Raw genomic sequence first — 142,889 nt, forward strand, 5'->3', positions numbered from 1 at the left:
AAACAGGGACATTAGCGTATGTGAAATTAATATATAGAAAAGGACACATTTCCAATCCCCAGGGACTGACGGCAGTAAATGGTGTTGAGACACTTGTCTACTTCTGTGGAAGGAAAATAAAATTAATCTTCAGCCTCACACCATTTCCAAAAGTAATTTCAGATGGATTTCAGACCTAAGTGTAAAACAAAACTATAAAAACATTGGACAAAAATATAAGACAGTGTAACCTGGAGAGACAAAAAACCTTAAACAAGACACAAAAAATACAAAAGGCTAAAATAAAGAATACATAAGTTTGACTACCTCGAAATTTAAAATTCCTATATGACTTAAGATACAGTTAAGAATTACCAAGAGACTTGGAGAAAACATTCACACCCGCCACACATAACAAAGGATTCACAGATAGACTATGTCACCACCTCCATATAGAAATATGAAAAAGGTAAGCAACCAGCAGAAATTCAGGCAAAGGATAAACACACAATCCATGGGGGAGAAATTACAAAAGCCAACAAACAAGGAAAATGCTCATCTCAGTAGGAATGAGGGACAAACATGTTAAAACAAGATGCCCTTTCTCACCTATTTCATTGGCAAAGATGAGCATGACTGTTAACAGCAACTATTAGCAGAGATGTGTGGAAACAGGATTCCTAAGTGCTGTTGGTGAGAAGGTAGTTTGAAGGGCCTTTTGTGGAGAGGAATCTGGGCGCATCTTTTGGCACAAAGACTGCACCTGCCCTGGCTTCTCCGCTTCCCAAATCTACCTGGAGAAACTCCCACACGTGTGGAAAGGAGGCAAGAAATAGAACATCCTCCACGATGTTCCCTGAAGTAGTCAGAGCTCAGAGGAAAAAGAGTAAACGTCTTCCGATGGAAATTTGGTTCAATGCAGAGGAATCTGGTGGTTATGGTCCTGGGCCTTGGAAGCCTGGGGGAGGGGGTTTCGCGTTGACTCTTTTGCTGTAAAACTGTGCGTGGAATAGTGTGGTTGTGGGGGAGGAGCGTGCAGCTGCGCCCCCCACCCGCCCCCCACTGTGATGCATTGAGGCTGGGTCAAGGGGTCCATAAGTCCTATAAGGCGGTCACAGCAGGGCAAACCGCGAACCTCAGGGAAGCAGCGCCCCTCCTTCCCTGGTCGGGCCAGAGCAGCCCAGCGGGCAGCGCCCTGACTTGTCAGCGTCGGCACCAAGCTGATTCCCGTGGGGTTAGGTTTACGGGGCTCTCTCACCCTTCACGGGGATTAGCTGACGTTGGCTCTCAGGGATGAGCGGCGGGACACGGGCTGGAGGCCTTGAAGACGCGGCTCCAGGTCCCTGATGAGCCTGTGTCCTGCCCGCGGGGCGCTGCAGCCGGGTCCACCGTGGCCCCATCCCTCCCACATTGTCTGCACATTGAAGGCAGGGCTCCGCGCCCAGGAGGCCGCAGGGGTCCTCTCCCCTTGTTGGAGTCTCAGGGTCTCCTCATGCCGGTCCTGGGCCCCCACCCATCCGCCTCTGAAGTTCGGAACAGAGATTGGTGAGTGTTTTTAGGTTCCCCTCTCTGAAGGCAGGTGAAATCTTAATGAGCAGGATTGGGGTGCACGGGGTATGTTTCATGTCAACAGGAGAAATGACCCCTCTGCTAAGCCAGCTCTGTGCTTTCCTACATGCATCAGATCGATGCTGGGAAAACGAACACCAGCGCCAGGCATCCGGGAACACATTCTAGGGGAGAATCCAACGCATGAAACACTGCGCTAATGAGCAGAGGAAATCGGCATGGTCTGTCCTCATGTGTCCATCCGGAGGCCCTGCGGAGAGGCTCCGGGGGGATGGTGGGTTACAGGGCTGAGTGGGAACCCCCAGCGCCCTGAGCACGGGGAAAGACACAGCGGAGGTTGAGCCCCTAAAGCTTTGCTGCTCAGACTGGGGGCCATGGACCAGCAGCATCCTCAGGAGCTCCTTATAAATGCAGATTCCCAGGCGCTTCCCTCCATGTGTGCCCTGCAGTGGGTGAGAACCCCAAGCATGCGCAGAGTACATGGCTGCCCAGGGCAAGGATGGCATTTCCCAGCCTCCTTTACAGCCTCAAGGACCATCTGACCAATGGGCTTCAGTTCTGACCACTGCACTCTGACAGAGGTCATGGGAGCAACTTGTGGGTCATGCCCTGAGGATGGAGGGGAGCCCTCCTCTCCCCTTTATCACAACCACTGGCTGAATGAGGCCCGGTCAGCTTGGGTCAGCTTCTTCTCTGGGCCCAGGAGGACCCAGGGGAAAGGGGATTTTGTGGACTTTGGAGAAGTTTCATCTCTATCATGTGGTGATCACTTAGCTCCCTGTGGCTGGGCTTCCAAAACTGTGAAATAGGGATGGTGACAGTGATGATGATGGTGATGGTGAGGATGATGGTGATGGTGATGGCGATGATGGTGGTGATGGTGATGGTGATGGCGATGATGGTAGTGATGGTGATGGTGATGGCAATGATGGTGGTGATGGTGATAGTGATGGTGATGATGGTGGTGATGGTGATGGTGGTGATGATGGTGGTAGTGATGGTGATGATGGTGATGATGATGATGGTGATGGTGGTGATGATGGTGGTGGTGATGGTGATGATGATGGTGATGGTGGTGATGGTGATCACAGGAGCATCATCATGGTGATGATAATGAGGATGGTGGTTCCTCTTACCAGGGAGAAGAGGAGATGTGATGAGGTAATGGCAGGGCTTGGAGCAGGCCCTATGCCTACTGTTACTAATATCATTATTATTATTATCTCATGTTCTTGGTGAAATGGAGCTTTCCCCCTCCTGTCCTGGACCCCTGGTTATAAGGCAGGAAATGAGCTCCCCTTTGGAAAACCTCCCTTCCCAACTTATCCTTAGCAGGAGTCCCCTACAGAAAGCATGAATGCCCCCCAAGCAAGGAGGAGACACAGGTGGGTCACCCAACCCTATACAAAGGGCCCCATTTTGCCTGGTATTCTAGAAGGCTCATTAACATGGAAAACCCTGTTTCCTGCAGTAGCACCAAGACCAATGGTTCTCATCATGCTTGGCTGAGGTGAATCAGGAATGGACCTCAGCGGGCAGGCGCCGAGTCACTTTGTTAATGAGGCTGATGTGCCCACCTCCTGGGGAGTTTCCAGGGGAGGCATCAAGCTGCCCCTGCAAGGAGGTAGGTCCAGTGTTCCCGGGCTGGTGTCTACACTCCAAAGTACATTAGCTTGGCTCAGGAGGGCAGAAATGTCACAGACCTGCTGCATTTAATGCCTGGCTGATTCATGGGACAGGACATCTTTCCTTGTGTTTAATTGGATTCTCTCATCCTTTTCTGTGAATGTCTATTCTTAGTGTCTGCCGCTTTGCTGTCAGATTTTCTCTGCTTGTTATTGATTTGTGGAAGCCCCTTAGGTGTTTCAGGCACCAAACCTCTGTCTGTTAAACACGACAAATGTCCTTCCCCTGTCTGCCCTGTGTCTTTTCCCTTGTGTGTGATGGTCAGTGTTCTCACTCAGAGGTCCACAGTTCATCACAGGCCTCTCAGAAATGAGTTTTCTCACCTCAATCTCCACTCTGCTCTCTCTAGCCACCAGTGGACATTTCTCAACGAAACTGAATTCAGGGCAAGGCTATAGAACCAGAGAATCATCAGGAGAAAGTCTAAATAAAACAATTGTCCTGGCGCTTTCTGTTTTGACGCATTTCCCCAGGAGACAGATTTAAGCTGGAGGCATTTCTAACCACGCTGATCTTTGCCCAGAGGCTGGGAGGCATCTGTCCCTGCTGGGGGTCGCTGAGGACTTCCTGGTGTGGATGAAAGCCTGGGAGGGTGGAGCTTGGGGAAACCTTTGAAGAACCCACAGAGCACACAGGCTCTGAGAAGGTCAGAGCTGTGGGATTTAGGGGGAGCCCCGCAGACCCGAGCCATTTTCTGGGCCATGGCCCCACTGTTCTGGGCTGCCCTGTGCTGAGCCCCCTGCCGTTGGGGTCCAGGTCTGCGGGGTCAGCCACTGCACACATGTGGATCTTGAGGGGTCCCAGCATTCAGGTCTCTCCTAAGGAACTGAGGGAGCAGCAGCCTTCGCCACCCCTCCACCCCACCCCCAACCTGGGCCCCTGTCTTCGTGGGATGAATAATGCATTTCTCAGAAGCCCTTTTTTTTTTGATCCACAAATAAAGATTTATTGGCACATAGCCCCACTCCTTCATTTACATATCATCTATGGCTACAGTACGATCAGATTTGAGTAGTTGTGACAGAGACCACATGGCCTTGAAATCTTAAAATATTTACTCTGTGGCCCTTTACAGAAAAACTTTGCTGACTCCTTGTCTAAATATGTTATTTTGTAATTATGTGGTACTTCTCCTCCCTGAGATTGGCATAAACAACTCTTTGAGTCACTTGACAGTCTTGGGGTTTGACTGGTCATCAACTGTCACATCAGTAGTCCTCCCAAGGCTTTTGATGAATGGTGAAGGCAGAGCATTTGTCCTGGGCTGTAAGGGGATATATTCCCCACGTGCTCAGGAGGGAACCTGACTGAGAGCTGTGAGTCTGGCTCCCTGGGGCGCTGGTGGGGAGGGGGAGGACCAGGGCCCTGGGGGACCCACAGAGCATGGGAGCTAGTGGCCACTGAGCCAGTGTGCATGTCCCCTGAGGGCTGCCCTCACCCCACAGGGGTCCCTGTGGCCCCTGCACCTCCTGGCTTCATGCCTGGGGGCCCCCCTTCCACCTTCCCTCGGCCAGACCCCTGCAGGCAGCCTCCAGGAGAGCCTCAGATATGACCTACCCTAGTCCCATGATTTCCCATATGAGTTAAAAGTTCATATTTGCATTTAAACCATTGTTGTAAATCTAAAAACCAGTGGCAAAATTTATGCTAACAGCTTAAGGGTTTAATTTTATTTACATAGAACATTAAATAGCAAATGAAAAAGCCCATGGCAGGTCTAGGGAGACCATGGAAGAAAGGAAAAGCTCATATTTTAATGCCATCAACAGTGCATCTTCCTGATTTTGGAACAAGGGGCCCTGAATTTCATCTTGCACGGGACCCACAAGTCATGCCCTGGGTTCCCACTGATAGGATTTGAGTAGGATAATCAGATAGTCAGCTTAGAAACCCTATTAGGAGAGTGTAGATAAAGAGGAACTTTAGGGGACTTTAGGAGACCACGGTAAGATTAATGATCACTCAAGAAAGTAACGGGAAAACCCTGAAACACTGCGGGCTTGCCTGACTCATAAAGCAGAACAAGTCACTTAGCATCAAAGCCAGATAGACTTGCTTCACAGCAAAATCAAGCTAACTTGATTATCAACCAAATCATGGAACAGAAGCACAAGACATGCCCCCAAACAATAAAACAACAGTAGCATGAGACCTATACCCTCAGCAGTGAGCTCAGTAAGTTAATGACCCCCCAAACATGATCTTTTCGCACACACACAAAAAACCACAATTATTTATGGAAATGTGACATCTACTCAGAAAGACAAAGAAGGTCTTCTCCCCCTCCCCGTCTTCCTGTGATTATAAACATGTAACCCACGGAGCACTTGGGGCGGCGCACTGCTTGCCTGCCTGTTTGTAAGCCTCACAAGCATCCTATTCTAAGTCACTTCTTATCTACCATTCTGCTTCTCGCTGAACTCTTTCTGCACTGAGACCTAAAGGACCGGGCTCCTTGGAGCCCCCCGAAGCCACACCTATCCCTTTCACCTCTTGAGAGCCCCTTGGGGAGGAACAGTTGTGTGCTGTCCCCAGGCTCACCCTCACCCCAGGCCTGCACTGGGCTCTCTGAGGCGGGCAGCCAGTCTGTTTGAAATGTGTCCCTGCAGACCCCACTACTCCAAGGCCCGCTCTGCTGGCTTGGGGGTGGGGGGTGGGGATTGTCTAGGTTGCTGGGGAAAAGCTCAGCTGTTGGGGGCACGTGTCACCCCCAGGGAGGCCAAGGGACTGAGGACAGGGTAACCTAGGGGTCTTGGAACATGGGGCCAGGGGACATCTTGGGGGCCCCTCCAGCACCCACTCCCCATGCTGAGGCCTCTGTGGACCCCCAGGACAGCAGGGGATTCCTGCAGGAGGTTGGGGGAGGCCCTTGGGGGCCCCTGACCCGCTGCACCTCCCCCTGCCAAGGACACCCCTCTCCCCCAGGGCCCTTTGAGCCAAGGGAAGCCCTGAGCCCAGGTCTGTGGACACAGGTGAGCAGAGAAGCTGGGACCGTCCGTCCTGGAGTTCGTGCTGTTCTGTCCCTAGGATGGACACTCAAGGACAAATTGGAATCATCACCCAAAGTTATTCTCAGGAGAGGGCACCCTCCCCAGCTCCTGCCAATCACACACATTTTAAAAAGAAGTTCATGAATTAAAACCTTGTGACAAGCTGAGGAGTCATGCACGTGGTACCCAACGAATTAAAACAGAAATGTGGAAACGCAGGCCTCCTCCATCTGTGCCACAGAGCAGAGGTGCTGCCCAGGCTCATAAGTTTGGGGAAGGAGTTTTTGTCTAAGAGCCACCAGCTTCAGCAGCGCCTCTGCTGTCACAGCCGTGACACCAGATCACAGCCTCCTCCACCCAGGAGGGACTCTACCTCGGCACCTGGAGACACCCAGGGGCCTTCACCTGTGGGACCACAGGGGACCCACAGCATCAAGTGCCCCACTGGCCCTGGTGCTGGGATGGATTGAATTTAAGAGGTTCCCTGGGGACTTCCCTGGTGGTGCAGTGGTTAAGAATCCGCCTGCCAATGCGGGAGACACAGGTTCAAGCTCTGGTCCGGGAAGAGCCCATGTACTGTGGAGCGACTAAGCCCATACACCACAACGACTGAGGCTGTGCTCTAGAGCCTGTGAGCCACAATTATTGAGCCCATGTGCCACAACTGCTGAAGCCCACACACCTAGAGCCTGTGCTCTGCAATAAGAGAAGCCACTGCAATGAGGAGCCTGCACACCACAACGAAGAGTAGCACCTGCTTGTGGCAACTAGAGCAAGCCTGTGTGCAGAAAGAAGACCCAACGCAGCCAATAAATAAATAACCAAATTTTTTTTAATTAAAAAAAAGAGGTTCCATGGAATTCCAGAATTCAGAGACAATCTCGTTGATCACGGAGAAGCCACAGTAGAAACGGAAGGAAAATATGGGGGTGTTGACACATCACAGAGAGGTGTCACACTCCAGAGAATCTCCCAGGCCCTGGTGGGGACCACTCAGTCTTCCCTATGTGAGTCCTTTCCGTATATGCCAGGCTGTCCCCGCACCTTCACAGGGTCCCCGTGTCAGTTCCAGGGACATCCTAAAAGCCAGCCCAGAGGCACGTGCTCAGAGCCTGTGTTAGGCTTCAGAGAAGCAGAACCAAAAGGACGTGTGTCTATAGAAGATTAATCGTGAGGAATTGGCTCAGGTAAATGGGGAGGCCTGTGCATCCAAAATCTGCAGGGTGGGCCAGCTGGCTGCAGACCAGGGACAGCCGAGGGTGAGGTCCCAGTCTGAAGGCCATCTGCTGCAGAATTCCATTGACCTCGGAAAGGACAGTCTTTTGTTCTTTTCAGGCCATCACCTGATTGGACAAGGCCCACCCACACCAGGAGGGCAATCTGTTTTACTCAAAGTCCACAGATTTAAACACAAATCTCATCTAGAAACACTCTCACAGAACATCCACCAACTACCTGGGCACCGTAGCCCAGCCAGGTTGATGCATAAAACCTTCCCTCACAGGCCCTCTCTCACATTTGCCTGGACCACCCCTGTCTGATGTCTCTGCTGGGGAATCCATCCCTGATGAGGACAACAGGACCAGGAGTTACCTGGGAGGTGGGGGTGGGGGAGGGGGGAGGGCAGGGCTGTTCCTGGCCTCAGGGTGTGGGCAGAGCAACCCTATGGCAGAGCAGCACCCTGCCAGGGGCCCGGGCAAGGGGCAGAGGTGAACCAGGCCAGCGAAGAGGCCGGACACAGACAAGGAGGAGTTCATGGGTGGGGAGTCCTGGTGGACGTCTGCCCCTTCGGGCCCAGCAGAGGGGCCCCTCCCGGCGCAGTTCTCTGCCCCCCTCGGTTCACGGTGGACGTTGGTTCCTCGTGTCCACGCAACCCTGTGTGGTGAGGGCTCATCCTCCCGCCACAAGGATGGCTTCTGAAGGGGCAGGTGACCCAGTGGAGCCTGTCAGATTCGGCAACATTCATGTTGGAACCTGGGGACCCAGGTGGGTCCTCGTCCCACCACCTGTGACCCTGGGAGGCTGTGGCTGCAGCTGCCGCCACCACTCAACACCTCAGGGATTTGTCAAACTCACTAACAGGCTTTGGACAATTAAACTGTGTTTTCTTGTATAATGACGATAAACATGAGCTCTTTAAAGCCCATTATCAGAGTGGAATAGAGACAACATCCCCACCGTGAGGGGAAAAAAGATGACGGTTTAGACTTTCTACAATAACCAAGTGTACAAACAAATATCGTAATGATTTGAGCATCGCGTTGTGCCAAGAGCATCGCTTATTTCCCACTGTGGCCGTTTCCGTTACAGGGAGAACAGCCCCCGACTGGTGACTGACTGCAGAGGAGACCCCTGTGGTCTCTGCCTGGGAATTTACAAGGGCATCTTCCCAAGCTGCTCGTGCACCTCGTGGTGTAGAAGGGGTGAGCGTTGAGGTGTTTACGCTGCTCTCAGTGTGGCCTGCTATGTGTCCATTAAATATATCATCAGCTCTCTCTGCACTGATTGCCTTGGAGGAATTTTAATAACCTGTTAAGTAGGTCAAACAAGCGGAGAAATGAGATACTTCCTGCCCCTCCCTCAACATCTACTGTCCCCACAGCAGCACTGAAGTCTTAATTAAATCCGTAGCTCCCAAATGCGCTGACAATAAGATCCAAACTGCTCCCTGTGACTGAGTCAGGACATGCCGCCTCCCCCACCCCCCACGTCTTCCTCCTCCCACCTCCTCCCAGGCACACTGGCCTCCTGTCCCTGAGACCCTGGGTCCCCTGCCTCAGGACCTTTGCACGTGCTCTTCCCTCTGCCTGGAGCGCCCTTCCTGCCTGTGGCCAGCTGGCTCCTCCTCACTGTGCAGGTCTCCCTCAGAGGAGCCTCCAGACCAGCCAGGATGAGACCCTCTCCCTGCCCTCCCCAGCCCCCTAGAGCATTGGCATCTCTTCATTTCTCAGCCCTGAAGACTGGATTTATCTAATGTCTCTGTGTGTTCGCTTGCACTTTGTCCCTCTACCTGTCCTGGGGTGGGAGCCCCAGCACAGAACAGCGCCTGGCACATAGCAAGGGCTGCAACAAGTGTTTGTTGAGTGAACGAACGTGAGCCTCATTCAAGGTCATGGTGGGCTGTGGAGACTATGGTTGGTAACGAGATCTACCTCAGACACCAGGGTGAGCAGAGGAGGAGAGTCTAAGGTTTTGAATCACAGGGTAGATCCAGAAAGACTGTTTCAATGGACATTTACAGCATATTGCAAGCAGAGCAGGGATATTCATTTTCAAAGTGTATCAAGATGAGTTTACCTTTAGGCAAAGCCAGAAATCAGGCTTTGCAGCCACCTGTCCCTCTGTAAATTGCACTTTCAAGACAGGTCCCAAGAGAGCAAGTGGGAGATCAGTTCCCCCTTTACAGTTCCCCGTTGACTCTGTCCTCCATCCCCAGTTCGAGCATGTGTTTTACTCCAGCCGGTATCTGAGCATCACATACACAGTTGCAGGTGGGAACAGGATTTCTGAGACACAGGAGCACATCCTCCCACCTAGATTCATGAAAACCATTCCTACCGTGTCACAGTTGCCACCCTAGAGCTCCAGTGTGAACACCTCGTGGGAACGGCACAGCTCAGCTTGGCGCACGTTCACCTGTCCTTCTTTGACACTCGTTTCTCCTCACAGCCTCCTTGCCTCTGATGAACCCAGGACTGGTCCCAGCCACCCTTCTTGTTTGGCGGGATGGCTCAGACCAAGCATCAAGCCTGACTGTGCGGAGAGGGGGCCTCTTGTCAAAATGGGACCCTTTGCCCACCAGTGGCCAGGAGAGCTGCCATTCTTTCAAATAAATAGTGTGCCTGGACCCAGCCCTGAGCCCTCACTTTTCTTAGTATGACGTGTGGGATCTGAGACCCCCTCCCTGCAGAGCAGCTGTGTAGGCTCGGTGGCTCCTGCACCTCTAGCTATCCCGCCTCCCCCAGGGGTGCCCTCGGGGCACAGGGCTGGAGTGGCCCCTGGGCAGGTGAGCATGGCAGGTGCAGGTTCGTCTGTAGAATGGGAGGCCCTGCCCTTACAAGGGGTGAACCCTCTCCCATTCTCCGTTCTCTGCAGTCCCCACCCCTCCCTATGACTCATCTCCAGACACCTGCACTCCTCACATTCCTATCTGCACCCCGAGGACATCTGTGTTCATGCTCTTGTCCTAAATTGCCATGGGGTGCTGTGGTTAGGAGCTGGGTGTGAGGGTCTGAACTGCCTGGAAGTGAGGGTCCCATACTCTGTGTCCTCCTGGCAGGACCTCCTCCTCCTTCCAGGGCTGTGAGCTCAGGGAAGGCTTTGGGTAAATTAGAAATGGACCCTTCCTCAGACACATTACTGCCATCTGCTGGGAAACCATCCCAGTGTCTGTACAACTCCAGGACAACTCTGGTGTGAGCTGTGCTGCTACAGTTGAGCAGTGCACAACCTGGACAACTGTATCTGGCAGCCCTGCCTCCTTCTCTGTCCCTGCTGCTCCTTCATTTCCCCCCAACCAGAGCTCCAATCACCAGCCAACACTGTATATTTAATGTCTATCTCAGCCTTTGAATATATTCTACAAGAGGGCTGGGAGTTTGGTCTGTTTTATTCACGATTGTTTCTCCAGAACATAAAACTGTCTACTCACAAAGTGGGGACTCAACAAATATGTGTTGAATAAATGAATGAGTGAATGAATGAATGAGTGATTGCAGGAATGAGTTCGCCTTCCTTCCTTCCCCTCTTCACCCTCGGGTGTCACCAGCAGAGCCCATGGGCAGAGGTCAGTGAGTTATGTGCTGCCCCGACCAGCCTCAGGGGTCTCAGGCTTGGTCCAGGAGAGATGTTCAGAGCAGATTTTGGGTTGATTCCTCTGTTTGTAGAAGCTGCATCTGGGCACAGCTCCTAGGGGTGCAATTACACTGCTAAGTAAAGCCAAAGAAAACAAGCTGAGTTAGGTTATCACATGACTGTTTGAACAACTGCTCAGGTGCTGAGAAGCCACTGGAGAAAATTCAAACTTTGACAAGTTTTGAGTTGCAACGCATGAAATGTTTGTGTTGAATATTAAATTTCCAAGCAGCGGAGGCGGGCGGGGAGCAGTGATGTCTGAGGCGGGAGATCATTTCTTAATTGGATGAGGGAGGCTGCTTCCATCTCGTGGGACTGGTTCTGATAACTTAACCTCCATCCCGTGACCTGGTGACCCTGTAAACCTCCAGAAGCAGCAGTTTTTCCTCCTTGATTTAAAGATGATAAAGTTGATAAAACTTCCCACTTCTGCTCCTCCCAGTAAAGGGACAGTGAGCTCAGGGGTCTGTCACCTCCTCCCAGGTTTGTCCTAGGGTTTTGCACCCACAGGGGTGGGTATTAACCCTGCAGTCCTCAGCACTCAGACAGTTGTGAGTGACAGAAAATCACACCCCAAGTGACTTTAACCCCAGGAGTGCTGGTCACATGACTGAAGTGCAGGGGCAGGTGGGGGTCCAGCGTCCAGTCGGGGCGAACCGGGGGTTCAAGGGGACATCATTAACTGGTCTCTGTCTGCATCAGACACTTTCTCCCTGTCTCCTGTGTGTCCTCATGCAGGGAGCCGGGCCCCTCCTGCAACACAACATCCACTCCCAGCTCAGGACTCACGTGCTCTCTGCTGACTCCCTTCCGATCATCCCATACCCTGGGATCCCACTTTGCACGTCCGACCCGGATGGTGTCCCCACCCCCCACACCCCCTTCCTGTGACCTGGGCCCTAGGGCCACCCTGGAGCCTGGCAGCAGGTGTGGGGGTGTGATGCCCACCGCCCTGGTCCACATGCCCAAGGAGTGGGGGCAGCCCTCAGGGACGGTGGGAGTGGACAGTGCTCACAAACCAAGAGACGCAGGCGCCACGCCTACCCCCAGGTGAGCAAAGAGGGCTCCCAGCAGGTGACTGAGCAGCTGGGCCACGTGGCTGGAAGGAAGCAGAGTTGGGGTTCCCACGGGGCTTCTGTCTGTCTGTCTGTCTGTCTGCAGGGCCCTGTCCCCACCCCCAGGCTGTGAGTGCAGCGGCCACTCCTGCCTGAGCGTCTGTCCTGCTCCCTGAATTGGAGGAAAGACGTCACGCGGACCTTCTCTGTGTGTGAAGGGAAATAATTGCAGATTCAGAAGGAGCAGGCCGGTCTGCTCCTCAGAGATGTTGGAAGGACTGGTGGACATGGAGCAAAATGGACACATGGTCCCTGGGTCAGGGCAGGGACCAGCTGGCCCCAGGCCCTCTGCCCCAGCTGGGCCTGCCCCTCCTCCCATCTCCCAGGGGGCCAGGCTCCGAGGGGGACATTTTTCTGGTAGAGAAATGGCAGCTCCTGACTGGCTGCTGTGGAGGCGGAGAGTGAGATGGGAGCCACGGCAGGGACCTGGAAACAGAAATTCAATAAGGATGCTGATTATAAAGGCGGGAGGCAGCTGAGAGTAGGGGGCGGGGCACACTGAGGAAGCTGCTGCCACCACCGCAGGGCCGGGGGGCGCAGAGGGGTGAGCAGACCAGGCTCTGGGTCTCCCATGAAGTCTAGAGAGTCAGGCACAGGCATCCAGAGTCCTCCCCCTGTGGAGACACACAGGATGCTCTTACTTCCCCAGCAGGTCATGACAGTACCTGTGACATGGTGTCACCAGGGGAGCTCATCAGACTCGGTACCCAGAGTTGCACTGGGGGCTGGCTCAGTAGACCCCCTCTGCCTGGCACGTTCCCAGATCCCAGACCCGGGAGGGAAGCAGGTGCCCGGCATCAACCACACTGTCTGCAGAGTGGTTTAGATGGGGGAGGGGAGCCCTCTTAGCACCGAGGGATAGTTCCCGTCAGTGTGGGAACTGCAGCCCCATTCCCAGACCCTTGCCCAGCGACAGCCTGGTCAGCAGTCTTTCTAAGAGTCGCGGTTCACATACCAGGTTAACCCTTTTCTGCACATGTTCTCACAGAGCTGCTCAGGTAGCAGGATGGAGGTCCAGAGTGTTCAGGGGCCATCCCATGAGGGGATCCTGGCTGAGAGTTAGAGCATCCAGAGAAGAGGACAGGAGGGCGGAAGAGGAAGACCCCCACCTGGCTCCCACAGAGAAGCCAGCTTGACAACAGCACACAGTCTGCAGCTTCTATAAGACGATTACAACTGTGCAAATGAACACAAAACATATGAAAATGTCATTGTGACATTGATAATACAAAGTAGGAGGGGTGTGAAGAAGTAGGGCTTTTGTAGGTGACAAGGTAAGCTGTTATCAGTTTAGAAGAGATGGTTATATTTATAATGTGTTTTTTAATCCCCTCAGTAACCACACAGAAAATACCTATGGAGGACGCACCAAAGAAAATGAGAAAGAAACCAAACATGTCACCACACAAAAAACAACACACAAAGGAAGGCAGCAAGAGAGGAAAGTAATGAAAGACTACAGAACACAACATGCAAGGGCAGGAGAGAGCCCTTCCCATCAGGAATTGCTGTAGATGTAAACGGATTAACCTCCCCAGTCAAAACACATCAAGTGGCCGATGGATAAACAAACAAGACCCCACCATATGCTGCCACAAGACCCTCCCCTAAGACACAAGGACGGATACAAGCTGAGAGTGAAAGGATGGAAATAGATCCTGTAGCAAACGGTGACCAGAAGGGAGCGGGGGGGTTATGCTTGTATCTGATCCAACAGAAGGGACATTAAGCCAAATAGTGTCACAAGAGACAAAGAAGAACACTGTCTGATGAAAAAAGGGTCAATTCAGGAAGACAGAGCAATTGTAAACATACATGCACTCAACAGCATAGCTCCTGATTACAGGAAGCAAACATTGGTAGAACTGAGGGGAGGTGTAGACAGTAGCACAGGGACAGCAGGAGATGCAGTGCCCATTCCAGTAAGGGATGGACCAGCCAGACAGCTGTCCAGTGGGGAGACACAGGCTCGCACACATGGCAGGCACACGCAGAACACTGCACCCAAAAGCAGACACACCCTCCTCCAGTGCATGTGGCACATCCCCCAGCAGAGACCACCTGCCAGGCCACAAAACAAGTCTTACCAAATTTAAGAAGGTTGAGATCATACCAAGTATCTTTCCTGACCAAAATGGAATAAAACTAGAAATTGGCAACAAAGAAAATTCAAGAACTCACAAATACATGGAAATTAAGCCATCATCTCTTGGACAACTCATGGGTAAAGAAGAAATCACAAGGGAAATTAGAAAACATCTTGTGACAATTGAAAATGGAACACCTCGTACCAAAACTTACAGGATCCAAAATAAGCAGTGCTAAGAGGGAAGGTTATAGCAGTAAATGCCTACATTCAGGAAGAAAGCTCTCAAAGGAACAACCTAATGTTACACCTCAAGGAACTAGAAAAAGAAGAGCAAACTAAACTCAGAGTTAGCAGAAGGAAGGAAATATTAACGATTAGTCCAGAAATAAATAAAATAGAGAATAGAAAAAATTCATGACACTAACGTTGTTTTTTTAAGGATCAATGAAATTGACAAACCCCTAGCTAGAAATTAAAAAAACAGAAAAGACTGAAAAATCAGAAATGAAACAGGAGACTTCACAACTGATGCCATGGACATACATATGATCTTAAGAGATTTCCTCAGACAATTACACCCCAAAATTGGACAACTGAGAAGAAACAGATAAATTCCTAGAAACACACAACCTACCAAGACTGAATCATGAAGAAATAGAAAACCTGAACAGACTCACAACAAGTGAGGAGGTTGAAACATTAATCCAACCTCCCAACAAAGAAAAGCCCAGGACCAGGTGGCTTCACTGGTGAATTCTACCAAACATCTAAGAATTAATACCAGTCCTTCTCAAACTCTTCCAGAAAGTTCAAGAGGAGAGAACACTTCCAAACTCATTCCATGAGGTCAGTGTTACCCTGTTACCCAAAATCAGACAGAGATAGCATAAGAAAACTACAGACCAATATCCCTGATGAATATTGATGCAAAAATCCCGGCAGCCCCTCCAGCCCCTCCAGACCCCCAAGAGAGAGGCCAGCAGTGAGCTGGCTGGGACCGCCCACCAGGAGCCCTTGACCCCACCCCCTCCTCCAAAGATGCCCTCCCCTGGCCTCGCAGGACCATGAGGGTCCCTCCTGTTTGAACAAGGGCCTGTGTCTGAGGCTGATCAGGGCAATCACGGGGCTGGGAAGACTCTGATGAGCTGATGGGGGGGGAGGGGAGGGGCCCGCACCTCCCTTCTCGTTAGAAGGGGCCCCCTTATGGAATTCCACTTCAATGAATTACCAGCTTCTAATCAAAGGGATGAATTGCCAAGACCACCCACTGCAGAGAGGAAGGAAGGGAGGGGGAGCCTCCCCCCACCCCAGCTAGTGGGGATGCCTCAGATGGGATTAAGTAAAAGCTCTGAGACAGACAGAGCTGACGGTCCTCCTCCCATCCCTCTACCACAGCCGCGAGGCCAGCAGGAGTGCCTGCGTCCACGGGTGCTGGACTTGGCATGAGAAGGCGTGGGCTGGGGGAGGATGGTTTTAAAGACAAACAGATCGTGTCACCTCCCTGTTCCAAGCTGTCCAGTGGTTTCCCAACCTCCCCAGGACAGTCTGGGTTCGAGCCTGGTCTTCAAGGGCACACAGAGTCCCCTCGGATGCCCCCGGTTCACTTCCCCAGCCCCGCCCCTCCCTCCTCTCTGTGCTGTCCCCACCTTAGGGCTTTGCACTTGCCATGCCGCCTCCCGGGAGGGCCCTTCTCGGCATCCTTCCCTGACTCTCTCCCTCATCTCTCCCAGGCATCTGCCCAGTGCCACCCCACAGAAGGCTCTGTCCTGACCCAGGCCCTGCCTGCACACCCACCACCCATCCCTTCACTCCCCTTCCCGGTGTATTTCTGTTCACACTCGTGCACCTGTGTCGCTCTGTCTGCTCACTGGTCACGGCAGCTCCCTCTCTGGGGTTTCTCAGGATCACCCTCGGGAGCTCCCTTCCTGGACCCTGGCCTGGGAGCCTTCCCTCCACCTCCTCCGGCTCTGGGCCGCAGGGTCTTCCGTCTCCCCTGACACCGGCCTCGGGCCTTTCCCGGCCGCGCTGCAGGAGCTCACCTTGCTCCTCAGCCTCCCCTGCCTCCCTGGGTCCAGGCCACGATCACGTCTGAGCTGCCAGCTCTCCCCTCACGTGCTGGCCCTCAGCCTGGGTGGCAGAGCCGGTGGACACATCCCCTGTCCACTGTCACCTGGAGATGGGTGAGCCTCACACCTGGCTGGGGCTCTGTTCTTCCATTGCCGGGAGATCACGCAGAGATGATAACAATGCAGCTGCCTGGAACCGACCTGACTGTTTAGACTAAGACACTGAGGCCAGTGGTGGCCCTGGTGGTGTTTGATGTCCATAGGTGGCTATTTCAACACAAGGGGCCAGGCAGGGCCCACGTCCCCTCGCAGCCAAGACACTTTCCCTACGAGCCCAGACAGTGTGCCCTCCCAGGAGGGCTGTCACCAGGGCCTTAAGACCCTATCCTTAGAGAGCTCAAGCCCTGCCCGTCCTGCCCTGGGGCGGCACAGGGACAGTGCCCTGCACACCTGTAGGGGGCACCACTTACACGTGCCTCTCTCTCCTCCTGAGATTCTCCCTACTTGATGGAGAAACCACTGCCTTTCCAATAGCACCTGCCACCACTGCTCGTTCTCACATCCACTTGGAAATTATAACACATTCATCTTATTACTCTGTCCATTCTCAGTTTTCAAATCACTCTGCAGAAACTCCCCATCCTGCAATTTCCCTGCCCTGCTCTTCCCTGGTAATAATCGCCCACAATTACGGAGCCATGTTGGGTAAAGTCATAAAGAGCAGAGCATGTGTGATGGGTCCTGGAGGAGCTGGCCGGTGCGTGGACGGAGCAGCTCAGGGAAGGACCCACGTGCCTGGACTCCCTTCACGGGGAGGCGCAGCTGCTGGTGCGCCATTTCTGGAAGGTAAAATCCCCACATAGGTCCCCCAGGGGCCTCTGCAAGGATGGCTCCGGACGTAGAGTACTCCCCAGGCTCCTCTCTGTGCTGTTCCAGGTAGACCGTGAGCTTGGGGACCCAGGACTGCTCCCCAGGTGACCCCACACTCCTGGCACCCAGCTGCCTCATGGAAGGCAGAGGCAGCTCGTAGGGAGGCTGGGCTCCCAGGCTGCTCCTGGCTGGTCTCGCACCCCCACCAGAGCTCAGCTTGAGGGGGCTCCTCAGACATCCTGTGACCCTCTCTCACTCTCAGAGCCCCGGGGTGGGGTGGCAGTGGGAACATGGGGCCCCAGCCTGGCCACACACATATCTCATTCCTTGGCCACCAACTTTGGTTCAGGACTGGACACAGGCCCCGAGTCAGAGCAGTGAGACCCTGTCCGCGGGCATCTCCTGGGACACTTGTCACAGAGTCCCTGCTCTCTGCGGGGCTTGAAGCTGCCGGGACGCCCACCTGAGCTCAGCGGCCACTCCCATGCAGGTCAGGGGAGGCAGCCTGTGAGCAGGGACAGGAGGGATGGCCTCAGGCTGCAGTCCGAGCTCAGTCACCCCCAGGGCTCTCTGTCCGTGAACTTGTCAGTTACAGGAAATGACACACGCTCTCTTTGGACTGAGATAGTGTGAGATGCAACTCAGAGACTTGCGAACAAAAACTCCTGACATTTTACCATTTTTAACAGTAAACAACAAATTTTCAGTAAGTTTTATCTGAACCAGGAAAGAAGAACTGAGACTGAAACAGGAGGTCAAGCCCTTCCGCCCCCACCACCCCGTGGACTCCCCCCCACACACAAACACACACACATAGTGGCTCTGTTTGCAGGGGCAGCAGGGACAAGAAATACATCTTCTTCCACATCCTGTTCTCATCCCATCACCCCTGGACTGGGGTGGACCTGGAATCCTGCCCTCCGGACTCCCTAGGGCATCACAGATAAGCCTTCTCTCAGGAGTTTGCAAGCTTGTGGGGGGTGGGGGGTAGGTTCCCAGGGGTCCCACCTAAGAGAGAGGCTGCAAACAAAGTGCCTCCCAGGAGTCGAGGATGTGCACCCAGCAGGGGACTCCCATCAGCCTGGTTATCAGTGTCATGGCTCAGACCAGGTCCTATGTCTTCAGCAAGTGGACCCTGTGTTTGTCCTTTAAAAAAGTACGGGACCATCAGGAAGTAAAAGGAGACCCAAGGAAAGGGGCTTTTGACTCAGGAGGACTTGGTTAAAGTCAGTTCTGCTCCCTTCCAACTCTGTCCCTTCCTGGCCTGAGCTAGTGGCTTTGGGAGATCAAGGAAACCAAGATGGAATCTGGGTCCCAGAACAGGAGCTGGGATGGCAAGACGAGCAAAGGCTTTTCCCATCGGCGTCACCTAAGCCAGCGCCGCTCATGGAAGAGCAGAATTCACTTGTCTCTCACGTGGCTTATCTGATAAGGCTTGGAAGTATTGCAGCAACAACTTCGTTAAGTAGTAAAAGAGAGAAATCAGGAAATTCCCTGGTAGTCCAGTTGTTATGCAGGGGGCACGGGTTTGACCCCTGGCACCGGTTTGATCCCCGGTGGGTCAAACAAAACAAAACAAAACAAGCCTAAAAGAGAGAAATCAAATTTAATACAGTTTAAATCAAAAAGGGCAAAGGGATTTGTTGGCTTATGTGCAAGGGCAATTCATGGGCTGAAGGCGCCGGGCACAGTGGACCTTGAGTTTGACCCCTGCTGTTAGGGATCTGTCTGTCTGTCTGTCTGTCTTTGTACCTCTCCTGACATTACCAGGCAGTTGTAAGGGTAACACCGGGGGGCTCCCACCACCTTCAGGCTTACACTTCCCAGATCCCTCTTTCCTGAGGGTTCCAGAAAACGAGGGGTCACCATGGTCCAGCTTCACTGTGGAGCATGGAGGGTTCCCTGTGCCCTAGAAAAGGAATATCCCCGGCCACCAGGCTTGGCTAGCATGCCTCCTGCTAAGCTCAGGGGTGGGCTCTGCCCCTCTCGAATGAATGGACTGAGAACAGGGATGCGGTTCCCGAGGAGATGCTGGGCCAGTGCGTGTACACAGAGGTGTACACATGGTCGTGTGCACACAAGTGCTGTGCACGCGTGCACACACATGCATGCGCACACACACACACACAGCTGTCCCAGAAGGAGCAGAGAGAGCCCTGCACTGGGAACCCAGAGCTCCCTTCTGATGGGGAAACTCAGGCAGGCACTTTCTCTGGGACGCTCACTGCCCACCTGCTCATGGGGGTGGGGTGGGGGTGGACCAGGTGGGCTCGGACCAGGTGGGTCCAGGAGCCCAGGACAGGACAGGACAGGCAGAGGGTGAAGAGCGAGTGGACGGTCCATTCTGGCCACGCAGACAGGGAGCCGGGGCGGGAACACGACCCCAGGGCGTCTAGACTCAGCACCCACCTGCCCTTCTCCATCCTCCCACCTGGTGAAGAGCCACACCAGCTTCCTGTCCAGGGAGGACTCAGAGATCAGAGAGAGGGACGGGGGCCTCAGGGGAACAGAGGCAGGTGCTGTGGACACCGAGTGGACCAGGCTGGCCTCAGGTGAGCATGGCTCAGGAGGGCTGGTGGGGAAGCCACGTGAGGTTTCTTCTGCTCTCTGCTTCCTCGTGGAAGCCCTCTGTGGGGTACAGGCAGGGTGCAGGCAGCTTTCCCATGTGGACAGACAGGGATGGGAGCCCCCCACGAAGGATCTGAAGAAAGGGGATGAGAGACCCTGCTGTACACACCTGGCCCCGTGGCCCCGGGTGCAGGTAGAGAGGAGGTTAGGGGTCCTGGATGTCCCCAGGAAGGGGGATCAGGGGACAGGGGTGGGGCAGAGGCGGACATCCCACGGGCATCCTGCACAGCTGACACTGATACAGTTTACTCCCCTCCACACCCACACAAGTGACGTAGGTCGTTGGATGCCCGGGTACCATGGTGACGGTGCCATAGCAACACCAACCCCACGCTAGTGCAGGTGATGAGGAAAACCTGGAGTTCAGACACAGCTAGAAAATAGCTGTATGCCTGCCCTGCTTCTGTAAAACCTGCTTGCTGCACTAGAGTGAGGACAAAACACTTCCTTAACAATCAACTGGAACCTAAAAGATAATCAGATAAGTATGGAATGTACTGTTCCTGCCACTGCTCACCTTTGTTTGAAAACCCTTTGCATGTAACCCCCAGCAACTCCCACGCTCTGTAATCACCTGTAACCTATGGAAACTGAGTAGCCAATCAATTAATGCCAACTGCAGCTATGTGTCTTAACCTATATAAGGAGAGAATTCACCTGGAACAGGGCCCAGACTTTTGGAGCATTAGCTCGTCTGGGGCTGCCGGCTCAATAAACCTGAGTTCTCCAACCCTCCGAGTGTGGTGCTTGGTTTCTCGTGGGAGCGATTTCTGCAACACAGGTGGGATTAATGAGTTGAGGTTAACTTACTAACGTAATCACGCTGCGGAGTCAGGTCTAAAGCCATTTTGAATGCTGAGCCCTGACGATCTAGGACCCGTCATGAGAGGACAGAGATGACATGAGGTCACAGCCGGGATCAGGAAGGATCCTCGCCTGAGCTCCACACCTCCCGTCTGCCATCACTGCCACCTCTGTGGCTGTGGGCAGGGGAAGAGGAAGGAGCGACCTGAGCTGAAGGTGCAGAGGCCCCTCAGAGTCAATGATGCTTTAATGGGATTGTCCATCTGCTCCTCACGACTCTGTGATGCCAATATGACTGCCCCCATTTCACAGATGGGCAAACTGAGACTCTGAGTGGTGATGTCATTGACCACATTACATGAGCTGAAGGTTATGTTTACACGGCCCCTGTGGCCGCCAGCTCCACGCTGGACCACTCACATGTGGAGCATCATCAGGACCTCAACAGCCCCGAATCCTTCCCAGCCTCCCTCCCAAGGTATCATCTCCTCAATCCCGTCTCCCTCCCCCTTGCTTTTATCTATGCCTTAACCCCCCTTTATGCATCCTTCACACATGCAGGTGATTGTTGTCACTCTGCACATTTACAGGATGCAATTGTCCAGCCCGTGGTCCCCTGTGATTTCCTTATTCTGTTCAATTTATGCTTTGAGCATCCTCTGTGTTAAAAGAGTTCATTGAATATGCATGTTCACTGCCATGACCATTATTTGTGCCACAGTTTATTATCCAGTCTATGGCTCTCCACTCCACACACTTGTTTCCTTGTTCTATGAACCCTGCAGGTTGTCGAGGTGGTTGAATGAATCTGTCTTATCTATCCATCTCTGCATCTGTCTTTCTATCCACCTAGGCTGAGTGCAGCGCCTGGCAGACAGCAAGAGCCACACAAGTGTGTCATGATTATTACTCATTGTACAATCAGTGACGGCACTTGAATTGGGTATTCTGCCGACTGTGGTGTGTGAACACACAAACACACTCATTCACACTCACACTGACACGAGCACACACTCTTTAGCTGGGTGTTATCAAAAGACACCACAGATTCATATGAAGAGTGAGGCCCCCCTCCCACCTGTCTGGTCTTCTGACCTGTGGCAGGGGCTCAGGGAAACAGACCCCAGGAGAGTCCAGCCAGGCCCTCTGGGCAGACAGAGGTCCAGGGCTCTGGCCTGGGTGGGGGGTAGGAAGGAGAGGCTGGGTAAAGTCTTCCAGGACCAGAGGGAGGTGAGCTTTCCCCAGACCAGAGTGCTGGGATCCACAGGTGTGACAGTGTCATGGGTCCACCAGCTGTGCCCTCCCCAGGGAATGGAGGACTCCGTGAAGATACACCAGCACTTCACATCCCACAGGGAAGCAGGAGGGAGTGGCTTGCTGACCTCAGAGTGGGGCCACGGACTCATTGCCACCAGGCTGAGGGCCACAGCCAGTTGGTCCAATGACCTCTGAGAACCTGCAGATCAAAACACGCTGCTCCAGAATGAAGCCAGCCTGTGACAGCATCTCCTGACCTCCATTCTGCTTCAGTCTCTGCCCCGGGAGCCAGGGCCCCCCACCCAGTTCCCAAAAGGTTCCAGGGAGAGAGACTGAGGATGGGTGACTCGTCTGTATTCGAGCTCATTGTGAGTTGTTCTCTGCGAGGTGGGATTTTCCCTTTTCCCTCATGGATGTAATCCCTCTGCTCAGAGCAGCGTGGGCACGTAGTACATGCTCAGTACACATGGATGACATGGCTAGACTAACGGGTCTCTCCACTGGGAGGTGGGGTCCGAGGGCCTGATGCTGGGTTGACCAGATGACTCATGGGAGGTGGGTCTTCAGCTCTTTTCTAGAATAAGCTGAGGATGCAGCCTGGAGAAGCCAGTGCTGAGATGAACCCCAAGGAGCGGCTCCCAGGAGGAGTAGGACTTGAGGTGAGAGAGGGAAGAGCAGGCCCGCTGACGGAGGCTGGGCTGTGTCTGTGCTGCTTTAACGGGGTTGCCCATTAATCCTCACAGCTCCGTGATGCTAACATGATGACTGTCCCGTTTCACAGATGGGCAAACTGAGAGTCTGAGCAGTGACGTCATTGCCCACGTCACGTGGCTGCAAGGTGGATTCTAGCTCACTCTGCCCGACCTCTGAGCCTGTGCTCTTCACGTCCTCCTGCCCCAGAACCAGGCATCCTGCCAGCACCTCCTGGAACCCTAGGCACATGGAGACCATGGGGCCTCCTCTCCCTATTCCCAGGCCCTTCCCCACCAACTCCAGCTGAGATTCTGGTTTCTTCTTTCCTCTCCCCCAGAGCACAGGCGCAGACCCAGGGGCAGCAGTTAATGACATGGGGGCAATGCCGCCTTGGGTGGTGCCTGGTCAGGACTTTCCTGACTCGGTCTCTAAATCACAAGCAGGAAACCAGCTTCAGTGTGAATCCTGGGGCAATGAATTGCAGCAGGCACCCTGCCAGGAAATACGGGCGCATCTGCAGCTGCGGGGATGTGGTCCTGAGTGACAGGTCAGACGAGGCTCTATCAGGAGCCCAAGGTCCTGAGTCATCGCTCCATCTCCGAGCCCTCATGGACTAAAGACTTATTTTGTCAGTCAGGTGTGAAATAGCCAGGGCTTTCAGCCTCCTTTCCATGGCCTGTGCGTGATGGATGTTGTTTGAATGCACAGCAGAGACTCTCCCGGGGCTTATCTAGAGTCTGACACACCCACAAATGTTGTGCAGGGGGTGAGTGGAAACAGCAGCTCCTGAGCCCCCAATAAGCTTCAATAAAGGTCACTCCCCACCAATGGCTTTGAGGTTTTCCTCCCCACCACCACTCCCCCCATCTCTTTCCAGGGATGGCTTTCCTTTACACATTGACCCCCACCCCCGTACTGTCAGTCCCTGTGGTCTAGGTGGGGTCTTTGCCTTTTCCTACCAGTGAATCATGTGACTTGGGTCCAATGGAAAATGCACAGCATCCCCAGCCACAGCGGTATTTGGGTTTAGGCACGTGACCTAATCTGGACCAATCAGAGTCATATCAGGGCTGTTGCAGGTGCTATTGGGAAAGTCAGGTGCTCTTTCTGGAGAGCAGGTGAGGTTGGAGGTCCTGCAACATTGATGAGGTCACAGTCGGAGGGGGTCCAGGGGCTGTCAGGGGACACTGTGGGGCCTGAGGTTGCTGCTCACACAGAGGAGGGTGGAGCTAAGAGGGAGAGATGCAAAACTTCCTGATGGTCTTCATCTCAGAAAGGCAGCAGTGAGTGGTGGCGTGAAGCGAGATCTTAATTCCCTGCCCAGGAATTGAACCTGGGTAACCTGGATGAAAACCAGGAATCCTAGCCACCAGACCAGCAAGGGCGAGAGGCTAGAAGCTATTTTTCCCTGGCTCTTGCCCTCCATGAAAAATGCATTTCTCACGGAGGCTAAAACTATAAAAGCAGGTACAAAGTTTATTCTTAGAGACACAGCACAACAACAAGTGGGAGAGCACACAGAGAAACTGTTTAGTTAAGACAGAAGCAAGGCAGAGATGCACACCCGGAGAGAAAGGGTGTGGGCATCCCCCCTAAAGAGGAGGAGCGTGGGAAAGAGGGGCTAAGTCATTCATATAGGGCAGTTCTTCTGGGTCTCTGTTTACCTTTGGCCAAGCATCTGGTTTCTTTTTCCACACCTGACCTGTCCTAAGACCCTTCCCATCATGCGTGTGCAACTTTTTTCCAAGATGGATTTCAGCCCAGAGGCCTATGAAAGGCTTAGCATGACATATTACGGGGTGGTGCCCCCTCCTTTTTGATCCCCAAGGAGCCTTTTGCACATGTGCGATGTCTCCCTTGCCCCAAGGATGGGGAGTGTATGACTTCGATCTCTGAACAGGGTTTAGCCGCTCCCTGTCCTGTCCCTGTCATAAAAGTATCCAATGTTTGGTTATTTATCCTATTCCTGTTGCTGTTTCTTATATTGAAGTGCAGATATCAAAATATAGACAGGAGTTCTGTCATAAATATGTAGTCCAGAGCCTGGATGTCTCTTGCCTCAGGAAATGTAAACCGGGGGCTGGTAGTGAATGTCCGGCCCAGAGCTCATCTTCTTCTCTGCCTTGTGAGATGTAAACAGGAGGCCAGTTGTAAATGCCTAGCCTGGAGCCCATCTGTCTCCTACGTCAGTCCCTTCAGAGACACGAATGCAGTCACACCGAAGTCCAGGTAAGATACATAGATTCCTTTATTATGAGAGCCAACAGTGCTGATTAGACTCAGGGTTTCTGGTGCTTTCCACAGAAACTGTCCCCAGCTGCACTCTCTCAACAGCCGCAGATGACTAACTGGCTGGACTCCTCGGCCCCTCCCCACCCCCGGAGCCCCCTCCCCAGATTGCACATGAGTACACGGCTAGCTGGGGTCAAGTGACCTAATGTCAGTTTATTTGTTAAACACCTAAAAATTCCCAACCTTGCCACCTTGCAACTTATAAAAAATTGCTCCTGAGACCCCCACAAAAATGATAGTGACACAACGGTGTGTTTTAGCAGCAGGATAAGAACAGCTGAACAGAAGCGGACCTACCAGTAGAATCCGACCCCGCTGTGAGCTGTGTCCGCCTGCATCAAACGTCCTTGCCCTCCCTTCCCTGTGAGAGAACCCTGACTTTGTTGGAGGCAGCAATGCCTGCAGCTAACGGATTGCCTCCCTTGCAGCCAGGCATGGCCACATACTAAGTTATCGGCAGAGCTGTAAGAGCGACGTTTCTGCCATAAAGAATGAGGTCTTTAAGAAATGTCTTTAGTGAGAAGATCCGGTGCCCCTCTCCTTGCCTGCGGGTTATGGTGACCTTGGTGCCCTAACCCAGGGCTGAGGGAGGGGCGGCCCCAAAGGTCTGAGTCCTTGATGACGGAGCCTATTCAGCATCCTCCCTGTACGTTACCTTCTGCTTTTGGCAGCCCACGCCCATTTCCAGTGCTTCCCCTCCACATGCCTTAACCTGCACACCTGGGTTTTCTCACCTGGGAGACGAGCCCCATGGCGCCTGCTGGGGCTTCTGGGTGGAGAGCAGGAGGGTCGGTGGGTGAGCACAGAAAACTGCAGGAACCGCGACTGTAACATCCTCTGAGTTAATCATCACCAAGAGCCGCAACATTTAACAAGGGGTGGTTCAGCGGGGGTCTCCTCCCCTCCCTGGACAGGGGAGCACAGAGATCAGTCCCCGCAGGTGCGTCCTCGTGCTCGTTTCTGCCCTGTGGACGTGGAAGCTATGTTCACCTATATTACACTTTAAACAGAGCTTGAAATGTGCCCAATTGAGGAAATATTTACACATGATCTAGGAAATGTCACAGAAAAAGTGTTCAATAGCAGAAAATGGCCCTGTTCTTGGAAGGAACCCAGACGGGGGTGGGGGCAGAGGGGGTGGTTGGCGCCGCATAACAAGGCCATTACAGACCCTCTGTCCTGAAATTTTCCTTCCCTCTGGAGCCCTGTCCTCGGGAGGTGCTTCCTTCCCTCTGGGTGGAATCTTCACTGAGCGATTCAAGAGAGAAAGGGTGTGGCAGATGTGGCCACAAATCCTTCCTGAAATGCCCGCTTCCCTGAATGCCCAGCAGGTGCGCGCTGCCCCTGCCCCCAGGAGCCCCTGCTGAGGACAGAACACAGGCTGGGCAGGCGAGGGGCGGAGGGGCGGGGCTGGGAATGGGCAGGGAGGCTGCTCCATGTCAGGTACCTTCTCCAGGGGCAGATGCCCTCTGCCTGTGACCAGTAACCGAGTCTGGGCAAGAAAGCCCCTATGTCCTTCCTAAGACCTGCCAGGTGTCCTGGAACCACAGCTTGGCTCTGGGCATGCTTGTGACACCAAACGTGTAGTTTATGCCTGTGGAATTGTCCCCATCTCGTGGTGAGCTGGCCAGCACACCCTCCCTGTGAGGCAGCTCTCATGGGGACCACAGTTAGAGGTGATGCAAAGATGGACAAGACCTGAGGCGCCTACAGGAGGGATGGGGGCAGGACCCACACTATGGGTCTCCCAGGACCCAGGGGCCACCCCTGTGGGCTGATATGGCCGGAGAGTGTCACTGAGTATAAATTCACACTGCATGCAGCATGACAGGCCAATGATCCAGAGACAAGTTGTGGGGCAAGGAATATGACTTTATTCGGAAAACCAGCTGACAGAGATGATAGTGGAGTAGTGTCCCAAAGAACCATCCTGCCTGAGTTGGAATTCATGTTCCTTTTACACCCAAAGGGGAGGGAGTGAAGTCAACCATTTCCTGGTTCCCGGCGGCCTCCAGAGGGGATGTGTTAATTTCATCCTCCCTGCAGTCATTCACGGATGGGTCTGGTCAGGATGTTTCCTGTGAGCTAAACAAAGGCATTTTAGCTTTTCGTTTAAATAAATCTATTTATTTTTTTAGTTTTGGCTGTGTTGGGTCTTTGTGGCTGCGTGCGGGCTTTCCCTAGTTGTGGCAAGCGGGGGCTATCTTTGTTGCAGTGGCTTCTCTTATTGCAGAGCACAGGCTCTAGGCACGCAGGTTTCAGTAGTTGTTGCACATAGGCTCAACAGTTGTGGCTCACAGGTTCTAGAGCACAGACTCAGTAGTTGTGGTGCACGAGCTTAGTTGCTCCACAGCATGTGGGATCTTCCCGGACCAGGGCTCGAACCCATGCCGCCTGCATTGGCAGACGGATTCTTAACCACTGCGCCACCAGGGAAGCCCTGGGATTTTAGCTTAATATTCACTACCTGGGAGGCAGGGTTCCCAGAGATGGGCCATTATGTATAATTTAAGCTTATAGGCAATATCCCTTTAGTGAATAACTTGTGATAGAATACAAAGGTTCTTCCCTATTACAAGAGGACAAGGAGGGAGGAGGTGGTGAGCCTGAACCCCAGGAGGTGATGGGGAGTGGGCACAGGGAGCGGAGTCATGGAGTGAACTCCTGGGAGGGAGAGCTCCCCAACCCAAACCCGGGGCAGAGCGGGGTCGAGATCTAATGCGCATTCTCTTCTCTATCAACTGATGTGATTTCTATCTTAGCCCGTGCAGCAGGGGACACGCACTAGGCCAGCATCCTCTGTGTCCTGCTTCTCCCCCCTGCATCATGTAACCTCACACCCTACATACCAAAGCCCACGGCTCACAGGATATGGAGTGGGGCTTGGCCTCAGTCTCTCTGATCCTAAAGTCACTGATGTGCCACTTCCCTTACCAGGTGGGGAAGGAAGAACCGGACACTGTGGGCCTATCGGTCTGTGAGGACAAGGGACCAGGGCTCCTGGGGAAATGGCCGATTCTGGGGCTGGAGCAGGAAACACACAAGCGAGTGGGGAGCCCCTGGCGGTGCCAGAGGTTCAGGAAGTGTGAACACACATGCACACACAGGTGCAGGCACACATGCCCATGTACATAGTCACAGGACAGCACAAACGGTCCACCAGAAAGAGCTCCCGTGGCCAAAGTAGCACAATTTGAACAAGAAAATAAAATCATGTCGCCTTATAACTCAAAGTGTGAAATAAACACCCGTGAATTTATACTGATATTGAATAACTAAATACATGGTGGAGGGGATTCAAATCTTCAGTGCAGAAAAACCTCAAATAATGTTATGTAGTACCTCCTCCTCAAGCAGGTGGACTTAAGTGTGGGCTGAGCTGGTGACTTCCTTCCGAGGAGGTTAGTGTGGAAAGGGGGAAACAGCAACTGTATAGGAAACACGTTCCAGCCAGGAGATCAAGGTCAACACCAACAGTGATGAGTCGTGCTGATGGCAGGTGCCGGGTGATGGGATGCAAGGGCACTTCACCTTGTACACCCATCACCCCAGTGTAACCATGAGAAAAACACTAGACAGATCCCCACGCAGGACGTCCTAAAAAGCACCTGACCGGTGCTCCTCGAAATTGTCCAGCTCATCGAAACAAAGAAAGGGAGAAATTATCTCAGCCAAAATAAACCTAGGAGACCTGACGCCTAAACGTAGCATGGTCCCTGGGTGGGATCTGGGAACAGAAAAGGGACATTAGGGATAAATCTGATGAAGTATGGAATTCAGTTAAAAATGCATCAGTGTTGCCAACTATACTCCAATAAAAACTATTTTAAAAATAACAATATCAGTTACACCAAAAAAATGCATCAATGTTGGTTCGTTGATGGTGACAAATGCATAATGTCAATAATTGCAGAAGCTGGCTTGGACTAGATGGGAACCACCGGTACTATCTTTGCAATAATGCTGTAAATCTAAAACTATTCTAAAATTTAAGTTGATTAAAAATTTTATGGGGTCTTCCCTGGTGACGCGGTGGCTAAGAATCTGCCTGCCAATGCAGGGGATGCTGGTTCGATCTCTGGGCCGGGAAGATCCCACATGCGGCGGGGCAACTAAGCCTGTGCTCCACAACTACTGAGCCTGTGCTCTAGAGCCCGAGAGCCACAACTACTGAGCCTGTGTGCCGCAACCACTGAAGCCCGAGCGCCTAGAGCCCGTGCTCTGCAACAAGAGAAACCACTGCACTGAGAAGCCTGAGCACCACAGCAAAGAGTAGCCCCCACTCACCGCAGCCAGAGAAAGCCGGTATGCAGCAACAAAGACCCAACACAGCCAATAAATAAATAAATAAATAAATAAAATTTTAAAAAAAATATATGAATACATACAGAGTAGGCATTGGGGTTGTGGAAACAAGGGTGCGGGTTCATGGCCCTTGACTTTCATTTCCAGCACAAAGTTGGATGTTGACATGAGAACAGCCTGGCAGGTCTGCTCATTTCCCCAAGGCAACCAAGGTGCTCTCAGCCCCTTATACTCGTATGTGAGGTCTACTTCCTCCCCAAATGAAGTCTGAAATGGTTAAAAACGTGGAGTATAACATGGGATCCAGTGGGGGGACTGTCTTCTTTGTTACTTTGGCCACAGAGCCTGCTGTTGGCCTCATCAGAGGTGGTCAGAACGTGAACAAGTTTACACATACATACGCATATCTATACATACGGTTTGTCCACAAATGGTAGCACACTTACACACATTTTTTTATATTATATGACCTTCCTTTTCTCAATGAACAGAAATCTCAAAGATTCTCCCACAGTGTTGGAACTACCTGGCCATCACTATGGTCAAAGGCTGCAGGGTGTCCATTGTACAGACACCCACGACTCACTGAAGCGATTCCCTATCTGCAGACATTTATCTCAGTCTTTTGTTACAGCAGAGAAGCCGGCAGTGAACATCCTTGCACAGACACCCCAGTGCACATCACAGCACTATTCTTCATGCCTGCTTGGAGAGCTGTGAGAATACTGCCTGATAATTTATTTAATGGACCCCTGCTTTTTTTTATATATATAAATTTATTTATTTATTTATTGGCTGTGTTGGGTCTTCTTCGTTGCTGTACATGGGCTTTCTCTAGTTGTGGTGAGCAGGGGCTACTCTTTGTTATGGTACATGGGCTCCTCATTGCCGTGACTTTTCTTGTTGTGGAGCGTGGGCTCTAGGCGCATGGGCTTCAGTAGCTGCGGCACATGGGCTCAATAGTTGTGGCTCATGGGCTCTAAAGCTCAGGCTCAATAGTTGTGGCACACGGGCTTAGTTGCTCCATGGCATGTGGAATCTTCCTGGAGCAGGGATCAAACCTGTGTCCCCTGCATTGGCAGGCGGATTCTTAACCACTGTGCCACCTAGGAAGTCTGACCCCTGCTTTTAAACATTTAGGTTGTCTCCAGTTTTTCCACCTTTATAAATAGTGTTGCTATGATCATAAATCTTCACACACACCCCTGAATGCTTCCCTGGGATGCATTTCTAGAAGGAAGTGCTGGGTAAACACATTTTAACCTTAAAACTGCTTCGAGCCCATCTCCCAAGGCCTGAGTCAGGGCTGCCCTGCCTGGGGGTGCAGGTTGCACACCGCTCAGAGGTCCCAGAAGGGGCAGGACAGGGCTGAGGAAGATACTCCCCAGGTATCCAGGTGTCCCCTGGAGCAGGTAACTTTTTCTAGTCTGCACAAAAGCACTGGAGGTGGTAGCAGGGCCGTGGCTGAATTGTCAGAGGAAGAGGCTGAGGTCAGAGGAGGCCCCTGACTGAAACCACCCACAAGGGGCACCAGAGCTCCAGGGAGTGGGGTCATTTCCCCAAGGCACCCAAGGTGCCCTCAGCCCCTTATACTCACATGTGAGGTTACGCTTCCTCCCCAAATTGATAGAGATTGAGTAGGATGATCAAATAGTCAGCTTAGAAACGCCATTGTAGATAGAGAGGGGACTTTAGGGGACTTTGGGAGACCACAGTAAGATTAATGACCACTCAAGAAAACCCTGAAACAACACGGGCTTGCCTGACTCATAAGGCAGAACAAGTCACTTAGCATCAAAGCCAGATTGGCTTGCTTCACAGCAAAATCAAACTAACTTGATTATCAACCAAATCATACAGCAGAAGCACAAGACATGCCCCCAAACAATAAAACAATGGTAGCATGAGGCCTGTACCCTGTCCAGTGAGCTCAGCAAGTTGATGACCCCCAAAACATGCTCTGTGCACAATGTCCTAGAAACGATAAAACAATAGTGGAAAATAAGCCCTACAATCTGCCCAGTGCTGTCATCAAGTCTATGACCCCCAGCACATGCTCCGTGTACACACAAAAAAACACAATCATTTATGGAAACGTGACATTTACTCAAGAAAGACAAAGGAGGTCTTCTCCCCTCCCCGTCTTCCTTTGATTATAAAAAATGTAACCCACTGAGCACTCAGGGCAGCGCATTGCCTGCCCTCATGTAAGCCTCACACACATCCTGTTCTAATAAATCACTTCTTATCTATCGCTGCTTCTCGCTGAATTCTTTCTGAGCTGAGACATAAAGGACCAGGCTCCTTGGAATCCCCCAAAGCCACACCTATCTGTTTCAAAATGAAGTATGGAATGGTTTAAAACGTGGAGTATAACACGGGATCCTGTGCCAGTGACTGTCTGGTCTCATGCAGGCGACCCCGAGCATCGCCCGCGGTGAGGGGCAGTGCGGTCTCCCTTCTGTCGACAGCCCCTGGGCCTGTCCACCAACAGCAGGTGCAGAGTCCCCCACTGGTCACCAGCTGAGTGATGCCCGTCTGGGTCCTAAGGGTTTGCCCAGCCCCCACAGATTACCCCACGGGGACCATCCATGTCCCAAGGCCTGGGGAGCCCGTGAATCCCAGAATGGAGGGTGGGGCCTGGGCAGCAGAGGGATGGTGGTGGGGACGGTGAGGAAGTCCCTGCCCCTGACAAGGGGGGTTGGATGGACCAAGCTGGGAGCTTCCTCTGAGTCCAGTCCGTGGCCCCCTGGTCACGCCCAGCACAGGGCAGGGTGTTGGCGTCCAGACAGAGAGCTGTGGAAGGGAAGACGCAGCAGTGAGGAAGCCGTCTCAGCCGCGGGAGCTCACAGCACGGCTGGGGCCCCTTGGACAGATGCTGTCCCTGTGAAAACCCCAGTCCCCAGGCTTGGGAGTTAGCTCTGTCCCCAGGGGCCAGCCTGGGCTGTGCAGAGAGGGTCTCTCCTCCTGGTCCACCCAGCGCCTCTGCCACGGGGGTGGGTGTCTCAGCTGAATTCTCCCAAGGTTCTCACAATGACATTGACGGTGAAATCCTGGCAGAGTTAAGGCCTCCGTCCACACAGATGACAGTGGTCACCTTGGAGCAACAGAGCAGATCTTAGTGGATGAAAACACACAGAGTAACTCCTACAACAATGTTCCAGACAGAGGTTTGCCTGGTCTGAATGGAAGCGGCCCCTCGAGGGGACCCTGTGATGGGAGAGTCAGGACCATCTTCACCGCAGAGACAGCGGTGGGGGTCTGGGAGCTCCAGCTGCCTTTGATTGTGGGGTTAATGCACTGACCTTGAGCAATTTCAAATCCCCATCTGGGTGCAAAAGCAGCTCTTTTGAGATGATGGGCTTTTAATGATCACCCTTGACCCTGTCAGCTCAGTGACTAAATCTACAAGAGAGACAGAAACAGAAAAACAGAGACAGGGAGACAAAGAGAGAAAGATAGAGACAGAGACAGAGAGAAACAAAGAGATAGAGAGACAGAGAGAGACAGAGACAGAAAAACAGAGAGAGACAGAGATAGACAGAGACAGAAATAGAAGACAGAGACTGAGACAGAGAGACAGAGACAGAGATAGAGCGACAGAGAGACAGAGAGACAGAGAGGAAATGGCATCAGGAGTGTCTTCTGGGAGGTGCAGGGTGGCCCTGCCAGGACCCTACTCTCTAGTCCTGTGAGGTGGGGTCTGGGCAGGGGGCTGATTTCAGGTCTTTCTATGTCCTTCCTCTGTAAAGAGACACAGAAATAGAGCCAGAGGATGGGGGGAGAGGGAGGAGGAGAAGCGTCGTGTGTCTGCTCCAGGGACGGGAAGCACTGATCCCAACGGGCACGTCCGTGTGTCCACGTGATGGTGTGAGACCCGCTCAGGGAGAGGCCAGAGCATCTGGGGGGCTTAGGACGCAGTCCGCGGCTGCCACCTCCCCACCCTCCCCGCCCTGCGGCTTTGAGCTCACGGGGCCCTAACAACTGTTAGTGTTGAAAGACGGGAATGCGTCTCAAACCGTGGTGAGCAGGTCCTGCCCGAGCCCCACAGGCGCGAGGCCCTCTGCCGGCCTTCCCCACAGGTCCCTCAGGACCCGGTGACTAAGGGGTTAATGCCTGGCAAGGTGGGGAGGGGGCCTCCCCGCTGAGTCCACAGGGACGGCCACTCCCAGGCCCCAGGACAGTGTCTCCATGCCAGAGTCCCAGAATCGTGACCCAAAGGTCCAGACATTCCAGTTCATTGAGAGAGGTTTCCAAATACGTAAATATTGCTTCAGATTTTAAAAAAATCCTCTGTGGACCAAACTGAACCCATCCCGGACTGAATGAAGACCACAGGCAGCAGGGAGACCTTTCTAGTCCAAAACCCACCTATGTTCACACCCCCCAAATTCTGCAAAACTTCAGGACCCCTAGGTCCACCAATTTTCATTTCTCTACATGGGGGACTTGGACCTGGAAGCCAAGCGGAGCCGGGGCATTTGGGAACATTGCCCAGGGAGCGCTCAGGTGGTTTTAGCCCCGTGACTCTCCCCGCTCCCCCCATCCCAGCTGGCTCAGATGGCTCAGATGACCCTGACTAGGGCACACCGGGCGGTGGGCAGGCCTGCTAGAGGCGTGAGTGTGATTCCTGAGATTTAACTCTCTGGGGAAAAACCAGTTCCCCAGGCACAGCAAGCAGCATTTGCCACCATCATTCCTATGCTATTCACTCACCAGGCATCATTTCTATGCTAATCAGACCCTCCAGCCCACTTAGGCTCACAGGCACTGGTCCCATCACTGAAGTCACACCTCTGGGCCTCTGAAATCAGATTTGCCAGGTTCAGCCCACACCCTGCTGCTCTTTCCCACATCGAAGTTAGCCAGGCTGGGTGCCCCGTCGCCCACCTGGCTGCCAGCCTCTTAGGCAGGAGGTAGGGGGTTCCCACCGACCCCACCCGACCCCAGGCTCTGGGAAGCCAGAGGCAGAGGCCAGCTCTCTGCGGACGAGGCCCAGATTGTGGAGACTGCCCGTGCACATGGCAGCCCGCGGCTTTCTCTGGGTGAAGCCTCCCTACCGGGTTTTCCTGATGGCAAAACCACCCAGCTCTGGCAGGAGAGCAGAGGGAGTGATGGTGCCTGCAGCGAGCCTCCATGAGATGGGAGAGGTACATGTAGAGAGAGCGTGGGTTCAGACGCGGACACACCCTATCACCCAGCAAGCAGCCCACGGGCGAGGACATTTCTCTTCCCGGAGCCCCCAGCGGAACAGTCCCCTTCCCTGAGCAAGGGCATCCCAACAGGGCATGCTCGAAGAGGCGGTTAGGGGGCAGACACTCGGGCTCGTCTGCAGGTCTGAGAAGCACTGAGCTCCCCAGGGCTCCCCTGCCAGAGTCCTTTCATTAATGTATGATTTTGCTGGTTCAAAGCACGTTTAAAGGCATGTAGGGACTTCTCTGGCGGTCCAGTGGTTACGACTCTGCACTTCCAATGCAGGGGCCGTGGGTTCGATCCCTGGTTGGGGAACTAAGATCCCATGAGCTGCAGGGCGGGGCAGGCAATAAATAAATAAATAAAAACATGTAAAGCAGAGATTGCAAAGTGGTGGCCTGAGGGAGAAATGTTTTATTTGGGCCTGCTTCTTCCCACTTTAAAAAAGGGGAAAAGAGGGCTGGGGTCTCCTGTGCTGTGGCATCCTCAGTGGCATTACATGCCTGACCCCTTTCATATTCCTGATGTAGAGGAACATGAAAATATTTGGGGACTCTTAAAGAACCAGGTTGTTTTTAGTGGGATGTAAGAATTTTGAGGCTTAGAAATGGGAGATTCAATACACGGTAGGTCAGTGAGTTGATAGCTAAGTTTCCAAGACCACCCGTTCCTCGTGGAAGGAAATCCATCAAGAATTGGTCTCAGTGGAAAGATGTTTTCCCACTTTGTTTCTGCGCTGATTTGGAGGGGAGTCTTGGGTGAAGGCCAGGGTCGTTCGAGGATGTCCCTGGATGAGGGCAGTTTGATGATGCCACCTTTTCTGTTCTTTTTGGGCTCATTTGACAGATGGCAAAGGATGTCACTTGGCAACAGCAGAAAATACTAAATGCTCTCACACCTGTTTCACAAATCACCAGAGTACACACACACTTAAATCATACCTGCCCCTAAATTAAATCCCCAACATGAGGGGCTGGGTGCTTTCTGCAGTGGCGCTGGGCTCAGAGTAAGAACTAAACAGACCTTTGACTAACTCATCTCTACACCGACCCTGGTCTCTCCCCAGCCTATCCCGGTTTCCAATCTCGACACTCACCTGTGCTTCCACAGCTCAGTGTAGGCCACACTGATCAACGGTGTCACCTGGCCGTGGTCCCCACAATGGAAATGCCCAATGACAAAAGCAAACTGAAACTGCTCAAATGCCGTAAACAGCAGAATGGATAGATTAATGGTGGTTTATGAAAAAACTAGAAATCGCACACCACAATATGGATGACTTAAAACATGATGAGTGAGACACCAAATATAGAAGAACATGCACTACATCATCCCATTCACCTAAAGCATAAAAATAGCAAAACTAATCTACCATGAGAAAAGTCAGGGAACAGCTACCTTAAAGAAGGAAAGAGGGCTTCCCTGGTGGCGCAGTGGTTAAGAATCCGCCTGCCAATGCAGGGGACACAGGTTTGATCCCTTGACCGGGAAGATCCCACATGCCACACAGCAGCTAAGCTCATGTGCCACAACTAGTGAGCCCATGTGCCGCAACTACTGAAGCCCACGTGCCTAGAGCCTGTGCGCCACAAGAAAAGCAAAAGCAATGAGAAACCCGAGCACCACAACAAAGAGTAGCCCCTGGTCACCGCAACTAGAGAAAGCCCACGCAAAGCAACAAAGACCCAATGCAGCCAAAAATAAATAAATAAATAATAAATCTTTAAAAGAAGATGAAAAGAAGGAGGAGACAAATCAGTGTATCATGATATATGGAAAAGACCATGATTTTCAAATGGGCAAAGATTTTAAGAGACTTCACCAAAGAATATATCTGAATGGCTAATAAACACATGAAAAGACACAACATTATTCATCAATTGGGAAAAGTAAACTAAAGCCACAATGAGGTACACACCTCCTAGAATGGCTAAAATCAAAAGGATGGACCATACCAAGTGCTGGTGGGAATGGAAAATGATGCAGCCATTTGGAAAACAGTTCCCCAAAAGTTAAATACAGAGTTACCATATATATATTACTTTCCTACTGCTGCTGTAACAAAACACCACAAATTCAGTGGCTTGAAACAACACATTTATTTTCTCACACCTCTGGAGGTCAGGAGTCTTGAAAGGGGCTAAATTCAAGGTGTTGGTGAGGCTGGTTCCACCTGGAGGCTCCAGGGGAGAATCTGCTTCTTGCCTCTTTTGGCTTCTAGAGGCGCCTGCATGTCTCCAAACTGCTTCCGTGTTCAAGGCTGGCTCCCCTGACTCCCACCTTCCTCTTACAAGGACCCTTGTGATCACATTGAGCCCACGTGGATGATCTGGGATAATCTCCCAAATCCAGATCCTGAACTTAATCCCATCTGCAAAGCCCCTCTGGCCATACAAGGCCACGTCCACAGTGAACACGTGAGTACTGTCACCCGGACACGTCCACACAGAAAGACGAAGTGGGGGTGGAGGTGGGGGGGCCGCAAGACAGCCCGGGGTCAACTGCCAATGGATTGTACACATGTAACAACTTGCCTTGTTGCTAACTCCCTCAGAGCACCTCAAGCTCTGACCCCAAATTTATCACAATGGCTCAAGTCAGATGAAATAGTCCATGAATAGTATTCGATAGGTAAACCAGAATACAACATCGGAGGGTGGAATGGTGACAGGGGACAATTTGGTCGAGGGTAAAATGCATAGTCTCATATTTTTATATGGTGAATCTGTGCAGTTGATAAACAACGGCGACCACAGCCTTAGGTGTGACGTGATCGAGTCACACAGCAAAGCCCAGAGATCTGTCCGTCCAGAATGTTGCCAGGAATAGAGCTCTCCCGTTACACATCTGAGCCGAGCACTGGCCTGAGTAGGAAAGAAATATGAAGCTGTTTCCAAAAGTGCTTCACTGTAACTAGCTTTTGCTCTGAAAATCAGATTTCAAAGAAATTTAGGAGAAAGCCTAGATTAAGAAATATATTAGATATGAACTAGAAGAGGGAAAAAATGGGGAAATTAGCGATTGTGCTGCTTATTTTGTGATTTTATTTTTGTGGTTGTTTCTGACCCTTAAAAATAGTATTGGTGGGGAGAGAAAAAAGAAAAATAAGAGATGTTTGTTTGTTTGGAGTCCAGGTCTTTGTTTTTATTATCCTTTTGCTGAGAGTGTGCTTCTCTTCCTGAGGTTCAAAAGCTTCTGGAAATAACAAAATGGCAGAGGGATGGGGAGGAAGGTAAAGATTCACTTGTGAAGGGTTAAACATATGATACCTTTTTGTCTTTACAATAAAAACAAAATTCCCTTCACCAACCGACGCACACACTACTGTATTTGGCACAACACTATTTTTTCCCCATCTTCAAACTAGGTTGTTAAAATACCGAGTTGAAGGAGACAGGCCTGGGTCACACTGCAGCCAAGGTGCTCTTATGTCGAGAACAGCAGAGGTGGGCTGGGAAAGGCTGTGTTCACGGTGTGCAGTATGAGAAAGCATCCCCCTAAGAAATACCTACTACAAAATATTCCAACAGAACAGATTTATTTTTAGGTGTCTGCCTCCCCAACTTGATCCTGAGCCTCTCAAAGACGGGGATCATCAGCTCTCACTTCCAGCGCTGAGCACAGCACACTCGGTTCCCACAGGACGGCTGCCTTGGTGGGCAGGAGCACAGGCCCTGGGGGGCACGCAGCCAGGGATCTGTGACCTTGGACAAGCTAACGAATATCTCCAGGTAAGACTGAGATCACAGAGCACCTTCATGAAGAGGCCATCAAAGAAGAAAATTCAACTGAGCAAATCTTAAAGGTCTCATTGGCTTTAGTCAATGATTCATGAACCAGGCAGCATCCCATCTAACAGACAGAAAGAACCTGTACAAAATGAAAGACTTTTACCAACTGGAGGGAACAGGAACAAGGAAGTCATACTAGACCAAAAATGGGCTGGTTATTGCAAGGTTACTTTCCTGTAGGAGGTGGCAGGGTGACCTAACCGGTGCTGACCTGGTGATTCCTGATTCACTGGTTTAAGATCCCGTTTCTGGGAGAGCCAAAACCATACTTAAATTAGGTCTTAGCTTGGTGATGTGGGGCTTGGCATAATCAACTGCATTTGAGGACTGTCATCTTGCTTTTAGCCAGGCCTCATAAGGACCAAATGGGTAATACACGTGCTCAGGAGGGCATCTATCTGCCCTCATGTCCCCACTACAGTCCTTCTGCCCAGTGTCACAAGGGCCTTGGCCTCCCGGCTGAGCCTCCAGCCTCCCTTGCCCACTGGCTTCACCTCCGTCCAGCAAATGCTGACAGTCTGAGTGCTGGAAGGGGAGAAGCCCGTGTACTTCCCTGCTTGTTTTGAAAGGCATCTCCTCTTATCTATATCTTCTTCCTGATTCCAGGTCTCTGCACACAATTCCTTCACAACCCCAGCAGGTAGCCCACCCCAGCTCTGATGGGGCCACCTCCCCCCTGCTCAGCCAGCCTCTGGGATGGTGGGGGCGCTGGCTCTTGTTGATCTCAGGGTTGCCCCACCTACTGTTTGCAGCTCTTCCTAGGCCTTTATGACCATTTCAGGGTATTAACTTCCCTCTGTGGAACCACCTTTATTTTCCTAACTGAATCCTGATTGATAAAGTGCTCGATAATATAAGCTATTATTTTTAAATTAAGCATTTTCAGATACATAGATTGTATGCCCCTTTACAGTACTTATGTGTTTAAATGTCTTCCCCCTGCCTTTTGATTATGTACTAAGAGTAAGAATAACATAAAATGTAACAGATATTGCTATTTTGCCCACCCAACATCCATTCTTCCCTTCTTTGATAGCAAAGAACCTTTATGCAAGGAGACAAGGTATCTCACCTATAGGCCGCCATGTTATTGGCCACTGAACAAAATTTCCAAATGATAGACCAGTCATTGTCATTAATATTTGCCCACCTGGGGATACAAATACGTTTCCCATCACCCAGGATTCACAGTCCTGTGAGGGGCACTCCAGTGCCTGATACACTGTAAGTGCTCAGGTGAGATGGGATGATATGCTTTTTCATAAACCTGAACCCAGGCTGGGACCCATGGCCCAACATAGGATTTATTTTCCTGATTTACTGTATTATTTATAGAAATTCTTGCAAATGTATAAAATCTAAAATACATTTGGTTGGGGCTTCCTAGGTGGCGCAGTGGTTAGGAATCCGCCTGCCGATGCAGAGGTCACGGGTTCGATCCTAGCTCCAGGAAGATCCCACATGCCGCGGAGCAACTAAGCCCGTGTGCCAAAAAAAAAATAAAATAAAATAAAATAAAATACATTTGGTTGAAAGGACAATTGCAAGATGGACCTAGAAATCTAGACCACATAGACCTATTTTCTATGACTACCTCCAAAAACGGATCACCTCTTCAAATCTTCTGCCTACCAGTGTGGGGTGATCTTAGGAGAGTCATTTCCTCTGTGGCCTCACCCAACTCAGCTGTGACTAGTTACCATTCACATGGCCAGTTAGCATTCACGGGGACCTGGCTAGGTTCTTAGCCCCACTGGACAGCTGAAGTAACTGGAGATCAAAAAGTTCTAGTTTGGCTGGACCGAGCCAACGTCCACAGCAATGGACAGGGCTGGCCATCCTACCCGTCACTACCGCCCCAAACCCACCCATACTTTAAGAACTCCAGTTGTGTTAAAAAGCACGCAGTCCTGTGTGGGAAGAACGCTAAGTAAGCTATCAGCCATTTTAAAATTACAGAATAGGAAGGAATCTTCCAGATAATATAAACAAACTTTTTTACTGTGATCCATAAGAAATACATCTTAGGACTACATGTGTGTGTGGTTGAAATAAAAATATCAGAAAGCAGTAACAGATGACACCCGAGATGCCCTTTTTTCTTTTTAAAAAACATTAAAAAAGAAAAATGCACTCGACAGAATTATGAACACCCTTGTAACTAACACCCCCACTCAACAAATAGAATGTTTGCAGCAGTCCATCACCCTTTGCTTATCATAACCCTCTGCTTCCCCCACCCTCTCGTGTAATCATCTCTTTTAACCCTGCTTTACTTTTCTTTAATCTTTTACCATCGCAACACTAAAGCTTCCTTTTGCCTGTCTGAATTTTAGGATTGGAATCACAAAAGTACTTTTTGTACTTTTCTGTTTTGCTTCCTTTGCTCAAAATTAGTTCCGATTCATCCAGGCTCTTGCTTGTAGCTGCAGCTCATTCGGTTTCATTGTATATTCCATCGTGTATACAACTATAATACACTACAAGTTATTGAAGCATTCTGTTGTTGATGGACACTTGGGCTGTCTGCAGTTTAGGGCCATTCAATAACGATGCTATAACACTCGTGTCCAGGTCTCCTGCAGCTCTTGGGGTATCACGTGGTATCCACGCACAAGTGGAACTGCTGGGTATTCGTAAACGTGTTGACCTTCACTAGATAGTGACAGTTTTAAAACGGGGTTGTACCAATAAACTAAATAAACAGAATAAGAAACCAAAGCAAAGTCACCCCGCATCCAAGTGACAGGTCTCCACAAACGGGGTCTCCATCACCGCTCTGAACCACTTTTCTCCCACACGGGCCCCAGGACCCCAAAGTCCTTCGCCGCGAGGGACTTAGCAGTTTATTAAGCTCTTTGACACCCGCTAAGGAAACCTTCCGAGGTACGAGAGTAGTGACTCCCAGCACGGAAAATAAACCAGAGCTTCAGGAAAGCCAGGCGACCCGCCCCAGAATCCCAGCCCCGAAGCCCCCGACGCAACGACCCACGGCCCCACGGCCTCAGAGCACCCGACCCCACGGCCCCCAAGCCCCCGGCCCCAGAGCATCCGACCTAACAGCCCCGGGCCCCATAGCGCACGGCCCGGGCCCCAGCGACAGAAGACAGGAAACCTCGAGCAGGCGAGGAACATCCGCCCCACCGAGTTGCGCACTCTGCCCACGCATCACCCACCCTCTTTCCGCCCAGCGCCGGGAGGGGCCCGGGTGCAGGCAGCGCGCGATCCGAAGCCGCACTTTCGCCACTTTTCTGGACGGCCGCTGGAGAAAATCAACACCAAAAATGCGTTCTCTTATGATAACGGCTGCTCCTAACGTGGCGGTGCCTCCGAATGCGAAAGGCTAAAGCCAAATATTTTCTAGCTGCTCAAACGGCCCCGGGGGATAACGAATCTGCCGAATCTTCTCGCCGGAAGTAGGGCCGCCCTTCGCCGGAAGTTGCGCTTCCTCCATTTTGTTGCCCGCTATGGCGGCGGTGTCGAGGTTGGGGCCAGGATGCGGCGCTTTTGACTAAGGGGGTAGGCCAGGCGGAGGCATCGGGCACATCGGCGCGGCGCAGAAGAGAACCAGCCTGGACGCCGGGGACGCTGTCATGTACGGCGCGAGCGCAGGCCGCGCCAAAACCGAGAGGAAAAGCGGCGCGAAGGAGGAGGCCGGGCCCGGCGGTGCCGGCGGTGGGGGGAACCGAGTGGAGTTGCTGGTCTTCGGCTATGCCTGCAAGCTGTTCCGAGACGACGAGCGGGCCCTGGCCCAGGAACAGGGACAGCACCTCATCCCCTGGATGGGGGACCACAAGATCCTCATCGACAGGTCGGTTCCTCCCCCCACCCGCCGCTCCTCCCCTTCCCTCGCCCGCTTGATTTCGTCTGATGTTGACTTGATGGCCAGGACTGAAAAGGGGTTTTCTGGAGCCATCGGGGATCCGGGGGTCACCCGCTCCCGTCCCCACATCCCCCTAGTTTTGGGGGGGAGGGGACGGTGAAACCTGCCCTAAGGCCTTGGTTGGAGCTGCGTGTCGCGTCTGTCGCCGGAGGGATCGTCTCTGCTCCCGCAGCCCCTCACGACCCCTCACTCTTGTCGCGGGGTTGCAGTTGCCATTCCGGGCAGTGGAAGCTGCCCGGGCCCTGGGCCTCTCCTGACCGGCGCTCTGGGGCCCTCCGCGTTCCCACAGCTCGGTGGGGTGGGAGGGCGACCCGAAATGCCGCAAGCTGATGCCGCAATTAGAAAGCTCTTGGACCCCATGAGTTGGCCTTGAACCTCTCATACCCCCAGCGCTCTCAGTGGGGCGCCGGTATTTTGCAGGCTTGACATTTGACTCCCCCCCTCCCCACTCCTCCCCATCCTGTGTTAATGCGATGAGTTTGACAGATTCAGGCTGAGGGTGAAGTTGCCAATCAATTGGAGGGCAGTTGACTTCATGCAGACACTGGCCTTGCTCTCAGAGGGAGCGTTCTTAGGGCTGGTTTCACTGTCTCTTAAAACTGAAGGGTGGACTGGGATACAGATGTGTTCTTTTCAAATCAAACGTGCTTTAGGTAGTCACCCCGAGGGTGTTCAGCCACTTTGGGCAGAAAGGTCCTACGATCGAGATTTCTAAAGATGTTTGATGTGAAAAGGATGACCTTACATGATGTAGGTTGTTTGCTCCCCTTCTCTCCCATGTTTTCAGTCCCTCTTTCCTTTCCCTCCTTGGGATTTTTTTTGTTGGTTTGGTTTTTGCCAATTTGGCAACTCTGCTTCTGGGGCCCGGACTGAAAAGTAACCGTGACCAACCATTAAACTGTGGAATAGTCTCTCCGAGTGAAGGAAGCCCATCGTTTGAGACAATTAAAACCGGATTCTACAGAGCTCTGGAACATGATTATAGGGATGACCTCTGAGCTGGCCAGAATGGACACATTAATGACCAAACGCCTTTTTCCATCCCCGACGTTTCCATTCGGAGTTAGATCTAGACAAGAAGGACTCGTGGAGGGAGGGCCGCTGGCTCAGGTCTGGACCTGGGGGCGCCCGCGCTCTGCCCAAGCATGCTGTACCTTTAAACCATGGTTTCTATTGAATGATGCTGCCTGAGCTGTCAGGCAGCTTCCTTTTCCAAAGTGTTACTTGTGGTATTTATTATTAAAGTTTGTTAAGCGAGGAAGTCTGAGCTTTTTATACAGTTTTCATATCATTCTGTGTATGATGTGAGTTAGGACTTCCAAAACCAGTGGGGAGCAAACGCTACACATGTACATGTGTAATATTTTTAAATAATGATCTACATTTGTAAGTTAAGGAGGTTTACAGCATAGTAAACATAATTTTGAAATTTAATAAAATGCAATACCTTGGCTACCCTGAAATTTTTGGCTTTTTTTCTTGTAAATGTCTTTTTTCCTGTAGTATTTTCTGGTCCTCATTACAAAAGTCAGCATTAAAAAATTAAGCAGACTTTTGTCTCTCTACATTTGTTTTTGCAACCCTAAATCTGAGTGTTTTAAGTGAAATTTACTAATTCACTCATTATTTGAGAGTTGCACATTGAATCTTTTGTGTTAAAAGCATAGCAGAAAGTGCTCTTCTTACTCTTAATTTGGCTAAAGTACCTATTAGTCCATGCAAGTACTCATGGATGTGTCTTCATGTATGTTATATTCTGGGGGCGTAAAGTAGGAGAAAATATTTATGCTGCATCTTCTCATAGTTTTGCTTTGTTTCTAGTGAACCTCCTTAAACTGCACGTATATGTCACTGTTCCTATGTATGTGTGTCTCTCTATCACATAACCCAGCACTTCTTTCCTCAGCCAAGTGGCTAGGGGGCGAGCCTAGCCAAGATTTTACCTCCAATGGACGCAAGTTTCTTTGGTGAAGATCTCTCCTGAGAGTTCGGGACTAGCAGAAAGAAGCGAGGAAATTTCGACCGTTTGGTTCTTACGGATAGGTATTTATGTATTCGGTTTGTGTGAATGTAAACTATGATATTTGACTTTTCAGAAAAAAAAAAAAATTTTTTTTTTCAAATGGCATTGAATGGTTAACCAAACCATAAACGGTAAGAACTGCCACTGAAGTGGATACCATTTAATCTATTAAAGGATTATTTACCTTTAATTATAAGTTTTATCATATTGTAGAAAGGAGTTTAGACTTTGTTAAGATAACTTGAGTTTAAAAGTAGGTGAGATATGACTAGCCAAATTAAATATAAATCTGAGAAGAGTTTATGTTTGTTTTTAATATTTTTATTTCTTTATTTTAATCGGTAAGTATGTATATAGAACATCACACACAAACCAACCCAGACGTTAATTTCTTTCCATTGATCAGCGTGTTCACATTACAGATATGATGGGCGCGGTCACCTGCATGACCTTTCTGAGTATGATGCTGAGTATTCCACTTGGAACAGAGATTACCAGCTCTCTGAAGAGGAGGCACGAATAGAGGCCCTGTGTGATGAAGAGAGGTATTTAGCCTTGCATACGGACTTGCTTGAGGAGGAGGCAAGGCAAGGTACTGCTCAAGAAAAACTTACTTAAGCAACAAACTTTTTAAAATTTTTTAAGTATTTAAAAATTTACTCCCATTCATTTTTTTATACTCACTCTTTCTGATATTATCTTGACAGTACCCAGTGGATTGGAAAAACAGGAGTCTTTGCGTTCTGAGAGGACCTCAGGATAGTTTATATATAGAGCCACAAAGAATTTTCCCAGCTTTTGAGGGCAGACTGGGATTTGAAAAAACAAAAACCAAACTCTTTAACTGTTCTTCTTTAACAGTATCGTATAAATTAAAATTGATGTTCTTGTCTTTGCCTTAACAATCTTTAATACAGTTCTTAATCCCCAAGTTTCTCAGCAGGAAGAAATTTTCCACAAAAGATGTATATTCTGCTGTCTGTGGTAAACATGTACTGGCAAAAGTACATATTGATAGATGTGAAGTGTGAATTTTTAAAAACATTTTTGCCTCAAAAAGAGGTTGGAAAAAGTGTGCTGTATGCTTTACTGATAGCTACAACTTTAGAAGTAAAATTTTTCTCAGTAAGTTTCTGTTTTTGTTAACATAATTCTCATTTTTATTCAAGAGGAAGAATACAAGCGGTTGAGTGAAGCGCTGGCAGAGGACGGGAGCTATAACGCAGTGGGATTCACATACGGCAGTGATTACTATGACCCGTCCGAACCAACAGAGGAAGAGGAGCCTTCCAAACAGAGAGGTGAGGGGGCTGCCTGGAGTCTTCAGAACACGATACAGGCGCTAAATAAGTACAGCTTCACTATGGGGCAGAGTGTTAGGGTAAAGCAAAGCTAAGAACTAGAAAATGAATTGTTAATGGAGATGGAGAGTGGATTCAGACTTTAGTTATCTGCCTAGGGTCTGGTTGCCTTTATTTCTCCTGGATTCAGGGAACAGGAAGTTACTCTGGATTCTGTGTTTCTAGATGGACAGCGTGTGTGTTGAAGTCCAGTGACTCATTCTCAGGGTATTGGAAGGACAGGCATTAGCCACCCTCCTGCTAACCTGCTTCCTCATATCCTCTCTGAGACTGAAATAATGGCAGGTGTCCAGTAGAAGGACACCTGTGGAGTCAGTTATTACCAAACGGACAACAGCATAGGATATCCTGGTTAGGCTCGATAGGTCCTAGGACTTAGATTTACCACAGTCTTTTAAAATAATATTTACACAGAATTAAAGATTTTAAATTTATGCTTTTCTGGATTAACTCTGAATATTAAAAAAAAAAAATAGTGCTACTAAAAAATCCAGACCGATGCAGTTCAGGAACAAATACCCACAGTCACTTAGACAAGCCCTGAGTGCACCTTTATTACAGCCCTGCAGACGCTCCGTCAGGAGTTATCTGTGATGGTAACACCCAAAACGTTAAGGATGGACCATTCTGCTCAGGATGTTCTGTTTAAAGAGATGGAGAACTTCAGACACCTATTCAAATGTTGAGAATAATGAACTGGAATCACATCATAGAGGGATTTAATTTTCGAGCTAACTGAACCTGTGATGTGGAACTTAATTGTTTTCCCTTCCAGCAACAAACCTCCTGACAGGTGTGAAGTCACTGTAGCAGTTTACTGTTAAAGTGCTGTGCACCCTGCCCCATGCAGCTGCACTGGGGTTCTCGGGGGCCTCTCACCATGGAGTATGGTCCTGGTGGAGCAGTGGGGGTGAGGGGCCAAGCTTGTGCAGACACTCACCTCGTGGCCCTTCCTTTCCTTCTGCTCATTACTTTATGGGCATGAGAATCTCTGTTGCGAGCGCTGTTCTGCGAGCTTGTCAAGAGTTTTTCCAGATGTAATTTTAACCGTACTGAGTTAAAGCCTAGTTAAGGTATTAAACACCTTTTTGCGTTGACTTTTGGATCTGACCATAGCTCAGAAGTTAGGGTGCAGGTTTAGGAAGTGTACATTCATTCCTTTATCCAATACGAGTCACCCATTTTAGGATTCTGGATAGTTCCTATTTTATTGTCGTGTCTGAACCACATATGTTACGTCTGCTTTAAATATTTAGTGTTTGGTCAGAATACATACTGTCACCATTTCACAAGTGAAGAATTGTGATTTGTAGAGCCCAAAGTGCAAGGTCAATAGACTGTCTTTGGAAAAAGTCTATAATAATAATTCCTTAACATTTTAAATGAGAAATCAGCAAATTATGACCAGAGACTCAGCTGGCACGTTTCTGTGAAGTTTCATTGGAATAGCCGTGCCCATTTGTTCATGTTTTGTCTGTGCGGCTTTTGCACTTCAGTGGCAGAGTTGAGTACTTGAGACAGAGACTGCGTGGCCCAAAGAGCCAAAAATATTTACTCTCTGCCATTTTATAGAAGGAGGCTGCCAGCCCCTGTTCTAGGTGATGGGCACTTGTCTCAATGTAATTACTGGGCTAACAGATGTTAAACTTGGTTATGGTTATTGGATTTTAAGAACTTCAATGTGACTTAGTCTCTCTTCCAAGTTTTAGTATGCTTTCTCTTTGACTTAAAGTTCTCTATATTTAAGACATTGTTTCTTTCTATAATCACATCCTCAGAACTTTGCTTTGTATGCTGATTAATTTTTTTAGTGGAAGTTGGGCCCATGTAGAACTTACAGCTTGACCTTTTATGTTTAATTTACGCTAATATAAATAAAATGCCACATATATAAATAACAGGTACACGTGCACACACATACATACGTGTACGTGTACCTATACATACACAGACTGTTTAAATAGAATTCACTTTGGTACCCAATACCACTAACAACAAAATTTTACTGCTGCGTTATCTTAAAATTTAAAAATTTAATTTTTGTTTTTCTGAGTCACCAACACATCTAAATATTCCTTGATTTCCAAAATTACTATATACAGCTGACCCTTGAACAACACAGGTATGAACTGTGCAGGTCTGCTTATTCTCAGATTTTTTTTTTTTTCCAATAATAACAGTACTGCACTGTTGGTTGAATCCACAGATGTGGAACCACAGATACAGAGGGCCAGCTATGGGCCTTGAGCATCCACAGATCTTGGTATCCCCTGTGGATACCGAGGGATGACTACATCATCCTGGCATCTTTAATACTTTAAAATCTTGTGATGTTAACCAGAAGCATTTGATGGCACCTTTATTTCCCTGTAACTTCTCTCCCCTTTTGGCAGCTTACTGGTTTCAGCCCAGTTCCATCCTTTAGATTTTAACAGTTTTTCATCATTACATACCCATTTTTTTTAAACAAGAAAAAGTTACTTAAATTTATCTGAATCTGAGTTAGTATTGTAGTGGTTGGTTTTTATTTTGTGCTGCTAATAAACCAATTTTCTCTAAAGAAGGGTATGTGTAGGAGTAGAGCAAATCTGTGTAACCCACCTGTTCCAAATAGCTCTTTTGATTCGAATGCCTTTTTTTTTTGAGAACAACTTAGCACTGAGGAAAGGCTATTTGAACAAAGTTTACATCACTTTGTCATTTTAGGGAGATACAGTACAAGTTGTACTTTAATACACACACCTTTGGCCTCATTCCCAAAGGAATTTGGGAATTTTAAGCTGTTACTACTTGGCACGTTGCAAACCCATGTTTCTAATGTCTACCAGTTCCACTGTGGTGTTTGATCACTGGAGCTGAACTGGGGGCAGGGCGGGGGATTGCTGATTACTGGGAGGTTCCAGGTCCTAGTAAGTCTTAGTTCTTGGGAGAGAGCAAGGGTGCATGAGCTTGTGGAATAGTAGTAAATACTCACTTAGTAGGAACTCGTAATCAGCCTGTTTCACATCAGACTACAGTCCCCAGGGCTTTGTGTGCTGTGAAGCCTGTTTAAAATTCCCTCTTGGCTTCACAGAGAATTAGGTTTGATAGGAGACCTTTGAAATGGTTCATCTCTTCAAGAGACTACATTATGTAAAATGGAAACATTTATTTTAATGAAGATTTATTTAATGTTTATTTCATCATCTTTTTTGAAAGAAAAACATAAGATGTTGAAATCCATAAAAATGTTAGCCTTATAAGTTTTCTGCGATGTTGCAGAAACATTTCAGTGTGTCCTTTTAAATTGATCATCTGAGTGATTGAGTTGTATATACCTTAGAATTCCGAAAGTTATAATGCGTAGTGCCTTGTCTAACATACAGTAGATAACTGTTTGTTAAATGAACCATTAAAGAAGAAATGGAAGTGGAGATACATCTGATTATTGGTGAGACGGGAGATGGTTAGCTTGGCTGGAGAAATCTTGGCAGTTACGTGCAGAGTTTTGACGGTTCAAGTGAGCACCCTGTGCTGTGCCTGACTCTCTGGGGAGCCCCCAGAGATAGCTTGGAGGGCAGCCTTCACAGACCAGAGAGACTGGGAGGGAGGAGAGCTGAACGCCTGCTCAGCTTGGAGCCTTGGGGTGGAAACACTGACATGCGTCATCTCGCTGCACCCTCACCACGCAGGGGAATCCCTGCTGCCACCTTTTCTGTACAGGAAGGAAGCACGGCCCTCCTGCCGCACCTCCCCAGCCCTTCTGGGATTTGGTAAAGTAACTCTGCCCGAACATGGTGGAATGAACAGAGGATGGAAGTGTCTCTGGAAGTGATGACGTAGGACAGGACCATGAAGGGCCAGCTGATGCCCGAGCTGCTCTCCCCCCATCCCCCGCCAACCCCACCCATTGTTGCTTACTGTTGGGGGTGCCTTTGCAGGTCATGGTTCTGAAGTTTTATGTTTTCATTTTATACAGAAAAAAATGAGGCTGAAAATTTGGAGGAAAACGAGGAGCCTTTCATTGCCCCTTTAGGATTGAATGTGCCACCTGATGTGGAGCTGGTAGGTGTCTTTCTCCTTCACACTGCTGTTAACCATTGTTTCTACCTATCAGGAAGTACTAGCGCCTCACCACAATCACAGCTGCTTTCTAGTTTGGGTGTGTAATGCTTTAAAATTATTTGTGAGTTAATGGAGAAAAATCATATGCCACCTCTTTTCCCCTAAAGAAAAAGGGAGAAATTATAGCAGGATCACTAGACCAGAGCATCAGGGGCCTGAGAAGCTGGCTCACTCTCAGAAACCGTGTCGTTGAATCCCCAGATTTTACCATGGTGGAAAAACCCAGTCAGAATTACTGGTGAGAAGACTGTTAGCCACGTTTAGATGCAAAAACCTTCTTGCTTAAGACAGCGTGGCTTTCAGTAAAGTTGCTGTGTCCTGTCTTTTTCTAGTGTGGTTTTTGTGGGCAGTGAAGATGTGTATCTTTATCTGAACATTCTCTTGGCACTCTTCCACCTGGTTTTCCTCTTCATCGTGACTAGGGCCCTGCGGCATCGCCAGGCGGTCCCTGCACTCAGGAGGAACACCTGGGTGGCATCCTCTTTGCTGAATGCTCTGCAGCTGGGTCTCTAGTTCACAATGATCTCATCTAGCTATTTCAGAAACATCCATTTAGGTTACATTGTAACAGGCCTCATTGGTTTTCTAAGTGTTATCTCATTTAGTGCTAATGACCCTGTAAGGTGGCTTCCTGTTACTGTCTCCCTTTCACAGATGCAGAAAAGTGAAGAAGTAGGGTCCCGCGTGGCAGGCAGAACTCTAACCCATGGTCTTAGCTGTTGTGCCATCATAAGTCACCATGCTTTATGGGGTTTATTAGGGATGTTTAAAATATTGGTGTTGCATGTACGTGCTTGGAAAAGGCATATTTGTGCTCAGTGTAAAGTTCTTTCTTTGCCATCCTCCTAACTGGATTGCAAACACCATGGACACGGGTATTCCAGATCCTTCTTTGTGTCCTGCTGCAGCATCACTGGATAAACAGTGGGTGCTGGAAACTCCTCACAGAAGGCGCCTCCTGCATCCTCCACACTAGCGCGTGACGCCTCCCTCATTTAGTGCAGTGAGAATGTGATGGTTCTTGCCCAGCGTTTCTTTGTGACAGTGGAGGCGTCCCAATTTCATTCCTGCCTCCACCCCATTCCTTCCTCCACTTAACTCTCCTTCCCTTCCTCTTTTCATGCAAATATGGGTAAAAATTTCTTTGGATTTTGCCAAGTGGAATTACTACTTATGTTCGATTCCCGTTCCTACCATTGATCATTTTGCTACAGTTAAAACTGAAAATGTTATCTGAAGATTTGATACCCTGAGACTTGTATTCAAATATTTTTATGTATTATCATGTATTGTATTTCTACTTATTCTGGAATATGCTATTCTACATGAGAGACCCATTAAAAATGGTTGCTCTCTTGCCCATATGTAATGCTAAAAGCTTTTATTTAAGGTTAACTATATAGAATTTTATTAATTTTTGATACAAAAAATCATTTATAAGCTTTTATGCAAATATAAATGTAGAGGTATAATAGATTTTATTGCCTTAATTCGTATTAAAATATTTAATGGCTGTATGATTCCAAAGTAAGCATCGCTAAGCTGTTGAACGGTCCATCAGAACTGAAAATATTTGCTCCCTGTGGATAGTGATTTGCACTCTTCCGAAGTTACTATAGAAGGGTCCCTCGTGTAGGAAATTGCTCTGATTGTGTGGAAACCGTGTGTGGGTGCTGACTAGGTCGCTGTGGACAGCTCGCCTCTCTTTTATGGTGGTGTCAGTATTTCATTCTTCATAATTACTGTGAATTGGGGCAGTGACTCGTTGTATAAATTACAAGCTGTCATGTCCATGTTAGTGGAGAAACCGTCTAGAAGACAGGTGTCTGCATTGTGCGTTCCATCTTGGTGACTAATCGCTGAAACTGCCACCACGTGTTTAGGTGGACCCTTGCTGCCTCGGTGGCAGGGGCTGCTCTGGCTGCGGGCCATGGCGGGCTGGGGGAGCTGGGCAGCGGCGGTTGGTAAAGAGAGCATGTGCTTTAGGGGGTTCTTGGGGTTTTTGGATTAGAACCTAATGGCCGCAGGGTCTGGGGGATTTCGTGTGAAGGCTCAGGAGCAGTTAGAGATCACGGCGCCCTGGAGCCGTGTGCTGGAGCCTGCTCGAGGCCAGCCACCTATTCCAGGTCCCACTGGGCCTCTAGACTCCAGCCCCTCAGGTGGCCTCACAACTTTATTTTAGATTTTCGTTGTGGGTCCGTGTGTGCATTTGTGTGTTTCTTGGGAAGTAAGAGCCTATTTTTCCTCAGAATACGTAGCCCAGCATCACTTGTCCCGACATTGTGTTTTCTGTTACCCGTCCCCTTCCCAGGGACCTAAAGCCCTGTCTTTGTCACCTCCCGAGTTTTACACATGCCCAGGCCAGTTTCTGGTTGTGTTGTGTTGTCTTGTTTTGCACTGCGGGGCAGGTGGAGGGTGTGTCTCAGCCCCGTCTTTCCCCACCCAAGATGCCGCACACCCGAGTTCTGAGCCCAAACGAGGTTTCCACAAACACTGTCCACAGGCGCACACGATCTCGTGGGCTGGCCTGTTCTGTACCACCTCGCATGTCCCTCGGGTCAGCCACGGCAACCGGAAGTGCTGCTGCTCGGCACACCCACACGAGTGTATGTATGAGGGAAGTGTGCTTGTTTAACATATTTTATGGACAGGAGGAGGGGGAAGGATTCAGTGTGCAATTCCCGTCGTGCACGGTGTTTCCATCCAGTAGGTGAATAACGACAGGTAGTGAGCACTCACTGAGCACGAGCTGTGTCCCAGGCACTGGGCTCGCTCAGACCCTCCGTCCTCCTGGCACCAGTACCTCTGTGACAGGGCCACAGGCAGCCTGTGAGGGTCAGCCTGCACTTCCAGCCCGGAGCCACTCAGAGCCCGGAGCCACCACAGTTCCACTTCTTGAATGTTGTTCTGATTAGAGTGTTATTCTCGCCATAAGTTCAGGTGCTGTGTTGCCATGGGATGGGAGTGGGGAGGAAAAAAGAAACAGGTTATGGACCCCTGTGTTCCTGTGGAGTTCTTGCCTTTTCTCCAGGGTTTGTGAGGACTGTTCAGGCATAATGAGTGCTAACCCCTGGTCCAGTATGTGGCATGCATTTTTGTCCTCCTGACATTTTGTCTTTTAACTCTTTGTCCCTCTTGCCATGCAGAATTTAAATGTATTTGTGAAGTCATATATGTCACCATATTCCTTTCTGGCTTCAGGATTTTGAATCTTGTTTTGGAAAACCTTTCCACCCCTGATAGTTCTTAACTGTTTTCCTATATTTCCTGCTGTTACTTCTATAGTTATTTTTTTAAATATTGAATTCATGACTCAACCTGATGTTTATTTGGGGCTCTGATCATAGAGGAGGAGAGAGGGCCAGCCCAGCTGCTCCCAGGGTTCCTCACTTATTCACCTCACCTGCTGCCCAGTCTGGCCCCCCATCCCCCACCCTGCTCCAGGGATCTGAGCTCCAGCATTTTCCAAGCTCTTCGGAAACCTTACGCTGGTGCAGGTTTTCTGACCTCACATCCTACTGTCCCATTTCCCGATGCCTACTCTGGAGTTTTTAGAGCCACGTTAATTTTGGAGTTGCGGGAGGTGTTAGCCCCCCTTCTTGGGCTCAGTCGCTTTTTTAAAAGACTTAATTAGAAAAGCATTTTCCCCAGGATCAGTCTTGTAACACATGTATTTATATGTTGGCTGTATCCATAAAATCCCATCTTACGGTAGAAATAATCATGTTCTTAAATAGAGAAGGGTTTTTCTAAAACTTACATGACAAAGAGAGCAAAGAATGACTTTCTCCAAACCCACTGTTTATTGTATATCCACTTACTTCAGGTGCAGGTCTCGAAGGACGCTCATGATAAGGTGCTTTGTTTTTCTGTAACCATCTCACTTTGTGAGATCACCTGCACGTTGCTCTGTAGCCACAGTGCTGTATCATAAGGGGGCCTGCTTTTAAGAAATTTGAGACCAGCAGGTTGGTTTGGTTAACAGAGAGCATCTCTACTTGGGGGTGGGAGGGGTTGTATTTTCCTTTAAGGATCATTATTCTGAAGTGATTGTTAATATTTGTCATCTATATGGAACACACTAATTCAGAAATTAGGGACTTCCCTGGTGGTCCAGCAGTTAAGACCGTGCACTCCCCATTCAGGGCCCTGGATTAGATCCCTGGTCAGGCAACTAAGATCTCATGTGCTGTGACTAAGACCCAGTGCAGCCAAATTAAATATTTTAAACAAACAAAAATTAATTTTCCTCTTGAGCCAAAGCCACTGAAAACGTGCATCAGGACGTATGCTTTGGTGCACAGTGGGTCCTTAACATGGACTCTAGTTTATTTGGAAGTCAGTAAATAACTTTAATCGTAGACATTTATCCAGTTTAAGTGTGAAGGACATCATTAGTTCAGGAATTACATTTGAGAATTAAGGCGTTCGTATTTTGTGAAGGATTCAACACTGAAATTACAGTAAGCATCTTGAATTCTTAACTACCCATTGTTAATGAGAGTAATTTCCCACTTTATTTGCATGTAATTTTCTAGTGTAAATCTCTTCTTTGATATTGAAAGTATTTCAGATGTGTGGCTTCCCGCTTCTGGTCCAGGGGGCTCACTGTGTAGGTAGGAATTGCTCAGCTCGTGATGTGGTCACTTAGCAGCATGTGCAGGAAAGAGGTGGGGTCTGATTCCTAGCAGTAAACTCACTCTAAGGCAGCAAGATGACTCGCCCAGTAAATGTTCTCGCTCGCCAGACCACACCTAGACGGGCCTCGGTCTGAAGCTCTGTGCTTTAAGAGGGAGTGTCGATGAACAGGAGCCACGAGGCAGTCTTACAGGAAACGGGGGAGGAACATGGTGAGGAGAGCTCAGGTGCAGAAGGAAAGACTGCATGAGCATGCGGCTGTCTTTGGGTATACAGAAGGGGTGTTTTCCAAGCTTTAAACACTAGTCCCATCCAAGGAAAAGGAAAGAGAAGTGATTCTTAGATCCTTGAGAAACTTGTTGAAACACGTACCCCTTTCCCTGGAAAATGCATGTGTATGTGCAGAATTTGTGTACAGCTCCCCAGAGGGTTCATAGTCCCCTGAACCCTATCACGGAACCCTGGTTAAGGGCCGCCAGTGTACAGAGACACGTTGATTGCTGTAAAGAAAGCTTGCCTCCTGTCAGCCAGTACAAAGCTAGAAGGGCCTGCCTCAGCAGGTGAGTTTTCTCCCCACAAAATACTACCGGGGGCCAGTGCCAGTCTGTTCAAACGGGGCTCTTCCCATTGCAGTGTCTCTTATTTCTTACAGTCGGCAGTAAAACCAGGGTTGTTTCTATGTTTTTAAGTCACATGGTCACTGGAAAAGAGGACAAAATGGTAACATGAATGCATGTGTTCTCTCGTAGCCACCAACAGCCAAAATGCATGCCATCATTGAGCGCACGGCCAACTTCGTGTGCAAACAGGGTGCACAGTTTGAAATAATGCTGAAGGCCAAACAGGCCCGAAACTCTCAATTCGACTTTCTACGCTTTGATCACTACCTCAACCCCTACTACAAGTTCATCCAGAAAGCTATGAAAGAAGGACGGTACACGGTACTGGCAGAAAACAAAAGTGAAGAGAAAAAGAGTACGTGAAACTGTTTCTGTCCTGTGTTGGGCTGGGAGGGGTTGAGATCTTCACTGTAGAACTTCAGACCGTTTGTGAAACCTGCCACTACGGCACGAGGATTAGACCTTCTGGTGCGCTGTAGTGTGGTGTGAAGCTCTTCTTGTTAGGTCTGAGCACGTATTAGATTCTTAATTGATATTTTTATAGATGGGTGACAGAGAATTAAAATTGATGCCATCAGAGCATAACCATCTCCCATCGGCTGTTGAACTGTTGAACATGTCACAGAGAAAGCAGCAAGCCTGTGCTTCCTGGATTGTTCCGGCGTGCACTCTGTGTTAGGGCCTGAGGTTAAATTACACAGGTCACAAGGATGAAGTGGTTAATCTTACTCTCCTTTTTTACTCACATCTGCCTTAAGCTGTTGTTTTTATAAGTGTCTAAATTTGCAATTATTACTACACAGACCAATTAAGTATTTTGCATAACATTCCAAGACAGCAGTGCGTATCTGCCATGGAATTTTTCTTTCAGCTTAAACATGATTTTCAAAATCAGTTGTGTACATCTTGCTACAGACCTCATCTTTGCAATGTTTGTTCATTTGCTGTAGTTTTTAATATTTGTTGCTGTTATTTTACCTTCATAAATCAGTAAGATTTCTGCCTTTTTTTCCAAAAAATTTAAAAATTCAGTGGCTCTGGACTAGTAAATGCCAGAGGTCATGCTCCTTTCTTGCTGCCTGGCTTTCTGCTGAATGACTTGGGTGTCAGCAAGATAGGGAGTATTTTCCAAAGCTGTTTTTTGCACAGATAACCAAGAAATGGCTGCATATAGTTCTGCCTTTGTCTGTGGCTAAGTTCTTACATAATTTATTTGTACCTTGACGTCTTGAAATGTGTTTTGCCTTCAGAGTCGGGGGTCAGCTCTGACAATGAAGATGACGATGACGAAGAGGATGGGAGTTACCTACATCCGTCCCTCTTCGCTTCCAAGAAGTGCAACCGCCTGGAGGAGCTGATGAAGGTTCTGGTCTCATTACTGAGCCTTAGCCTTATGCCATAACAAAGCTGCTCATTTAACTCTGGAAAATTGCTAAGCAGGCATTTCTTTGTATAGTAGCTGTATTTTATTTTATTATCATTGATGTATATTTTTCCTTTTTGTTTGGCTTGGTGGCAAAGGATTTGCTCCCTTTATTCCTTTTTTTAAAATTAATTAACTTATTTATTGGCTGCATTGGGTCTTTGTTGCTGTGTGCAGGCTTTCTCTACTTGCAGTGAGCAGGGGCTACTCTTTGTTGTGGTGCATGGACTTCTCATTGCAGTGGCTTCTCCTGTTGCAGAGCAGGGGCTCTAGGCATGCAGGTTTCGGTAGTTGTGGCTCGGGTTCAGTAGCTGTGGCACATGGGATTAGTTGCTCCACAGCGTGTGGGATCTTCCGGGACCAGGGATCGAACCCGTGTTCCCTGCATTGGCAGGTGGATTCTTAACCATGGCGCCACCAGGGAAGTCCCCCTTTATTTCTTATATATCCCATTTTATAAAATCAGAAGCAAGTTATTTTCATTTTATTATAGTTTTACTGTTTGGGATATTTAGAATAAGTAAAACATTGGTTAAGACTTGTAAAATTGTTTTTTCATGAGGATTTTATTATAACAGGATTAGATTTTATAGGTGTCCAGAGTATGTGCTGCTTGAAATCATCTGTTACTGTCATGGGTAACATAATGTATTACCTAAAAACATAAATTTATTAAAAAATGTTCTCATTCTTATAAGGAGTTGGTCTATACCCCTCATTTTGTCATTTGTGATATGAAAAAACAGGTCCATCAGATGTAAGCTTGTCATCTCCACAATCACGCAGTGTTGCTGATTGATTGGACTTGAAAAGCTGTTGGTGATTAACAATCAGAAGTTGCTTTAAGGATGGACAGTTTGAGGTTTCGAGTGAATTTGGAGGGTCACCCTTTTCTCAGCAGCAGTCTAGTCCTGGTCATTCTCCTTCCTTTCCTTCGTGTCATCAGGGAGACGGAAGCAGTTCGTTTATTCACTTCCTCTGGAACTCACAACCAGCTAGAGCTCTCAGCTACCATTAGTCAGGCTTCCTTGTGTGCTCCCACATGTGCGGGTGCGGTGCACGCATGTGTGCTGCATGCATGTCTGTGCTGACGTTTTTCTGAAGCATAGACTGTTGTAAAGTTGAGGTGAGCCTTCTTGCCACAGGAGGGTTCTCCGTGACTCAGAATGCAGGAAATGGTGTGACCTTGCATCCTCTCTCTCTGCAGCCTTTGAAGGTGGTGGACCCGGATCACCCCCTTGCGGCGCTGGTCCGTAAAGCCCAGGCCGACAGTCCCGCCCCCACCCCACCCACGGCAGATGGCGCGGCCGTGCAGCCCTCCCAGGTGGAGTACACTGCTGACTGTGAGTACCTCGCTGTGCGCCTCCGGGCAGGGTGTCAGAGGTGTGGAGGCAGGTGTGCAGGTCTGGTCAAGGTGCCAGGAGGAGCCTCCCTGTTAAGCATCCTTAGCACGTGGCCTCGTTTTGCCTGTTACTTCACGTTGGCAAGGTGGCTGCCCTGTCCCCAGCATCAGCCCTGCATTCCAGGAAGGGTGAGGAGGAAGGGCAGGAGCAGAAAGTAGTGTCACATGTCTTCCCATCCTGCAGCACAGGCCAGGAAATGGGCTTTCAGTTGGACATGTCACTGCCCTAAACAAAGTCAGAGTTCTGTGAAGAAGAACGGGGCAAACGGACCTTGGTGGACACGTCTTGTAGTACTGTCTGCCATGGTTGCTTTCCTGAAACAGACACAGGGCTCAAAATAGCCTCTAATTTGCACCTCAGGATTGGTTACCGTTCCTGCTTTTTCTCGCTGATTGCTACTCTTTTCTCTTTTTAATTACTTAAAGATTGTTAATAGAAGGCAAATCCTGAAGTTCTATTCAGAAATCATTTGCATGTATTTAACCTTTGTCTCATTATCAGGTCTTGTTAAAATTATTTTCTTCAGAGGTTAAATATTGAGTTAAAGAAGAACCTTTAGCAGGGCCACAGGAACTCATCTGTTCCGCCTGCTTCACAGGAACGCCTGGTGCGGTGAGCCTGTCTACAGAGCTTGTCACTGTCAGAGATGGGAGGGTCAGCCTGGGGTTCATTCGCTTTTAAAATGTAAGCTGCTTGTTACTTCAAGACTTTTGTTAAAAATGATAACTATGTCCTTTTGCAATTCCTGTCTCGCCCTGGCATGCAGTAATGTGTAATTTTGATGTGTTAAATTAATATTTTTAGACTTCAAAAATCAGTTACTTGAGTGAGCTTAATGCCTGTGTTCTAAAAAAAACCTCTTAGAGAATCAGATAATTTCTTTAATGCATAAATCAGGTTAAATCAAATTTCTTTAAACGTTCAAATCAAAGAGCAGATCGGGTACCATCTCATCTTACCTACTGGTTTCCTCCGAACTGGGGCATGATGGGCGGTCACAGTAGGCGGCAGTCCCTGTGGCACTTTGTGAATCACTGCTCATGCTTCCCGGCGGGGCTCTCTGCAGACAGCCCAACCAGACAGCCCCCTCGGGTGAATCAAGTGAATGGGGGGTCGGGCATGACCGGGAGCCTCTGCCCCCATCTTACCTCAGTCCAAGGTATAAACTCTCTGAGTGGGTCGTCTGTGGCTTCCTTTTTCCTTGCTTTCCCTTTTCAGACCTGTCTGCGAATTTGCACAAGTTCACTGCAGTGTCCCTGTGCCTCCACTAGATTTCTAGAGTTATTAAACCTCTTGCATCGGAAGGGAATAGAAGTTCAGGGTTGAGGGGCTGTCGCAGGTTACTCGTGCTGCTTGTTACCAGTGTGCGTGCAGCTGACTGAGGTCGGCAGTGTCTACACACCCTGCGGGACTGGGCAGGGGAGCAGCCCAGAGAGGCCACTCCGCAACTCGGGGTTTTACCGCGAGGTCCCACGGTGTGTTTGTTACCCGCGGCCTGGCGTGAGTAATGGCAGGATGGAGGATGAGGGGGTGAACAGGTCCCAGGGTGCCCGGAGCCCCATGACTTCAGCCCCTCCTGACACTCGCGAGGGGCCCCAGAGGCCAGGGTGACCCGTGGCAGCCTCTGCCCCCGGGGGGAATCCCACCCTTGCTCTGTGCAGAACCTGCGGGCCAGTCCATAGGCGGGGTGTCTTGGTTCCCTCCCTGACCCATGACCCCAGCTGGAGGTGCTACAGCAATGGGGGCACCAATTAGTAACCACCTCTTCCCCTCAATAAAATAATTGTTTTGACGGTCATCTCCCTCTTCACACACCACATGCAAGAGTGACGGACACAGTAGGACAGGGCGTTTGGGGGTCATGCCGGGTGCTGGACACACGCACTGCATTGAGGGCCAGCCTCACATCTGCCCCGGCCAGCAGAGGGGAAGGAGTCCCTGCTGACAGAATGTGTGGCTGATTGGACATGGGTTTCAGCCGTGCCAGAGGGCAGGGACCAAGTTCCGGGTGGAGCATCTCAACTTGAAAATGTCGGCAGTGAATTCATATTTTGTAAAAATAAAAGGCAGCCCAGCAAAACATGGCAAGCCAGATGCTACTCATTGGTGCCCATGCCTAGCCTCTGCTGTGAGTGCAGGAGGGTTCCTGGGCAGCAGGACAGAGGGAGGTCACAGAGCTTCTCTGTGGAGACCGTGCTCAGCTCTGCGCAGAGGCTGGGGAAGGGGCTGTAGAGTGTCCAGATTTCACACAGATTTAAACACATCATTCCAGGAAGTGAGAACAGTTTCGTTAAAGTGGGGTGGACAAAAGCCATGTTCTATAGGGGTGGGAAAAGTGAACGGGTGGTGTACAAAAGGAGACCTGTAGAAAAGCCCCTTTGTGAAGCTTGCCTATGAAGAGAGGTGGGGGGCCATGCCTAGTGAGGAAAATGTTCTGTGAGAGCCCTCCCTCCAGGATCGGCCCCTCGGGTTGCCGTGACAACAGCCCATCTAGCATCCAGGAGTCATAGGGTGGGAGAGGTGGCCTGGATATTCCCAAGAAGAGCCATGGGCTAGAATTTGGATCTAGATCAGAAAAATGCCTAGAAGAAATAAACACAGACACCTGTACTCAAGTTCTCAAAAATGTTTGTTTTTATTTGTGGTTATCTTAAAAAAGCAGGCAAAAATATGAAAAGTTTGAAAAAGAGGCACAATAAAGGCGACGTGGCCCATCGGATAATAAAATGTTACAATAGAAGTCTTTGGGAGGCCTAAATAATTGGTGATTTAAATGAAATGTATGATTCAAACAGGCCTAAAAATGCTCCGTACGTGCATGCCTGAGCATACGCGGAGTCCCACTTCTGACGTGGGCCACGGCCTTGCCTCTGACGGGCGTGCTCACCACGGCCAGCCTGGGTGCTCTGAAGTGAGGTGCACACCAGGCGCCCCAAGGGCAGAACGCCAGGCTTACAGTGTTTCACTTCAAGGCTTTCACAGTTCTTCCTCCCTCCTTGGGTTCCATAACAGGTTTTTGTTTTTATTTTTTAAGCAACTGGAGTTTTATCCAATCTTTCCAAAGGATTCAGTTTCATTTTCACAGAATCAGTAATTCTCTTTTCTCAGATTTCATCTGTTTGCATAAATTTTAATTAAATATATAATTACAGTATGTCTAACCGGAAAAAGTTTAAGTGAGAAGCTGCTGGTAGAAGCAGCCTTCTAAAGAGCAGTGTCCTGGCCTGGTGTGTTCGTGCCTCCAGGGGCCTCCCCAGCACAAAGCCCAGGAGACTCTTCAGAGGGAAAGGGTGAATGAGCTCCCCCGGAGATAGGTTCAAATGAGGAAGGGCTAGCTTATGAGGAGCATGGTGTCAGGAAAAAGCTATTCGGAAAACAGATCCCATTAGAGCCTCGCCTTTTATCCAACAGCAAAATCACTTCCAGGTATAAGTGCGAGATGTGAGAGTTATCAGGAAAGTAATGTACTTTAACGGATAAAGAATCATTTATTTTAAGCCAACAGATGTTATATTCAATTAATGGAAAAAATAAAACTGTTGAGAAAGCAGAAAAAATTAACATACAAACAGCTTTTACAGTCAAATAGGAAAAAAAACTTATAGCCGAGTAGAAAAATGAACTGCAGTATGAATAATTCACAAAGGTAAAAAATGACCATACAATTTTTTTTTTTAAGGTTTACCCTTGCTGCTCACTCAAATGGCATTGTATCTGCTGACTTTAGAACCTAACCTCCATGGAAAATAAAATCCAACGTTTCATTTAAAACAGGCTGCAGCAAATATATGAAGAATCCGAGACTTTTTGTTATGGTAGAAAGATATCCATTTGCAGGCACACAAGAACACTTTGAAATTATAAGTCTTAGGATAAAATCGAGGTTTCTGGGTTGTGGAAAATGTGTGTTTTAATATTTATGTATTTATTTTTGGCTGCGTCAGGTCTTAGTTGCAGCACAAGGGATCTTTTGTTGCAGTGCGCAGGCTCTGGAGCCCGTGGGCTCAGTAGTTGTGGACACAGGCTCTCTAGTTATGGCATGCAGATTCAGTAGTTGCAGTGCACAGGCTCAGGTGCCCTGCGGCAGGTAAGATCTTAGTTCCCCAACCAGAGATCGAATCTGCATTGGAAGGCAGATTCTCAACCACTGGACCGCCAGGGAAATCCCATGGAAAATGTTATTTCATGTATACTTGTTTGAATTTCTTAGTAATCATAGAGATTAAATAAAAGAGATACGGATGACCCTACAGTGACATGCCATTTTTCAGATGTCACGTAAGCAAAGAAAGAAAAGGTCGACAGTGTGTTGCTGGTGGGAGTGTGGAATTGTATACACCAGACTGGAGGGCAAGTGGACAGTGTAGACCAGAACCTAAACGCACATGCCTTTGACCCAGAACTTGTACTTTGATCTACAAGTGTATGTGTAAAGATTGAGCTACAGAAATGCTCATTGTAAGAAAGACCTTTATTAGTAGCAGAAGACTGAGATCCCTCCTTGTCCTTCAGGGAGGACTAATGGAATAAGCATTAGGGCTGCAGGAGAGGGAATGGGAGGCTCTGCCTGGGGCACTTGGTGGGTGAGGGCGGGATACCCAAAAGTAGGTTTGGTGTGAGACGGTTCAGAAATGGAGGGACAGGTAAGAAACTGGTACCAGCAGTGTGCCCAGAAGAGGACCTGCAGGAAGAAGGTGCAGGGCGAGGGAGTGACTCCTTCCCAGTTCATTTGTACTGCTGTGAACCTTCTCAGAAAATAGAGATCTGTGTGATGCGCATTTCGAAACACTCATATCCTGAGTTAATTCTTTGCAATTCTGAGATTTTAATGGCAAGGCTCTTTGGTCAGCTCTCCCTGTATCCTGTTGAGGCTGAGATAGTCCCCTTGACAGCTTCTGTCCCAAACAAAGGCTGGGGTGCCCACCTGCTGGGGCCCATCAAGGCAGCTGGAGTCACTGAGCTTTTCTGTCTTTTTATATTACTTGGTGTTTAATAATCATTTTGGAATGTACTCAGTCGTCCCTTGTTATTTACTTTCTGCTGATCAGAGATTTTCCTAGATTTGGCAGTCTAGGAAGAAGAGTATCTATTTTTATTTTAAAAGAATTTTTTCTAGAAGCTCCTTAAATATAAATATGTGAAACTTAAACAGTGTCTTTCATTTATTAGCCTGACAGTGAACTGTGTTTCATGCTGTTTTCTGTTATTATTTAGTTGTCTTCTGCTCTTTTGCTATGAATCCTTGCAAAAGAGTATAATAAATAAAATTAATTATGCAGGAAGCAGTAATGCTGAAATACTACCCACTATTATAGCATGCAGTTTTTTTAAAATAAAATGCCAGCTCAGTTTTTTTTAATGTCTCATTCTGTAAATAGCTTAAGTGAAATTAAACCACATCATGTGGCTGCAGTGGATATTTTCATGCTTCCTAGTTTTTAAAATGTGGCTTTGCTGTTGTTTTTAGCATTTTCTTTTTCTGCAAAGTCATGACCTTGAAATGCTTTACTTACCTTCCAGACTCTTTTAGAAATAAGTTTATTGTAATTCAAGAGGAGTAGAAGGGTAAAAGTAAAAATATTACCCAAGATGCCACCATCCAGAAATACCCATTTTTAACATTAAATGAGCATCATTGACACAGTGAAAAAGACTGAGATAACTGTGGGGAAAAGGGGGGAAAAAGAAAGCTCATATCTTTAGGAAACAAAGATAATTTTTATGTAAAGACGGATTAAAAAGTTGCTGTATGGATAGAAATATTTGTGTTAAAGTGGAAATAAGCTTTATGATTTTACTTGAATTTAGCTGAAGAACCTATAATCAAAATCAAAATGAAGTAATTCTTGAACTTCAGATAAAAGTTTCTTCCATACCTCAGGAATTCAGTTCTAAAAGGAGAACATCAGAGAGATTGGAATGGTAGGGGGTTTTTAAGCTAAGTGTTTTTTGTCTTAGATGTTATTAATCGACTAAGAAACTAGAGAAAATTCAGTGCTTATTAAAATGTCTTCCCTTCACCCTCCCCTAACTCCTGGTTTTTTTTTTTTTAAGAAATACTGTGTTTAGATTGTGAGAGTTACAGGTATTTATGTTCTGCTCTGTAGCCATAATTTCCTGGTGGTTAGCCTGAGCTCTATGATTGGTTTCTTTGTCAGAGCATCTCTATTTGAGTTCTTTATCATACTCATCTCTTGAATTTCCTAAACTAGTAAGTTTTTACAAGGGTTCCAGTTCATGCATTCTTGAAAAGTGCCTGCCATCGACCCTGCTGTGGAAAGGAAAACTTGTCTGGGTATAAAATTCTTGGGTTGCATCTTCTTTCTCTGAGATCCCATAAACTGGAATGTCACATGGTCCTTCCTATCAGAGAAACCTGGGTTAGGGTGACTTTCACCACTGACTAGGTGAGTGGGTTGGTTGGTTGGCTGGTTTTCATTAGTTGCTCCTGGGTGCTGTTCTCTGGGATCTCAGATTTGAAAATGCCTGCTGCCCTTTGACATAAATAGCAACTAGGCAGAGAATAGTACACTGAGTCACACTTGCCTGGGTCTTGGGAGCATAGCTGAGTGTCGCTGTGAAGGGCAGAGGCCAGCCACAGCTTCCCCACCCTCACCCCTTAAGAGCTTGCTTTTTCTGACAGGATACCTAAAGAATTCTTTCTTTGCTTTTAAATTTTCATCAGCATAAAGCCCCCAGTTTTCCTGGAATTTATTGTATACCCGTTCAGTCAAAGATTCAGTTCTCATTTCAGGGAAGTTATTTTCTATCGTACCTCTGAATGTCTTTTAAAAGACACCAGTTTCCTTATTTTGGATCCTCTTTTTCTTCACATCTGTTGTTTTCTCTTGTTTGTTTCGAGCTGGGTTTCTCTTTGGCACTCCACGTGATTACATCCCCTCCTGTCCCATCTTCTGCTTGGTTGGTGACTTGATTTTCTTCAGCTGTGATGATTCTGTTCCTTACAGTCGATAATGGTGGTGTGTTGGTCCTCTGTTTGTTTCCTAAGCTCTACAGCAGGTTTGCAGACCTCTGTAAAGGTCCAGATGTAAGTGTTTCCAGTGTGGTGGCAGAGCAGCCTCTGGCAGCTGCTGGTGCTGGTAGAGTATGAAAGCCGCACAGACCATGGAGAACAAGGGTGTGTGGCTGGGCCCTGATAGAACTTGATTTATGGACACCGAAACTTGATTTTCACAGGATATTTACATCATGCAATGTTGTCTTGTTGGGCTGTTTTGGTTTTGTTTGAGCTCTCCGGGGCTGTGCTGAAGCAGGCACACAACCGGTTCCTGACCTTGCTCAGCAGGATCCCTTCTGTCTCATTGCTTGTTTTACTTCCTTTTCTTTCTGCTCAGTTGATTTCCTGTCTCTCCAGATTCGTCTGTGGCCCAGAGAACTCAGAGGTTATTGGGTTCTATTTCCTTCAGGCTCAGTTCTTTGTCGTTTGCGTGGCGTGTTCCTCTCTGGGCTTCTTTTGCTGGGCCTTTTCCTTTTTACCTTCCCCAGTTCAGGTCAGCAGCTACGTCCAAACCTCTCACCTCAGCGCTGGGCACCCTTCCTAAACACTGTTCTCCCCAGGGCAGCTACCCTGGAGACTCTGTTCTCTGCTCTCCTGAGATCCCCAAAATGCCCGTGAGCAGATGTCCTTCCGGTAGTTGGGGGCCCAGGGGAGACTTGTGCGGGTGGAAGCATAGAGACCCGGCCGCAAGCCCCGCCTCCCACACCGCCCAGGCGCCGTCTCACCCTGAGCTCGTTGCGCCTGCTTTCTGCACCGGACTTTCCAGAGCCTGTCCTTATATAACTTGCCTCCAAAACCTGAATACAGTATTAAAAATTCAGATCATTTTGCTTGAGGGTCACTGATGAAGACTTTAAGTAATGGTTGGAGACAAGGCATCTTGAGAAGTAAGTTGTATTTGAAAAAAAAAAAAAAAAGCAGTCACTTCAACACTGGCCTTAAAGTTCCTGAGTCACACATTCACGTATCTAAAACCGATCCATTTGGATGGTTTCCATTGAGTTTACAAGCGTGAAATTCTCGGTGTGACGACAGATGTCTTCAGATTTTCCTCTTCCAGTTTGGTGCCAGCAGACTTTCGTTTGGGGGTTCTCTTCCTTAAAGGCCAGGCCACCTGGAGGTCGCATGCCCACTATCCCCTCTGTCTCCTCGAGCGCACTCTGCCTCCTGAGCCCTCAGCAGCCGTGGGCCGCGATGCAGGGATGTGACCCAGATGCCTGAAGCGGTTAAGAATTTGGGGGATAGGGAGGGTAACAATATGTTTTTACTTAAAAGCTGCAGACGCAGAATTTTAGGAAGTTTTTGGTTTGACTGCAGTTTTTGCTTGCAGTACAAGATTGTGTATGATAGAGAACTAGTAGATAAGGGCCCTGCCTGAAACAAATGGTCACTAGAAGGGATCATTTAGGAATTCCTTAGAATTATCCCAGTCCAGGAGGTGAAGCCAGGCCTCTCGAGAACGGACATCAAGAGACAGTTGAGTGGATAGGAGAGTCTTAAGAAAAGGGATAGAGAGGGAGGTTTCAGCTTTGGCTTCTCTCATTCTTCTGAGGCACCTTGAAGGTTTATAGTGTTCCCTGGGTTCATTGGGCACTTTCCTCACCCTTGAAAATGCAGGATTCAGTGATAATTTTGCTTACCATTGATTTGTGTTGTTGGTGAGTAATATTTAAACTCCTATAGTTTGACCTATCCTGAGGAAAAGATTTTCAGTGTGAAGAAAGCATAACTAACTGTAGGCAGAAAAAAATTCTCCAATCAAGGAGACAGTTGTTTTTTGAAAGACCTATAAAATTAATACAAGGTTCAGAGATCTGAGTCTTCACATACTAGTAAAACCTTTCTAAGCTTTAGTCTCAGCAAAAGAGGTAGTATTGCAGAATTTTACATTAGGTAGGGAAACTGCCGTGAAAACAACTTGCTTGGACGTTGCTCTGTCAGTCAGGTCAGTGTGTGGCAGGTGGCGACTCCCGGAGCCGCAGGTCATGCTGTGGCACTTCCGATGCAGGTGGTCACCAGTGATGTTTGCAGTCAGTTCTGCTGCTTGGTATCTTCTCCCAGAGCTTAGCTTTACTGTGAAGTAGAGGTAAGTGAACAAAACTCGTGGTTTGGAAAGTGTGCTACAGTATTGCATGTTCTGGGCATAGCTTTACAGAGGAGAACATTTACTGGTGACCTGTGACCCTGAGTTGTAGACAAGGTCCCACTACAGTGTTCAGGAACATGCGTATCCTGTTCTCGGTAGAACCACCACGTGGCTGAGAATAAATCCACGCACGTGTGGACAAAGAGTGGAACAGAATACAGGAAAACCCAAATAATGGTGGAATTAAGGGCAGATTTTTACTCCTATTAACTTTTCCATACTTGTGGAAATATTTTGGAAATTATCAACCACCCAAGTTTTAAGAATGTTTCTGAACAGCTTTTTAGAAAAGATTGACTTTTTATTTTTTTTATTTTTTTATTTTTTTCCTTTTGGCACACGGGCTTAGTTGCTCCGCAGCATGTGGGATCTTCCTGGAGCTGGGATCAAACCCGTGACCTCTGCATTGGCAGGCGGATTCTTAACCACTGCGCCACCTAGGAAGCCCAAGATTGACTTTTTAAAAACAAAACTTCCAGTTTGTGGAGGGGAAGGTGTTTTAGCTTCAGGGTAAATAGAACATGCTAGGTGTGTGACGCTCTTCCAGGTGACACACCACAACCTGCAGGCCGGATCCAGCCCACCGTCCGTGTGTGCGACTGGGAGCTAGGAACAGGCTTTACAGTCACCTCCATGGGGACACTGTGAATCCCAATTAAGTGAGATGTTACCCATCATAAAAGAGTTGTGTTCTTCCCATTAGTGGACCTGTAACCCCCCACCACCCACCCGAGAAAAGCTGCACTCAGTTATTTTTATTGTATTAGAGTTTCGTCAGTTAAAAAATGTGTGGGAGTTTGTTTTTTCTCATGATATGAGTGCCTATGTAATATCTTCAGTTTTGCTGCCTGGTCCACAAAGACTAACATAGTTACTGTCTGGGTCTTTATAGAAAGTTTGTCAACCCCTGCTCTATCCCAAAGTTAATTAGTCAGAGATTTTGCCTGAATATAAATATTATTTTATTTACTCCTTTTTATATGATAGCTCTACAAACTTTAAAGATATAGCAGAGCCTTATTTGGTTAAAACCCCAGCTTTTACAGCGTATTGTTGTGTTAGGAAATGTCCCCATGTCTCCAGCCCCTGCCACGCCTGCCTTCTCGCAATCGCCCCTTGGCTGTTTACCAACCTTCCTGACTTGAGTGCATCCAAAGCAGACTCTGCACTTGGCCCCTGGGTCCCTGTTTGAGGGTGTGGCATCAGTGTTCACAGTTACTCAGGCATCAGGCGTCACCTCCGTCTTCTCTTCCTCACACCCACATGTAATCTTACTGCACATTCTCGGGGACCAGGTTCAGAGCCCCTCTGGAATCTGATGCTCCTCACCATGCAAGCTCCTGTCTTTCTGGCCTCGTCATCTGCTGCAACCCCTCTTGGTCTCAGTGTGCCTTCCCACAGCCCAGTGGAAGCTGCCTTGTCACCTCTCTATTCAAAAGCTTCTAGTGGTTTCCCATCCCATTAAATTCCATAAACTCACCTCCACCTTGCTCTGCGCTGTCACACTGTCCTTCCTGTCCCCAGAGTGTGCTGAGTGGGTTCTGGCCACAGGGCCTTTGCACTGGCTCCTCATTGGCCTGAGATGCTCTTCTCCAGAGCTTCTAGTACTCAGGTCAGGCCTTCCCTGGCCGTGCTGTCTAAGGGTCCTTTCCACCACATGTCCTGTTTGTGTTTCCATAGCCCTCATCAGAATTGGTGCTTACTCCCTTCACTCTCCAGTTTGCCTCCTATCGTGCTCGCTGCACAGGAGCTACAGCAGGGCAGGTCTGTGTGCCGTGGGTCCTGCTGGATCCCAGCCCCAGTGAGCCTCTGACACAAGGACATATGTAGTAAATACTGGCTGGACGGACAGACAATGAAGGAATACATTGAAGAGGAGCGTGAATAATGTTTCTCTGAACTCTTTGCCCTGAGCTCAAACTGTGATAGGATAATTACTTAAGTCAAATAATAAATGCTTTTTATGAAAAATGTGTCTCACCCACCCCCCCACTTCTGATCTTATTTCATAAGTGTTTACTTTTAACGGTTTTGAGTTTTTGATGATTATCTCTGTACCTCTGAATAACGTGTTTATACTACTGTTTGTAGATTTACGGGCTTTAGATGTTCTCTGATGCTGTGACTGAGGGTAATTCAGCTCACTTGTGCCCCCAGGAAGCCTGCTCTCATATCCCAGATGTTACTCATATTACTTGTTTAGTTTCTGTTTTGGTTACTTTGTAACTTTAATACATTTCAGCCTCTGTTTTGTAATCAGAATTCAAAAGGAAACAATACAGAAATAGTTTATTCATGAATTCTGTGTACCAATTCGATTCCTCTGTAAAGTTGTGGACCTGTCTGTCTGTCATGACCTGTGTCAGAGAAGACCCAACTGTCACATGCCGGGACAGTCAGCCACACAGAACTGCTTCTGCTTCCTCGCTTGGCATTTGCAGAGACGTTGAGGGATGTGGGCTCTTGTTAATGGTGCCATCTTTCTCAGCACGTCTTGATTTCAGATGGTTTATGTTTGCTGCTGCGGCAGCCTCTGCAATATCGTTGGTTGTATTCACAGTCTGCTTTGCGGTGACTGACAGCTGTGTTTCTTGAGCTGTTGGCCTCTGGCACCATCTGGACAGGCTGTGTTGCCACCTGCAGCCCAGGGTGTTCCGCTGACCTCCATTCATCGCTTCCCTGTGGTAGTACTGTTTTCTCCTGGTTTGTTTACTCCTGTATTTTGCTGGAGCACATCCTCCAGTAGTTTGCCAGGAAAAGGTATACAGGAAGACAGTTTAGGTTTTTTTTGTTTTTTTTTTTTTTTTGATTCTTGAATGTATGAAAATGACCTGATTCTGCTCTCACACATGGTAGGTCATTTGGATGGACCCAGAATTGTGGGTTGAATATTGCCCCTCAGAATTTGGGAGGTTTCGGGCTACCATCTCCTAGAAGCCTTTGCCCTGGTTCCCATTCTTCCATGTGTGACTTATATGTTCATTGAACAAACTGGCATCACGGGCAAGCCATGCTGGGAGTAGCAGTGAACGGCGCTTCCTCCATGGTGGAGCGTGGCAGAATCAATGAGACCCCTGGGGGGTTCCGCAGTGCTGACAGACGCAGCCAGGGAGGCCCTCAAGCTGAGGCTTCCGGGGCCCAGAGGCCTGAGGAAGCCCGGGTGAGGCCTGATTTGGGGGGGAGAGGGGGGGAATGGGACACGGGGCAGGTGCCTCACAGGAAGGGTATGTGGCTGGGGCCCTGATGGGCACAGGTGGGAGGATTCCCAGCAGAGGAGTGACGCAGTTGGCCAGGCAGTGTGGGGCTCTTAGTCTAGGAAGGGGTCACTGCAGCTTCTAGGGCAGCAGTCAGAAGGGCCGTGGTTCCAGGGAGTCAGATGTGGGTCTGAGAGAAACCACAGAGCCCAGGCTGACTCAGCGACAGGAGGCGCGGCACGGTGGCAGGAAGCGGGAGTGGGAGCAGGAGGCGGTGTGTGGGGACAACTCTGTTCTGGACGCAGTCGGTTTGCGAGGTTTATGAGATGTCCCAGAACGCGTGTTGAGTAGGCACTTAATATACTAGTCCAGCTCAGGGCTGGAGATAGCAGTTCTGGAATCAGCAAGTGTAAATAGGATTTAAAGCCATTGAACTTACTAGGAAAGTCCCAGGGATGCAGGTGAATGGAGACCGGTTGGCCATCCAGTGATGGAGGCCGGGGGCCAGGCACTGAACTTGGGGGGCCGCTGCGGGCAGACGATCTTGCTGCTGCTGCTCAGGCCCGGTCAGCTGGTAGCACAGCGCTTCTTCTTCACGTTCTTGTGCAGATAAAGTAGATCAGTTTTTTATATGCTTATTTTTCTCCACGGAACACAGGGAAGCTGTTTTCTTTCATTCTTAGTGCAGACACACGCTTATCTTCCTGAACTGACAGCAGGAGTGCTGACCAGCCCGCTGATCTCCAAGAACCCTCCAATGCTGACACCCTCTTCTGAGAGCTAGATTTATACAAGGTTAACATCACATACAAAGATCACTAAATTGGCTCTGACTTCTGCAAGAAGCGAGTTGAATAGAAGGGCTTTGGAAGGTAATTAGGCAGGTCTGTCTGACCCTTGGTTACGCAGCTCTGTATGTTTCTAAGCGCACACAGTGTCGTGGAGGAAGTCCTTAAGAATGTGCCTGGTGCTTTTAAGCAGCTTGAATTTTCCATACACCTATACCTGCCCTTGGGAAGTGTAGGCACTCATTGAAATTTCTCTCTTGGATTTATTTGAAGGAGGCATTTGTGGTACTAATGATGTTTATTAAAATCACATCCAGGACTTCCCTGGTGGTCCAGTGGTTAAGAATCCACCTTCCAATGCAGGGGACATGGGTTCAATCCCTGGTTGGGGAACTAAGATCCCACATGCTGCGGGGCAACTAAAGCCCACGCTCCACAACTACTGAGCCCACGTGCCACAGCTAGAGAGAAGCCCATGTGCCACAACTAAGACCAACACATCCAAAACATTTTAAAAATTAAAAAAAATTCTCAAAAAAATACATCAGCATTCAACTTGGTGGAAAACCCGATACCCTCTTGGAAAATTCAACAGAAAACCCTGAGAACAATAAGAACCCTAGAAAGGACTGTTAACGTCGTAGAAGCATGGTGAGAAGTGGGACCTTGGGTGCCCTTTGGGACCCTGCACACCACCCTCACCCCACCCCACTCTGCTGTATCTAGGACGCAATGGTGGGCTCCAGGGAACCAGACTTCCGTCTGTCCTTTGCTCCATCTGGTCCAGGGATTCTCAAAACTTAGTGTTCATGAGAATTTCTGAGTTGGGAGCCATGCACAGAAACACGTGTACTTGAGTTGGTGGTCATTTTAAAAGGTTTCCAATTCAAGGATTTCAGGAGCTGTGAGGCCCCGCTGCAGTGACAAGTGTGCATCTTCAGAGAGTGTCTGTCACGGGGTGGTGTCCACAGGCCACTTCCTGCTCTTGTGGAATATCTCAGCCGCGCCTTGCTGTCTGCTGGCTTCGCTCCTTAAACGCTTCTCCAGTGCCTGTTCTGACCTGGGAGCTGTGCAGGCTGCCTCTCACTGTTTTTAAGATGCTTTGCCCTCTGTGCCAGTAGCCCTGATTGCAGAGAGCTGCCCCAGGGATGTGTGTGCCAGAGGGCAGAGCAGCGGCCTCCTGGGGTGGGAGATGGTTCTGGAGGTAAAAACTTGTTTTTTAATTGAAGTATAGTTGATGTACGATATTGTATAAGTTACAGATGCACAACATACTGATTCACAATTTTTAAAGGTTATGCTTCGTTTATGATTATTATAAAATATTGGCTGTATTCCGTGTTGTACAATATATCCTTGTAGCTTATTTATTTTATACATAATAGTTTGTACCTCTTACTCCCCTACCGCTATCTTGCCCCTCCCCCTTTCTCTCTCCCCACTGGTAACCACTAGTTTGTTCTCTATATCTGTGAGTCTGCTTTTTTTTTTTATGTTTACTAGTTTTATTTTTTAGATTCCACGTATGTCATGTCATACAGTATTTGTCTTTCTCTGATTTATTTCACTTAGCATAATGCCCTCCAGTTCCATCCATGTTGTTGCAAATGGCATTAATTTCATTCTTTTTTTATGGCTGAGTAGTATTCCATTGTATGTATGTACCATATCTTCTTTAGCCATTCATCTTTTCGTGGACACTTAGGCTGCTTCCATATCTTGGCTACTGTCAATAATGTTGCTGTGAAAGTTAGGGTGCAGGTATCTTTTCAAATTAGTGTTTTCATTTTTTTTCCCATATATATATATTTATTCGATTTTTAGTTTATTGAGAAACCTCCATACTGTTTCCACAGTGGCTACACCAATTTATATTCCCACCAACAGTGTACACAGGGTCCCTTTTCTCTATATCTGCACCGACGTTTGTTATTTGTTGGAGGTAAAACTTAGGAGGGGCTTCACAGCAGGCAGAAGACACCGTCTGTGGCATGATGCTGTTCACCATAGATTGGGGGGCAGGGCAGGCCAGGCGTGGCTCTGGGCTGAGGTTGGCCTGTCACTGTCACATCTGCCTCGGGCCTCAGTGTCTATTTCATCTGTGACATCCCACACACAAAATAGGAATCTGGGAGAAACAGAATTCATAATTGGCCGTGGTGTTGGGTCCTTAGCTGTGGTGTTGCCCCAGCAGGCACCGTGCAACAGGAAGATCTGTGTTCTCAGCTCACCAAGCCTCAGGTGCCTCGTTGCCATCAGGGTTGTTTTTGAATATACAGGGATTTTCAAATTCCTGTTCACTTTTTCAAAATGTAATTAGAGTCTGTTGGCAAGGACTTACAGAGTGCGTGGGTGAGAAGTGAGAGGGCATTGCGTCTTTAGGTTTCCGCTTGTAGCCTGTCCTTCTCTGCAAGACTCCCTGGTGTGGGTCCTCAGCTGACCCCAGGGCCTGTGGCCTGGGCCCTTCTAGCCTGGGAATCACGTGTCTGGAGTAAGACGTGGCTCAGGGCTCAGGAGATGCCTTCAGATTTGAAGGTTTTGTTTGATTTTTACACCTGGAGATGGAGCCTTTTCTCTTTGTGAGCTCAACTATGCATTTTAAGTTTTTACTTATATTTTAGCAAGCGTTTTTAGATATTTGTAATGGGTGAGTTCCTGGGTTAATCTGCCCTCTTTCTGGCAGGGCTATTTTTAGACTTTGTTTTAACTTAATGTGACAGGTGGCTCAGATATGGACTGATGGTTAATCTGCATATTCATACTTTCAAATGGATGATCCTCGGTTTTGAAAATAATTTATTCGCTTCTGTTACATAAAGAATGCATTAAATTGTAATTGCATAATATATAGTGGGAACTGAATTGTAAACTGTTTTGTGTTTTTTAATTCATATGTCTCATTGTTGTGACTAGGATTTTGAAATGCATTGTGGCTTGTTTTCAGGTAAGAGGCTGACTGTCCGGGACAGGACATGGAGTGTCCGTCCTTTCCTTGAGATGTGACACTTTGGGCAGTAGCAGCACTTCCTGTCCCCTCTCCCGATGACACAGGGTGTGCTCTGTGGGGGGCCCGGGGCTACACTCTGGTCTTGCTGAGGCCACCTTCTTGCCTCCTCCGAGGTGGTGGCTCTGCCCAGGGGGTGAGGAAAAGGACCCCAGTAGCTTGATTATCTGAAGGGGTGAGTGAGAAAAGTAATTCCATTTTTTCAAGGATGATGACGTATCTCACGGAAGCCTCTGTTCATATTTGAATACCTAATTTGTTTAGGAAAAACTTATGTTTGAACCATCGTATCAGTTTGTCCACCCAACAAATTCTGTGTGCTGAGTGGTGGGATACAGAGCAAATGTGCCTTTCCTGCCCTCTGCCCCCACCTTCCTTCAGAGTTGTGGTGTGGATGTCTCTGTGCTGAAGATCACGTAGAGAAGATACTGAGGCCACGCATCCTACTTTGAAAATGTGGAATATTGTGGTGAACGTGAACAGTGGTTGGTGCATAGCATTGAGCCAGAGAGTCACAACTTGGGAGTTCAGACGTATAAATAATAGAAAGTAAGCCGTTAACAGCTGCAGATGTGCCTGCAGCACATGTGAGGGATGCCGTCCTTCCAGCCAAGGATGGAGAGGCTATGGTCTAGCTGTTAAGGAGGTTGTGAGCTGCTGCACCACCGACATCATGCCCGTGTAGCTTCCAGTACTGGAAACCGTAGTTAGTTTAAAGTTCTCACTATTTGCACATGTTTTTGTTTTAAAGTAAATTAATTGAAAATCAAAATATAATTCCTTAATTAGAAAAATCTTTCACCGTGCTCAAATGAAGAGGAAATTAAATCTCTGTGTAGTTAAAACCAGTTGCTTGTCTACAACAGGATTAGAGATTTAAATTCTTAATTAGTTCATTGGATCTTCTGTGATTTTGCTGGTTTTGAATATTTTATCGCCCCCCCCAAAAAAAAAATTATTAAACTTACAGGAATTTTGATTGTTTTTAAAAATGGGCTCTATCTTACAGATACTTGCACGTGTGGGCAATATGTATAGGAAGTTATTGTACTTCACTGCTTATAATAGTAGAGCCCCCAGATCATCTCAGTGTCCATCAGGACTTCTTAAATCAATTGCAGTATGTCTGTGTGTTGGGGTGAGGACATGCAGTGGTCACAGAGCAGCACAGCTTTGTAGGCGATGTGACTTCCAAGACCGATGTTGGTTTGTTTTTTTATTATTGAAATATAGTTAATTTACAATGTTGTGTTAGTTTCTGGTATACAGCAAAGTGATTCAGTTATATATATATGAGATACATATCAGATTCATTTATATAAATGTTATATATAATATATATTCTTTTTCAGATTCTTTTCCATTATAGTTTATTACAAGATATTGAATATAGTTCCCTGTGTTATATAGTAGGACCTTGTTGTTCATTTTATATATAGTAGTTGGGCTTCCTAGGTGGCGCACTGGTTAAGAATCCACCTGCCAATGCAGAGGACGTGGGTTCGATCCCTGCTCCAGGAAGATCCCACATGCCGCGGAGCAGCTAAGCCCGTGTGCCAAAACAAGAAAAAAGAAAAAAAATAAATAAATAAAATAAAAATAAAAATATATATAGCAGTTTGTGTCTGCTAACCCCAAACTCTTAATTTATCCCTTCCTTCCCGCTTCCCACTTTGGTATAGTTCTCTGTGACTGTGAGTCTGTTTCTTTTTTGTAAGTAAGTTCATTTGTATCATATTTTAGATTCTACATATAAGTGATGTCATATGATGTTTGTGTTTCTTTCTGACTTACTTCACTTAGTATGATAACCTGTAGGTCCATCCATGTTGGTGCAAGTGACATTATTTCATTCTTTTTTATGGCTGAGTAATATTCCATTGTATGTATGTACCACATCTTCTTTATCCATTCCTCTGCTGATGGACATTTAGGTTGTTTCCATGTCCTGGCTATTGTAAATAGTGCTGCTGTGAGCACTGGGTGCATGTGTCTTTTCCAGTTAAAGTTTTCTCAGGGTATGTACCCAGGGGTGGGATTGCTGGATCATATGGTAACTATTTTTAGTTTTTTAAGGAACTTCCATACTCTTTTCCATAGTGGCTGCACCAACTTATATTCCCACCAACAGTGTAGGGGGGTTCCCTTTTCTCCACACTATCTCCAGCATTTATTATTTGTAGACTTTTTGATGATGGCCATTCTGACTGGTATGAGGTGGTACCTCATGTTTTTAATTTGCATTTTTCTAATAATTAGTGATGTTGAGCATCTTTTCATGTACTTATTGACCATATGTATGTCTTCTTTGGAGAAATGTCTATTCGGGTCTTCTACCCTTTTTTTTTTTTAGAAGTTTTTTTTTTTTATGTAGTGAAAATTTTCAATTTATTTTTATTTATTGGCTGCATTGGGTCTCCTTTGCCACACATGGGCTTTCTGTAGTTGTGGTGAGCAGGGGCTACTCTTGTGGTGCACAGGCTTCTCATTGTGGTGGTTTCCCTTGTTGCTGAGCACAGGCTCTAGGCACTCAGGCTTCAGTAGTTGTGGCACGTGGGCTCAGTAGTTGTGGCTCACAGGCTCTGGACTGCAGGCTCAGTAGTAATGGCACACAGGCTTAGTAGTTATGGCACACAGCCCAGGGCTCATCGAACCCGTGTCCCCTGCATTGGCAGGCAGATTCTTAACCACTGTGCTACCAGGGAAACCTCTTCTACCCATTTTTTGATTGGGTGTATTGTTTTTTTGTTATTTTGAGTTTATGACCTATTTGTGTATTTTGGAAATTAAGCCCTTGTTGGTCACATTGTTTGCAAACATTCTCTCCCATTCTGTGGGTTCTTTCCATTTTGTTTGTGGTTTCCTTTGTTGTGTAAAACTTAAATTTGATTAGGTCCCATTTGTTTATTTTTGCTTTTGTGTCCATTGCCGTGGGAGACTGACCTAAGAAAACACTGCTGCAATTTATGTCCAGACAGATGTTTAAATGACAAAAGTAAAGAGTGGAGAAAGTGGAGAGTTGGTGTCAAACAGGAAAGCCAGCAAAGGGTGTTTAGTCCTCAGGCGGTCATCGCACAGGCCACGCAGGAAGGGGAGCTGGTGCTGTTGGACTGGGGACCTTGTCCTGAGCTGCCCATCCTGCAGTTAGGAGAACATCGGTTGTGTGGAAGGTCTGCTTTGGGCTGCCTGAGTGTCCCTGTGCGTGTTCACTTTCCGTCTCCCTGGGTGTGTGCCTGCACACTGCCTGGTTCTTCCAAACTATGTGTCACCTGGGCAGGCTTTCGTTTTTTCTCTCTCCTTTTTTTAATTGTTATTGGAGTAGAGTTGCTTTACAATGTTGTGTTAATTTCTCCTGTACAGCAAAGTGAATCAGCTATACGTATACATATATCCCCTATTTTTTGGATTTCCTTCCCATTTAGGTCACCACAGAGCATTGAGTGGTTCCCTGTGCTATACAGTAGATTCTCATTAGTTATCTGTTTTATACATAGTATCAATAATGTATATGTGTTCGTCCCACCCCGACCTCCCCCCAACCTTGGTATCCATATGTTTGTTTTCTACGTCTGTGTCATTTCTGCTTTGTAAGTAAGATCGTCTATACCAATTTTTTCAGATTCAACATACATGTGTTAATATACAATGTTTTTCTCTTTGTGACTTACTTCACTCTGTAGAAGTCTCTAGGTCCCTCCATGTCGCTACAAATGACCAGATTTTGTTCCTTTTTATGGCTGAGTAATATTCCATTGTATATATGTATGTACCACATGTTCTTTATCCATTCCTCTGTCCATGGACATTTAGGTTGTTTCCATGACCTGGCTATTGTAACTAGTGCTGCTATGAATATTGGGGTGCATGTATCTTTTTGAATTATGGTTTTCTCTGGGTATATGCCCAGTAGTGGGATTACTGGGTCGTATGGTAACTCTGTTTTTAATTGTTTGAGGAACCCCCATACTGTTGGCAGCCTTTCTTATATCAGAAAAATAAAACGATATAACAATATGGTTGACAATGGACAGAAGTGACACTGCATTTGGAAAAGTGTCCCTTTCTTACTGCATCATGGATTCTCACCAGCTAGTCATTTGCCACTCTCACACCCCCAAAATGTGTCTTTTCGCAGCGACAGTGGCAGCCATGTACTACAGCTACTACATGCTGCCTGACGGCACCTACTGCCTGGCACCTCCCCCTCCAGGGGCTGACGTAGCCACTTACTACAGCACCGTGCCTGCCGGGGTGGCCGTGTCCAGCTCCGCCGGGGTGACAGCCACCGCCCCGCCCCCTCCAGGGACCACGCCACCGCCCCCCCCAACCACAGCAGAGACGAGTAGTGGGGTGACCTCCACCACCATCACCACAAGGTATGCTCTCGCTTCTGCAGGTCACCTGGAGCACCTGTGTTCTTGATTTGGGCTTCTCTATAATGGGGGTCACATAGAGGGTGTCCATTATCTGAGTATTTATTATCCAAATCCCCAAGTTACAGGGTTGGTCGGGCAGCAAAAACTGTGCTGACATAAACACGTGTAGCAGTGAGGTCTAAGCATGGAGCAAATGACCTCTGAGTTAGCACGCCACGCCGCTCCCCTGACCCAGCGTCCGTTCTGTCCCGTGTGCTGCCATCTCAGGGGGGCAGTCCATGTGAAGTGAAGCCCAGTTTTTGCCAAAAATGCAGGATTTCATAAAGTTTATGCAAGTGAATCTCTCACAAGCTGTTAGGAAATGGGGATCTGGCCATTAATCCAGCTAGCCATTGAACAACAGAGCCAGCAAGGCAGGGACTGCACCCCCAGCACCTGGCCCCGTGGCCTGGAGGCAGCTCTGAGTGTCTGCGGGCTAGTGAGCGAGCACTTTATAAGAGGCACTGGAATGTTAAGCTGAAAAGACGCTCAGGGAACTTCACGGAGCGCTTGGATAGCCCCACGTTCCGGTCGTGCTGAGAAAGTCAGACATGCCAGTGTTCTTTCACATGTATGTATATAAAACAAAAATCCACACTTGATTTGTTCTTGGTTACTTGAAATTAGCAATTGGTGGGAAATGTGAGGAGAAAAAAGATGAACTTGTTTCCATGACCTTAAATGTCACTTTGAGTAAAACCCTATTTTCATCATTGGCAATGATATTTCAGTCCCTGTTTCAAGTGGATTGACTTTGACTAGTTTTCTGTAGTCCCAGTCATCTCGAACAGGAGCCTCTCTGGCTGTGTGTAACTTACACCTTACACGTGGGTGTGACCTGAGACAGTGCAGATTCCCCCAGCAGCCGCGCTGGCCGTCCCCCTGCCGGTGATCTGGAGGAGGGCCTGGCGCTGTGGGCGTGACGCAGCTCTCCCCTGCAGTGCACTTGCTCCCGTGGCCGCCATCATCCCGCCGCCACCTGACATTCAGCCCGTGATTGACAAGCTGGCGGAGTACGTGGCCAGGAACGGCCTTAAGTTTGAGACCAGCGTTCGTGCCAAGAATGATCAAAGGTGAGTGAAGGAGTTTGTGTGGGGTAGATGGATGGTATTTGGTGTTTAGTTTACCTTCTTTTTTTAATCTAGCTACGTAATTGTTTGTATATGTGTGTGTATATATACACGTGTATATTTGTAATCTTTATGTGTTTAGATATATTACTTAGATTTGGGGTGGTGGTCTTTTTTATCATTGTTTTTTTGTTTGTTTGTTTGTTTGTTTAGCTTATTTTGCTCTGCTTTTTTAAAATGTTGAACCTACCTAAAATAAAAAGCTGCAATTCATGCTTTTCAAGAATCTGCTGTGGAAATTTAGACACACACTTCACTTTTTTTAATCAAGTTGTGTCCATGCTCGGCTCGTAATGTGGCAGCAGGAGGCTGTGGTCGCAGCGTGATGTGTGTGGCCCTTAGGGTCAGTCACTGTGAAGCCTTAGAGCAGCGGGTGCGGTCCGTGAGAGCCCAGGGGTGTTGCAGCGGCAGAGAGTATCTTGTTGAAGGACTCATCCCCTTCTCTGTTCTTAGGTTCGAATTCCTGCAGCCGTGGCACCAGTACAATGCCTATTACGAGTTTAAGAAGCAGTTCTTCCTCCAGAAAGAAGGGGGCGAAAGCACACAGGTACGTGTCTGGGCAGAACTGATTCTCGGAATGTGCACTAATAGGGCTGGTTGGTTTTACACTCGCTTTCAGGTATAATGTGTGTCTTATACATTTGCTGAATTTAACTTTTCCCTCCTCTCTTGTTTTACATCTGTTGAAATCTTTAACCCATATTCATAGTTCATCGATGATCATTTGTCCAGCATGTTCAAAACAAAGTAATCCTGTCTCTTCAAGCATTCGGTGTTCTGGTTGGCTGTTATTTTTAACTACTTTGGATGGAAGCCGTGTACTGTACTTCTGTTGTGCTAACATGTACTTAGATGCATAAGTGTAACCATGGGTTCTCACAGCTGATGGGCTGGAGCCGCATGGGTGCTGCCCAGCCTTTGTCCTCGAGCGCTGCCTACTAGCAGCTTCCCTTACGACTCCGCTCCCTGCAAATGTCCCCACACTTGGTTCTCAGGCACTTGTTGAAGGCATGTCTTCCTGTCCTTGTATTCGTTTCTTCTGCCTCTCCTCTCCTCTTTTCAGTTATGTGGACACTGCAATGTCTTTTTTTTTTTTTTTTTGGACTGCATTGAGTCTTCATTGCTGCACGCGATCTTTCTCTAGTTGCAGTGAGCGGGGGCTACTCTTCATTGTGGTGCACGGGCTTCTCATTGCAGTGGCTTTACTTGTTGTGGAGCACGGGCTCTAGGCGAGTGGGCTTCAGTAGTTGCAGCATGTGGGCTTCAGTAGTTGTGATGCTCGGGCTCTAGGGTGCATGGGCTTCAGTAGTTGTGGCGCACAGGCTCTAGAACACAGGCTCAGTAGTTGTGGTACACGAGCTTAGTTGCATGTGGGATCTTCTCAGACCAGGGATTGAACCCAAATCCCCTGCATTGGCAGGCGGATTCTTAACCGCGGCGCCGCCAGGGGAGTCCCCCAATGTCTTTTTAAAACCTGTTTTGGTAGAGAGATGACATAGGCTTTGCGTATCAGTGGATTTCTTCAGGCTTTATCTCTGATTGCTGGAACTGAGGAAAATGGACTCATCCGTAGGTGCTGGGCATCATTGAGTGTTCTAAACGTGTTCTCAGTGATCAGTCTCCAAAAAAGAGATAGTGGGCATTGGCTCCCAAAACAGTATTGCAGGGAAAATACCTCCTTCCACTCCTCTTTTCATTCTCTTGTGTCAGAAAACAGTAAATCTGAGTTATTACATTCCACAGTGTTACTTAGGCAGTAGCGTCGCAGTGCTGTTGTCCCACAAAATATACATACTGCATATCTTTTCTGACAAATCCTATATCGTTTGCTACGGAGCAGTTCAGAGTCATGTTTAACCTCTGCAGGCTGTGTCAGCACCGGAAGAGGCTCCTGCAGAGTCTGCTCCTGAAAAGCCAAGTGACGTTGGGGAGGATAGTGTGTCTGAAGACACGGCCAACACAGGGGGAAGAGGTGGCTCCTCGGGGAAGAAGGAGGCATCATCCAGCAAAGCCGTCCCCGACGGGAAGCTGGTGAAAGGTACGCTGCCCTTGCTGCCCAGGGTTCTAGTCTTGACCGCATAGATGCCACTGTAAATTAGCAAGGAAGGATGCTGGACCACTTAAGATCAGGTGCCTTTAACCACAGGACAGGAGGGAATAGCTGGCCTTTTTGAGTTGCTGTTATTAATAAAACTTGCTTACTTCATAGTACTTTGCTGATTTCAGGTTTGGGGTCATTTGGATATAGGTGTACGTTTGTTTAACAGCCTGTTCTACCAATTTAATGGAAATGTTTAGAATTTTTCAAATGATGTTTTGTACCCCATTGAACTTCTGAAACTATATGCAGACTGTTGTACCAATGGAATTAGTTTTCTTTATTTGTTAAGGCACGTCCCTTGAGGGTTTCTACCAGGCAGTATTCCACTCACCCCGTTTCAGTTACCTTTTATGTTCTCAGGAGGAGTTTTTCATCTACCAGGACAGACACACATGAAAAGAGCAAATATAAATAAACAGAAAGAAAAAAAAGCTGACACAGGCACGTTAGCAGAGAACTCTGTGGGAGGACATGTGAAGACGCAGTGAGTTCCACCAGGTGGAGATAAGAAAGGCCATGCAGAGGGAGGGGGGTTCCCAGAGACAGAGGTGGATTCCCAGGCAGGGGCGGCAAGGTCTGAGCCACATGTGGTCCGAGGGACTTGGGTGTCAAGTGGGGCGCACCTGCCAAGGTAACTATGGCCAGCTCGTGGGGCCCTGCCCTCCTGGTGGGTCCTGGGGCTTCCAACAGGGGCAGCACACCTTACAGCTTAGATCAGAGGAATCACTTTATCCAGTGTGGTGAATGTGTGAAGGGATTGAGGCAGAGAAACCATGTGGGAGGTTAGGGGTGGAGCCCATGGCCTGAAGTGAAGGAGGGGGCGTGGCCGGGCAGTGCAGGAGCCAGCGCCTGGGTTAGAGGAAATGCAGAGGAGATGCAGGATGGGCGGGAGGGGCCAAGATTGCAGGAAGGCCTTTTCTGTGCATACAGATACCTTTTTTGATGCATGGTGGTCAGGAGTAACCAAAATGACCCAGGTGGATAACTGGGAAACTTCAGCGATTTAGGAAAGCATGCAAGTTACCTGTGAGCCTCTCAGTCCAGGTTCCCTGAGCACACGTGTTTAATCTCTCACCCTTCCCAGCCGCCTTCAGACTCTCAGTGGAATAACCAAAAGAATGTATTAGCAAGTAGAGAATGAAAATGGTCACTGCTCCAGAAGCAGGGGGAAGTACTGTTCATGTTTAAGAAGAACAAGCCAGCCCACCTGGACTTCAGTTCTTAGGGAACAGCAGGACATTTAGGGACTCAGTGACAGTGACCCCAGAGGAACCCACTGTCAGTCAAAGAAGGGGATGGGCAGAAGGCCAGAACCGCCAGGAGCATCCAGGGGGCAGCAGGGCCCCAACAGGGTGTGGTTGGGCGCAGTGGGTTAGCCCCCCAGCCAGGGCTGCAACCTGCCATGGAGCACCCTCCACACTCCGTGAGTGCCCTGTAATTTGGCAGATGAAACAGCGCTTCCCACTTCCCTCCTCATGCTCTCTGGGCCTGAGACTGCAGGTGTCTGACAGGACCCACCCCACCCTCAGCTCTATCAGGATGAGCAGGGCTCACGCATCTGAGCCTCGGAGCATGTGGACACCTTGGAAAGAGAGTCACTCAGTTACAGGAAAATTCTTTTAATCTCTGACATGTATTCTTACAGGATTAAAGATATTGTAAAATTAGTACAACCAGTAATCTGACATCTGGAAAAGATTGTTTAGAAAAAGATTGCCAAATTTTAAAATATAAAAAAAAAAAACACTGAAAATTAGATTGAATGAGAAGACAAGTTCAAACTTTTCCTCAGATTTCCAAGGAAAAGGTAGAGGTGGAAGAAAAAGCATCCAGATAGGAAAATAGGTTGCCCTCCACAGGGGAGAAAGCAAGTTGGCACATCACACAGGCAGCTGTAGCATTAAATGCCAGGTAGTTAAGATCCATCTGATACTTTGCATGGAAAGTATTCTTAATGCTGGTGCAGAAAGATTTTTACAGACGTGTCAATGCCCTGAAAATAATTAAAGAAAGTGAGGACAATGAGAATACTATCAAAAAATTATCAAATGCAGTAAAAACTTAAAAGAAAAACCTATAACCTCATATGCTTATGTTGGTAAAAAAAAAAAAAAATAGAACCAAAACAAGCGTTCAACTCAGGAACCTAGGAAAAAATTATAAAATGCATGTAAGGAAAACAGAGAAGGAGAATCAATAAAAATCAAAGCAGAAATTGCTGAGGAAGTACTAAAAGACCAATAAAGCTTATCATCATTATGCAAGTTTAATATAGAAAAAAATGCAAATATACAACATGAGAGAAAAAACACAGGTATTTTTTAAGTACACAAGAACAATATATATAACTAAATTTGAATAAATTTGAAAATAACTGAAAAAATTTATCCAGGAAAATATATTGATAAATTGCTAAAATTATCTCCAGAGAGGCAGTAAAATGACGGATCTGTAGGCCTGAAAGAATTTAGAAAACATTGGTCAGTGAAATACCTCTAAAAGCAGGCAGGCCAGGACAAAGTTAAGGAGTTAAGGTCAAAGTAACTTTCCTCAAGAAAGAGAAAAGCCTGTCTGATTAAAGCTACTCCAGAGCCCAAAGTAGAAGGTTAAGAAGCTCTCAAGCCCCAGTACCTTAACCCCACAAAGCTTAGCAGTCTGCAGGCCAGGACCCCTGGGAAACCCAGGTGTTAAGCAGCTCAGGTGGAAGTGAGCTTAGAATGACTGAGGGCAGATGTGAGCAGGCGGGGTTCCTTGCAGCAGTCAGTGCAGCATCCCACCAGAAAAGTCTCCCAGTGTAGTCTGTCTTACTCACAGACAGATGCCAGAAAAGCACCAGCATCTCCCGAGGTTTTTATGATAAAGCTTCCCTAGTATGACAATAATTGGCGTTGGAAAAACAGGCTCTCCATTTTGAAAAAAATTAGACTGTTATATCACATCTGACAGTAACAGTGATTCCAGATAGATGGTGTTTAAATGTAAAAATCATAAAAGTAGAAGAAAATAAGGGTAATTTTTTTCTAGTCTTGTAGTTGGAAAGGACTTTCTAAGAATTGAAGCCATAAATGAAAAAGAAAGATAGGTCTGACGGGAACTGGGCCTGTATAAAGTAGAAAGACAAATGTCAGGACGGCAGTGATTGCTAATATAACAGAAGATAAAAGGTCAAAATCCTTGCTATAGAAAGAGCTCTTGTAAATCAATAAGAGAAGTCACTGCAGTAGAAAAACAAAGGACATGAAAAGACAGTTCACAAAAGAAGAAAAATAGGTGGTCAGTGAACAGATTTTTTAAATATGTCCTTACTAACACGATACTGTTCTTTGCCTCCAATTTAGTAAAGTTAGAAAGTAATAGTGAGAGAGGGTTTGGGCAACAGGACCCTCACACGTTGTCCTTGGAGTGTTGGCGGTAAGGCCCCTCCAGAGGAGGCAGCCCGATGGTGGGGACAAGATGCTACATGCAGATGCCTTCCCGCTCCTAGAGACGTTTGGTTCAGCAGGCTGTCTCAACCAGGGGTTCATCACAAGGCTTGTAAGCTTTTAAAAATAAAAAAATTGGGAACAGTCGTGAGAGACTGAAATAAATTGGCATGTCCATAGTAAGAAATAGTATTGCCGTTTATTAAAATGATGTACGTTGACATGGAAAGATGTCTATACTTTTTATGTGGAAAGGCGTTGCTTAAGTGAAAACAGCAGGCTGTAAAACTATAAAGTATGGTCCCATTTTTCGTGTGTGTGCACCTGGGCACACACACATGCCTCGGAACCACCCACTGGTTAGGTCCAGATCATGTCTTTCCCGTGCCCGAATTGCAGATGGCCTTTCATTTTGTTCACCAGCGTTTTCAGAATTTCCCATAGAGAACACGTATTACCTTAGAAGTTGAAACTTAGTAATGAACCATGAAAGCCTAAGAAAGGAAGCACAGTTAATGTGCAAGGTAGAGGGCCATGCACACCTGGGCACATTAGTTCTGCAGTCCTGCCCGCTCCAGGCTCAGGGTAACCAGACCACACACACAACACAAACTGTCAAGAGTGGCCTGAAGGAGAGAGGCCAGGCAGGTCCTGCCTGAGGAGAGGCTTCCTGTGAGAGGAGCTGAGGAAGAAAGCTCCAGGCAGAAGGCAGGGCGGGGCTGGAGCACAGTGCTGGTGGGGGGCTGGTGACAGAGGAGCCCCCTTCAGAGCTGCTGTTCAGCCTTATCACAGCAGGAGACTGCTGAAGGCTGTAGGGGGTGCTTTTCATGTGTTGTGATGTGACTTGCACATAAGGTTCCAGGTCGATGCCATAGTTGTGTAATTGAATAATTCTACAAAGGAAATAGTCCCTAATCCCCTGCATTCTAGCTGAGCTACTTTGGGAAATTTACTTGACCTTTTAGCCTGTGTTCTTATCTGTAAATGGGGAGGCCTGATCGTATCTGTCCCCTCCTGGGGTCGCAAACGTTAAGTGACGTGAGGCATGGAGACTCTACACATCAGTCAGTTCTTTTATTAAGTCACTTTAAAGTGTGTATCGAACAATGTGTGCTGTTTGGCACTGTATTTGATGTGCATTAAACTGTGTTCCACAAGTTTTGATTTTAATATATTTGTTGATTGCATATTTTTAAATTTGGAGGAAGAGATTGTTTAGGAGTAATTGTTTTAAAATTAACTTGTGATGTAATACTTTAGCCCCAAGTTAACTTGAGTAATTTTGATTAACACTTAACTGAAGTTTTCTCTTCTTTTATATGTTTCTTTAACTCTGTTCTACTAAAGAGACCATATTACTAGAGGCAATAAAGGGTTAATATTGTGAAACTTTTTTCTTATGGAAAATTTCAGACAAGTACAAAAACAGAGCCTGGTGTAAGAGTCACCGCCCCCCCCCCCCCGCCCCCCCCACTCACAGTGCTCAGCATCCAGCTCCCATGGCCAGTGTAGGACGAATCTTATTTATAACTCTCAGTCCAGCCCGCCCCCAGGCTACTCTGAAGTAAATCCCAACATGATGGCATTTTATCCATCAGTGTGATCGCATGTATCTCCAAAAGATCAGGGCTGTTCTTCACATAACCACAGTAGAATGGTTACTATTGACTCTCCCAACAAAGTGTACCTTTTACCCCGTGTTGTGTCCTTGTTTGGGGGGTTGTTAGGAAGGGGAACCTCAGGGCACCATGTACAGTGCAAGTGCATAGCACTGTGCAGTCAACACAGAGACTAGCTTTGCCCCCTTTTCATTCTGACTTATAAAATATCACTTTACCAACATTTAGCATCTTGGGGTGTGCTACATAGCTTGAGGTGATTACTGACGAGAGATGATTATATTTCAAACATTTGGGTTATTTACCAGCTTCAAGTCACACTTGGGTTTGGAACCATAAAATGCTGAAAGTGGGGAAGCCGGGGGCCAGCCAGGTGAGCTCACCCCCACAGTCACAGCCACATCAGAACCTGCCTTCCTTAAGCCAGATCCACTCCCCTCTCAGAGTCAGCCCGTTTGCACTGCACTTAAAATTGCCCTGCATTGTGGTTTACTTGAATAGCTCTCATCAGTAATAACATATGGTGTTTAAAAATAAAGTATCTTGGGCTTCCTAGGTGGCGCAGTGGTTGAGAATCCGCCTGCCAATGCAGGGGACATGGGTTTGATCCCTGCTCCAGGAAGATCCCATATGCCGCAGAGCAACTAAGCCCATGCGCCACAACTATTGAGCCTGCACTTTAGAGCCCGTGAGCCACAACTATTGAGCCCATGTGCTGCAACTACTGAAGCCCATGTGCCTAGAGCCTGTGCCCCACAACAAGAGAAGCCACGGCAATGAGGAGCCTGCACACCACAATGAAGAGTAGCCCCCACTCACCACAACTGAAAAAAGAAAGCCTGTGCACAGCAAAAAAGACCCAACACATCCAATAAAAATAAATAAATAAATAATAAATAAATAAAGTATCTTAGTACAGCCAATTAGGTGTTGCAAAGAGCCATTTACCGTAGAGTCTGAGGAGGAAGGGACTCAGTGAGCCTTGAGTCGATGGGGGGAAGGGGAAGAAGATTATTTCCTTTTGGGCCTTTGTATTTCTCTTAAATTAAAATTACCAAATATTCTAGGAGAGAAAAATTGAACCACCTAAATTTTTGTTACAGTAGGTTTAAAATTTTCTTATAGGTGCAGGGAATAGTCTTGACAGAATGCGTCGCACAAAGTAGGCACCCAGTCAAATGTTTGCTGAATAAAGGAACAGATTCTGTAACTTGCTTTTGTAAGAAAAGGTTAGTTTATATAGTTGGGATTTTTTGGAAGTACGCTTTAATAGTGGAGTCCCATCATATGCTTACTTATGCAAACTCAGCTATGTGCTGAGCCCAAAAAAAGAAGGAAAACACCAACAAAACTTGACCATTTGCCCGTGCGGTGACCCCAGCTGGCACTCATGTGTGCCTCCTGACGTGGCCTGAGATGTGCTGTGCAGTCCCCTCCATCAGGCTCCGGCGCGTGTGACATCCTTTTAAACGCCCCTCAGATGTCACAGGCGCTGCCTGCTTGCCCTAGCCCCTCCCTCTGCGTAAGATGTGGCTCCACTCGAGACATCGCTCCCACCAGGGGCGCTCATGGGCGTGGTGGGGCCCGTGAAGATGTCCACTCTGTGCTTCCTGTTACTTAAAATATGTGTTACCATTTTCCCCTTTTCTCAATAGCTTCATTCGCTCCAATAAGCTTTGCAATCAAGGCCAAAGAAAATGATCTGCTTCCCCTGGAAAAAAACCGTGTTAAGCTAGATGATGACAGCGAGGATGACGAAGAGAGCAAAGAAGGCCAAGAAAGCGCCAGCAGCGCGACAAACACCGGCCCGGTGGCTGCCCCGCCCTGTGTGGTGGCTGAGGAGAAGCGGCCTCAGCTCACCCAGGAGGAGCTAGAAGCAAAGCAAGGTTTGTCAGCGTGTTTTAAACTTCTTAAAGGAAAAGTACATAAATGCAAGATTAACCTACTAAGCCAAAAACACGAGGCTGCCAGCGCGAGTCTCCAACCTTTCAAAATGAGAACCAGTGGGGAGCCGTTGTGTGGTTTCTCTCATCTGAGAAGCTCCCTGTCGAGTGAGGAGTGCTGCTGTTCATTAAGCTCTGACGCAGTGCCCTTGGCGATTTGTTTGCAGAGGGTGAGCTGAGAGTGGCTGAGTGTGCTTTAATGGCAGCCTTGGGGCAAATGCTCAGCCTTTGTTCCCAGCTCGGGCTAATGTTCCGAGCTAGGAGGTGCCCTTTCGTGAGGCCATCTCCCTGCAGAACCATCAGACCGTTGAAGGTGCTGGGGCCCGAGCTGGTTTTCAGGCTGCCGCTCGTCTTCATGGGTCACGGTGTGGCCACAACTTGCCTCTGACACATGGCCAGCAGTGTTTGTGGGGAACGTCTTGTCGGTTCTGCCCCTCCTCCAAAATAAGTTCTGTTCTGCTCTCGCTAAAGTAGTGAATTAACAATTGCGTTTGCAGTTTTTATCTGTTCTAGCTGGTTTTGTGGATTACCTTTTCTGTATGTACACAAACAGATCACGCAGCATTGATAAAAGGTAATTCTTTAGCCACAGAATGCCCTGCTCTCAGGAACGTGCATTGTGCTGTAGTTGCTCTCCCCGAGCACACTTGTGTTCATGCATGTGTCCCTAAATCTGCATTTACTGCGTGTGAACTGAACAGGGTGTCAGATCATTTGGAATAAAACACTTTTCACGGCGTTCATTACCTGGTAATTTGGGCACACGTTCATGAGAACCATTCCAAGGTTTTCATCATTCCGGGTTTAACTGCTATGGAATCCCATCACCTTTCTGACTAATTTTGAAAGTACAATATAAAAAGTACTAATAATAAGCATCGTAAACTAATTCTCTCAGAATTCTCTTTGCCCAATTTGTTGACCTTTCCTGAAACCTGTATCATATTCATGTTTTAAAATAACTGCATTGTATTTCATGACCTTTTACTGCCCATGAAAATTAAGATAGCAGGATATTTATACAGTACTGCTTGTTCTAAACATCTTTTTTCTTTGTTTATTCCTTAAGCAAAGCAAAAGTTGGAGGACCGACTGGCAGCTGCTGCCAGGGAAAAGCTGGCCCAGGCATCAAAGGAATCAAAGGAGAAACAGCTTCAAGCAGAACGTAAAAGGAAAGCAGCTTTATTTTTACAAACCTTAAAAAATCCTCTGCCAGAAGCAGAAGTCGGGAAAGTGGAAGAGAATCCTTTCAATGTAGAGGTAAGTTAGAAAAGGGTCCACATCAGTGTTCTGGGCAAAGCGCGGTTGGTACAAGTACCTGAGTGTGGATTCCTCTGGCCACTCAGCTCTCAAGCCTGCATGAAGGCTGTGAGCAGACCCCACTCTTCTCCCACGTGGGGTCACATGCTTTTCCAGGCAGACCTTGGAGGTACCGTGGATTCAGTTCTAGACCACAGCAGCAAAGCAAGTCTCATGAATTTCTTGCTTTCCCAGTGCATATGAAAGTTATGTTTACACTATGCTGTAGTCTGTTAGTGTGCAGTAGCATCATGTCTAAAAATATACACATACCTTAATTTAAAAATCCTTTATTGCTAAAAAATGCCAATCATCGTCTGAGCCTCAGCAGGCCATAATCTTTTTGCATTAGTCACATCTCTGATCACAGATCTAATAATGGATAAGTTTGAAATATTATGATAATTAGCAGAATGTGACACAGAGACATGAAGTAAGCAAGTGCTGTTGGGAAGGTGGCCCTGATAGTCTTGCTCAACTCAGAGTTGCCACAAACCTTCAACTTATTAATAAACGAGGTGTCTGTGAAGTACAGTAACATGAGGTCTGCCTGTGCTGTACAGCTGGGGTCAGTGAGCACCTGATGAAAACTCCCTGAGCGCGTAGACACACCAGATATGCATGCAGTGTCAGGTACACAGCCTCTGGGCCCAGGCTGGGAGCCTGTGCATCGTGGTGCGCCTCCCAGGAGCTGGAGGAGGGCTCTGCCTGCGAGCGGCCTGCATTGGCCCGGACAGACATGCCAGACCACTGAGGCTCCTAAGCTCACTGCACACTTATGGCTGAGAGGCTTACTTGGGGGTCTGTGTTAATATCAGCACTTTCATTAAAAAGAAAAGTAAGATACGGTCGCCATCATCTTCTCTTAAAGGGGCCGACTCCTCACAGCTCTTTCCTAAGCTGTAGGACCAGAACTTAGCCCCCCGGCCCATCTTCTCCCTTCAGGTGGCGGCAGGGATGGAGGGTTGGAAACTGCTCAGGACAGTGCCTGCGCCACTTCTCCAAGTGTCCCCGAAATGTCTTTTGCAGCCACCTTTTCCCTGTAATGTAGAACGGGCCCTGCACATTTTTTACTTTAATTACATTGATATTTCTAAGCGTCTAGGGCCATGGTTCAAAACTGATTTTTGACTTGGTGTACCCCCCAAAAAATAATAAATAAATAAAAAAAACAAAAAACCAAACAAAACTGATTTTTGCTGCATGTAGCCACTGGTTGATTTGTTTCTCCATGGGAAGCAGCATTCTGAGTTCAGGTTTTCAGCTTTCTGTTGAAGGTCAAATCAGCGTTCTCACCTCAAGAATCAGTCTGAAATTCAAATCTGGCAGGCGGCCTCAAAAATAATAGCTGAATTAGACTGGGGAGCCCGAGTGTCAGCTTCTGTGAGAGCTCGTTGGCTGCGGGCTGCGCTCTGGCGGGCTGGTCCTCCCGTGCGCCCAGCACCTGTTGGAGCACCTTCCTGAGAGCCCCTCGGGTGGGGGCTTCCACTGGGACCTGCCACCTCTGCGCTTCCCCCCACTGCTTCCAGAGGTGGCCCGCCTGGGGAGGGCCTCGCCGCAGCCGGCCCAGCCACAGGCAGTCATGCCCAGAAAAGCACCCGCGATCATGCCCTGACTTTGGGAGGACCTCTGGGCCAACACAAGGATGAAGCCCGTAGCTGCTAAAACTGCGTTAGATATAAAAGGGGGAAGAGGCAGAATATAGAGCTGCTCCACTTTTATGGTTGCAGCTGTAAAAATTATGCATATAGCACAGGGGCAGGGAACCTAAGAAAGCAAGGGAGCTGCTGTCATGGGAGGGGTGTGAGTGGCTGCTTTAATTTCCTTTATTGTTTTGATGTCATTTGTGCAGTGAATAAAGGGCTTAATTAAAAGATGTCTGCATACCTAGATACTTTAACCCCTTATATTACATGGTTGCATCTATATTTTCTAATAAAATTGTGTTTTAATGAAAACTCCATCACAGCCAGAATCATTCATCACTGATCCGCAGTTTCCTCGCCTGCTGTACAGCCCGTATTGTCACAAGTACCAGAATCGCTTCCTTATCAGCACAAAGTAGGCTGAGACTTTGATCCTGTTTGTCTTTATATGCGGCGTCTCCCACCTTTCTTCTTTTTAAGCATGTGTGTTAAATCTATAACCCATAGAAGTGAGTGTTTATGCTTCATGTTTAAAACATCGGGTCAATCTTCCTGGACATCTAGTGGGCAAAATCGTAGCTACTAAACTATTGGATCTTAGTTCCCCAACCAGGGGTTGAACGGACGCCCCTACAGTGGGAACGCGGAGTCTTAACCACTGGACCACCAGGGAAGTCCCTAAACTATTCAACAAAAATGTAATGGTAGTAGCAGATGGTGATGTCTTTATTGCTTTGAAACAAAAATACTTGAATTAAATTGGCAACTGTCATAAATGCGATTCACACCTGAAAATATTTTGAGCCTAAAGCAGCTTCTGGAGATAGGTGACCCTGACTTTTGTTGACTGTTCTCTGTGCCCTTGACTCTCAGATGCTGGCATGTCTGACCTCACTGCACAGGTGTATAATTTTGTGTCGAGCGGGGGTGAGGCTGGGAGTTGAAGTTGAATGGGGTTGGCCCAGTGGGAATAGGTTGCACCCCAGATCCGTCTGAGCAGACACGTGTAGGGCTGAGCAGGGACCCTGTTCAGAAGGCCAGGCTCACAGCCTGGCAGGACTTTGTTGTCGCCATGCAGCTCCTCTGCCTTAGAGGTGCGTTCTGTTTTCACTTTGCTTTCTGTAAAAGCAGTGTATACATGTGATTTTAAAAGTTCAAATGCTAGAGAGAAGTATAAAATGAAGAGTAAAAGTCTTCTCCTTCTTTTGTTTTAATTCCTATGGAAGTATCCACTTTTATTTTTTATTGTGTAAAATATACATATAGTTTATCATTTTAACCTTTTTTAAGCATGCAATTCAGTGGCATTAGGTACATTCATGTTGTTGTGCAGCCAACACCACCATCCCTCTCGAGGACTTTTTCATCTTCCCAAACTGAAACTGTCCCCATTAAACACCAGCTCCCCACTCCCCTCCCCTAGCCCCTTGCACCCACCACCCTATTTATCTATGTATAGATTTTAAATATCACGACCATAGGACTATGCCCTATCCATTATTCTGGTATCTTGACTTTTTTCACTTATGCTAGAGGTCTTCCCATATCAATGTCGGAGTGGTGCCTGGTGTGGAACAGACTGTTTACTGGATGAGTGACCGACTGTCAGTCCTTTCATACGTCAGCCCTTAAATCAAGCCCCTTCTGCATGTGCCATGCTTAGTTCACCCTCCCTGCTGGCGGAAATGCCAGCCGTTCCCGGGGTTTTACTGTTAGGGCAGTGCTGCTTTAAGCCTGGTTCCTGTGTCTCGTCTACTCACTGAGGTGCGTGTATCCACAGGGTAAATCCCTGACCGTGGAATTGATTTTTAAATTTCAGATTTAAAATTTTTTAATTTACTGCTACATTAGCCCCTGCAACAATTATAGCAGTTTTGGGGCTCTTGTTTTTGTTTTGTTTGTCTCCATGGTGTATGAATGTAACTCTTCACACCCCTGCCAGCACTGGTGGTCATCCACCTTAATTCTTGTCAGTCTGATAGGTGGGAAAAGATGGCATCTGTTTGGTTTAACTTACATATTTAACTTATTTAGTTAGTTAGTTGGTTGGTTGCACCAGGTCTTAGGTGCCGCATGCAAGCTCTTGTTTGCGGCATGCATGTGGGCCTGCATTGGGAGCGCAGAATTTTAACCACTGCGCCAAGAGGGAAGTCGCCTAACTTACATATTTTAATTACAGATGATATTGAGTAACTTTCACAGGGCTCATGCCTTTTTACCCCCTGCTGTGAGCTCCCGCTTGGCCTTCACTCTTCTCCCGGCTGGTCTCTGCTGTTGTGTGTGAGCTCCGTGTCACCAGTATTACCAGCAGTTTCCTTTGTGTCTTTTAATCTGCCCCACTGGGAATTATTTCAGTTTGAGGAGCATATAGCTAGACACCATGCAATCCACTAAATCACATGTCTTTCCCACTAGCTTAAAGGGCCTCTTTATTATACACTAAATCCCCAGCTGTACTTGCTCTGTTTCTGCACTCTTGTCTGTTCAGTTCCATTGACCTGTTAGGGTAGGTGATCTTACACATTCAGTTGTAACTTTTAACGATGTCTTGAAGTGTGTTTATTGATGTGGACAGATACCAGTATGTTACATTTTTAAACAGTATATAAAATATGTAAAAGCCTGTACATAAGTAGTACTTAGAAATCTGTATGTATACCATCCCGTTTTGGTGTGTGTTTGTGTGTGTGTGCTCTTAATTCAAAACGAAGAGAAATCAGAAGTCTTGAATCCCTGTTGAATCCTGCCATCATTTACGTGGTGAAAGCAGGCTTCAGGACATCGTTTAGATAACAGTCATTTTTTCAAGTTAATGATCCTGCCAAGCTTACAGGTCCAAGAAGAGTTTGAAAAGGAAAGGGGAACAAAAACCAACCCATGTTTGTCGAGCCTCTGTTATAATTCAGGGCACTTTGGGATGTGAATTAGGAGCTGTGAGCAGTCACATTCGTGTGGTTGCCATCTGCCCGTGAACATTTCCACCAGGTTGGCCCTACGAGGCACAGAGCAGGTCTGAGCGAGGGGGTGAGGGCCCTGGGCCCCCAGGACGGCAGAGGAGGCACAGGGCGGGGTCTGTGGGGTGCTTGGGGATTGGCCGGGGCCTTGAGGAACCATGGTCATTTGGAGAGGTGACAAGGTAGCGAGGGCACTCCAAGGCCAAAGACCCACAGGCAGTGGAGGTGGGTGAAACCGCACAGGCAGCGGTGGTGAGCACCACCCCACCTGAAGAGTCTGTGGAGGAGGGGGCAGAACCGGAACAGCGATGGGGCAGGTCCAGGAGAGGCTGAGCTGCTGCAGGATGTGTGGGACGCTGAGGAGCTGAAGCAGCATTTCCACGGGCAGAAACGGATAGAGCAGCGGCGGAAGCCAGCAGCAGTGCTCCACATGGGCACCACTGATTAGAGGGGAGGAGAGGCACCAGCAGAGTGGAAAAGGCAGAGTCACGTGGAAGAGGCCTCGGCAATCAGATCTGGGCAATTGCCCTGCCTGGGAGGTGGAGCGGGAGACGGGCATGACGTGCATGGGTAGAGATTTGCAAATGCAGTTTTAGAGGATGTATTTCAAAGTCCGACTTCAAATGTATAAAACATCTTGAGTCCTTTGTATAATTACCGCATTTCATAGTTAATGTAGTGTTACTTCAGAAATAAGATTTTATTTTAAAATGTATGTTAGTCTGCTTTTGAGCAATTTATTTTCCCGCTGCAGGAAATAATAGTTGCTAGTTTGTGTGCTAATTTGTTGACAAATACTTCATTGTGATCAAAGACTGATCAATATTATTCTCCAGTGTTACCAAAGTAAGGGACATAGGTTTTAAAATACTCTTATAAATGACTAATCTTCCTGAACTCCCTTCTTGATTTTGCCCAGTCACGACTCAGGCCAGCCTTTGTCCTCCCCTCCCCCATGGTGATTTGCGCTTTGATCATTTTTGCTGGAATATTAACATTCCATCCCCAAAAGGCCACTTTGCTTTTTTGGAACTGGTTGCCACATGGTCCTGTTGCTTTGCCTCCTGCGGTCCTCGCAGGCAGCTTCTCAAAGGCCGCCGTGTGCAGGGAGGGCGTCAGCCAGGTGTCTTCGGAAACCAGACCAGGGAGGCGTGGGGCTGCAGGGAAGGCCTTGACTCAGCAGTGACTTAGTCTGTCTTCCAGGTTACTCACATAATTTATAGTATAAATTAGCGGGGCATTTGACTCCTTCAGAGTATGCACTGCAATATGGTAGCCGCCAGCCACACGTGGCAATTTCAGTTTAACTTAAATCAAGGATTTGGGTCCTTGATCTCACTAGCCACATTTCAGGTGCCTAGTAGCCGCACATGCCTGGCAGCTAACTGCGGTGGGCCGTGCAGAAACAGAATGTTTCTATCACTGCAGCAAGGTCTAGATTACAGAGCTAGCTGGGTATTAATTTCTTTTTTCCAGTAGTTTGAAGGCCCGGATTGCTGCACCAGTCAGGGCTCTGGTGACACGTGCTGACCCTAAATGGCTTAAGCAAAACCAGTAGCTAGTTGGGTTCACTTTCTGAGTTGTGAGGGTGGCGCGGCTTGCTTGGGGCTCACATGTGTCTCGAGGATTCATCTGCAGCTCTGCTTCCTCCAGACCCTGCTTCAGCGCCTCACTCCGCAGCCCCTCCCCACTCAGCGGAGGGCCTGGGCTTGAAGCTCCTTGACCTGGGCCAGACATGGGCCATGGGCCTCTCCCTCAGCGTAGCACAGTGGCCGGGCAGAGTGGAATGTCCTGGTCCGTCTCCTGCTTCAGATGGAGAGTTTCATGCAGAGTTCATGCACAGAGAGGGCAGAAAGGGCCATTGGCCACATCAACAATGTTTTTGCAAGTAAGGGAGAGGGTCCGGGGCTGCAGAGAGAGCGCGTGGCCACTGCACTTTTCTGCCCAGCCCTCCTGATGTTTCCCTGAAATAGTTCCATGGCTCATGTCATAAACATCCGTGAACCACTTCCTCTGTGTTGTTGAGTCCATGCCCCTGCCCCCAGCTGTGCACACAGGAACGCCTTTGGTGTAATTGCAGAGGCCGGAACGCACACCTGTTCTGTTGTGTCCCGGGTGCTGGGCTGCTCCCAGAGACTGGAGGGAATGGAAACCCTGCCTCTGAGCAGTTCTGCAGCCCGGGCAGACCAAGGCGCTTCCGTGTTCAGGCAGAGCTCCTACATCTGACCACCCTGCCCGGTGGCGCGGGTGGGCTGGAAGTCTCTCAAGCTCTGCATTTGTACAGACTCTGCGCCAGCACTTGCTCTCTGGGCACAGGCACCACTGGGGGCTAAACTCTGCTCCTCCCCAGGCTGCTGGGGCCCCTGCATGAGGGCTGTGACCTGTGCCTGTTTCCTGCGGTTGCGGTCATGAGAGCCGCCCCCCGGGTTGTGGGATGCGTGGTGAAGTTTCTCGATCTCAGAAGTGGAGTCGTGTTGGGGAGAGTGTGCATCTCAGGATCCCTGAGACATGCTGGCCCAGACAGCATGCCCCTGGGGTCACCATTGTTGAGGGGGCTGCCACAAGGCATGTGGGATTGGTGATCCTTTTTCTCTTTGTTTTTCTTTTTTTTTAAGTCTAACTGCTGGGTTTTTTAATATCCTCTTAGTACTTTTAAGCTAGAAGAAAAACAGTGAGGTTATCAAAATGCATCATCTTAATTCAGCCTGGCCAGGGCCCTCCCTTAGTTGCTGATTTTTACTTTAATGGTGAAGGGTAATCAATCACCTTATTAGAATAAATAGACCCCATGACTTAATTACGAGTTATATTTTGAATATATTGATTCACTTATTCCCTCGCCTCAAAATGAAGTACTAAACTATAACCACAGTGGTGAAATATTACTAATGACGGGCGTTCGTTAGGATAAAGGGGAAATAGCAGTAATAAAGTTCAGAGATGCAAATTGTCGGGTTGGCAATAACGTATAAATAGGAATTCATCTGTAAGCTGCCCCTTGCCCTCTCCTGTTGTCCTGGACTGGCCACCTGCAGCGCCTCGTCCACCTGGGGGGACGTGTCCTTTGCAGACGTCCACCTCTCCCCCTTTCAGTGCAGCATAAGTTATCACTAACCAGTGCTATGGCTCTGCCCGCATGTGCAGCAAGGGGAGCTCAGAGGCAGATATTCTGGGTTTCTCTTCACTCAACAAACCACTTAGATTAAGGACAGAAGCTACATCTCTCTTCCCCCTGAAATGGGCTCTCTCTGCTTCCCGGGGAAATTCTCTGCAGCAGCCCCGACTGCGCTGTGGTTCCTGGGGCCCTGACCACTAACTCAGCGTTCATGTAAAGTGAATCGAGGAGATGACCTTTCTCAGGACGAGGGGAAGGGCTGAGAGTGGGTGGCTCCAGCTGCTAATATAAAATAGTGGTGGTGGTTTTTTGGAGTTTGGGGTTTGTTGGGGTTAGGCTTTTTGAGGGTTTTTGTTTTTTGTAAATTCATTTTTTCGTTTTACAGTGTGATGCGGACAGATGTTAATGTCAATAAAAATAGGATTACCACATCATTTTTTAAAGTTGAGTTCATTACCTGGATGGACCATTAGTGAACCAGGATACCCCTTTAATGGTCATTCGGGCCGTTTATAATTTGTGATCGTCATAAAGTGTGATGTGGTCCTTAGGTGTGCGTTGCACACTTAGGTGACTGTCTCTTTAGAATAAAGTCCTAGAAATGGGACTGCTCCGGATGCCACAGTGCTGAAGGGGGTGTCTTTTCAATGTGTGTGCTGGTGTCCCGCTGTGAAAGTTCAACAGACAGTGTCCCTAAGATCCCTGCACTCTTCTGCGTGTCTGTCATTCTCGGGTAGAGAGGTTTCTAAGGATGACTGAGAACTTACTCAGGTGGATACTGTGTTGCACTCGTATCTGTGGAGTAAGGCTGCCTTGCACTGATGGGATTGTTTTGTTTGTGATTCCTATTAGCAGCTTTGTTTTTTTCTTTCAACTGAAAGAAAGTGCACAACATGAGAGTTGTGAATTAAGTTTTATTTGGGGCACATGAGGGTGACAGCCCGGGAGACAGCCTCTCAGGAGCTCTGAGGAACTGCTTCAAGAGGTGGGGCGGGGGCAGCATATATTCAGTGGCTTCGGTGAAGAGGGTGCATGCGGTCAAGCCCACGTTTTGGCAGAAGGTGGCTGCTGGTCACGAGGAGCGGGTGTCTCCATTAGTGATGTCAGTGCTTTTCTACACATGAGGAGATGCTGGAATTGGACTTTTTTTTTAACATAGTCTACATTTTTATGTTATTTTATTTTTAATTTTTAAACTTTTGGCTGCATTGGGTCTTTGTTGCTCCTGGCTTTCTCTAGTTGCAGAGAGTGGGCTACTCTTCCTTGTGGTGCTCAGGCTTTTCATTGCAGTGGCTTCTCTTGTTGTGGAGCACGGGCTCTAGGCGCACGGGCTTCAGTAGTTGCAGCACGTGGCCTCGGTAGTTGTGGCTCATGGGCTTAGTTGCTCCGTGACATGTGGGATCTTCCCGGACCAGGGATCAAACCCGTGTACCCTGCATTGGCAGGCGGATTCTTAACCACTGCGCCACCAGGGAAGTCCTAGAATTGGGCTCTTAAAATCTTCTCCTGAAAATGTAACTATCTGAAGGCCTGTTCTGCCAGTTTTTCCCAGAGCACAGAGGGCCTCTTTCCTGATCTCCACCCTGAACTCTCACGATGTGTCGAAAGTCAGCGGCTGCAGTAGCCAGTGAATTCATCCTTGTAGAGGCAGTTGGCAAGTGACACTTTTCTGGTTAGCAGTTGACACACAGCACTGTGTGTTCAAGGTACACAGCATGATCTGACTTACATATAAGACAGAATAACTACCACAGTAAGTTTAGTTAACATCCATCACCTCATATAGGCACAAAGAAAGAAAGAAAGAAATGTATTTTTCTTGTGACAAAGAGGTTTTTAAAAATCAAAGAGGAACCTCTTCTGGTTTGGGCAGAGCAGAGATTCATAAAAACCTAGTGCTAGAGGTTTGAGAAATCTCCTTTTCAGTGGAAAGTCACAATTATTTACGAAAGAGCAAGCAGGGCTCCTTTCCTAATACAGTGCCCTTCGTGCCATGTTCCTTTCGTCACTTCCAGCCGCCATAGCCTGGCAGGCCTGGGAGGGAACCCTGCACAGGAAGGCCCAGCCAGGAGAGGTGGGCGTTCAGAGGAGGAGCCGTCATTCTCCCTGAGATGCCAGGAGGTGTTTTTAGAGCCACAGAGGGAGGTGTGGTCTGCTCTAAGAGATGTTGGTTCGTTATTGGTGAGAGGGCCTCAAAGTCGAAACCTTATACACATTTTTAAGTGTCGTATTTTCCCTGTTAACGTCCAGACGTTTGCTTCTGTTCCCAGGAAGCTGGTACTATGTCCTGTCCTCTACTGGCTGGAGGCAGACCTCTGCCAACTTTAGATGCGAAGCCTTCGGAAGGGCGCTCAAGCAGAAGCAAAGACCCGCCGAGAGAAGAAGAGAGAGAGAAGAAAAAGAAAAAGCACAAAAAACGGTCTCGAACAAGATCGAGGTCTCCCAAGTACCATTCGTCGTCCAAGTCCAGGTCTAGATCCCACTCAAAAGCAAAGCATTGTCTTCCCAGTGCCTATCGGACAGCACGGCGGTCGAGGTGGGTGTGCCGGGGGGGCCTCTGGCCATGCATCTGGTGTGGGCGCAGAGCCTGCCCCCACTCGCCAGCAGGGCTGGGCGGAGCTCCCCCAGCTCAGCTCCACGTGAGCACACACCCACACACCTGCGTGTGTTCATGCAGGATGCGTCCTGCAAGCCCAGAGAAGATCTTTGCAAAATATTTTTTTAACCTCATTTTCTAAAGTTCATCAACTACTGCCAGGTTTTTTAAAAATAAAGGGATTTAAATTTTTAACAGGTCTTGGAAGCAAGCCAAGCATATTTGCTGACATGTGTGGAAAATTCACAGGGTTGGGGGACTTTGGTTGGAATGAGTAGACTCTTCCCGGCTAATTCCTTTTGAACGTGTAGATGCCAAGACAGGAGACGTTTGTACTGTGGCTGTGTTCAGCTTCCCTGGCACAGCAGCTGTAAGTGCACGTAAAGGAGGCAACACAGTAGCACAAATCTGTTTTCTCAGTTAATTTGCTTCTCCAAACCTCTCACCAACAGTCACTCTTCAACCAAAAACCACCTTCACAAGGAGCCAGCTTTTGAGGACACGGCTTAACATTTCAGGCAAAGAAGTAATAAACAGGAAAACCTGTAACCATCATAGAACTTAGTGCTTAGTAAAGCAGGTATTTTTCTTTTTCTTAAAACACCTGGCTTGCAGGAGGTTCAGGAAAGCAAACTTCTGGGTTTAAAAGCATGCCATCACTGAATGTCAGCTGGACGTCTCCATTTTTCTTTAGCATAGCACTTGTGCTGATCTAGTTCTTCTACGATTGATGTTCTTTCTTTTCCATGGGAAAAAATGCAGATGCCCTATACTTTCTATTTTTTATGTTTTAAAAATGTGTACTTGTATACACATTTGCCTGTCTTCAGTCTATTCTAGAACAACCTGCTTTCCCTGTTTTTACCCAGACCAGGCCTTAAAGGTTTGACAAGTATTTATTTACCCTTGAAATTAGATTTGCCTCCATAATAAGTAAACTTGATCTTCAGCTTTCTTCGTTTTTATTAGTTCTTCAGAAGTTCCATCACTGCTCTCTCTCTCTTTCTCTCTCTCTCTCTCTCTCTCTCACGCGCACACACACACACAGCTTGTTGTTTAATTAAATAAACAACCTTGCTGACAAATTTTCAATTTTTGAAAGTCCCCAGGAACCTTTTTAGAGTCTTATTTGAAAAAAATTCTTATGACATTATATAGTGGAAATAAATAAATAGGCCTGTACAAGCCCTCTGAGTAGTAACATACCCAGTAAAATTCTTCCTAGTTGTCCTTTATTCCAGGGCTCAAAGAGAAGAAAGTATAATTCATAAACCCCCATCTGGGGGGCTGATGACTCTCAGGGTTCCTCAGATTGTTTCTTAGTATAAGAAGTGAGTTGGTTTTCATGGTGAGTGCTCAACAGGTACAGTAGATGCTGGTGTCTAGTTACTGAAGTGAGCCCGTCTGGTCAGATGTGATGGCCACAGACTTTTCCCCAGGTTGATCTGTTCAGAACTGGAAGTGTTCGTGAAACACTTGGAATTTTAACTTTCTAGGATTTATGTGGTTTTTATTGACTATATATATATATATATATAATAGAGTAAGTCATTCTGTATATTATTTTAATACTTTTAAAATATTTTTTATTTCAGAATAGATTTACCTATTTTATATACAAGTCTGTTTATATTGTTTTCATATATTCAGTGCTGACAAGTGCAAGAAGCAAAATCCTAATCCTTAGTTTGTAGTTTTCAGTTAAAAGAAAAAATTAAGTTAAAAAATTTTTAGTATGAGTTCTGTGATGGCAAACCACCAATTTTACCTTAATTTGACCTACAGTTAAAATATTTTATGTGCAAAAGGAGATGAGTATTTTCATAACTCTCAGACTTTTTAATCTCAGTAGTATCTTTGTGATACTTTTAGTTAATTTTAGTTAAGTAAGCTGACTTAAGTTCACTAAATAAAGTCAGATCTTTGGTGTTTGATTTTGTAGTTTAGACAAAATATAGGCAGAGTGCAACTTTTTTATAAAATTTTTAAAAGATAATATTATGAAGCAAAACCTTCAAAGTATTTGTCCAAGAAATTTTGCCCTGAAAGCTTATACGTGACAGTGATACTGCTTGAAATCACACCACCTCCAAGCTCAGGGCCCCGAGGTGGGTTGCAGGTCTCTGGTCAGAGGTGTAGAAGAGAAACCAGCTGTCCTGTGGTTGGTCTCTGGGCCCTGGGGCGTAAGTCAGATAAGTCACCTTCACTAGGTAGAATCCTGCCTTAGCTCTTATTTCTAAGAAGAGTAAGTTTTATTTGATAATACTGCATTTTTTCCTAAGCTGGTTACAGACCTGCTTTCTTAATCCAAACGCACACTAATAATTTCTAGGGATCCAACTAGATTTAGAATGCAACAGTTATAAAATGAGAGTGGTTGGTGTTCTTGGTACTATGAATAGTTTGAAGTGTTAAAAAAAAAAAAGTTAAATTCTAACTAAAATATTGAAGTTGCTAATGATAGTCATAATTTTTTCAACTATCTGTCTTTTCAGATGGAATAACCCATTGCAGACATAATGTCTACATAGGATATATCAGACTTGTTTCTTGGGCCTGACACAACTTAATTGTTTTAAAAAGACTACTGCCAGCTCCAAGTAAAATGACTTTTGTTAATGTTTCTACTGTGGTAGGATACTACAGTTGAAATATATTTTCTTTTGTATATTAAATTACTGAAATCCTATGTAAAATGTAAAAAGTTAAGATTAAAAAGCTTTTATATCATAAGTAACTTTTATGTTAATATATTAATGCTCATATGGTTTAAGTCCCATTTATCAAATATGTCTAAATTATAGATGACTCTGGCTCTCCAGAGGTGAATTAGTCATGGAAAAACCTTTAGCTTTGGAAATCGGTCTGTTGCTTCTCAGAAAGCATAGTGATTACCGCCAGGCAGTATTTAGTGTCTTTTAAATCAACATTGATTAAAGTATAAGACTTCTTTCTCTGTTGTTTTCTACTTTTATATCACATTAGGTTTTATACCTTAATGGAGTGAAGATGTACTCATGCAATTTACTGCCTAAAGTTAAGATCTGCTTTTAACAGTGTAGGTATTTTAGAACTAAACTCAATGAGACTGAAGTTTGAAATTCAGTTTATTTGTAAAGCTTTTGATGAGACCCCCTGTGGTGTCGTTCTCATTGGTTAGTTGGTGTCTAACGGGTGGGGGTTCTAGGTAGGACTCTGCGCCCCCGCGGTTTGAGGCGCTGTGTGGAGGGTCATGGGCCCGTGTTGCTTCCAGGAGTTCAGCTCCCTCAGGGCCTTCACTCGGGGAGGGGGTGGGAGCTAGGGGTTAATGTGGCTTTGTTAACAGTTATAGTTAATGTTCAAAAAGAACTCTGGCGGGCGAAAGTGGGGTCGTGTTTTAGTTTGAAATTTGTAATTCCTTACATTTCCCCCTGATGAACTGCATAGCAAACCAGTGAGCATGCTTGGTTTAATCTCCTGGTCCTGATCCTTAAAGGCGGGTGGGGCGCTTGACGTTCCCAAGAGGCAGCGGCTCACGTGCTGGTTTCCGGGAAGCAAATCATAACCCCGGGCAGAACCACCGTCTGTGTTGATAACAGTGTTGGGGAAAGAAGCTGTGGGAGACCGCTGGCCCCTCAGGAGAGGAGGAAGGATTTGTTGGTGAAGCTGGGTGCACAGTTCAAACTTGAAGAGAACTAAAACCTGGAAGCCTCTTGGTGGTTCAAGCTGGATGGCACCAGATCCTTGCTGCCGGGTCACCAAGTGCCACTTATTCAGTTCAGTGAGGACCTGTGTGTGAGTAGTAGAGTAACAGGGGTGGAGGAAGTGGATTCCATGAAATGGTTAAATGCTGGTGGAAAAAAGCTATTTATAAATGTCACTATCATTCAGATGAAAAGTTTCCTTATGCCTTTATGTGAAAGCAAACCATTATGATTATTTAAGAAAAAAATACCTGAGTTGCATTATGCTTGAAATTTTTTAAATTCAGACTATTTTATTTTCTTTATAAGAAGGCCTCTGGTCATGTTGTACAGATTTTACTTACAAAATGGACTTCCCGTTTCTTGCACTGTGTCATGGTAGCAATATTAAGAGCCTGCTTAACAGAATAAAAGCATTAGTGCTTCTTTAATTAAAATAAAACCGAAGTATTATCTGGTGTAGCTTATAGCCCTTAATTCTGAGATAGGCTTTTTTCCCAGATAACTTGAAATCTACTGGTAACAGCCACTTCACTTTAAAAAACTCTAATACTAACAGCCACTGCAAAATGGTATTGTATTTCAGAGTTATGAATTTGCAGACGTTAAAAACGAATTTATTTTCCTGATTATTGAGTTTTTTGTAGAATTCTGCGTGCAAGCGTTCCATAGGTGCTATAGCTTTGATTAAGCAGAGCTTTTTTCAGGGTTCTAGTACCGCCCAGCCCAGCCCATTTTATTCTGAACGTGAAGTGTGTGCCTCCGTATCACAGACCCACAGCCTCCCCAGGGACCCTGAGCACGGAGCCTTATCAGAGCAGCTCGGCAGTGGCAGCAGCACAGCGAGACAGTTATCAGGCAGCCTCGACCACGAACAGATTTGACTCCTGGAGCTCTTTTAAGGGAAAACCTGGTAAAACGTCAAGGTGTCTGACTGACCTCACCTTTGTAATCTGTTACTTAAATCTTAGGAAAGCTCTGGGGGAAAAAAAACCATTGTATAAGCTGTAAAGCAGTTATGTTAGAGGAGCCCCAGAGGCAAGGAGAGTTTATCCCAGCACAGGTTCGCTCAGTGGCTGTGGTGTTTTTTCAGGAATGACTCAGGGTTTCCTCTGTGACACAGAGGGTGGAAAGTGATTACAAGCGGATCTTTGCAACAACAGTGTGTGTTGTTGGGGGTTTTATTGTAACTAAAATGACTCAGTGTAGAATTTTTTTAGATGACAAAATCAAAGCATCTCTTTATATTGTTTCTGAGTGGGTTTTCATAGAAACAGAACAGAAACAAATTGGTTCCCCCCCCCAGATTTCAGTTTATTTCGGGTCTCCCCAAAACAGTAATTTCACTGAATGGACAAAACACTAAAATAAGAGTCCTAAATCCATTGTTTAAGGGCCCCACATAAGGACCTGGACCCCGTTGGAGCTCCGCGTGCTGGTGTCCGGTGGGGCGCGGTTGCCCCATGTGGATCACAGCACTGTGTGAATAGAATAGTCCTTTTCCAGGCACAGGAAAAGGAGAAAACACTAGAAATGTCATAAACAAATGATGTAGCCAAAATTTTCATGGGAATGGCATGGTCTGAATTGGATTAAAGGTTTAGGCTTCCTGCCAGTGGGCCTGCAGCCTGTTCTTCATGCTGAGAGGCCGTGAGATGATGCGAACAAGTGAGACTTCCAGGTGACCCTCTGGCTTCATGCTTCCGTTTCTCCCTCTTGCCAGTATTCAAAACAAGTAGAAAAACTCACTTGAATCTCATTGCCTTTCCTTACCTAATTTGGATAGAAATACCAGGGAGCTGAACATTTTTAGGGAGCTCAGATGGGCAAAGGCAAGAGGAAGGAAGAGCAGCAGCAGCCCACGTCTGCTAGGAACCACGGGGAGGGAGAGCCCCATGGGGGGGGAGCTGGCCACTGCTGACCATCTGGATCAGCAGCTCACAGCTCCAGCCCCAGCAGGAGTTGTGCCCCAGTCAGAGGCTTAGCGTTGGTTCTGCCTCTGAGCCTGGGCCCAGTTCTGGGTTGGCAGAGTAGTGAGGCTGGGGGCGTGCCTCAAGAGGACAGGCGGGGACCCGGCAGGCCCCGCGGGCTCAGGCCAGGGCTGGCCACCGTCTCAGCAGTGGAGGTGCCCCCCGTCCACCCCACACAAGACTGAAATGCCTACCTTCCTCTACCAGGTCCCGGTCCCGGTCCCCTCGGAGACGAGCACACTCCCCCGAGAGACGGCGGGAGGACAGGAGTGTCCCCACGGCCTACCGGATGAGTAACAGCCCTGGAGTCAGCAGGAAGCGGACCCGGTCCAGGTAGGCGGCGGAGCTTTTGCAGACTAGGGACCTGTGCTGGGAGGTGGGGCTCCTGAGTCTCCAGCACAGAGCTGGGGGTGGGGGCAGCTGCTGTGGCCGATCCCGAGGCGTCCTGGCAGCGTTTTCGCTGCTCTGCGCTCAGAAGCAGAGGGTGTGTGCCGTGCTGGCCCAGGGGCCATCTCTCCGTGCAGCGGGTCAGCCCCAAGTCTAGCCACCCCTCTGGACCCCCACACGCAGCTCCTTCCCCTTCATCTGTCAAGAAGGGAAAGGAATGGAGGGACAAGTGACAAGGAGAATCAGAAGTTCAAGTCTCAGATGGATCCCTGCCGCTGCCCAGGTGGCCAGGCCACGGCTGTGACTCCTCGAAGAGGACCACAGGGTCTCAGGCCTGAGAGGAGGGAGAGGGCCCATCCTCTGGCCCCTTGACCACTAGGAGAGGCCTGTCTCATTGAGGAGAGTGAGGGAGGCAGGCTCCCACCTCACAGCCACCCCCAGTCTGGGCCTCTGACGCTCTGCAAGCCAGGTGCCCCACTCTCACTCCCGGGGAGAGAGCCTGGGGCCGACCTCTGCCACCAGAGGCCCCAGCACCACCACCGACTTGAGGAGTCGCAGGACCCAAGCCAGGAGCGTGGCCGGTGGACCAGTGGGCATTTCCCTCTTGGCCGAGGGGATGCCATCTGGGGATCGTCCCGTCCAGTGTGGGTGATGCCACCTGAATGCTTTATGAGACTTGGCTTCTGTATTTCCATTCTCTCTGAAAATGAGGGCTTCTCGTGTTTTGTGTCCTTGCACTGGCATTAAAGCAGGCCTCAGCTCTGGTAGGTAGACAAGGAGTATTGCTGTCCCAGTGGCCAAGGAGTCCAGGAGAGGGCGGGACTCCATTGTTGCCCGTTGTAGTCTGGGGTTTCATGACGCCCAGGGTTCCAGAACCTTCCAGAGCCTTCCAGAGGACAGACGTGAATCTCAGGTGTCCACCATTCTTGGACAGATGAGCCCAGCCATCACCCAGACCTGCCTCAGAGACCCCATGAGCAGTGCCCTTAACAGGAGCAGTTCTGAGAGGCATTTCACCCAAAATGTTCCTGCCGTGTGGCTTGTTATGCAGTAATTCCATTAAATAATAAAATGTCATCTCTTTTGCTTAAAACAGAAAAATCAGGAAAGGAGCTGTAAAGCTGATATATTTCAGCGAAGGCTTCATGCACAGACTCACTCCGTCTGTTTGTAAATTTCGTTTTGTGCCTTGGAACTCCCACACTCAGCACACATGGCAGTTCCAGGGTGACATGATGAAGACTGAAGCCCACTGTAAATTCTGTTCCTTATGCAAGTAATTGACATTTGAGATTTATCATCACCCTTGGTATATGTAAAGGGCATGGTCTAAAATTAATTCCTTGTAGCCGAAGATCTCTCCTAACAGGAGAGTTCTTGCTTTGCCCTCAAATTAACCTTTGCGTTAAAAGAGCTATCACTAGAGAAGATGGTGATTATGTTAGGATTCATCAGAGCTTGTGTTATCGTTGGAACTTTAATAAGTCAGACAAAAGAAGTTAAGATTCGACTTACTCAGGGCCAGGCTACCCGCCCTGACAGATGGGATTAAGCCTGTGACCTGACCCAGGGGTTGTGGACACTGGTGGATTCAGGAGGAACCCAGTAGAGGTGAACGTGTGCACGGTTACTGGTCAATTTCCTTGTTATGATTATAAACCCAGAGTTGTCATAGGTCAGGAATATGTTCTGTTAGCAGGCAAGTTGTGTTAACCCGGCAGTCATGCTGTCCCTTCTGTCCTTCTACTCGGAGTAGCTGTGGGGCCTCTGCTTCCATGTGGCAGCAGGTGACTAACTCGTCCACCAAGTCGGGGTCACTCTGATCCCTCCAGGTCACCCCGACTGAGGGGAAGGTGACTCCTGCCAGACTTAGAAGGAATATTTCTACAAGCTGATCATTGAGTGCTTCTTTCACTGACTTCTGTTTTTGAAAAAAATGTTAACTTACTGGAAAGTTTTTAACTTACTACTTAGAAACAGTACAGTGAACGCCTATCTGCATGTAACTCGTAGTTCAATTCAGTGTTAATGTTTTGCCATGTTTGCTTTCCTCTCTCTCTTCCTCTTCGTCCCTCCCTCTCACCTTCCTTTGTGTGTATATTTCATGACTCTGAGAAGTCCAGGCCACATTCTGGATTTGTCTTACTGTGTCTTCTTGGCTGTGTTTGTGCTAAGTATTTGGGGCAGGAATACTCTATGGGTGATGCAATGTGACATCCCATTGCATCATACCAGGAGGCGCACAAGCATCCCTTTGTCACGTTACCAGTGACTCTGAGTTTGATCACTTGGTTGGGTTGCATCTGCTGAGTAATCGTACCTTTTCCTCTGAACTAACAAATAGTCTGCAGGGTGGCACCAGGACAGTGTGTGTCCCGTGGCCAGCAGCTTTCTTGTCATTTCTTCTCTAAAGACCCCCCCACCCTCACCCTTCATTTTAGTATCACTGTGGATTTTGGGTTTGGGGGATTTGTTTTTTATTTGTTTTGCAACAATCCATCACCATTATCTTCTATTTGATAGTGACATTGCCTCACATTTGGCCTCTTTGTTCTTTGAGCACTTTGTCACTTTTGACCCAAGATATTCCAGGCTTAGCTGGTGCCTCCCCTGCCCCAGACCTGGAGGCAGCCATTTCTCCTAGGAATCCTGGTTCCTTTTAGCGAGTGTTCAGAAATCCAGATCTGGGCACAGTGAATACTTTTAAAAGTAAAATTCATGAAAATGTTTAGCTAAATCATATTACGGTACACTCCAACAGGAAGTCCCAGTTACTTTATGACAGTAATAGTAGGTGATTGGTTATGGGGGGGTTAGCATTGAATTCTTGGACCTCAGCACTGCATTGAGCATGTTGGCAAGTGCTTGTTGAGTGAGTAAGTGGGAGTATACTGCTGTTCTATGGTTTGTACATCATACATGAAGTGTTACTAATTCATTGTCAGCTGTGACAGTCGAAGGATGCATATTATAGTTCCCTAGAGCAGCCACTGGGAAAAAAAAAAAGGCTAAAAATCCAGTAGAGACTGTTAAAGAGAACCTTAAAAATGCTTTATTAATGCAAAAGAAAGCAGAAAAGTGGGGAGGAGGAGGAAAAAACAGACAACTAGAAAGCAAGAAGATTGTTAACAGCATCCATACAAATAATTACATTAAATGTAAGCAAACTAAAAACTCTAGTTAGAAGGCAGAGGTTTTAGACTGCATTGAAAAGCAAAACTTAATACTAAGCTGCTTATAAGAGACAATTTAAATATACAGATAGGTTAGGATCTGAAGGATAGGAAAAAAGATATACCATACAGTGCTAATAAGAAGAACAGGGCTTCGCTGGTGATGCAATGGTTAAGAATCCACCTGCCAGTGCAGGAGACACAGGTTTGATCCCTGGTCCAGGAAGATCCCATATGCCACAGAGCAACTAAGCCCATGAGCCACAACTGCTGAGCCTGCGTGTTTAGAGCCAGCAAGCCACACTGTTGAGCCATGTGCCGCAACTGCTGAAGCCCTCACACCTGAAGCCTGTGCTGCACAACAAGAGAAGCCACTGCAATGAGAAGCCCATGCACTGCAATGAAGGGTAGCCCCTGCTAAAGAAAACCCACATGCAGCAACGAATAGCCAATGCAGCCAAAAATAAATAAATAATAAATCTTTTTTTAAAAAAAAAGAACAGAAGAAGAAGAAAGGTGGTGTAGCTGTGTTAATAGGAGACTAAGCAGACTTGAGGAAGTGGTGCTAGAGATAAACAAGGCCATTTCCTAACGATGAAAGGGTCAGTTCTTCATGACGACATAATGTTTTAAATGTGTGCATCGAATAAAAGAGCTTTGAAATACTTGAAACAAAAACTGACAGAACTAGAGGGAAAGGCAGGCAGTGGAGCAGTACAGATGTGGCGAATGTGAACAGCACTGTTACACCTAAACACCACCACCCTCAGTGAAGCGTGCACACTCTCGTGACACTAACACAGGGCAATCACCAGGCTAGCTCATTCCCTGTACCATTGAATTAGTCCTAATACATTCCAAAGGACTCAGCAGAAGGCTTCCCTGGTGGCGCAGTGGTTAAGAATCCGCCTGCCAGTGCAGGGAACACCAGTTCGATCCCTGGGCCGGGAAGGTCCCATATGCTTCGGAGCAGCTAAGCACGTGCTCCACAACTACTGAAGCCTGCGCACCTAGAGCCCATGCTCTGCAACAAGAAAAGCCACTGCAATGAGAAGCCCACGCACCGCAATGAAGAGTACCCCCTGCTCGCCACAACTAGAGAAAGCCTGTGTGCAGCAACGAAGAAGCAACACAGCCAATAAATAAATAAGTTTATTTATTTATTTATTTTAAAAAAGAGAAAAAAAGAAAGAAAAGACTTAGATGATACAGAGTATATTTTCTTACTACATGAAAGTCTGTAAGAAAATATCTGGAAAGTCCCCAAATGTTTGAAAGTAAATACATTTTAAAATTACCCATAGATCAAAGAAGAAATCACAAGAGAGAGTAGAAAATATTTTGAAGTGAATGATAATGAAAATGTAACATACTCAAGTCTGTGGGGTGCAGCTGTGCTCAGAAGGAAGTTAGTAGCTTTAAGTGTTTCTAATATAAGAAAAAAGAAAGGTCTAAAAACTGTGATCTAATCTTCTATCTTAAGCTAGAAAAAGAACAAATTAAATCCAATGTAAGTAGAGGCAAGGAAATAATAAAAGTAAGATCAGAAATCAACAAAATAGAAAATAGACTAACAGAGGAAAATATTGGGTTGGCCAAAAGGTTTGTTCGGGTTTTTCCATAGAATGGCTCTAGTAGCACTCAGTTGTCTTTAACTTCATTCAAAACAATTTTGTTAGATTGTATGTCATATCTGTGTGCATATAAAAAAAAAGACTTATTAAAATTGGTGAATTTTTGTTTAGCCATTTTAATATTGAAGGTGGAAGAAAAGAAAACACCATTTTGACATTATGCTTTACTATTTCAAGAAAGGTAAAAATGTAGAAAAAGATTTGTTCAGTGCATGGAGGAGGTGCTGTGACTGATCAAACATGTCAAAAGTGATTTGCAAAGTATCGTGCTGGACTTTCTCGCTGGACAGTACTCCATGGTTGGGTAGACCAGCTGAAGTTGATAGTGATCAAGTAGAGACATTAATTGCGAACAGTCACCATAATACCACGCGGGAGACAGCCAGCCTGCTTAAAATGTCCAAATCAAGCATTGAAAATCATTTGCACCAGCTTGGTTATGTGAATCGCTTTAATGTTTGGGTTCCACATAAGTTGAGCAAAAAAAACCTTCTTGACCGTATTTCCGCGTGTGATTCACTACTTAAAAGTAATGAAAACGTTTTGTTTTTAAAACAAATTGTGGGGACTTCTCTGGTGGCACAGTAGTTAAGAATCCACCTGCTAATGCAGGGGACACAGGTTCAAGCCCAGGGTCAGGAAGATCCCACGTGCCATGGAGAAACTAAGCCTGTGGGCCCCAGCTACTGAGCCTGCTCTCTAGAGCCTGGGCGCCACAACTGCTGAGCCCACATACCACAACTACTGAACCCCATGCACCTACACCCTGTGCTCCGCATCCAGAGAAGCCACCGCAATGAGGAGCCCTCGCTCACCGCAACTAGAGAAAGCCTGCGCAGCAACAAAGACCCAACACAGCCAAAAATAAATAAGTAAATAAACAAATGAATAAATAAATAAGTAAATCTTTTTAAAAATAAAAATAAAACAAATTGTGACGGGTGATGAAAAGTAGATGCTATACGGTAATGTGGAACAGAAGAGATTGTGGAGCAAACAAAATGAACCACCACCAACCACACCAAAGGCTGGTCTTCATCCAAGGATGGTGATGTTGTGTACGTGGTGAGATTGGAAGGGTGTCCTCTATTATGAGCTCCTTCCAGAAAACCAAACAATTGATTCCAACAAGTACTGCTCCCAATTAAACCAACTGAAAGCAGCACTCAACAAAAAGCATCCAGAATTAGTCAACAGAAAACGCATGATCTTCCATCAGGATAATGCAAGACCACATGTGTCTTTGATGACCAGGCAAAAACTGTTACAGTTTGGCTGGGTAGTTCTGTTTCATCTGTGTTATTCACCAGACATTGTATCTTTAGATTTCCATTTATTTCGGTTTTTACAAAATTCTCTTAATGGAAAAAAATTTGATTTCCTGGAAGACTGTAAAAAGCACCTGGAACAGTTCTTTGCTCAAAAAGATAAAATGTTTTGGGAAGATGGAATTATGAAGTTGCCTGAAAAATGGCAGAAGGTAGTGGAACAAAAGGGCGAATACTTTGTTCAAAACAGTTCTTGGTGAAAATGAAAAATGTGTCTTTTATTTTTACTTAGAAACCAAAGACATTTGTCCAACCCAATAGTAAAACCAAATGATGATTCTTTGAAAATGATTTTTAAAAACTGATAAATCTTTTTTTAGATTGATCAAGAATGAAAGACCTTATAGACATAAAAAGGATAATAAGGAAATAAATCTCACTCCAGTTAATTTGACAACCTAAGTGAAATGGGCAAATTCCTTGAAAGAAGCAAACTACCAAATGGACAGCAGAAGAAGTGGAAAATCTAAATAGCTCTGTATCTGCTAAAGAAATTGAATTCATTTATAATTTAAAACCTTTCCAAAAAACTCCAGGCCCAGGTGACTTTTATCAGTAGAGTCTAACAAACATTCAAGAAAAGGGGGATATAATTTTACAGACATTTCAAAGGAAATAGAAGAGAACACTTCCCAGTTCACCTCATGAGACCACCCTAAAGCAGATGGGCAGTGTGTGCAGTGTGTGCACATCTGTGTGGTGTGTGTGGTTGGCGGGGGTGGATGTGTGTGCACGTGCATGTGTGTATTCATAAACTAATACTCTCAGGAAAATAAGTGCCAAAGTCCTTACCAAAACATTAGCTGATTTGAATCTAGCAATTTACTAAAAGGTTAATACACCAGGACCAAATGGGGTTCGGCTCAGGAATGCAAGGTTCTTTAGCATTCAAAAACCAGTCATTGTACCTTGTAGGGACTTCCCTGGTGTTCCAGTGGTTAAGACTCAGCCTCCATTGCAGGGGGCACAGTTTCGATCCCTGGTCGGGGAACTAAGATCCCACATGCCACATGGTGTGTGTGTGGGGTGGGGGAGGGGGGGAAATGTCATTGTAATTCACAGTATTGACAGAATAAATGAAGAAAATCATGTGACGTCCCAGCAGATGCAGAAAAAGTATTTGACACAATTCATCACCCATTCATTAGAAAGAAAAAAGAGGGCAAAAAAAACTCTTGGCAAGGCAGGAATAGAAGGAAATTTTCTCCATCTGATAAAGGGCATCTTTTGGTGGGGTTTTTTTTGTATGTTTTTTTAAGGGGGTTTTTTGGCCACACCCTGCGGCTTGTGGGATCTTAGTTCCCCAACCAGGGAAACCTGGACCCTCAGCAGTGAAAGCAGGGAGTCCCAATCACTGGACTGCCAGGGAATTCGCAAAGGGTGACTCTTTGTAAAACCTACAGCTGGCATCACACTTGCTGGTGCCTTCCCCTGAGATCAGAGACAAGGCCAGGATGTCTGCTCTGTAATAGAATTCGTAGCCACGACAGTAAGGCAAGCAAAAGAAATAGAAGGCATACAGATTGCAAAGGAAAACATGAAACTGTGTCTTCTTAAATAATCATGTAAAATCTTAACAAACCTCTAACCTTATTTCTGTACACCGGCCTAGAACAATTGAAAAATGAAGTTAAAACAGTACTATTCGTAACAGTATCAGGAAAACAAACTACTTATGGATAAAAATGTAAGGAAACAGGTGTAAGATCGCTACATTGAAAACCATGAAACATGTCAGAGGAAATGTTTAGGAAACTTAAGTAAATGGAGAGAAAGTCGATATTCATGGATTGGAAGGCTCAGTATTGTTCAGATGGCTCTTCTCCACAAACTGATCTGTAGATCCAATACAATCCCAGTCAAAACTACCACAGGCTTCTTGTAAATACTGGCAAACTGACCACAATCAAAACAACCTTGAAAACCAAGTTGGAGGACTTTTACTACCAATTCCAGACTTACTAGAAAGTTACAGTAGTCAGTGTATGCTGTACACCTTCCAAAGGTGAAGAGCCGAAACAGTACAGTGAGGAAAGTCTTTTCAACATTGCTTCAACAACTGGATATCAGAATGGAAGAAAAGTGACCTGTACCCCATATACCAAGTTTAACTTGAGATGGGTCACAGACCTAATTGTGACCCATTATGTTTTTTCAGAAAACAAGGAGAATACATTTATGAGGTGGCAGAGATTCCTGAGGATGTAGAAAATCCCACTGTAAGAGAAAAAAATTATGTTTGACTTCACTGAAATTAAAAACTTCATTCAAAAGGCACAGTTAAAAGAGTACATCGGCAGGCCCCAGACAGGGAGAACTGTTTGCAGTGTGTATCTTTCACAAAGGCCTATGTCAATTCCAGAAAAGACCACCCAATTAGAAAAGGGACAGAGGGCTTGAAAGACATTTCATAAAAGAATGTATTTAAGGTCCATCTCTCCACCAGTCTGCAAGGTGTGGTTGAGCTGTCAAGGGGAAGGGAAAGCTACCGCGGCTTCCAGTTCCTTGACGAAACCTCAGATGTGTGGCCTTCTGGCCAAGCGTCTGCAGTTGCATGTTGCTGGAGGATTCGTTGTACCCTTGGGAGTTGCAGCTTTCTGTAAGTTCACTGTGGCTGAACCAGGAAAGAAGGCATATGCAGATTTCTGCAGAAATTATGATTCCATAAGAGATTTTGAGGAGATGAAGAAGGCTGCTGTCTTTCAGAGTGCAAAGTGATTTTGGAATATAAAGAATTTCTTTGGGGACTTCCCAGGTTGCACAGTGGTTAAGAATCCACCTGCCAATGCAGGGGACATGGGTTCGAGCCCTAGTCTGTGAAGATCCCACACGCCACGGAGCAACTAAGCCCGTGCACCACAACTACTGAGCCTGCACTTTAGAACCCACGAGCCACAACTACTGAGCCCATAAGCCACAACTGCTGAAGCCCGTGCACCTAGAGCCTATGCTCTGTAACAAGAGAGGCCACCAAAATGAGGAGCCTATGCACCACAACGAAGGGTAGCCCTCTCTCCGCAACTAGAGAAAGCCCTCGCACAGCAACGAAGACCCAACGCAGCAAAAAATTAAATAAATAGGTAAATTTTTTTTTTTTCTTTGGGTTGAGTTCCATGGTAGTTTGTCACTTACCTGTGTTTAGAAACTATGAACTATGAATATCTGGGCTAAGGAATAGTTTCTCTTGATAAATAAACAATTAGCAAATACTGTGGGGGAAAAAAGAATATCTTTAAATAGCCAGTGAAGATAGCATATGAAAAGATGCCCAGCCTCATTAGTCATCTATCAGGGAAATGCAGATTAAACCACGAGGTGCTCTTTACACTGACAAGAGCATCTGAAAATAAGCAAGACGGACATTACTAAGTGTTGAAACACTTGGGAAACAATTTGGCGGTTTCTTAAGAAGTGAAACATACGCTGCTGTATGCACTGACTGTGCTGGTCCCAGGTCCCAGTGTTTACTCACCATAAACATTTGAACACAAACGCAACTTGATTTGTAATTGCCAGAAACTGGACACAACCCGAATGTCTGTGAACAGAAGTCTAAACCAGTGATGGCAGATTCCTACAGTGTAACACCACCCAGCGGCAAAGAGAGACCTGCTGGTGATGCAGCACCTCACGAAGAGCCTCAGAAACATCCTGCTAAACGAAAGAAGCCAGTCACAAGAGACAGATACTGTGTGATCCCGTTTATCTGAAGCTGTCATTTATGTGATAGAAGTCAGAGCAGTAGATACCTGTTGGTGGGGAGGGGGGTGCAGATGACTGAGAGCGTCAGTGGAAGATGGTAGAATGTTCCTGATTGTGACGGGGGCGTTTCACCATGTCTGCAACTTGTCAGAACTCATCAAAGAGCACTTCAGATCTTCGCTGGATGCAAAGCACACCTCAAATAAAAAAAAAATTTTAAAAAAAGATCACTTAATTCCTTAAGCAGACACTTAGAAAGTTTTGTCATGAGATCAAGTTTTAGTGAGGTTGAACCTGATGTACAGTTGGGGATAGCTCACCTACGTTTAATTAATTCCTGCAGGCAGCTGCAGGACCTTAGCCAGATTTGGGGCTGAAATCTTCTAGGATATATGTCACATGCTGCTGAGTATTTTATTTATTTTTGTATTTGCTGCTTCCTGTGAAATCCTAGCCATACAGACAGAAATTCACAAAACTTCTGCAGTGTGGAATACAGGCCTGTGGTGTGTATGCACCACCTCTGTGTGCCCAGCCTCGCGCACAGCCTCTCCTTCCCAGGCCACTTCTCTGCCTCCTGGCTGCCCACAGCCCAGCTCACCAGGGACACTTCCTGCGCTGCCGCCACCCGGGGCCAGGTCCTTGTTGCTGTTGAGGCAGAGCCGGAAGGCCGAGCCCTTCCAGGCGGGGGCATCAGCTTGCTCCTCTGGCCCAGCAGGCTGCTACACCAGGGAGCCATCCCAGCGGCCCGGACTGAAGTGAGGCGCCCCCAGCCACCAGGGCAGTGCTGCCTGGAGCCCACACTCTGCAGACCAAGGGGGCGGGGGCACCAGGGAAATGCCCCGATGAGTGACAGGCGGGGCGACAGGTGCACTGGTCTTGGGGTGGGTGGGCGTGTGGACAGGCCCTGGAGTGTCCCCGGGTTGGGAAAGGTGGGCAACAGGTGGTCTCTCAGGAGGAGCAGGGAGGGCCTCATGCCCGTCTGGGCCTGAGCGCTTTCACCAGCTACACATGTTCCCTCTTTCTTGATGTGTTTTAGGGGCGTGGGAAGGAGGGTCACAGGGCAGGGCATGGAGTGCGGTCAGCTTCTCTGGGCAGGAACGGGGTGGGCCCAGGCGAAGTGCGGGCTGCAGGTCTGGATCGGAGAGAAGGATCGGGGTGGGGGGCGTTTCTGAAGCAGAATCGCAGGCCTTGGTGACACGGAGTATGTGGGCCGCGGTCAGGGAGACGTGGCCGTGGGGGCCAGTGGGAGAGCAGGCAGCCCGGGGGGCCTGTCAGCCTCAGGCCAGAAGGACACACTGAGCTTCTGTGCTCGCAGTGCTTGGTTTTAATAATTTTCCATTTCTGGTTGGAAATTCCCATTAAGTCAGCATAAATGAACAAGCAGTACAAACAGCGCTTGGTTACTTATCGTGGGTATTTTAAATGCAGATGAAGTGCTGATCATGTTTTAAACCCTCAGGCATCTGACTTAAGGACTTCCGCTGAGAAGGTGGTCTACATTTTACTTTTGCACAACTTTTATTTTGTCATACCCATCAGTTTCAAGTTAGATTAAATGTGTATAGTTTTAAAAGGGAGTTACAGTTCATAGAAAGGTGAAATTGCCGAATTGTCCCTTGGAAAGCACCCAGAACTCCTTCAGAGCCTGTGCTGTGCCTTTGTTTAAAACCACTTTCCTTCCAGAAGCCCCCACGAGAAGAAGAAGAAGAGGCGCTCACGGTCGAGGACCAAGTCCAAAGCCGGGTCTCAGCCAGCCTCCCCAAGCAAGCAGCCCACGCGCCGGCACTCGGCCAGCATCTCTCCCGTGGAGAGTCGGGGTTCCAGCCAGGAGCGCTCCAGGTAACCCCACCCTGACCTCCAGCCACATTGTGGGGGCACTGAGAAGGGGTGGGCCCTGTTCCCCATCCTCCGTGTGTCACTCGGGCTCTGAATGAGCAGAGGGTGGACACTGAGGTCGGTCAGAACCGAGCCCGCCTTGGGAGTGCTGGTCCGGAAGCCACCTCGGTGCCCCGTGCTGCCCCTCCCCGCCCTCGGGCAGAGGGAACCCTGGGAGCAGATGTGGGGTGGCCGCCTCCCTCAGGTGTCATGCGGCAGCGACTGTCAGTACCCTGACAGTGGTGCCTTGTCCTCACGCAGACCACGTGGGTGGGAGCTGGGGAGCCCAGTGTGACCAGAGGAGGGGGTTGGGCACTAGAGTCTGCGTGGCAGGGACCCGGAACCCCCATCCACCCAGAGCAGGCAAGGGTGGAGCCATCGCTTCCTGACGCGCAGGCCGCGGGGATGTCATCTCCCAGCCCACGCAGTCGACTCCCCACTGATTGGCTGCCGTGGTTGTGGGGTGGCATTTGCCAGACAATCCTGTTTCATAAAGCCCCCCCACCCCCGCCCCCACCCATCCACCCAGAGCCTGGCAGGGTCGGGGGCGTCGGGGGTCAAGTCCTCCCATCCTGCTTGTAGACCCACTGCTTCTGTAAGTGTGAACAACAGGCGCCCCCAAAACTGGCGGGTGAGTAGCAGAGACCACAGCTCACTTGAGGTGGGTCAGAATCTAAGATGCTGCTTCTTTAAAGGTGAGACACAACTAGTACAGGCCCCGACCACCATTTGTGTGTTGTGTCTATGCCCCCAAAAGTCCTAAAAATGAGCCAGAGGCACCCACTGGGTTGTGGTCAGGGGCTGGGGTGAGGTGCCAGCTTTCTGTGCTTTTGTCCGTTTCTTCATCTCTTTTTTTTATAATGTGTCTCATATAATGTTTATATGAAAATATTTTTTGAGTTATGTTGCATTCTATGAAATATTTCAGATGTGTTACATAAAATATAAAAGTAAAATATATGTTTATAATTTTTATTTCTTTTTTAAGAATACTGGAAATGAAATAAAACGGCTTGTTTTAGTATTTTTAAGCTTCTGACCTATCTTTACTTGCATTAGGGGAGTTTCTCAGGAAAAAGACGGTCAGATCTCCTCGGCAATTGTTTCTTCTGTGCAGAGCAAAATCACTCAGGTAAAGTGGAAGTGGGTCTCTCTTCCCTCCCCTCTTCTTATAACAGGGCTGGTTTTTACTTCCTGTCCCCTTCGGTGGGGGTTGCCTGCAGGCGGGAGATGGCCCCGGGCGGCTGCTCCCTGAGCCTCCCTTTCCCGGCAGCCCTGTCCCCTCCTCGCAGGTCGGGCCTGAGCCGTCTCCCCCTGGGCCCTGAGCCTGTGAGCCTGCCTGGGGTCCCTGCAGCGGGGTTGGGCCAGAACCCTGCCCTGGGTGTGTCCACAGCCACCCAGCACAGTGCCCCGAGTCTAACAGGAGCCCACAGAGACGTCCTCTGTCTCTCCTTGCACAGGACCTCATGGCCAAAGTCAGAGCGATGCTCGCAGCTTCCAAAAACATGCAGACCAGTGCCTCCTGAGACGCGGGCCATGGGCGACCCGGCCCAGGGCCCCAGGAGCCGGCAGAGCCGAGAGCCCCATCCTGCACACACCATCCTCCCGGGGCTCCTGGACGGTTGGCGGGTTTTGTAAATTAGTTTTTGATGACATTTTCAGTTTAAGATTTTTGACCAGCAGTCTCTTACTTGTATATTTGTAAATAATATCATGTTTCTGTGAAAAAATATTATCAAATAAAATGGGAGGAAAACACATTTTCTAGCTAGTAACCATGGGCAGTTTCTTCCTTGTTTGGCTTATGAGTTTTTAACTGTTTGTCATCTGTCATCGGCCTCTAACACTTGTTATGCAGGCATCGTGGGATGTGTGCATGGCTCTTGGGTCCTGCAGCTGCCCCCCACCCCCACTTCCAGCCCCCCAGCTGCAGTCAGAGCTCAGTGCTCCCTGCACCAGGGCGCAAGGCCACGGCCTTCTCAGCTTCCCGCAGAGCAGGAGAGGCAGGCGGCCTGGAGGCCCCCCAGACTGGGCGTCACTGTTTGGGTGGGTTTCTGTCTTTAGCACCACGATGTCCTCCACGTTCACCCAGGTGGATGGTGCTGACAAGGCCGTCCTTTCACGGGGCCCTGCTCAGCTGGCCTCTGGTGACCAGTTAGAACGGCCCGTTTTGACCCCACTGCGGCCTTCAGCCGCGAACACAAAAGGATGCCTTGGTCGCGTCACGTGGGGTCTCAGGCCTTTCCCTGCAGAGCACTCAAGGCCTGGGCGGTGCACAGACGGGCAGCAGGTGCTCACCCTGGTCTGTGCCTCCTCGGAAGCACCAGCAGTGAGGGCCTGCTGGCCCCACAGTAGGGAGGTTCTGCACGGCTCACTCACACACCCCCGTGCCAAAGTCGGGGTCCATCCTGGTGCTGCCGATTTTCCAAAACCAAGAAATGGAACCTTTAGATTTTCCTTCTTAGAAAGTAGACCCCTTCCCAGGAGTCTCGCTCAAGATAGTTGGGAAGACAGGACACACCCCTGGGAGCTGTTTGGGTGGGGGGTGGGGGGGCGGGGCTGGGGGCACCGTGCCAGGGGTGTAGAGCCGCAGGCGAGGAGCCACTTCCCACTCTGACCGTGGTCCTGCTGCCAGGCGGACGCGAACGGAAATCGGTGTCATGCCCACCTGTCCCTTCACACGGTGGTGGCCACTGCACATGGAGTTCTGTACTTTGTCCCATGTGTTTACCTTTGAGACGAAGCCGTGTGGGCACTTGAGGACCTGCCCTGGCCATCACCATCCACTGGACATGGGCCTGGTGCACGGACCGGGTGTGTGCGTGTCAAGGGCAGGAATCCTCTTTTCCCTGATGTTTGAAGGGTCCCCCCTTGAGAGCCAGCCGCCCTGGACATCCTGGTGCAGACATCACCTGTGCATACAGGTGCCTCGGAGTCTGCAGAATCCCTCGCTAGCAGCAGATGTCACAAGGTGTGTGTACTTTTGGTTTTGATGTGAATAATCGCCCTCCAGAAAGGGCTGTTTGCCAACCAAACACAAGTGCCTTTTCCACATCCTCACCAAAGCAGGGTGACTCAAACGCTGTTGTCTTGGCTGAATCAGAAAGATGAAAAGTTCTCACATGTTAATTTCATTTCTTTAATTATCAGTAGGATTGAGCAACTCCTCTTGTATTTAAAAATCCATTTATTTCTCCTCTGCAAACCAACCTTGTGCTTTGACTGTTTATTGAGTTTCTTATTGCACTATAAGCACTCCTTTCTGTATTATTTACTTTGTAAATAATTTTCTCCCAATTTGTCACATCTCTTGACTTTATAGTTTTTTTTCAGCCTGCAGAAATTGCTTTTTACATGGTCCTTCATTTTTCTCATGGTGTGTGGGTTGTGTCCTTCACCAACACTCGAGGGCGCCGACCGTGACTTACTTTTTCCCTGCTACTTGTCTGCCTTTGTTGTTTTGTGCGGAGCCGCTGTTCGGCTGTATCGTTTCCACTGTGAAGGAACTGGGATTACGAGCCGGAGAAAGAGTCTCGGCAGGAAAACGATCACGTGGGCCGATGCCAGCAGGATGGTCACCGGCCCCGCGCCGTGGAGCGGGTGTCTGTCGTGGGGGTGTGTCCTGCTCCGATGTCCGCTGCGGGAAAGCACTGGCAGGAGGCGCCTGGGCTGGGGCCGTGGGCTTCGTCCGGCGTCTGTCAGGCCCCATGTAATGTGGTGGCCCCTGCCGTTCACAGCCGAGCATGCCGGGGTGACGGCAGGTGACATCGAGCTTCCAAGGGGAGCTTCGTGGTATGGTGAGGAGACACGGTCTTTACACAGATGTCCCCCAGAGGATACCTGTCGTGGACTCGCGACCACCATCACTGCAGCAGGCACGGGAGGAGAGGCCCCCAGCCCAGCCTCCCATCCCGTGGAACTATGCTTGGTCGGCGCTGGTCCGGGCAGGACCCCCGGGGCAGGAGATGGGGCAGGGGTGGCAGCCTTCACGTCCCCTCGGTGACAGCACACTCACGCTTCCTGCAACTAAAAATGCCGGGGAATCGGGCTTTTCATGGCGTGTATGACACACGAGTTGTCCCTGCTGCTGCTGAAGCCACACACACCAGCTCCGGGATGTGCTCTGTGGGCAATTGGAGGTGTCGGGGTAACTCCGACTGCACCCAGGGCTGGGTCCCAGGGGTGACCTCCCTTCCTGTCGCCGGACGACTTCCCGTGTTCTCACTGTCACGAAGGATGCCATCCACATTCTGCTAAATACTTTCTCCCCTTTAAAAATATTCTCTCCTCGGGACTTCTCTGGTGGTCCAGTGGTTAAGACTCCACACTTTCACTGCCGAGGGCCCGGGTTTGATCCCTGGTCAGGGAACTAAGATCTCGCATGCCTCTCAGTGTGGCCAAAAAAAAAAAAAAAATTTCTTTCATAGTAAATTTGCAGTAGTTTTACTGGATCATTTCTAAGGCCCTTAAAATGCAATAATTGTTGAAAACATTCCCACTTGTCTTCAGTAAGGCTGTGCCTCGATGTCCTCGCAGCCTGGGGGCTGGTGTGGCTCAGATCTGTGAGCCCTGCTCCCACCTGGGTGAGACGTGCATCCAGATCACTGTTCTCTGCGGGACTCGCGATGCGTCACGCAGAGAGACAGGGAGGCGTCTGCAACCAGAACAAGACGGAAATGGAGGCGGGGGGCGTCAACCAGGGAGCAACAGGAGCCGGGGGGCTGGGGAGCTGCCGAGAAGGGGCTGGAAAGTGAACACAACAGCCGAATCCAACAGGCAGTTTTCAGCAGAGTTTGAGGTTTCATTTGTGTTAAGTGATTCATCCACATGGTTAAATATGACTTCCTCGCGTGTCCTTCCAGCTTGCTTTTTACAACTACGAGGAGACAGGAAAATATGGTCTCCTTGCCTGGCCCCATATCCACATCCACATCTTTACACACAAAAAATAGTCAGCTGCATGCCTGCTTCTCCTGTGTCTGCAGCTACTATACATGAGTGGTCCCCAACTTTTTTGGTACCAGGGACCAGTCTCTTGGAAGACAATTTTTCTGCAGAGGGAGGAGGAGGATGGTTCAGGCGGTAATGCCAGCGACGGGGAGCAGCAGATGAAGCTTTGCTCACTCGCCCGCCACTCACCTCCTGCTGTGCAGCCTGGACCAAGACAAGAACCAGTCTGCAGTCCGGGGCTGGTGACCCCTGCTACACTTCTTGGAGCTACTTCTGTATCTGTACAGAAAGCTTTTTTACTTTCTTTGTGATAAATGTTAGAACACTGTTAGATTTATTGAAAAATTATGAAGAAAAAGTTCTCGTAGGTTAGTAAGCCTCCCCCCCCACCATTAGCTCCAGCATCAGGACGGAACGTTTGTTATTGGGTGGGCCAAATGTTTTGTACGTTTTTTCTGTGAAACGACTCTAGTAGCACTCAGTTGTCTTTAACTTCATTCGAAACAGTTTTGCTAGATTGCATGTGACAACTGTCCTATCAGTGTGCATTTAAAAAAAGACATACCAAAATTGATGAATTTTTGTGTAGCCATTTTAATATTGAAGATGGAAGAAAAAAGCAACATTTTTGACATATTATGCTTCATTATCTAAAGAAAGGTAAAAGCTCAATGAAAGTGCAAAAAAAGATTTGTGCAGTGTATGGAGAAGGTGCTGCGACTGATCGAACGTGTCAAAAGTGGTTTGTAAAGTTTCGTGCTGGAGATTTCTTGCTGGACGATGCTTCATGGTCAGGTAGACCAGTTGAAGTTGATAGTGATCAAATCAAAAGAATAATTGAGAACAGTCACCGTTATACCACACGAGAGACAGCCGACATGCTCAAAATATCCAAACAGAGCACTGAAAATCATTTGCACCAGCTTAGTTATGTGAATCGCTTTGATGTTTGGGTTCCACATAAGTTAAGCAAAAAAAAGACCGTATTTCTGCATGAGATTCTCTACTTAAACGTAATGAAAACATTCTGTTTTTAAAACAAATTATGATGGGTGATGAAAAGTGGATACTGTACAACGATGTGAAAGGGAAGAGATCATGGGGCAAACGAAATGAACCACCACCAACCATACCAAAGGCTGGTCTTCATCCAAAGAAGGTGATGTTGTGTATATGATGGGATTGGAAGGGAGTCCTCTGTTATGAGCTCCTTCCGGAAAACCGAACAATTAATTCTAACAAGTACTGCTCCCAATTAGACCAACTGAAAGCAGGACTTGATGAAAAGCATCCTCATTTAGTCAACAGAAAACACATAATCTTCCAACAGGATAACGCAAGACCACGTGTTTTTTTTTAAATTTTATTTATTTATTATTTTTTGGCTGCATTGGGTCTTTATTACTGCGTGTAGGCTTTCTCTGGTTGTGGCAAGCGGGGGCTTCTCATAGCAGTGGCTTCTCTTGTTGTGGAGCACATGTTCTAGGCGCTCGGGCTTCAGTAGTTGTGGCTCACGGGCTTAGTTGCTCCATGGCATGTGGGATCTTCCCAGACCAGGAATTGAACTGGTGTCCCCTACATTGGCAGGTAGAGTCTTAATCACTCTGCCACCAGGGAAGTCCCAAGACCGCATGTTTCTTTGACAGCTAGGCAAAAACTGTTACAGCTTGGCTGGGAAGTTCTGATTCAACCACCATATTCATCAGACATTGCACCTTCGGATTTCCATTTATTTAGGCCTTTGCAAAATTTCAATTCCCTGGAAGACTATAAAAGGCACCTGGAACAGTTCTCTGCTCAAAAAGATAAAACGTTTTGGGAAGATGGAATTATGAAGTTGCCTGAAAAATGGCAGTAGGTAGTGGAACAAAAGGGTGAATACGTTGTTCAATAAAGTTCTTGGTGAAAATGAAAAATGTGTCTTTTATTTTCACTTAAAAACCGAAGGCACTTTGTGGACGACCCAATGCAATCGAGGGGCAGATGCTGATACGTTTCCATCACCTGCCACCCAGGTGCTTCAGATCCCCCTGCCTTTGATCACGCCCCCTCCAGCCTCATTCACATCCTCGGGGGACCCTCACCATCCCCAGGCCTGCCGTCAGGTGGGGAGCAGCAGAAAGCATCTCCGCTGACCCAGCCACAGGTGGAGTCGAGCAGGGCAGCTCCTGGGGTGGGGGGCCCTGAGCAGAAGCACGCGTCCCACCTCCAAGCAAGGAAGCAGGTGAGCAGCTGCCCTTCTCAGTCTTTCTCCCGACTCTACCGGGGTTCAATCGCGGCAGGGGCTTCAGTGGTCACAGCATGGCCATGTCCCAGGGTGAGAGAGGGACACAGGCCAACCCCCAAAGGAAATCGGGGTGCTGCTGCCCAAAGAAGGTGCGAGGATGCTGGGCCCTCCAAGAGCCAGCCGTTCACCCTGCTCCGTAACCACGGGTCAGGGGCTTCCCGCCTGGCCTCCCGTCCAAGGTGTTGGGCTTGGCCTTGACCAGCACATCCTTCCTCCACAAACAGCCTGGAGGGATGGGCCCCAACTCACTCCACCTCGGGAAGTAAGTTCATTGACTACTCAGCAGGGCCAGCTGAGGGGAGCTGGGGGGTCAGATGTTGAAGTGGGAGGTTGAGAAAGCACAGCCGGTGGTTCCCTGTTCATTCTGATGTTCAAACTGCAGAACCAGGCACTGGGGTCTCCTGGGACAGAGGTGGACAGGCAGGGTGGCCCGCAGCTGTGCCCTCTCTAACGTAGAGACCACCCAGTGCCTCCGTGAGGGCAGCAGGGCCTCCCAGCCCTCGACTAAGTGTGCAAAACTCATTCCAGGAGCCAGCGCCCTCCAGCCCAGCACGGGGCTGGGCTCAGCGCATGTGCAAGGTGATGACAACACCCTGCAGGCACGAGGCCCAACGGCACAGTCTCGTCCACAGGCAACAGTGGGCCTGCAGGAAGAGGCGACACCAGGGGCAGAGAGCGGGACTCAGAGGAGGCTAGGGCTTCCAGGATCGGTGATTGATGAGAGGGACAGACAGACAGACACAGAGAAAGAGAAAGAGGAGCCCAAAGCTACTCCCAGGGCCCCAGGTCAGCAAGGGGAGAGGCCAGGTGATCCCTGTGGTGATGGATTAGACGCACAGACATCAGTATGAGCTCACACTGAACTTCACGTAGCTACAGAAGGTTGCAGAGAGAAGCGTGTATGCATGTGTGTACATGCAAGGGTTACTACACACACGTACTTCTTTCAGCTGAGACACAAGGCCCCAGCAGCACCTGGATGGGATCCCGGAACAGAAGAAGGACATTGAGGGGACAGTCTGATACAGCATGAACCTCAGTTAATAATAAGGCACACACGGGGCTTCCCTGGTGGTGCAGTGGTTAAGTGGGCTCCAGAGCACATCTTCCAAAATGCCATGTGAATTGCTAGGGGAGTATTTCCTCCGCAATAGAGAGCTGGAACCAGGGGGTCAAACACTAGTAAAGGAAATATTTGTTGACTTCAATAAAGTCAAGGCGTAGAATATTACTCAGGGACTTCCTAGGTGGTGCAGTGGTTAAGAATCCACCTGCCAATGCAGGGGACACAGGTTCGATCCCTGGCTCGGGAAGATCCCACATGCTGTGGAGCAACTAAGCCCATGTGCCACAACTACTGAGCCTGTGCTCTAGAGCCCATGAGCCACAACTATTGAGCCCATGTGCCACAACTATTGAAGCCCATGCGCCTAGAGCCCGTGCTCTGCAACAAGAGAAGCCACTACAATGAGGAGCCCGCGCACCACAATGAAGATTAGCCCTCACTCGCAGCAACTACAGAAAGCCAGTGAGCAGCAGCAAAGACCCAATGCAGCCAATAAATAAGTTAATTAATTTAAAAAAAAAAGATTACTCAGCGGTAAAAAGGAATGAAATTGGGACATTTGAAGACACATGGATGGACCTAGAGACTAATACAGAGTAAAGTAAGTGGGAAAGAGGAAAACAAATATCATATATTAACACATATATGTGGAATCTAGAAAAATGGTACAGATCAACCGCTTTGCAAGGCAGAAACAGAGACACAGATGTAGAGAACAAACATATGGACACCAAGGGGGGAAAGTGTGTGTGGGGGGGATGAATTGGGAGATTGGGATTGCCATATATAGATTACTAAGACAAAAATATCAAATTGTACATTTTAAATATATGCACTTTATTGTATGTCAATCATATCTCAATAAAAGTTCTTTAAAAAATAAAATAGGGCTTCCCTGGTAGCTCAGTGCTTAAGAATCCACCTGCCAATGCAGGGGACACGGGTTCGATCCCTGGGCTGGAAAGATCCCACATGCCCCAGAGCAACTAAGCCCATGCGCCACAGCTACTGAAGCCCATATGGCCTAAAGCCCGTGCTCTGCAACAATAGAAGCCACTGCACTGAGAAGCCCACGAACCGCATCGAAGAGTAGCCCCCGCTCTCTGCAACTACAGAAAGCCTGAGCTCAGCAATGAGGACCCAACGCAGCCAATAAATAAAAACAAATAAATTTATTAAAAATAATAAAATAAAGGCAAGGCATGGCGATGCATTTCCTTTCCCATTATTTGTCACAGGCTCATTCAGAATGAGCATGTCTGGGTTTAAGGCACAGTAAGCTGTTCTACAAAAATAATAACCACGCCCAGGTTTCCAATCTGGGCCTCGGGGTTCATGGCCACACCCGCCACGGACTCAGGAGTGCAGGGAGTGACAGGCGGGTTGGTCCAGGAAGGAGGACTCAAACAGGCCAGAGCTCAGGCAGCAGGGGCCTCATGCCTGCAACATGCGGCTGGTAACCGACACCTCTGCAGTGATGGCAGGTCAGCAGAGTGGGGAGAGGACAACCCAGGACCAGTTTCCCAGGACCCCCACACTGAAGGGCTGGGCGGAGGAGCTCAGGGGCAGGACACCCGGAAACACCGGGCCCTCTCAGCCCCTCGCCACCTTGACGGTGGGCTGGGACAGCCTCTCCTCGAAGGTGGAGGATCCTTCCTGAGACCGTCGTGGTGCTACTGGGAGACAGTGGGGGTGGAATGGCAAAGCCCCCTGGCCTTCAGGGGAGCCCAGAGTGAACAGATGAGAACCTACCAGACGGCAGGTGGAGGGAAAACAAAGCGTGGAGTGGGGGGAGGACAGGGGCTGCTTTGCAGAGGCTGCAGCAAGGAGGGGTCTCTAACGAGGCAACACGGGACCGAGACCTACTCGAAGTGATGAGGTTCGGGAGTGAACTCTGGGGAAGGGGGCCCTGCAAAGAGCAGGTGCAAAGGTCCTGAGGTACGAGTGGGCCTGAAGTGACGGGGGTGGGAGGTGGGGGCTGTGGTTGAAGTAGGAGAGTGGGAAGGGAGGAGGGGACAGGGCAGGGCCGAGGGGATAGGACCCACAGGCTGGGATGAGGTGTTGGAACTTGTCCTCCGAGCGCAACGGAAGCCCCGACAGTGTGAGGCAGGCGGCACCATCCCTTCACGTGTGGGGAAGGTCACCCTGGCCCCGGTTTAGGGAACGGCAGGAAGGCAGGGTGGGCACGGAGGACAGTTAGGAGATGTGTCAGGGTTCTCAGCGGCCGCCCAAACCACCACTAACCAGGGGCTGAAACCACAGGAGTTTGTCCCCTCAGTTGTGGAGGCCAGAAGCCTGGCGGTCGCAGGGCTGGCTCCTCCTGGGGCTCTGGGGTGGGCCTGCTGCTGCCTCTCCTAGTCCTGGTGCTGCCGGTGTCCTGGTGTCCTCGGCCTGCGGCTGCAGGGCTCCTGGCTCTGCCTCCACCTCCCCGAGCGTCCCGCCCCCTCCTCGCCTCCTCTAAGGACTCTGTCATTGGACTCAGGCCCCACCGGACAGTCCAGGATGGGTTCATCTCCAGCCTTAACTTTGATTCCATCTGCAACAACCTCTTTCCAAATAAGCTCACGTTCTCAGGTTCCGGGTGGACACGAATCTGGGGGTACAACACTCACCCCGATACAGGGCCTTGGAAGGAAACCCCAGGCGCTGTGGAGGAACGCTTGGTTGTAAGGCTGAGTCCAGTGCAGTGGGAGCGTCAGCCCCCCTTGGCTTTGTTCCCAGGGGCTAGGCGCCTCCCTGGACTATTTAAGAAGGAGCATCCCCCTCCCCCCTCCTCCCCTGCCCCCCACCCCCACCCCGCACAAGGACAACACCGGCCGATAGAGGACAGAGCCTCCAACACCTCGTTTTACTTTCTTTGTTCTTTAATAAGGACGCAGAGTGAAGATCTGCGCCTCGCTAAGTCTAGAAAGCTCTTCCTACCGCACGTGGCAAAGCAGCCCGTCACCGCAAGCTTGGCGCCACTTCCGCTTCTTAGTGCTCTGCGCGAGCACGGCTCAGACTCACTGATGCACAGGAACTTGGCTCCTTCTCAGCTTTACAACGTGCCGACCGCTACGCGCAGCTGTTCACTGTGCAGCGGGGCCGGGAGAGCGACGGCTACACAGCACAGACCGGGCGGCGGGTCAGACCTGCCGGCCCTTCACTAGGGGGCCTGGAGCAGAGCCCCGAGCCCTTCATGCCCGCGCTTCCTTCTCTCCTTTTAAGGGGTGACTCACACACCATCCCATTCACCCCTTTAAAGTGGCTTCTAGGACATTCGTAGCACCGTACAACCGCCAGCCACCATCTGAGTCCAGAACATCCCCATCGCCCCCAACAAACCAGCCACCTGCTCACTGCCAGTCGCCCCCTCCCTCCCCCAGCCCCTGGCAGCCACCACTCTGCTTCCTGTCTCTCTGGATTTGCAGGTTTTGGACTTTTCCTGTAAATGGGCTCACACACCTCGCGGTCTTGTCTTCCTGCTTTTTCCACTTCCATACTGTCTTCCAGGCTCTTCCACGCTGCAACCTAGCTTTTTGGGGCTGAATAATAGTCCATTGTGTGGATACACCTCATTTGTTCATCCATGCGACATGGGTCAATGGATATTTGGGCAGTTTCCACTTTGTGGCCATTAAGAAAAACGCTGCAGTGGACACTCACGCACAAGTGTCTCTGCACACGTAGGTTTTCAGCTTTGGTTCTTTTTATTTTTTTACTTTTGGCTGCATCGGGTCTTAGTTGCAGCACGCGGGATCTTTCATTGCAGCTTTTGGGCTTCTCTCTAGTTGCGGCATGCGGGCTCAGTAGTTGTGGCATGCGGGCTTAGTTGCCCTGTGGCCTGTGGGATCTTAGTTCCCCAACCAGGGATCGAACCCACGTCCCCTGCATTGGAAGGTGGATTCTTAACCACTGGACCACCAGGGAAGTCCTGTGCTTTGATTCTTTTTAAACTGGGAGTAGCTACAGTGCCTCCGAGTAGGGTGGCCAAAATTCACTGAGATGGGTCTGGACGTCCTTAGATCAGCGCCCAGAGCACAGTGACAGGACAACAAGCCTGGAAGTTGGTGCAGCAACTTGCACTGTTGGCCTGTTTCCTGCCAACACCCCTTTCTGGCACCTGCACCCCAATTTTCCTCTGGAAAGCCACCCCTCCCCCGTTTGGCCCACGTTGTGGGGGTGGGGCTGACAGGCCCTTAGCCAAAGACCCAGGCCAGCCAGTCAGAACTCACCTCTGCTGGGCCCGGGGAACAGCTCAGGGAAGAGCCCAAGACCCAAGTGAGACAATCCAGGACCTTCCCTGAAATGTTAGAAAGGGCCTCCTTGGAAATTCCCTGGCGATCCAGTGGTCAAGACTCCGAGCTTCCAGTGCAGAGGGCACGGGTTTGGTCCCTGTTTGGGAAACTAAGATCCCGCATGCTGCAAGCGTGACCAAAAAAGGGGGGGCCACCTCTTCTGGTTAGGGGTGGGGGCACATGCAAGGTCTGCCAAAGGGAGGAAGCAGAGCCCAGAAAAGGAGAGTCTGGGTCCAGAGCCCCTGGAACCAACCATGCCTGAAACTAGATCTCTAATCTTCCCTCTTAAGCTGGGTTTCTCTGAGGCGCCTGAAATTGTTCCTCATGCACAGGGACCAGCAGGGCCAAGGAGGCCTGAGACTCGTTCTGGATGGAAGGGGACGGGAGATGACACTCAGCCGGAGTTCCTGAAAGCACGTCCCACAGGCAATCCCAGCCGTTAGAACATCCACTCTTCAAATACCAAGAGGTGAATACAAGTCTTCTGAACCACAACTGATTTCTCTTGTAATGCCCTCTCTGGCGGCTGTGGCTCAGGGACCCGCCTCCTCTCAGGCAGCTGCACTGGCGGGGGAGGGGCTGAGGTGCTCCCCGGGGGCGTACTGGGCAGAGGGTTCAGCTCCAGGACCAAGAGTCGCACTCGGGAGGCTGAGTGGGGTGGGGCCCAGCGACACCAGCAGCCTCATCCCCCAAGCCCCATAGCCACTCTGCCCTGCACACTCGGTCCCCACCCTGACGACTTCTCACCTTTGCCTACTACCCCCTCACCCTCCTTCTGGGCGTCTGCTACAGGCTGAACTGTGTTCCTCCAAAATCCAGATGTTGCAGTCCTAATCCCAGCACCTCGAGATGTGACTGTACTGGCAGACAGGGTCTTAAATGTAATTAAGGTAAAATGAGGCCATGGGGTGAGCCCTCATCCTGTGTGACTGGCGTCCTTATAGGAAGAGGAGACTAGGACACAGACACGCACAGAGGGAGGATCACATGACGACACGGGGAGGAGACGGCCGTCTACAAGGAGAGAGGCCTCAGAGGGAACCAGCCCTGCGACACCTCAGTCTCGGACCTCCAGCCTCCAGGACACAAGAAGATAAATGTCTGTGGTGTTTGTGACAGCGGCCCTAGCAAACTCATACGGCATCTGATACCAGCAAAAGCATCCCAAATACGGCGACACTAAACACCTCTCATCTATCCTGTCTCCCAGGGCTGCGGCCGGCAGTGAGCACCCGCCCCCCGTCCCCCCCTTGCCCACCCCCCGCCGCCTGCTTCTCATAAGGACCCTTGTGAGGACGCTGGGACCACCCCCATCTCAAGATCTCTAACTTAATCACATCTGCAAGGCCCCCCTTGCCACACAGGGGAACACATCTGTGGATTCCAGGGATGAGGCCTGGGTACCCTCTGGGAGACACTGTTCCACTTTGCAGCCAATTCATCTACCCCCACCCCTCTGGGATTCAGGCACACGGCCCGTGCCCCATCGCTCTGCTAGAGTGCAGGCCTGGGGCCTGGTCTAAGGGCCACCACCTTCCCTTGGGGCCCCGTCTTGGAGAAGGGACCTCCTTGAACAAGTTGACCTTTCTCATCCCACACACACATTTACCCTCCTCTTCCCACTGACCTTGAGTTACACAAGCAAACCAGGAACAGCTGCTCCTGGTAAGAATGTAAAACTGTGCCGAGACGCTGAAGGCCTTGCTCCCTCCACATCCTGACACCCGTTGGGTTTCATCTGGTCCTCTGAGCAGAACCGGAGCAGAGGATCCCGGTGACAGTGACTTGGGAGGGAGCACTCCCCTGAGAACCTGGTCACGCAGCAAGACAAGGAAGAGCAGGAGACACAAAGGCCAGTGTTCATGGACGGTGTAGGTCACATCCAAGGGGCAGAAGCATCTCCCCACAATCAGTCATGAGCTTGGAGCTGCTGGGGATGGACATTCCAAAGCCTGAGGCTCTCAGGACAAGGAGCAGCCGTGCAGGTGGCAGGAGGGAGAGCTCTGGGAGGCCAGTGGTGTGCAGGGATGGAGTGGTCACACCTGGACGTCATCAGGGCTCCCAGAGATGCAGGCAGAGTTGGGTCGTCCCCTTGCCTGAGGTCATTACTGTGTGCTTTCGAGCACTTCCTCCAAAACTTTTCTTCTCCTTTCATACACACACACACACACACACACACACACACAGCCCAGGAAAGCTGCAGCCCATGTCCTTCCAGCTTAGCCAGCCCAGCCTGCAGAGAGACAATAATAGTTGAAGTCACAGCCCCAGCACCGTCTCTCGGTGAAGGATGTGGGTCGTGTGTTCATCCCTGAGCCAAGCAGGTGGCCAGCGGATGGATGGAAGTGAGCGACTGACCCAGCTTCAGCTGTGTGCTCCAAAGGTGGGGTCAGCATCACTAAACCCCCTGGGTTGACAGAGACAGAGAGGAATTTTTCTGAAAGAGGTCCTGAGGTCAGAGAAAGGGAGAGTGGACAGCAGGCAAGGCTGGATCAAGGGGCTCAGAAGAGACGACATGTGTTTGTATATGGTAAATGTAAATATATAGTTGTTTGTAGAGTTTTGCTGCTCTCTGCTTTTTTTTCTCATAATTTGTTTTTTTCACTCAATAATATGTCTGAGTAACCTTGTTGGTACACCTGGATCTACTCCATTCTTTCTCACTCAGTGTAGCGCTCCATCTTTGGGGTACATCCCAGTGTGGTCAGCCCAGGGCAGCCACCAGCTTACACAGCACCTGTGGGTTTTAGAAAAGGCGCCCATTTCTCCAGTGAGACACGGCCCCACTGCAGGAAACACAGGCCGGCAAACAGGGTGCAGAGGGACTTCCACCCTCACTCTCGTCCTTGACCACAGCCAGCACCACCACACACAGGCGGTTTCTGATTTTTTTTTTTTTTTTTTTTTTTTTTTTACTATTGCATGCTGCACCAGCCTTCTTGTGCAAAGATGGGAGTGTTTTTCTACGGCAGACACCAAGAATGCTGGGCCACAGAAAATGTACTTTTAAAATTTTAATAGCTGCTCCCTGACAGCTTCCCAGCGAGGCCGTACCAGCTGGCACCCCCTCCAGGAGCACCAAGTCCCCACCTCCCTCCTTGGCACGTGATAATAGATGACTTTCTCAACATCACCCATCTGATGGGTGAAAAGTGGCCTCTCATCAGTGCTTGGAGTCGGGCCACATTCAAATGCCAGAATTCAGTGGCAGGCTCGAGGAGAAAACAGCAGCCGTGGTGCCACCCAGCCCCCGCCATGAAGTGACACGTCCCCCAACGTCTAGCCAAGCATCCATGGTTCCTGCACCATTCACCAGGCACCATCTGGACCTATCTGGGGAGAACCATGTCTGTCTGTAGGCCCCTTCTTACGCTTGAGCCACTGCCCCCAAACCATCTCTCTTCACTGCCTTTCAGTGCCTCCTACAGCCCCTCAGCCAGCGTGCCCTCTTAAAGTCCTCAAATGCAGGAAGAACTCTGTTACACCATGGGGTCGACTGCTCCAGCATCTCTTTTGAGCCCCTTGATCCAACCCTGCCTGCTGCCCATCCACCTTTACTCTGACATCAGCATCTCAAATTTCCTTTAGAAAATCCCTACCTCCCCACCATCAGTGCAGGCAGTTCTGCTCACCTCCACCCCCCTCCACATGGTTGGTTCAGGGATGGACACGTAGTCCACAACATTCGATGAGAGACAGCCCTGGGACTGTGGCTTGAGGGCCGGTCTGGGTCTGGCGGGTTTGCTAAACTGGAAGAACGTCAGGTGCAGCTGCCCATCCTGTCTTTGCTGCCATTTGGAGAATTCTTGCCTGAGGATGAAGCCAACACCGAGATGGAGCGAGAAACCGTATTCCGATCACATCCTTGTGCAACTTGATCCAGCCTTGCCTGACGTCAGAATGCTCTGAGATGCCCCAGTTTAAGCAGCCCATAAATTTCCTTTCCCTGACTAGAACCAGTCTGAGCTAGGCTTTTGCCACTAGCACTTCAGCAAAGTTGGGGAATGTGCCTGTGAATGGTCACCTTAGGCAGGATCCTCCCTGCACGTGATCTCAGCAGGTCAATGTAACGGTATTCTGAGCAGGTGCAGAATCTTCATGCATCAGAACAGGCCACTGGGGCTCTGAGAGGAACAGGGGAGGATGTGCAAGCCCAGAGCCGTGGAAGGACAGTAGGGAGGGGGCTCTGCCTGGAACCCAGCCCTCACCTGAGTGGAGGGCCAACACCTCCCTCAAACTGGGGAATGTGGATTCAGCAGAAGCGCCTGGGCTTCCGTAGAATGGGACCTGAATCTTGACAGCATCAGCTGTGATTAGGGGCTGATGGAGGTGGGGGGGAGGGAGCAGTTGTAGGAACGTAACTAAGGTGTAGGCGTATTTGCATTTGAACCTCACTCACCGCTCCTGCCCTACCCAGGATCCTTTGGCTCTGTGACCTCCCACAAGTTACTTAATCTCTCTGGGCCTCAGTTTCCTCATTTGAAAAATGGGAAAGATGTTGTGAAGTGAATATATAGTAGACGCGGAGCTTGTGCCGGGCACACACCAACCTCCCAACAGACGTCAGCTATTAGCAATCCCCTCCCCACACCCACAGGGACCACAGACCCCCCGGCCCTCGCTGACTCCCAACTGCGTCCAGACCCCACCCGTCAGTGCCGCCGCCCCCGCCCCTCTTACTCCCTCACCCCACCCCCACCCGCAGTCCCTCCCAAGCTCCCAGCCCCACCTCAGCCCGGCTCCTCCCACTCCCCCCCCAGCCTCTCCTGCTCCCACCCGAACCCCGCCCCCGCCCACTCTCCCACCTCACCCCCCCCACCCGACCCCCACCTCTCACTCCCACCCAGCCCCCACCTTCTTTCTACCACGGTGCAAAGGCTCCCCCAAGCGTCCTCCGGGCGCTCTTCGGCTGCCGCTCGGGGTCCCCAACAGTGACTGCGAAACCGTGCTCGGCGCGGGGTCCACGTGCGCGCGGTTGGACGGGAGGCGGGGTCCGTTCGCCGGGGGGCCCCCCGAAGCCCCGGACTTTGCGCCCGCCGGCACGCCTCTGCCACCCCGGAGCCATCTGGGGACACTTCGGAAGTGCCTTCCTTCTTGCCCCCGCAGCCAGGGTCCCCGTGTAGGCTCGCCGGGCGGGGCATGGGTGGGGTTTGAGCATTCTCCGGAGGGGGGGCGCGCGGGACTCTGGCGGGAGCGGGGCGGGCCCTTTAAGGTGGGGGCGGGGCGAGCCCGGCGGTGGTCATTAGCATATATTAGCATGCCCCGCCCCGCCGCTGGGAGGTGGCGCGAGGCTCAGTCGGGCCGGGAGCAGGGCGCGGGAGCGGGGCGAACGCGCGCGGGGACTGCCACCGCCGCGCCGCCCGCCCTATGAGCGAGATGCGGCGCCGCGCCGCCCGGGGGCCCGGGCCACCGCCTTCCCGTGCCCGGGTCCCGCCGCTGCCGCTGCTGCTGCTCGCGCTGGCTGCCCGTGTGGGCTGCGCCGCGCCCGCGCCCCGCGCAGAGGACCTCAGCCTGGGAGTGGTGAGTGCGCGGCCGGGAAGTGGGGCTCCCGCGGGCCGGGGAGACCCCATCAGGGTGCCTCGGCGCCTCCGGGAATCCGGACGCTCTGGACCCATTTCCTGGGCAGGAAAGCTGAGGCTAGGTCGCAGGCTGAGTGTCTGACGGGCGCGCACTCGGGTCTGGGAAAGAGGCGCGGGGTCCCTCCCCGGCTCCGTGCGCTCGGAGCCCGCCGCAGCCGCAGGAGCCCGCGGAGGCTGGGGGCTTAGCTGGCCGGAGCCCGGTCCCCGGCTCCGCGCAGCCCCAAAGGGGCCCCTGAGGCGGGTGGGACAGCAGTCGCAGCCGCCCAGAGCAGGGCGTCCCGCGTGCGTTCCCAGTGGCAGTGACGGGGGGGAGGGGTGCGCACCCACAACCGAGAAAAAGACGGGGCTACGGAGTGTGGGCGCCCCGGAAAGCTGGTGGTTTCGACTTTGCCCCGTTGAGGATGTTGGGGAGAAAGGGAGCCGGCCCCCTAGTCCCCCACTGGACATGGACCTTGGCCCTATTCCCTGTCCCCTTCCACCCCCAGGATGGCCAGCCTTGCCACCCTTGTCCCCGTCCTGAGCCTGATGGGGTCTCCCTCCCATTCCCAGGCTCGGATGTACCCGCACCGCCTTCTCCTGCGCCCCTCCCTTAGTATCAGCTGTCCCACTGGCTTGGAAACCATGCTGGGGGGCTGCGCAGTGGCCTCTTCCCACAACCCCTCCCCCATTCAGCCCGCCAGGCTTGGAGCCTCCTGCGGGGGACCTGGAAGATTTAGATGAGACTTTATAGGTGGCACCATCCCCAGGCCCGGGGAGGCCAGGCGAGGTCTCGAGGTGGGCGGTGGATCAAGCCAGTTCCTCCTGAGGGTCCCACCCCTGCAGTTGCCCTCACTTGTGCAGGTGAAGGGACGGGGGCCTCTGCTCCCTGCCCCCGCTCCCGGCCCACAGGCAGTCTCCTAAAGGGGTGCTGGTAGGGCTTCTTTCCCAGGCCATAGGCACTCTCGAGCTCCAGGTGGCTTCCAGGCCAGTGAAGGCGTTTGGGTGGCATCCGCAACCCCGTGGTTGGCAGGACTTGGCCACAGGTTCTGGATGAGAAACAGTCTTGGGCCACCCCCGTCCAGCTGCCCCAGCCCCCGCAGCCACCTAGGAGGGCATGACCACAGCCTCTGCTGTCTGCATCCAGACCCTGGGGGGGACCCCACAGCCGCTTCCTCCCAGCCAAGCTGCTCTGAAATTAGGGTGCCTTTACCCACCTTCTCCAGGCCCTGGAGTGTCCTGGATCCCCTCCTGGGGCTCATGCTCTGCGGGCATCAAGTCTCTAGGTCTGGGCTGGGTGGGAGTAGAACCAGACTCCCACCTTCCAGCTGTGAGGGACCCCACAGGAGGGCTACTGGGGGTCAGGCCCACACAGTCAGGACGTGGAACTTCCGGCCCAGCCAAGTTCATTTGTCAGACCCAGTGCTGTTCTGAAGTTTCTCGCTGCCCACCCGGAGGGAGCGAGTCAGGTACACTCCTCCTGGCTTGCACCTCCGTGCCTCTTCTTCTCCCTGCTCCCCCCGCCGGGTTCCCCGGCACACAGGGGTCCCCGGGCCCCACACCCTGTGGGAGGCACTGGGCAGGGGACGTGGCTCCCCAGACTGGAGCCCAGAGACAGCAGGGCCCTGGCGTCCGACCCAGTGGGTAAAGAGCACAGGATGCTGCCCCTGCCAGGAGAGACCCCCACCCAGCGAAGGCCACCACGCCTCCAGCCTGGTGTGGGAGAAGCCTTCCTGCCTACTGTCCCCAGTTTGTGCGCCGAGGGCGGTCTCTGGCGGCCTTTGAGGGAATGGCACCTCAGCGCACCAGGCCCGAAGGTGCAGGAAGGCTGGGAGGCCAGCAGGGATTTGCCGGGAGGAAGGCGACTCCTCTCCGCCCCCCTCTGCAGACCCCCTCCAGGGGGGCCCACTGACTCTGGATATTCAGGTCTATGGCTGCCAGTAAGGAGAAGGGCCCCTTTGTAAGTGTGACCCAGCTTCTGCCAGACAGAGCCGTGCCCAGCGGGTCTCTTGCGCGCTGGCTGCCCCCGGGAGGGGCTCCCCGGCACAGCCTGCCCAGGCATCAGCGGAGAACAAAGCGCCGGATTGAGGCCCACTGCGCCGGTCCAACGGCGGGCTTTCAGACCACGGCCGAGTGGGACAAAAGAGCCCCGTGCCCCCCTGGGGTTGTCGGCTGAGCCGCAAGTCCTTCTGGGCCCGTTTTCATTATTTTATTTCTGAGTAGGTAATACTCACGGCAAAATATTCAGGCCGTACAGAAGGGCCTGCAGGGGCCCTTCTCTCCCTCCTTTCCTGAGGCTCCTTCCAGAGGTTGTCTGGGCACGTAAAAGGACATGGGGACCTCGGTCCCTCATTTGTACGGATGACAACCTGCTCTCCACTGCTGTGAGCCCTGCTGTTTTCACTTCCCCATCTGTCCTGGAGAACAGTCCGTATCGGAACGTCTAGATCCACCTGGTTCTTTCTGTCCACCCATCGCATTTCACCGCACGGATGTCACATCCGTTAGCCAGACCACGGCACAGACGTGCAGGCTCTTCCTAATATTTCGCCGTAGCCAGAAGCTGCCAGGTCGCCCGGTTACTGCAGCGTGAGTATGTGAGGGACCCAGCCCTGGGGGAGCCAGATGACGGGCGAGCCCGTAACGTGTCGAGGGCTGGCAGATTTGCCACCGTCCTCTAAAGTTTGTTCTCGGGTTTCTATCCCAGCAACAACGTCTGTGAGCTCCTGTGCCTTGTACCACGTGCGTTGGCAGGTCTTTTGATCTCTGACACCCAGACAGTGACGGTGGTTTGTGGTCGAGAGTGGGTGAGGGTGCCCGGGAATAAGCAGGGCCCTCAGTGGCCCAGGGGGCTGGGCAGGGGCTGGAGCACCTGTGAGCACATGTCCCCCTCCTGGGGGTGGGGAAGGGGTGGCAGAGGTGGCCGTCACCCAGGCCGCAGCCAGTGACCTCTGGGTCCCCGCTGCTCAGCGGCAGTGCCCAGGCAAGCCTGTGGGCCCTCCATGCGCTCAGGACCCGTGTCAGACCTGGCTTGGGGCCAGGACTGTCCCTTTCGGCTGCAGTCAGGGAGCCCAACCAAGGAGCTGACAAGAGGGGAGCCTTAGCTCCCAGGTTCCCTCCCAGAGCTTGAATTTAAATGTAAAGGTTCTAGGACCCAGCTGGGCCCCCTCCCCAACCCCCTCACGCCCAGCCCCATCCCGGAGGCACGTTGTCAACAAGTGAGTTCATTTCCCGGACACTCATTGCCTTCAGCGTCCAGATGACTGAGAAGTCTTTGTGGTGCTTTCGTGGGGGCCCGTAGTGTGGGCTGGACCGCGCAGGACGCCTGTGGTCTGAGCCCCAGGAGTGTGGCCTTTGACTAAACAGGCGGGGGACCAGCCTGGCAGCTGAGGAAATGTCGTTGCTCTTTCAAAGGGCTTTGGAAACAGCCTCTGGGCGTGGGTCCCAGGCTCCTGCTCACCAGCCTGGGATCTGAGTGCTGGGCCTCAGTCTCCTCGTCTGTAAAATAGGGCCGTGAGAACAGGGCAGATGGGACGTGCCCTGGGGAATGCCCCTGATCGCTCACAACAGCGTCTGCAGGAAGTAAGCTGCCTTCGTGTTCTGAGGAGGGGGTGCAGGCACGGGGAGAAGGCTAGGGAGCGTTGGGTGCAGCGCCTTCCTGACGGTATCCGAGGGTGCTTTGCACGCACGTGGTTTTTGCCTCTTAGTGGTGGCTCAGAGCTTCCAGTGAGATGCTCCAGGTGCAGGGTCTGTGCTGCACACGTGAGAGGTGACAAGTGCACCTGTCACACACTAGCTAACAGCCTGCTGGGTCCCTCCCAGGCACCAGCCATCTCTCAGGAGGGATGGACAGTGGTCTGGGCAGAGTGTAGAACCCACTTCCCACCCTCGCCTGGCCTGCCTGCCCACTCCTCCATCTTCTATTCCTCTGTACCCCAGTCCTGCCAGCTCCTTTCTGCTCCATGAATGTCCCAAGCTGGTTCCTGCTGCAGGGCCTTTGCACAGGCTGTTCCTACTGCCGTGGATGCTCACCTGAGCTCATCAGTAGGCCAGCTCCTCATTCTTCAGGCCTCAGCCCAATGCCATCCCCCGAGCACCCATTTAAGGAGCCCCTCCACCCTGTCTCACTTCCCCTCATAGCACAGCAATCCTGGGAATAGGCCCCACAGGCCCACTGTCTGGCTATGTGACCATGGGCAAGTGTCCTGACCTCTCTGCACCTCAGTTTCCTCATCTGTAAAATGGGCATAATAATAGCGCCCGCCTATAAGATCATTTCAGCAGTTCTTTATTGAGCACCCACTGTGTGCCAGACATGAACTGAGCCCCATGGACCACACACCCCTGTCCTCACAGCTTTCCCCTGTGGGTGCTGTGAGTGCTAAGCAGGTAAGTGATTGAGCAGCGCTCGATAATCCTTGGCCGCTAGGATCACTTATCATTTGTCATCCGTGACACTCGTTTATCACAGACTTATCATTGGCCTTCCCCACGAGACTGTCCCTCCTGGGTGGACAGCAGGACGGGGTCCTGCACAGGGAGCCCAGCACAGGGAGCCCTCGGTAAGGGTGTCGGATGGATGGATGGACTGTCAGACGGGGGTCTGGGAACATCCCCCTGGGGAAGATGATGAGGCAAGGGCTCATCCCAACTGCCACAGCCCCCGGAGGAAGACCCGCCCTGCCGGGGGGAGGGAGGGGGCACCAGCTCCTTTCCCTCCGGGCCTTTAGCGACCGGACAGCCAAGCGAGGGAGACACAGACTGGAGGCAGAGCTGAGCCCTGTGACCGCGGACCGTTTCCGCAGCCGCACATGGAGGTGATGGTGACACCGCCTCGCCTCGCGGCTGCTGAGGGATGAATGTGGGTGAAGGTGAAGAGCCGGCGGCACAGTGGGTGCTGGAGGGCTTGTTGTTCTCTGGGTCTGGGTGGGGCTCTAAAGCCACTGCACAGCCGCCCGCCTCACTGCCCCGACGCCGCGGAGATGTCTGCATTGCCCAGGCCTCCGTTTCCTCATCTGTGCCGTGGGGCTAATGACACCCACTCTCCATACACCCACTCTCTCACGCCTATGAGGCTGGCGGAGTCCAGTTAGAGATGGAGCACGAAATGCGGGGCGGGGGGGGAGGGCACTGATGGTTCAGCCCTCTGTCCGCACGGTCCCGGCCAGACCCAGGGCCCTCACAGGCATCAGCCAGCAGACAGGTGTCCCGGGGTCCCTGCCGGCTTCACTCCAGTCCTGCTCCCACTGCCAGCACATCCAGCAAACCCTTCTGTGCCTCCATTTCCCCACCTGTAAATGGGGACAACAGCGGCCAGGCCTGGGGCTGTGGGGAGGACTAAGGAGGCACTGCACACAGTAAGCACTTCTTGTTTACCAGCACCATGAAGCAGGTTACAGGACTGCCTCCCTCATCCACTGCTCCACCCATCCTTGGAAGGTTGTTTACCCCCAGGAGCCAGCACTGGGGCCGCAGTTCCCTGCACTTGATGCCTGACCTGTCGGACTGAGGGACCGCCCAAGACATAAACGCGAGGCCGCTCCGTGGGGGCAATGGCCCACTTGCCTGTGACTCTGCTGAGGTCAGGAGGGAGTTTTGTGGTGTGTGCGTTAAACATCGTGAGCATTGAACATATGCACGTTGTGTCAACCAGCGATAAATGATGCAGAGAAAGATAAGACCAGGCAGGGGCTGGTTGGGGGCGGGGGGCAGGGGGAGCCATGGTGGGGATGGTAGGTGATCGCATCTGCAGGAGGGGCTGGTGCCTCTGCTTCCTGCCGATGCCTAGGGCAAGGCATCCACCTCTGTGAGCCTCAGTTTCCCCATCTGCAGTAATGGCTCAGCTCACGGGGTCCTTGCCGGGAGGAGGAAGAGAGCATATCCTTGACTGTCAGGGATTCTCCACCGTGGAGCAGCCCCTGCAGGTTTGGAGCTCCCCTCCCGCTCCTGCCCCCGCCCCCTCCCCCTCCCCCTGGCCTTCTGGAAAGTTCACCCTCCGCCCACACAGCCTCGTTGCCCTGGAGACACGGTTGTCGAGGTGACGACAGAGGGAGGACTGGTGGGTGAGCACAGGAAGGGGCTGGCCCAAGCAACCCACAGGCTCTGTAGGTATTGGGGGACGAGGGGCAAGTCTGGGGACACCTGGGGGACAGGAGGTTTGGGCCCCCCCACCCCAGGGACCACTCTGCCATGGGCACCACTGTGGTGGGGGCAGAGGCAGGGGCTGCATGGTCTCCAGGGGCAGCCTAGGCAGGGCTTTTGGCAGCCTTTGCCCTTTGCAGGGACCCTGGCCCTGAGGACCAGTTCTCAGCCTGGTTCCCCTCTGATGTTACAACGTGTACTAACTACCAGGAAAAAAAAAATTAAACCACAGCCATTTGGGAATTTGCTTGTCTCCCCTGAAGAGTGGGATGAGCTGGAAGTCAAGAGGGAGAGAGAGAGACAGAGAAAGGGGCTTAGATGCCCCCTCCCTCCCAGGGCTCAAAGGCTGACTGTTCCTTCCCGGTGGGGATGGGGGGTGCTTGTTGGGGACACTTGTGTTTCCACGTAAGACGGGAGAACAGGAAGGCTTAGGGCTGGCCTAGGGTCCCCATGGGCTCTTCAGGCCCCTCTGGTCCATGCATCACCTGAGGGCCAGCAGCTGCCAGCAGCGTCCCCCCAAACCCACCAAGGGCTCGTCCCGTTGTCAGATATCTCCTGAGGATTTCCCCCAGCGAGCTGTCCAAGAATCGACGCAAAGCCCACCACCACTGCAGGGCCCACAAGGAGGTGGGCCGGGGGTGTGAAGAGAGGCGGCTGGCTTTGTGACGAAGCGAAGGGCTGAACTGGGGGCAGGTGGGATGTTTGAGCCCAAGCCTGCGGGGAAGGTTCCTCTCCCTCCCACCAGTCCTCAGATCTGGTCCCGCTCTTGTGCTCTTGAACCCTTCAGGGTCTGCAGACCTCAGTGCTCCCAGGGCCCCGGCAGGTCCCAGCG

The 142,889-nt window shown here is 49.2% G+C and overlaps 2 protein-coding genes across 5 annotated transcripts in view; both read left to right on the top strand.

Annotated features, from left to right (window-relative positions):
- The first annotated feature begins 41,647 nt into the window (after positions 1-41,647).
- Positions 41,648-119,556, top strand: SFSWAP (splicing factor SWAP). Of its 4 annotated transcripts, XM_057744716.1 has the most exons (19): positions 41,648-41,992; positions 44,510-44,679; positions 45,257-45,388; positions 49,407-49,492; positions 54,940-55,165; positions 56,061-56,173; positions 57,441-57,576; positions 77,922-78,162; positions 79,143-79,274; positions 79,785-79,878; positions 81,198-81,369; positions 88,129-88,359; positions 89,486-89,676; positions 99,701-99,966; positions 104,483-104,635; positions 105,887-106,012; positions 117,590-117,745; positions 118,841-118,913; positions 119,242-119,556. In XM_057744716.1, exons 1-19 carry the CDS (start codon positions 41,775-41,777, stop codon positions 119,305-119,307), a joined length of 2,982 nt encoding a protein of 993 aa, XP_057600699.1. In that variant the 5' UTR covers positions 41,648-41,774; the 3' UTR covers positions 119,308-119,556. The 4 variants fall into 4 exon arrangements, with proteins under 4 accessions (XP_057600699.1, XP_057600696.1, XP_057600697.1 ...); XM_057744713.1 differs by lacking the exon at positions 104,483-104,635; XM_057744714.1 differs by lacking the exon at positions 104,483-104,635 and having other exon boundaries at positions 117,593-117,745.
- Positions 119,557-135,677: 16,121 nt separating this feature from the next.
- MMP17 (matrix metallopeptidase 17) overlaps positions 135,678-142,889 on the top strand; it is a 21,330-nt gene continuing 14,118 nt past the window's right edge. The window contains exon 1 of the mRNA XM_057747266.1: positions 135,678-135,881. Coding sequence (XP_057603249.1) covers positions 135,729-135,881 — 153 coding nt within the window. The 5' untranslated portion in view covers positions 135,678-135,728. The remainder of the gene's footprint in view (positions 135,882-142,889) is intronic.

The sequence above is a fragment of the Hippopotamus amphibius genome, chromosome 8 (assembly GCF_030028045.1).
Source record: "Hippopotamus amphibius kiboko isolate mHipAmp2 chromosome 8, mHipAmp2.hap2, whole genome shotgun sequence".
In the NCBI taxonomy this organism is placed as follows: Eukaryota; Metazoa; Chordata; class Mammalia; order Artiodactyla; family Hippopotamidae; genus Hippopotamus; species Hippopotamus amphibius.

Excerpts from the sequence above, each read along its gene's own strand:
- SFSWAP (XM_057744716.1), top strand. The coding sequence starts at position 41,775 with ATGTACGGCGCGAGCGCAGGCCGCGCCAAAACCGAGAGGAAAAGCGGC. Across the intron at positions 79,275-79,784 it reads CGTGCCAAGAATGATCAAAG|GTTCGAATTCCTGCAGCCGT; the intron begins GTGAGTGAAGGA and ends CTCTGTTCTTAG. Across the intron at positions 81,370-88,128 it reads CGACGGGAAGCTGGTGAAAG|CTTCATTCGCTCCAATAAGC; the intron begins GTACGCTGCCCT and ends TTTTCTCAATAG.